The following is a 127,828-nucleotide window of genomic DNA, read 5'->3' as shown; positions in this document are numbered from 1 at the left end:
AAGACTTAAAATGAATATGCAGAGAAGCATGAGCTGACTAGAAATTCACTCACTCATCCTGCTTTAAGCCTTCATTCTGCTCAAAATGGCTGATTGATGACGTTAGATGGTGATAGCATTCATTTGATTAAACTCCCCAAGTAAGCGGAGCGGAAATGCCTAAGTGCTGGAGTGCTGGTAAATGTGACTTATGCTCTGTGTGCGTTGGTCCATGAAAATCTCACCAATCTTGATGTAGGCACATCTGCGTTAGATTTGTGCAGCTTCTTCAAAAGTGCTGCTGTTTGGACCAAAACAAATCCCTAAAATGTATTCCTGCGCTAGGTGTGTGCCCACAGGAGGACGCACCCAGCTCTGGCTGATGAGAACAGAGGCAGAGGCCCGCCGCAATCCGTGGGGACTCCGCGAGGATGTGCGGCCACCCACAGAGTTACACGTGCTGGAGCTTTTGACAACACAGAACACCTTCCCTGATGTCTTTTTTTCTCTCTCCACTAATCCTCCTCCCACTCAGCAAGGAAAGGAGCTGCACAGGCTCACACAGATGTCATGCTGTCAGCCTTACTCTAGAATAACTTAACACATCTCTGGAGAACTCTTCCTGACTCTTGTTTAGGGAGGCTGGGAATTGGGCTCCTTGCAGTGTTCAGCCTGTACCCTGGGATAAACAACACATTTAGGTTCTGCTTGGTTACTATTTGCTACTCTTGCACTCAGAATTCCTGCAAATCGTTGTGTTGCCAGAGAGGCTCTGAGGAGCCTCGCTTGGGTGGATGGAGCTGTGCTGTCCCCAGCTCCCCTCTGCCATGTGTCTCCATCCCCGTGAGTGTCAGCAGAAACGACTGTGCTCGGAATTTATGAACAGAAATGCAAAGCATGTCTGTCTGGTACAGAAATGCCAACCTCCTGAACCTCAGGTAGCCTCAGACGGTGTTTTTGACAGATGCTGTACCTCTTCCTTGCAGATGAAGATTTATCTCTGGATCTTTCAGTGTCAGAGAAGGAATTTGCTCTTCTGAGGGTGGTTTGAATATGGGAGGTATATGATCCCATCTGTGGAGAGCATGTGCTGCCATTGGCATGAGCTGCTACCTGGAGGCTTTTCTGGCCAGAGGAGGTGTCACTCACTGCATCCTTCTGGCTCTTCTTTCCACCATGCCAGGTGGAGATGAACATGGAAGCGCCAGGAGAACAGTCTCCGCATGATGTCCAGCCAGTTCAGGACTGAATTTCACCCACGGCCACTGGAAGTTTAGAGGGTGCTATAAAGAAGTGTAACCTTACAGAAATAAATAGTAAGGCAGATAAGGTTTTACAGCAAGAGAAAACAGCACAGGTTTTGTGTAATCTGGCACTGGCCATTTTTGGCTTGCCAGGGTAAGTGTCTCTACTCTCTGTGTGGTTGCTTGAGGAAAAATGCCCCTGAGTGTAATTCAGAGGCTGGGTGGGTTGAACTGATTCCTCTTCAGAGCTTAAGCTCTGAAAGTATAAACCATACAAATTCCTTTTTCAGGGTAAGGCCTTTCAAAACAATCTCAGTTCTTACATTTTTGCACAATTCTTAATCCCACTCTATTCTTCCCTTGTGTTTTGGGCACGCTTGGAACCTGTGCCACCACCTGACCCCACATATATGCATCAGCTCCGTGAGTCACCTTGGAGCTTTACTGCACATGATGGATACTGGGTGTGTGTAACACATCTCTGGCAGAGGGGTTATTTCCCCAAGTTTCTGTGTGAATTGGAAGAATCTGGGATACCCTTTGTAGACTTGTTTCATGCCTCAGTGTTTGACTCACGACTCTAATCTGGTACCATCTTCATGGCTTTATGTACCTCTTAGCCGCCTACAGCTCAGATTGATTTTCCTCCTACTCACCCTTTTGCTCACTACTCTCCTCCCAGCTCTCCTCTAACTAATCCCTCTTGTTTCCCTCTGCTCTGTTTTGTTTGTTCCCTCTTCTTCTTCCCTCAGCCTGCTCAGCCAGGGGATGCTGGGCCAAGAGAGGTGGGCCTTAGAGCCAGGGGGAAAGAGCCTTGCTGGGCTCCTCAAAAGACTGACACTCAGTACTTCCAGGAGGATGCTGGAATATGGATTTTCTTACCTGGCATTCCTTATCCTCTGTGCTGTTAATCCTAAGCAATTAATTATTAGACCGTTCAGAATCTGTGTTTTGCAGAGAGACCCTGCATTTCCCGAACCATCCCCAGTCTCTGGGGGAATGTTGGGCAGCTTGAGTTGAAGTTAGACAAACAGCACAAGGGAATAGTGGGAAAATATTCTGGCTGTTTTGCACATGGCTGCTTTCATGGTATGCCCCTCAGCCTGCAAGGGGACTGTTTATAAAGGTAATTCCACTAAGCACAGACAACGGATTCATTTCCCTACTGCACTCACACTCACAGAAATCCTAGTGGAACGCTCACACATTAACGTTCTGCAATTTTATTGCTGCAGTATTCCTGTGGGTCAAAGCTCCTTGGGAAGTTCAGTCAATAACTTGTGCCATGACAGCTTGCTTTGGTTGAGTGGACAGAAAGTTTAAGAAACAATACAAACCCAACTGGAACCAAAAGCTCACTGAGCAGGGATATCCAAATGCCTGGTGTGAGCTGATGGGACGGGTGCCACATGCTGGCGAGAACTTCATGGGGCTGGAGCTGAATCTTCCACCCCTTTAAGAGGGATGCTGTTGCTTTCTGTGCCCGAGCATCTGCCAGGCTCTCCAGGTTATTATCCTTCTTCTAATGAGCATGCTTTATTAAAGAGCAGGTATTTCCTAAAAGATTTGATTTGGGGACATCACTTGAAGGAAACCACAAAAAGTCACTTTTCTCCCAAATCCTTATAGCCCTGTATGGAAATGGTTGAAAGCTTCTTACACCTGCTTTCAGGAACACATGTCTGTGTTGTCTGAATTCACACAACTGAAATGAAGGCACAGAAATGGTAAAGCTCACGGCTGCTTTTGAGGAAGGGATACCAAACACCTGTCTTTTGGGCAGGAACAAAGATGGGAGGCTGAGATTTCTTGCCAAACCCCACTGAAGTAGTTTGTCTGTTATTAACTGTATGCTTGTCACACTTTAAGGGGTCTAAAGGTCGTGTCTTAGGGATCACTCCTATTTCTCCTTCAGACATGGGCAGGTGGGACCGTGACTTTGACCTGCCTTCAATTCTACAAGAAGGAAAATCCTGAGGCTCTCTGGATTTGAGGTGAGTGAGCGAAATCTCCTTTAGAAAGGTGACATTAGACATGGGGATAGCCCAGTGTGAGAAATCTGTCCTCGTGCTTCCAAAATCTCCCTGGAGGAGGAGGACTTGTTCTAACTTGGATAAACCTCCACAAAGCTCCTGTGCTGTGCTTGGCTTTTGGAAGGTGAGAAGCCATTCCATGCCCTGCAGACACAGGAGAAATGATTGTCAGCTGCAGCCCAAACACTGGGGTTACGAAACCCAAAGTGCAGGAGAAATCTCCACCCTGAAAGGAGATATGCATGCCTGATTGGGAATTCCAATGGCACGGGTGGGGTGGCTGTGCTGATTACAGTTTGGGGCAGGAATGATGGAGGATTTGCAAAAGCTGGGCTCCTTCCCAGAGCTCTCCAGCTTGAACACGGCAATGGGCAATACAGGCAGCAATCTGGAAACTTCCACAGACCCAAATTCCTGTGTCCCTCTTCCTAGGGGCAGGGCTCCAGAGCTTGAGCTGACCTCTCCCTTCCTTCCCCCTTCCTTCCAGAAAGCATTGGTGCAGGGTTTTCACTGGGGCTATGCCAGCCAAAAACAGGCTTGCAGGACAAGGAGCTGTGCCCTCAGCAAACACATTTCAAGCTCACACGGAGTGTGCCACCGTGGCTGTGTGTTGGGGTGGTGTGGTGACAGCTCCTCAGGTGGCACAGCAGCTTTAGCTGAGAAAAGCCACGTTTGGTGGCGTAGCCCAATGCTGCAGGTACCAAACCCGCAGCCAAAAGGTGCCCTACAGGAAGGTGCAGGTCTGCTGTCTCAGGGCTGTGTTTGTCATGGCTCTCCCTCCCTGACACGGGCTGGGAGGGGAGGAAAAGAGGGTGAGGATTGCAAAGGCACTGCTTAGAACTGAAATGGATTGTTGGAAAGGCTAAGGAAAGCTGGGGATCTTGGAGGCACTGGGTGTGCTTCAGATGCACAGCAGGGAAGGGACTGAAGGACAGGGTTATGGGCCCATAAAAGCACAAACCTCTGGAGAAGATGGACAGCTGATCCTTATTCCCTGTGCACCACAACGTAAGAAACCAGGAGAAATCAAATTGCACAGAATTATAGAGGCCAACAGAAGGAGGTAATTTTCCACTCTGGCCAGTTCCAGAGAAGAGAGGCCGAGCAAGATGAGCCTGAATGTTAATGAGCCCAGTCTTTTGGGTCTGGGGTTTTCTTCCTCCCCCAGGGGGTGAGCAGCCCAGGGAGCACTAGGGAGAGCTCCTGTCCCTGCAGTGGCCTGTGGTGTGGTGGAACAGGAGGGACAGCATTGCTTGGGAGATGCCCCAGAGATTAGAGGCTCTGGGCCTGACTCAGGCCCGTGTGACTCACCTGAACACCCGTTTTCCCATGCAAGCTGTGGAAAGCTCCTGTGGCTGACTCTGCCCCCAGCTCTGAACCCTGTTGGATGCTCTCCCTCCCTGCCACCCACCCAGACTGGGGAGAGTCACATGCAGCTGGGACTCACACGCTGCTCAGCGAGCCTGACACTGTGCAAATCTGAGCAACTTCGCTTCCAGAAATGCTGCAGGGTTCATTTTATTTTTCCTCCTTCTCTCTTTTGCTGTCCTCCCCCGGGGATGTCTGCCCGGGATTCTCAGTAGCGCACGCATCCCAGCAAACCCAAGGTGTATTAACACAGACAGAATGTGAAATCCAAGTGAAGGAAACAGTCTGCAGGACAGATCCCATGGTATTTGGACTGCTCATGGACTAAGCAAGGTAAAACACCCTCAGGTTAAGCACTGAGCTGGCAGAAAAACCCCTGGCCTGCGACAGCACTGCCCAGCTGGTCTCTGCTCCCTGAGGACCTGGCCCCCCACTCCCACACTGCCCAGAACACTTCCATGCTGTGGGAGACGGTGAGCTGGACGGAACTGTCCGCAAAACAGGCCACTGACTGTACCAAAGGCCTTCCAGAACAATTAGCAGCCCCTGTCCAAGTGGTGTGGCACCACACCTCGTGCAGTTCTGTTATTACTCTTTAAATAGCCCCCAAATGTTGGGTTTTTCCTTTCCTGTCAACCACGGTTACTGACAGGAACACAGCGCTTCTCTGGACTTCTCCAGGGTTAATCTTTCTTCTCCTGCTCATGCCTGCAGTGTCATATCATCAGTGGGAACTGAGCAACAATTAACAATTTATGTTTTGTGGGAGCTTGATCCAACTTGGCTTATAGCTTTGATGAGTTTTCTATGACATTCTCAATAATACATTATAAAATACCGACATGTTTTTAAATAGTTAATCTTTCACTAGTTTTCTGTGTTCTGAACCATGCTCAGCCCCCAGCCATTTCAATAATGCTTCAAGGAAGGTATATACTGAGAACACAGAGGCAATTATGTTAGTCCAACAGCAACCTGATAAAATTAACATTTCTTACGAAATTTTTCCAGAAGGAAGGAGAAGAATCATCACCAGCGAGAGGCTTTGCAGTGGGAAAAGCCTTTTTTTCAGCAAAAGGTTGTTAAGTAACACCATTAAATATTGAACGATGCTGAGGTGTGTCTGTGCACAGCCTCATTTCAGCCCAGTGTGATACAGATTTTATTTCCTCCTCTGCAGAAACCATGAAATCCTGTTTCAAACCACGATGTAAGAGCCAGTTGGGTAAAATCTGTACCTTGCCATTACTACTCTTATGATTTGTTAAGTTCACTGGAATGAGTAATACAGCATGAATAGAATATTTTAAATACCCCTTGGCAGTCACTGAAGCACAATAATCATTTAAAAGACACAGGAATCACCAAACTGCATGTGCAGCTGGTGCCACATCAAACCAAAGGGAGCCTTGTCTGGGTGATTTGCACCTCTGCACTCTCATTTTGCGTTTCACCAGAGCTGTTGAGAATAAATAAATAATAAATTGAACGGCAAAAAGCAAGTCATTCTGGGCAGCCTCCGGCAGCAGTTTGCTCTCATAATGCTGTTTGGTGAGCTGGAAGCATCCAGCTCATTTCCTAAAGAGCATTTTCTGCTTAGGTTTGGGCTCTATTAATCTGTTCAAGCCAATTCTCTAAAATCCAAACCATCTGTATTTGGGAAGATCATGGTTTATTTGGATTCTCTTTGTGTCTGCCGCCGGTAGATGATTAAAAGCACGAGGGATTTACAGTGTAAAGTCTCTCTGCTGGCATGTTACAGTGACCTTCTAAGTAGCATCTCCCAATATTTGGGTAATACTTCTGAGCAGCATCTCTTTCAATATTTGGGTAACAGCTGGTACAGTTGAGTCCAGCAGGGAAACAAAGAGCAGCCACAAAACCTGGAAATGGCCGAGCTTTGGCAGTGTAGGAGTGGGGATGGCTGAGCTTTCAGTGTTCCACCAGGAGTTTTACTGCCATGCCCCACTGGCAGGGGCTGCTGCAGCCCCCCGCTCCCCATGGCCTCCCCTCCTGCACAGGTGGGTGGAGTGTCAGCTCTCGTGGAGAACTGCCAGCCACAGGACACACTAAATCTGTTTTTTCTCAGAGAATTGTAAATAATTCATGGGGCCTGCTTCTATAAAGAGGCCAGTTATAAATCATCCCAGCTGCACCTGGAGATTTCTGATGTCAGCATTATCACATGAATTACATCTCTCCAGGGCCATCTATTATTGTAAACACAATTCCAAAGAGGAATTACGCATGCACGTAACGTGCACAGCCAAACAAACAGGTGATCTTCAGCCTGGATGTGGTACTAAAGCTTTGCCACCCAGCTGAGTTGTTAGTGGCACTGATTTTCTGCTCTGGCCTCAGAGATCCTTTCATTCTGCTCCTGTACAGGTGGATTTTTCCCTGGGGAGCACCTGTTGGTGGGAATGCTGGCTGACTGCACACCACCAGCAGCCCAGGTGCTGTGAGGTGCAAGGAAAAAGCCATGGATGTGATTCCAGGGGGACATGAGAAAGCGCTGCAGAAAAGATCTGGATTCTGAGATTTCCACACAGCACCATCTTTACTCTGCTGGGATTACAGTCCACTTACAGCTGTTGAATTACACCAACTCTTTCTTTTTCATTCTGCATTTCAGAAATAGAAACATGCTTGAATAGAAACACGCCAGCTTCCTGATAGCTTCCAGCTCTTGGTGTCAGCACAGAAAGATACGGGAGGCAAAGAACTGAGATGCGTTTCTGGACTGAATGAAAGGACTCCCGAAATCCTGCTTTTTCGTGGTATCTAGGGGATGGCAGGTGGTGGAGAAGCTTCTGCGAAGGCGACCAGGTAGATGAATGAAAAGCAGAGGGGCAAAGCTACACCCAGAGTTGGGAATGATCTGCTGAGCTCGGAACAAAGGGGAATAAAAGTGAATCTGTCCTGGCAAGAGGCCTGTGGAAAGAGCCTGGCGCCAGGTGCTCCTGTGGGCTCCACCACCCGAGGCTTGGCCTTGGCCAGGCCAAGAGGAGCACAGTGCCTGTGCCTGCCCCTGCCCAGCCCTGCCTGCACCACGTGGAGTTTATGGCCAGGAGGGACCCGTGGCAGTACAAAGGCTGAGGTGTCCCCAGGCTGGACTTTAACAGTTCACGCTCAGCTCCGAGGCACTGCTGTCTGGGCAGAGGTCACATCCTTCCTGCCCCACAAAGGGCTTTGGAAAGGCTGGGAAAACGCTTTCTGGCCTACAGACTGCTGTGGAATTTCTCCAGAAAAAGGGATCTCCTTTTTCCCCTTCTGCTCGGCTCCGCAGAACAGAAACGGGCACGGAGTACCCGAGCACACAGAGGCGGGCTGCTGGAGCCAGTGGCACCTGTCTGAAGTGCCCAGAACAGCCTTGTGTTGGGCTGCGGTGACACATCTGTCCCGTGCCAGCAGCCCCACGTGCCTTTGGTAAGACACTGTGCGCCCAAAGGTAAACGTATCAGAGCATAAACGTGTCTGGGCACCGCTGCCGCGGAACTCCCTCAACAGCTTCCACTGGAGCACCCCTGTACTGCCAGGGGACACCGAGAGATCACAAACGGGAGTAGCACAGGAAGGGGCGCGGCTGGGGGACAGCCAGCCCAGGGGCACTAAACAGATCAAAACCTCATTAAGAGCTAAAGCGGGACTTGATTTTGCCCCGCGGTGCCCTCGCTCCAAGTGCCCACAGCGTTTTATTTCCCCAAAACCCGTGATGGCGAGGGAAGAAATGCCACGGGGAGCGACCACCTCCGACTGGTCCGGAGAGCTGCAGGCGGCGGGGGCTTCGCTCCTGCCCACCCCGGCCCCAGCGGGGACACATCCCGGGACACGGCGCGGTCCCGAACCGGGCGCGCTCTCGCAGTCCAGGCCCGGCTGTACCGCTCCCGTCCACTGGAGGGCGCCTTCCCCACGCGCCCGCTGCCCCCGCGCGCCAGCTCCTCGCGCCCCCTCACGCGCCCCCTCACGCGCCCCCTCACGCGCCCCCTCACGCGCCCCCTCACGCGCCCCCTCACGCGCCCCCTCACGCGCCCCCTCACGCGCCCCCTCACGCGCCCCCTCACGCCCTTCCCTCAGAGCGGCGCGGGCGCGGAGCGGCGCGGAGCGGAGCGGAGCGCGGCCCCTCCCGCGCTTTGTGCCGCGCCCCGCCCGCCGCCGCTGGGCCGGCCCGGCGCTCTCCCCGCCCCGCCGGCGCTCCCCGTCCCTGCGGCCGCGCTGAGCCCCGGCCCGCGGCGGCGGCGGCGGCAGCGCGGGCGGCCCCGCCCCCGGCCCCTTTCCGCCGGGCTCGGCTCCCGGCGCCTTCCGCCGCCCGCGGGCCAGCGGCAGCAGCGGCAGCGGGAGGAGGCGGCGGCGGCGGCGGCGGGCGGCTCGGCGGGCCCGGGAGCGGCTCCATGGCGACCGCGGCGACGGAACCGGTGTACGGGCTCTCGGAGGACGAGGTGGGTCGGCGCGGACGCGGGGCTGGGTTTGGGGCGTGCCGGGGCGCCGTCGGCGGGAGCCGCGGCTGAGGTTCGGGAGCTGGGCGAAGGTCGACGGTCGGTCCGAGAGGGCAAGCCTTGCCCGCCCCGCAGGGCTCCGCGCCCCTTCCGCAGCGGCCACATGCCCGGGGGCGGCCCGGCCCGGCCCGGCCCGGGGAGCGCTGTCCGCGCCCCAGGCAGGTGCGGCCACCCAGAGCCCGCGGGTGCCTCGGCCGGGCCGGCGGCGAACAAAGAGCCGCGGTGCTGCGGGCGGGGGCGGCCGCCCCTCTCCGCCTCCTCCCGGCAGCGCTGCCGGTGTCCCCAGGGAGCGGCCGCGCGGCCGGAGCGGGGCGGCCGTCGGGCCGGTGCGCTGGGTACTGTGTCAGACACAGCCTGGCCCCAATGCAGATGGAGCTGATAAGCGGGGTAGGACCCGCGATAACTAATCACCGTGTGCCGGTTTTATCAGCCGATGTCTTCTGCAGAACCAAACAAATCATACGGGCATGAGGAAAACAGTCCGGTTTACTTCAGGTGAATGTTAAAAATCTTATTTAATGCCCTTTTTGTTTCGTTGCCTTGGTCAGATGCTCCTTTTCTTAGGAGTCAGTGTCATAGAGCATCAGCAATGGGCAAGGCTGCATTACTGGGCTGTGGTTTCAGGGTATCGGCTGTTAGGAGCGCACGTATTGCTTTTATTTTTACAGGAGTGAATAGTAATTGCAACAGCATTGCTTCCGGTTTTGTGGGGCTGAACACAACGGGTGATGTGTCAGTCTGTTTGTGGTGTAGAAGAATCTAACATGAAAAACATCTGCCTTGTGAAGCAGACGATGTTTCTTACCTGGTGTCTGTGAGCGGCTCCGAGTCCGGATGACTGTAACGTTTAATTCTCATTGGGAAGGAGCTTCCTGGGCAGGAGTGGGTGTTTTGGTAAGGGAGGGGGCCGCCGTTCTGTTGTTGTTAAATTATGAAGCTGAGAGCGGAGCGATTGCAAATGCTCTGTATGTGTGTGAAGGTAGGGGAGAGGAGAGGGCGTTGCAGGAGCGTTGGGTGATGTAGATAGCAAGCACAACAGCAGAGGAGAACCTTCTCCTCGCTGGGCTGTTTCCATAAGCCTTAGTGTGAGCACAGCGGTGGCTGGCAGCAGTCCCCAAGCAGCTTGGGCCAGCTCCGGTGCATTGCCCGACCCTGCAGGTAGCCGGGCCCACTGCCGAGCCATCTGCAGGGCCCCGCTTGCTCCGGGGCTGCCGGAGGGCCTGCGGTAATCCTGCCCGCCCCTGGCCTGCTGGGGGGTTTGCACAGGCTTAGGGAACAGCTAAAGGCGGTGGGGTTTGCCGTCCCGATATGGGCATCCCAAAACATTCGATTGGAGGTGCTTTTGTGCTCACATTAGCAAGTGTGATCTGCGAGGGAAAGGGAAACTTGGAACCACCCTGCCAGGTCCCGGGGAGGTGGCTGAGAACAGCACGCTGGAGCTTGGCTGCTGCCTTTTCTGTTGTGCGTGCGCTTGCTGTGTCTTTTGTCCCTGCCTCCTGCCTCGACATATGCTGGTACTTGCACAGAATGCTAAAGAGAAACGGATACAGGGAGAAATCTGCTGGCTGCTCTCACCTTGGCTTGGAGCTGGAGGGATCTTGGGAGAGCAGGTGCTGTTTCCTGCCATGATGCTGAGCCCCAGCTGGTGCTGGGGACCTGGCCTGTGGAGCACTGGGCAAGGAGATGCGTTTGTGCCTCGTCTCCCGAGGTAAAACCAAGCTGTTGGAAAAGGAGCTGCTGGGAAAAGCAAGCCTCTGGTATCTCAGCAGTCACAGCTGCAGTGATGACCACAGCCACACTGCTTGAGGGACAGGAGACTGTGCTTTGTTTCCTGCTTTGCTGGGCATCTGCTGATGCTGGACACTTCTCAGGAAGAGCAGTGGCCATCTAAAACTACAGTGGGAGCCCACAAATGGAAACAGGATGGAAGAAAGAGGGAAAAGGGCTTGAGGGAGGAGTGGCATGGAGAAGGGTGCAGGTGATTCCCACAGCCTGTTGGGCTGTAGTTTCATGATCCTGAGAGCCTGACCCGCAGAGGAGGAGAGGATGGTCTCTCTCAGGAAGGAGGCTGTAAGAAAGCTCTAGTAAAGGTAAAGCTCAGGAGGGCTGAGGAAGGTGTGCTGACAGTTCTCTGCGTGCTGGCTTGTGTGGGTTATGACTTCCTGCTAGCATTGGCTTGGACTTGGCTCATCCTTTTTTGGAAAGCAGAGCTCTTTTAGCTGTGAGAGAGCTGTGAGAGGCTGAGTTGCTATGTGGACATATTCAGCCTATTCATTTCCTTTGTTCCTGCCTGGGTTTGAAATGCAGTTTGCAGATCTGTCGTAGATGCGTTTTGGAGGGCTTTGAGTTGGCCTTGTGCAGTGCTTCCACTCCTGGCACATTTGCTGATTGGAAAATGCGGTGATTTACATGCAGGCTGGACTTGCTGAGTGGCTCTCCAGAGAGACAACCAGCAATCTCTCCTCCGGAGCAGAGGCACAGGCTTCCCTCCTGCCTGCACAGCTGATGTGTGCGGTGGGCGTGGGGCAGGCCGGGCTGCGCCTGTGCTGGCGTGTCTGCAGGGTATGGGCCTGCGCTCATCCCCCTGGGTAGCTCTGGGACGTGGTTCCTTTTTGCCCAAGGACTCTGATAGGGATTGGAGCACCAGGCACTTTGGGGATTTGGGGGTCACTGACTCGCAGGGCCTGAGCCAACCACTGCAGTTTGTTATGGCAGACCACGCTGTGTTCACACATCAGCCTCCTTGCAAACCTGAACTGTAAAGTGTTTTATATTAATTAGGTAAAAGGAGTTGTAAATCAGATTCATATCCTGCCAGCTTTTCACTGTTGGGGTGACCTCAGCGCTGGGCCAGGCTGCCCAGAGGGTGTTCAGCTCCATCCTTGGGGCTGTTTGGGACCACTGGGACACAGGCCTGGGCAGCTCTGCCTTAAGCTGGGGGCGGGCCAGGTGACCTCCAGAGGCTCCTGCACACCTCAGCCCCTTTGCCATTCTGTTAAATCATATTTACACAGGCTCCTGGAAGCTTGGGTGCTTTTGTGCAATCTCTAAATATCAGTGTATATAAAATCTTCAAGCCTTTTGTAGCGGAAAATATTTGTGAAGGAAACGGACCTCTTGTTTTTTTCGGTTTGAGTTGCTTGAGAGTCAAATGTTTCCCACACACATTCACAAATATTTTACTTTCTCAGTGTCCTTGGATGGAAGCAAAACTTGCAGTTCCTTGGATCTTGTTTGCTTGAATGAAAAATGGAACTTCAGAAAAACAAGCCTTGTAGAGTGTCTTTTTATACTTTACAATATTAGGGGGAAAAGAGGTTCATATGTGAAACTGCTCTCTGCAGTTCCAGCATTCCTCTCTGTTCAAGTTCTATTCAACTTCTGTGACTTGTGGTTGAGTCAATTGGAATTAGAAGCTTCCTACTGAGATGACATTTTGTCATGCCTTAGAAATTGTCAAAAGGATCTTATGTTCCTGAAAATATCTCGATGTGTGAGATACAATCCCATATGCCTCAAGATTAATAATTCTGCATGTAGTCACTGCAGCCTAACCTTTCGTCTTAGTTCTTGTGTGCTGTGCTGGACAAAGCCTTGTCCCTGAGGAATGAATCCTGAAGGATTTCAGGACCTCAGGAGCACCACCTGCGTGGTGCTTCGCTTGACTGTGACACACTTTGGGGAAAGGGAAACAAACCCAGTTCTGAGTATGATGGAAATGGTTCCTGTGGACAGGATGAATTCCCATAAAGCACAGGCTCACCTGTCCGGCATCAGACATCAGGGGAAGGAATAAGCCAAGATTTGTCACAGTGGTGCTGTGGTGGATAAACTGTCTGTCTGTGCAAACTGTTTCAGACTGAGGCATATGGGAGGTTGGCTTTTGTGCCTCGTGTTTACGTGTTCCTGATGGATTTGTTGCTCTGGAATGATCTCCCTCGAGGGTGTCTCCTTCCCAGCACTCGAGTGTCACGGTAACGGATCCATGAGACGGGGCTGCGAAGGCCTCAAGATGTTATTGCTCACGATCAGCAGGATTTATTGAGGAGGAAAAGGGCTGCGACTTTCCCTCCCTCCCTGGACTTGGTGACAGCAGTGACATGTGGGAGTTCAGGGCTGCATTTCTTTACTTTGCATTCGAAGCAAACCATAAACTCAGGAAGTAATGGCAATGCTGAGTTGCTGGGGCAGTGTCAGTGTTGCGGATGGCTGCAGTTGGATTTCAGGTGACGTTTCCTGTTGTGGGGCCTCTGTGGTGAGGCTGTACCTTGCTGCCGTGCTGGCACGGCCAGAGATGTCTCCTGAGCCCAGGCTGTCCCCACGGAGCCCCTGCCAGGACTGGTGCTGGGGAGGGGCTCCAGAGCAGTGTCCCTTCATCGTGCTGGTTCCCAGCTCAGCTCCAGGAGCAGCACTGGAGCACCGGGCCCTGTGGCACTGGGAGAGGACTGGATGAAAGGCTCTGGTGTGCTGGAGAAGCAGCTCGTGGGCAGCTGTGGCTCCTCAGCTGTGAGGGGGAAAGGGGCAGTCTGCCCAGGGATGCACCCTGGCCCCATAAGCTCCAGCCCAGCCCACTGCCACCTGAACCTGGAGGCTTTACGTGAAAAACCCCTTGAGTTCCTTGAGAAGATGCACCCTTTGTCACCACCACTGTACACAGACCCTTTAAATGAGAGCTCTGTTGTTTCTGCTCTGAATATTCCGGTTACATAAAAGCCTCTCTGCCGTCTGAGTGTGAGAGGGGCCTCCCTTGGTCACAGCACTGACAGTGTCTTAGCAGTAAGCAATTCAGAATAGTGACTTTTTTATTGACCCTGAATTGTTTTTATAGACTCTAAGTGCACTGGCTTCAGGGATAGCATGTAAACCTTAAATGATGATTAAAAAGTCCAGGTAAGGAAGCATTTCATAAATGACAGGGCTTGCATATCTACTTGTGTGGCAGAATATCAAAATAGGCTGTGGTTCTCCGGAGGTCAATGGATTTTTATAACAGCCTGCGTTTCAAGCCAGCTTTTGATGAGTTATCGGCATGTTTTGGTCACTAGTGCTGACACTAAGTAAATTCCAGTTTTATTACAAAATGAATGTAAAGACATTTAAGGAGGGTTGTATTAACGTGAGGGTCTGAGGGAGACAAGGAATGTTGGTTTTAGCTGTATCCCCATTCAGAGATTGCACTGTCTCCCCTGGCTGTTGTCCTGTCCTCTGAGGTATGCAGGTAGTGCAAGCCGTGGGTGTTGTGTTGCTGCCTTTGGGAAGGGGGACAAAGCATTTCTTGGGTTCCGTGCGAAGGGCTGGCCGTTGGAGGGCACTGTCTAATGGGAAATGGGAACTCGACGTTTTCCTCTCCTCCTGCACAGAGGCCATTTTCCTGGGAAGCAGACATGGACTGTGAGCTCCACACCTGTTGCTGGGCCGGCACCTCACCCCCGGGGCACAGCTTGTGCTGGGGCTTGCAGTTACCAGATCTCTGATGGGATTTTTGTGTTTTGTTTTGAAAATATCACCAGGCATGGTAGGAGTGCCGAATGAGCTTATCTGTCACAAGGGAATTGGTGGCCTAGGATGTTGTGGGAGGAATTCACCCCTGCAGCTTCTAGGCTGGAGTTGTGTCTCCAGCCAGTGAAAGGTTCTGTGAGATAAAATCCTTATCCTTTCTGGAGCAAACACAGCTCCTGGTGTAGGTGGGCTGCCTGCACAGCTGCTCTGGATCCAGAGGGCACATTGGAGCTGGTGCTGTGGGTGCAGCCTCTTGGCAGCTCACTGATTTCTGCTGGACTGGGCCGAATTGACAACCTCTCAGTCCCACAAGATGGGATGGGGCCACGATCTTTGCTTGATTAAACTCTGTGCAATATAAACTGGGGCTTTCTGGGCAAGCTGGAAACTTCCAGGCCTTGTAATAGCAGTGAGGCCTGGATTATCCAACAGCTTCAGTCAACAGAAAATCGTAGATGTGACAGCAACGTGCAGAAGTAGCTTGTTTTAATTACAGTTACATTTTGGTGTTGGTGAACAGAGAAATCTCATTAACTTCCCTAAATTTCTCCATTTTTTGCTTTCTCTGCTACTGCCTCTGAAATGTTTCATTGGGTTTTACTGTAGCAGAAGTGCTGCTGGGCAGCTCTGTCCCCTTGTGGGAAGAAGTGCAGTGTAATCTTGTGTACACTGTTATTTTGGGTAAGCTGGGTAGGAATGTGGCGCGGGTTGGGTGACTCCCACCTCGAGCACTGGGAGGAAGGAATGTGGTTTTACTGCTGGCTGTGCTCAGCTCAGGACTGGAGCTGCTGCCAGGTCAGTGCTAACACCTGACAGGGTTTACCTGGGACTGGAACTGTGGCTTTCAGAAGTATTTACACACTGTCACACCAGCTTTTTTCAGCGTGGGGTTCTTAAGCTGCCCAGTTTCTGGTGCTGGAGTGTTTCCTTCCTCTGCTCCCCATGTCTTTTCCTCTCCACTGCCAGAAAGAAGGAAGAAACCAAACCCTTAGAAAAGGAATTGTTTTCTGTAGAGAACTAGTCTTTAATTTAAAAATAAGAGATGTGGCTAAATTGCACCGGTCTGGAAGCTAATTGGAGTTAAAATAGTTAAAAGTAAACCAACCTATAAAAACTACTCAAAGCCCCAACAAAACAAATCCAGAAACTTGATTTCTGAGATGGATTATGGAATGTATTGAGATGTATTATGCCTGCCAGATGATATCTTGACTGGGCAACAGACTTGGTGTGTATACTTGTCATTGTTCATTTTTTTCTCCCTCCATTTGACCGTAGTTTCTGTGTGCTGGCAGGCTGTAGGTGTTTGTCAGAATCCTGATTTCTAGGATTCAGGAACCTTGCCTGTAATCAAAATGAATATCTCCAGTTGTGAGAACACTGGCTATTCTGAGGAATCACTCCATGGATGAGTTGGACTCTGCCATTGAGCCATGGCACCTTGTTTTTGTGCCTCACTGCACGGATCAGTTCAGTGTGGCTGCATCGGTGTCCTGCCAGCTCAAGTCAGGCTTTCCTGTTTCCATGTAGTTTATCTGCTGGAGAGGAGCAGAACCGTTTGGAACAGGGAGCACAACCATGCTGTCCGCTCTCCTTTGGCACATCCTAGCGCTGCATAATCCTGGCTTGAGGGTGGAAGGATGTTGCTGTAATCTGTGTTGGTTTTAATTGAAAGCAGTTCAAAGTCTGACTCTCTCCAAGCATCTTTATGTTACGTGGATGATCACACCGAATTCATGGGGAGATTTCACAGAGATGGGAGTGATGAGGAGTGTGCAGGAGAAGGTATCCTGGGATGATGCCCCCATGGGTGGTCTGTTTGAAAATTAGTGTGGTGGGGAGAATCTGCCTTTGGCCTCTTCCTGGTGGCGCTGGAGGTACAGTTTGGAGTGTGCTGCTCTGGAAGCCATGTGGACAAAGATTATTTAATCTTTGGGGAGGCCAAGCTGCGTCCGTGGGCAATGGGAGACAGCGCAGGTGTCTGGAAATGAGGCTGTACTGGCTGCTCCCGTCACAGGTGCTTTAGCCTGATTTGTTCAGATGAACCCAATGTGGAATTTGGGGTTGGGTGTTGTAACTGTCTCCTGAGCACTGGGCCCCCGTGGCAGAGCTGGGGGGGGTGTGATGAGCCGACCACCTTCAGCTGGTGCTGGTTTGGTCTGTGCTAACGACCCGCAGCTGCTGCTGGTTTCAGTGATTGATCCCAGCAATGTTCACTTGCACTTCCACCCTCGACTTGAGCAGAGGCAGTCGAGGCTGATGGCTTCTGGAGCCGTCCGGTGGATTTGTGCTGCTGGAGGAGATGCTGTTTTCTCCTGTACACCCCGGGGCCGTGGCTCAGTACGGGTGTCCCATGCAGACAGCCTCCCGTGTCTTTGTGGGGCTATTGAATTGCAGGAACTGCTGGAAAGTCTCTTCTGATGGAAGTCTGAGGTACGTGGCAGGAGCTGCTGGGGCGGTGGTGGAGGGTGTGTGTGAAGGGAGGGTCGGGCACCTGCTCTGTGGTGGCCGTGAGCTGTGAAGTTGCCCTGTGTGGGTTGCTGGAATCCTGACCCTGATGGAGTCTGTGGCAAGTTTGTGTAAGGGCAGCTCGTCTGTAGTCATATGGGGATGTGAAATGGATGAATTCTCGAACAAACAGGTGGAGTTTTTAACCTTTCTTTCAAGATTTCTTGAGTTGCCCGTTCCTGCTGTTTGTGGTGAAGGGAGTGGTAAGAGGGAGAAGTGGTGTGTGGACAAGACTGAGGCTGGGCTTTGTGTTTGTGCTGATTCAGCCTCATTAACAAAGCAACGGCTTTGCTGCGCGGCGATGAGCAATGGACTTGCTTCTTTAACCTCTGCTTTTGGTACAGGGATGTTTGATGTATTATGGAATATTGGCTTGGCCATTGTTTGTAACAGTTGAGCTGAAAGAACCTGAAAATGCTGTCTTGGACAGGTGTTGCTTTAGTGAACTGAGTGAGAGCCTAGGGCAGCGGTGTCCATGCAACTCCATTCTATAGCTGTGGGAATGGTGTCGCTGTTTGGAGGTCAGGGTTGCAGGATCCCCTCCCCGCCTCACTTCGTATGTGCTTTTTCTCCCCTGCCTCTTGGTAAATTGCAGTCTCAGTGCTAAAGTTTACCCCCAGGCCAGCGGAGGGGTGGACGCCTGAGGTGGAGAACTGCCCGATGCAGGGTGTGGTGAGTTGGGCAGCTCAGGTGCTGTGTGCCGCAGTCAGGGGCATGCTCTTTGCACAGCCCGCGCTCGTTTCCGATAAGTGCTGGAGGCACGTGTTGGAGGCACGTGTTGGGTGGGTGCCAGAGGGACCTCTGTAGTTATCCTTGCCGGCTGTTTGGTTTGTTTCAGTCCCGTCTGGTCACTTAGTATTTTATTCCTTATGTCCAGCGTCCACAGAAAAGCATTCATTCCTCAGGGTCAGGTAAATTCCTGTGCATGCCTGGCCTGGCCTGTGTGTGAATAACCACTCCAGCTCCCATGGCCCGAGGAGGCGCTTCTCTCCGTTCCCTGTGGGAGGGAGCCTTGTGTGGATTTCCCTGCCTGGGCAGGCTGGTCCCAGCAAGGCTGTGACACACCTGGCTCCTGCCAGTGTCCGTGCCCGTGACTCACTGTCGGGGCAGGGCTGTGCGGGGAGCGCAGCGAGCGGGTGAACCTCGCTTCGTGCCCTCTCTCTGGGCAGTGCCTGCCGGCCCCTGCGCCCCAGCAGGAGCGCTGCCTTCTCCTCGCCTCAGCTGCCTCCGGTGCTGCTTCTCGCCCACACCTCCGGGGCTGATCCTCCCCTGCCAGTCGTGCCTGCTGAGAGGCTCGTAAGAGACAAGCGAGAGCATTCTCATTAAAAACGAGCTATTCCCAGGGCATTAGTAGCCTGCGAGTACCGAGGGGTGTTTCCCTTCCTCGCGAGCAGCGCTCTGGCTGTGGCCATGACATCAGGACTCCAGCAGTGCCGCTGGGTGCTCGCTGGAGGCGTGCGACCTGAGAGCTGGGCAGGAAGAGGGACAGGGGTCCCCTGGCCTCCAGGGAGGCGGGATGAAGGTCTGGAAACCAGAGCTGGATGTGGAACTCTGGGAGAGATAACGGGCAGTGAACATGAATGGACTGTTCTCTTTTCAAGGTAGCACTGTAGGTGTTTTTTTCCCAAATTTTCTTTTTTTATACAAAGTGGATTATCCTTTTGCTTGTCGCCTCTCTTATCCAGAAGCTGCCTTCTCGTTCTGTGTTCTAATTAGCATGATAAAGAACGTGTTGCATTTTCCTCCCCCCGTGTTGAAGCTGAGATGCCACTTATCCCTGTTTAGGGACCAGCTGCATCCCAAGGGTAGTGGCTGTGCCACTCTGGAGCCCCAGAATGGGACAGGTGGGTGCAGCAAAGGCCGGCAGACCCCCTGTCCTGCAGGTGCTGTGCTGGGCAGGTCTGGCCAGGCTGGGAGCAAGGTCAGAGTTGTTTTTTCCAGGGATATCCTGCAGCTGTACTAGAGCTTGTGCCAAATCAAGTCACACCGTCAGGTTTTGGTTTTGTCTTAACTAGTTTCTGTTGTAGTTTGAAAGTCAAACATTGTAAACCAGACGGTGCTAAGTGGTTACAGGCTGGGTGTGGATTACCTGCCAGGTCATTTGTCACCGTGTTCCTGCATGCCCCTAATGCAAGATCCTGACAGAGCCCCTTTGGAAGCTGTTGAAACCAGGGGCCCTAAACAGCTGTTAGTGACTGGCCACAAAGTCTGCAGACGCGAGATGCTGGGATTTGTAGCTAATCTGTTTTCAAGCCTTACAGTGACCTTCTCATATCATGTGCCTACCTGTGTCACTTTTTTCCTTAGGATGTTGTCCAAAATTTGCCTTGGAACTAGTGCATATTTTAAACCATTTCAGTCACAGCTCTAGTCACTGTTTCAATTGACATTGTTATTAAAGAAATGTCTCTTAACACTGCTTGAATTGATTTAGCAAAACCCTGAGTGGGTTCTTCAGCCTGCTGACATCACGAGAATTTCCCTTTAATCCCTTGTGCTGCTGTCATTTTATTTTGCATCTGGTCAGTTCAGTTCCGGGCTACTTGTACCTGCGTTTCACTCCAGTGAGAGATGATAGCTGTAATTTGGTGCAGGTACCTGTACCCTGGGCCAGTGCATGCTGCATGGCTCTCAGCAGCTCTCGAGTGTCTGTGCCCTACAGGGGGTGAGGTTGTTTCAAATTCCCAAAACTTGGGCAGGAAGCAGATCCTTTGTGAGAGGGAAGTCAGAGGTCAGTGCTGAAATGGCTGCTGCAGCCTGGACCCGGTGAGGGAAATCACTAAGCACTCCTAACTTTTGGGCACCTGGGTGTTGGACACCAGAAGTGTGGCATTTGGGAAGTGAAGCTGGGGTCCCCAGGCCGGTGTCACCGCAGGCTGGAGCACACATGCCGATAGCTACTCTTTTTGATAAGGCTGGAATGTGCTACAGAAGCTCTGTGTGTCATTGCTAGCTGTTGCTGTGGAAACCGGCTGGTTTTGGTGGTTTAGCAGCTCCTGATGTTTATTGGGAAGGTGAGGCAGTGCTGTAGCTGATCCCCGGCCCAGAATCACACGCCGGGGCTGCTGGACCCCAGGCTTGTCATGCAGGTGTTGCTGGATGTGTGACCTGGGGTAGCTGCCCTCAGGAGGTCAGACAGGCTCTACCTGTGTCCTGGGGCTGGCGTGGCTCCCCGAGGCATCTCCTGCTGGCTTGTCTCGGGGGCTGCCATGGGCATAGGCTGACCCCAAGGGCTGGGGTGCTGTCCCTGTCCTGGAGGCCACAGCTGGCAGGAGCTCCCTGCCTGCCTGCCACAGCTGCCTTTGGTCCGGACTGGTTGGATGAGGGGGAGCACGTGTGTGTGCTCCCTGTGAGTGTGCCATGTCCAAAAATCCAGCATCTCTGTGTGATAAAAGCTGTTCACAGCTCTTACCAGGGCTCCCTGAATTCCTCTTGCTCGGGCATTCCCCTGGGTCTTGTGTTTCCTGTGGATGTGATTGGTGGTCTCGGTTCTGCTGCCCGTTGTCTCCTCACTCATCCCTGGTGCTCAGTGTCAAACTCAAGAGCAAGCGGAGGCTGAAGGGCCAGCATGTGGTGGTCTTTGCTGTGAGGGGCTTGTGCCCAGCAGCGGGGGCAGTTCTTGACCCCTGGGTTTGATCTCTGGTTGCAGTCTGTGCTCTTTCTGTCTTCTCAGAGAGAGGTGGTACTCCCTGCAGCTTTCAGGAGAGGTTTAAGCCCTTCTCCACTGTCTAAGTGGCCACTAATGCTGTGTCAGTCCCTGGAGTGATGCTGCTCACACTGGAACATCCTTGCTGTTTCAATGACACTGAGGAGATTTTTCTTTCTGAGAAACCCCGAGTCTTCCACTCAGATGGAAAGACAGGATTGGGGGAAATTGAGACAGAGAACGAGCTGCACTGTGTGACCACCTCTGCAAAGCTTTTTCATGGAGCAACTCCCCTTCCTCTTCTCCTTCCTAATATTCCATAAGCGCTTTCAGTGCTTGGAAGGTGCCTTAGAGGCAGGAGGTACCTGACAGCATCGGACAGGGAGCACAGCGATTTACTGGTTTTTACAGTTTTCTGACCTCACTTGTAGTTTTTAGGGAAGACTGGATGAGGAAAGATGTCTAGATTGCTGTTTGAGAGCTGGGAGTGTTGGAAGAGAGAGCACTTTGCTGCTCTGGATGCAGAAATATTGGATATTCCTATCAGAAGAAAGTACCAAATGACATAGTAGGCTTTGTGTGCCAGTGAAGGTGTCTGCTGGGCTGGCCAGCACTCTGATTATTAAATAAAAATTACCCTTTTGCATTCAAGCAATGACTTGGGAAAGATTAATTGTGAGAATCTTATGTTATTCCAGCTTACTCCAGTGTAGTGGTAGCTCTGGCCTGGCGACTGTGGGGATGGATTATGGGCAAATTGGGAAGTGACTAAGCTGAAATGCTGCCTCTGAGATGGTCAAAGCAAAACAGGATAAAGTGGTTGCACAGAGTTGAAGGGACAGTAAACAATATTAATTTCTTTCTCATTGCTGCCCTGCATCTTGGGCAGCTTACATGTTGTGCTGGGGCCTCTTTCTGGTCTAGGTGTGTTCCCATCTCTCAGGGGTTGTTGGTTACATGGGAGGAACTGGTTCTTTTCCTCTAGCATCCCTCTGAGTTCCTTGGTCTGGATATTGGAGTTTTGTGCTGGTTTTTTTTTCCTCGTTATGAAAATGCTTGGGAAGAGAGACTCAGTCGCTCTGCAGGACGCCTGTTCCATCGAGGTGTTCCTTGGCAGCCTGTCTCTCAAGGCTGGTGACTTTCAGGCTTCCTTCTGACAAAGCAGGCTGTGATTCGTGCCACACAGGTTGCTGCCTTTTCCTTGCCCAGGGCTGGAGCCGCTCCTGTTGTGTGTATGGTCTGTGTTGGAAGGCAAGCTGGGGTCCGGCAGATATCAGCTGGTCCTGGTGCCAGGCTGATTCCCTGGGTTAGCCGGCGCTGCCAGGGCTCTGCAAGGGCATGCTCGGTGCTCACTCATGTTCCTTGCAGAGCTTGGGGTGAGAGGGGCCTTAGCACACTTGGGAGACAGACCTTGCCTCAGTGGTGCTGTCTGTGTGTGCAGGGCTGGTTCTCTCCCCGCTCACTCTGAACTGGGAGAATGCTGCTCTTGTTGTTTGGGCGGCACGCAGCAGGGAATGGGGAGTTACCTGCATGCTGTAGCAATTGTGTGAAGTTACCCGGATGCTGCAGCAATTCCAGGAGGTTTGGGTTTTTTTTTTTCCTTTTTTGCACCTTTCTGCTTGCTGAACAGATCTCAACACGGCCACCCTCATTCATATTTCGGGTCTTGTGCTTTAACACAGACCCAGTCTTCACAAACCAAACTGCTGACCCCAGTGTGGTGGTTTGGTTTGATTTAGTTGCCCTCGGGGCATTGCTGTGCTTGGCAACTTCGCGTTTTTTGCTGACGACTTCAGCACTTTCCTTAGTGTCACAAGTTCCTTACCAGCCTTTGTGTTTTGTGGAGCGGTTACCCGGTCTGTGGAGCAGAGTTTGCTGTGTTCGGTGTAAGCAGCTGCGGTGTGGGCTCGCACACAGGACAAATACCGTCACACGGAATGTGCTGGGTTGTATGTCGTTGTGGAGCCCCAGCCCATCTCCAACGGGAGCCTGTTAAAGGAGGCAGTTCTGCGCCGCTGCCAGAGTTTGGGCTCTGCAGCTCCAAGCTGCTTTTCTCCCTTTGCTTTGGTACAGCATGGTCACCATTTAGCAGCACGATTGGACTTCGTGTAGATCATCTTGTTATTTCTGGAAGGGGATGTGCCTGCATTTAAACCTGCCTGGGGGACACTGAGTTTGTTCTTCAGACTTGTGATAATTTGTGTGATCCCAAGAGCTTTGCACTGCTGTACTTCAGTCACTGTAATACGCATTTGTGTTCTCGGAAGAAAAATCCTGTTCTTTATTTCCGAGGTTGTTGACTGAGCTCTCTAAAAGTCCTTGTGGTGTCAGGAGCAACCAGCCCTGTGTGTACCTCATCATCTCTGCAGGTAGCAATGGGATACAGGGTCAAGAATAAGCAGGTAGAAGCAATAATTTCATTACACAGCTGGTTGCTGTGGAAGCTGATCCACTACCTGCAACTTGCCTGAGGAATTCAGCATTGCTGTGCCCTGTGCTCCCTTCCTTTTCTGCCTCTTAGAGGAACATGCATCTGTGCTCCCCCAGGACAAGGTCCTGCTCTGGGATGCTGAATGAGTGACCCTATTGCAGCGCTTCTGCAAAACATGGGTTCTGAATGTGCCTTCTGTTTGGGGCACGGAGCCCCAGTTTGCATCCAGAATGCCTGGCAGGACACAAAGTGCCGCCTTTGTTTTAGATAATGAGGGTGAATATTGTAATGAGTGTTTCTTAGTCTAGTCAGTGTCAAGTACCATTTTGGGAACAAGTGACTGAGCTAACCTCTGGGCTGGGTCCGGCAACAGTCCATTTATTGATAGGATGTTACAAATTTTGAAGGAATTCCACATAAACAATTAATACAAAACTAAAAACCAAAACAAGCAGCCACCCCAAATCTAACAACCAATGCAAGCAACATTCCACCCCCGAAAAACCCTTCCAAGCCTTCCACCATCAGTATATATACAGAAATCATTAGTACAAACAAAAAAAGGCTTGGTAGCACTATCACTGTATTTGGTTTTCTTTAGTCTGTTCTTTTACAGTGTGTAAAAGACAAGCACATTCCATTGAAAGAAAAAAAAAGCCTTTACATTGAGATAGTACCTACTTTTCTTCCTCTTCAAAAGCACCTTCAGTACATGTGTGCATGGGAGAGAACTGCAGCTGAATTGCTCAGTCTCCTGCATTGGGCATGTTCTTGTTAATGTATTTTTTTACTCCAGTTATTTTTCACAGCACCTTAAATTCTGTTCTCATCTTTGGCTGTTTGTAACATATCCCTATGTGTCAGTGGATGCCCTGGAGAAGTGGAGATGATTTCCACTGTGGGATTTGTCCTTCCAGCCAGGAGGGGCTGTGTTTGCTCCTGCTCAACTGCCCAAATCTAGTCAGCCTTAAGCCTGGATTAGTAACTGAGCAGTTTTCTCCTTCTTTGTGAGACACCATAGAGCCTGCTAGCCCTAGGCTATCCGTTTATATGACAAATAAATACTCAGAATGAACAAAAACTTTTGTCAAGGGCTGCTGTGTTTGTAAAGTGAGCAGGAGAGGAAGGAGGAGAAGGAGGTAGAACGTGGTGTGTAAGTAGGTTGGATGCAGCAGGACCACAACCAGGGTCCAAAAGCCTGACATGAGATGTTTCTGGTGGGAGCAGATCCCTTCCCCATTGACTGGGCCTTTCCACTGATTGGAGTGGCTGGTTTTTCTCTCCTGATCTGGGCAGAGGCGGTAATGGAGTGATTCTTCCCCCAGACGAGAAATTCTTGGGGAGCAGAGCTTTACTGGACAAGAGGTACTGCTAGAGGCTAGACTTGTTATTCTTTTAAAAAAAGAAACTTGATCAAGATGGAGAAGCCTAAGGAGTGAACTACTGGAGGGACTGACAACACCACTCACTGAAATGTTAATGTGTTTGGAAGAATTTTTTCACCAGGGGAGGTTGGAAACTCATACAGTAACATTAATTATTAACTGCAGCCAAAAGCTGGAAGATCTAATTTAATTTCTGGTTGGATAATAGGATGATTCATGCAACAAAACAAACTGTGTCAGAAAATGAAGTGTCTCTGTGAAAACTGACATTCCCAACTTCTGCCCTGAGCTAAAGCTACTGCAGGTAAGCCATTACAGCAGCTAAAATGTGAAAAGTACAGGCTAAATTCCCTGCAGGTGTCAGGCTGTGATCCGCAGGAATTAGGAGTTACTGCCTTCTCCAGTCTGAGCAAACCCACCTCCCTCAGCCTCTTTGCTTTTGGCCATTGAGACAGCCTCTCACACAAGTAAATCCATTTTCCCCGGCCTCTGCAGAGCAGTAACAAGAGCTCTGCCTCCCATCAGACACTCCGTGGGCTGTGGGTTCTGCTATCCCAAAGTAACTGCAGTGTAACCAGCTCTTCTCCCAGCCTGGCATGGCAGTGTCCATCACCCAGGGTACCTGAGCCTTGTGTCGTTCTGAGACAAGAAGTTCAGAGATATTTCAGGTTTTAAGAGTCCCACCGGCATTTTCTTGTCAGTTGGGGTAGTTTTCCTGCTCTCAAGGCTTTTCCAGCAAAGCCTGCTTAAGCAGCTCCCTGTCCCATCTTCCTCCAGGTGGAACAGCCAGCGGTGCAGCTCCGGGCTGTGGGTGTGTGCCGTGAATCAACCCCTGGAGTTATCTGGGTTAGAAATGAGCCTCCAATCACAGTTTATTGTTGGATTACGGTTTTATTGAGTGTGTGTTTTGTCATTAAACAGTGCAGCCACTGATGGTTTATGGTCTGGAATCATTAAATATCTAACAAGAATATAGATTGTGGTTACATAAACATGTTTGTGTGATCTGTGGGTGACTAGCTGGGCTACTGGAGTAAATGCAGCTCAGCCTCCCCTGTTTGATACAGGATCTTTGCTTGCTGCGCAACACCCTCCACTAGCCCAGGTTGCTCCAAGGCCAGCCTGGCCCTGAGTTGGGAATATCGTTAACCAGAGTAACATCACTGCTGAATTCAGGCGGGGAGCGGGTGTGTCTGCTGCCTGCTGATGGAGGCTTTTGGGTAAATGGGTGGATTTTTGTGGGAACTGGTAGTCTAAAATACAGCATTACACTAGATTGGTGTGCCATTTCACGTTTTTCACATAGGAAAAATGAAGGTGATTGCATTAGGTGTGAGGCGTAGTTTTTCACTTTTTAAAAGTTTGAATGTTAAGGGCCTAGTGCATTTCACGAGATCAAAACCCACCAGTTCAGGATGATTAACATTTTTTCAAAAAGAATGAAAATACAAGTGTATCAGAGGTTGATTTAGTGTAAGGTAAAAGCCTTTGTGCTGTGCTAGAGCAGCTGCTTTGAAAGCAAGTCCTCCTGTCAGGTCCTTCTGTGAGTCCTTACTGCAGGCTGCTAATTGGGAATTCAGCCCCTTTCTTGTTACTAGCCGGGGTTGTCACATATCCACTGGGGACGTGGATTTTTCGTGGTTCTCTTTTGCCTAGGGAGTTTTGAAGTACTGCTGGAAAGTAATGGATCTGTGTGGGCCCTGACCTGAGGATAATGAGGATTTGAAATTAAACCAACCTGCCTTGTTCTTTTGCCAGTGTCAGGGCCAGTGTCCTGGCAAAATCCTACACAGAGAACCATCATTCCTTTGTTTTATGGTAGTTTGTGCATGCCAGAAAGTGGGGTACTTGTTTCAATAAAACCTTGATGTTTTAATTAATCAGTGTGCTTTCTGTGTCCCCAGAGGGAAGGAAAAGAAGTCCTGTCAGACTTAAAGAAATTTTCCGTTGAAATTCACAGTAAATGTTCAAATGGATGCAGATGGTCTTGGTGCTGGTCTGTCATGCAATATCAAGATTAGGTGTGGGTTTTGGGGTGGTTTCGTTGTGGGTTTTTTTCATTTTTAAAGCCAAGTCCATAGAGGAGAGTCACTGTCAGGTCACAGATTGCTGCAAACACACCAGTTACTCCTAGTCAAAGCTTTGTCCAGGTTTTTAATAGCAAAAGTACCAAATGCTTTTCTTTTTCTCTGCTCCCACCTAAGATTAAACCCTTCCCTTGTCTTGTCCAGAGAAAAGCAGATGAAGGTTTTATTTGGAAGGAGAATTTCCTAGACTGTAAGTGCATGGCATGCACAGATGATTCAGCAAATATACCCTCCTGCCCTTAGGGTGTTAGTGGGCATTGTGGTATGGGGTTGAAGGTTGGACTTGGTGATCTTGGAGGTCTCACCCAGCTGTAATGATTCTGTGACTGCTGCCTGAGGCACAAGCTCAGTCAGTGAGGTTGTGCAGAAAACAATGTTCTGCTTACATGAATTCTTTTATAAGATATAAATAGGTCTGACAGTTAAATAAGGAGAAAAGAGTCTTGTGCAGTACAGCAGGTCCATTAAATGGAAGTTCTTTTGCATCCTCTCAGGTATTTCCAAAGCTCACAGGCGGCCTGGCTCAACACACCTGCTAGAATTGCCCAAGTGTATCTACCTGCGTGGAGTTCAATGAGTTTCTATAAAAATAGATGACAACTCACTGGGAACACTTAGTTTTTGAAAACAGGTAGTAAAGATACCTTGTAAGGAGATTTTAACGAGGGCAGCACTGTGGTTTGAGCCTGTTTGTTAATGGTGTGCCTTCAGCACTGGGTTGGGCATCTGGACTCCTGGTCCCACGCGCTGCCACTGATGTGCGGGTACCTTTGATCCCCCTGCGCCGCTCCTGATGTCTGTGTTCTCCCTTGCTCAGTCCAGTTTTGTGTGCTCTTTTCTGCTGGCTTGTCCCCATGGAAGAGCAACATCATTGTAGGCTGCCTGTAAGACAAACTTGTGCCTTGATGAAATTCTGCCTGCTGTTTTTTTTTTCTGCTGAGTGTGGCATTCCAGCCAAGGAAAACATGGATATAGTCCCTCTTCTTCAGAGGTCTGAAACAGGACCTAAATCACTGTTGTAAAACATGTAATATTTTTCTGTTGTGAGCTTATGAATACCAGAGTTCTCCAAACTCTGCAGTTCTTTTAATGCTTATTGGTGTTTGCTTCATCTTATGATTCCTGCTGTGTGAGAATCCTTGCTTGGCCAGGAGTGCTCTGGAGGACCAAGTATGCTCCACGAACTGACCAGTGCATTGTAGCCAGGATGGTCTTTATGATGCAAACTGCGTAGCCTTCTTTCCTCCAAAAGCTTTTCGGTTTAGTTGCTCTAATTTTGTGATCTGTGGAGAAAATAATGGGTTTTTCACAAATACATTGTATCCTGCAGCGAGGGTTGAGAGCTGTGTGGGTAAGAAAAGGCCCAGCCTCATTTACTCTTGGATTGGGTGAGGAGTGTGATGAACACATGCAAGGACAAAGTTCTGAGCTGGGCTGCATGTGGTGAAGCTGGAAGGAGATTTTAAGGTCCCTGCTTGAGCCAGATGAGTTGTTCACCAAGTGACATTTTAAGTTTGTTTTCTGTGCTGAACTTGCAGAGGAGAGTGGAGATTTGGGTCATAGCCCTGGTGCATGATTTTGTTTGCATTGCACAACTGAGATTTTATCAAACACTGTTGGCAAAATGTCCGCGGAGAGTTTCAAGATTAGTAAGATATTGCAAGAATTATAGTGAGACGTACCGCATTCTGTTGCCGTGGCCTTCAGAAAGTCACTGTGATGTCCTCAGAGATGGAGCTGTTTCCTTGGGGTGCTCCCACTGCCTTCCCTGGCCGTGATGGTGGCAGCCCGTCAGACAGGGCACCCCACTTGGATTCTCCCTCTTGGGCTGCCCAGCGCTGATTGATGTTAGGGAGGCGCCCCTCAGAGCAGGGCAAGCCAATTTGGGGGTACTCCCTGCGGGAGGGTGATTTGGAATAGCTTCCTAAAGGACATTTTTTTCCCTCAGCCATATGTGGATTGGTTTAATCCACCAAAGGAAAGTAAAGAATCAGCTCAACTCTTCTGCCACTGAAGTTGGTGTCAGTTGCTGGGAGGTTTAGGAGAAGCCTAACGTGGTTATTAGGCTTGCTGTGGCCCACACTGGCCCTTAAATAGACGACACATACTTGATTTTACTTTGGAACTGCAGATCCTGGTTGGTTTTCCCCCTGCAAATGGGGAGAATTAAGAGCAGTGTGTGTTCGGGTGACTGTGTGTGTGTGTAGCACACCGGGCTCTGTGTTTGGGTTTTCATTCAGGAAACCAGAAGTGCCACAGTTAAAACATTGAATTAAAGGTTTGTTGTCTTTTCCATTTGGATTTGTTTTGCCACCAAAACACTGAGTTAAAGATGTTATCTTTTTTAGTATGTTATGTTTTGCAAACTTTCAGATTTAATAAATCTAGACTTGAGGTGCTCTGTGGATGAAACCGGATTCACAGAGTCTCTATGTGCAGGTAACATTCCAGTGGGATCTGGTTTCTCTCCTGGCAGTCAGTGGAAATTTACCTCGCTGGCGCCTATCACGGGTTGGAATCAAAGCTGTCTATAGAGAGAAGGGGAAAAAAAAAGCCAGAGAGAACCCAACCAACACTCCCCCGCCGTGGCTCAGGTGAAGCTCTCTCCGGGTGAAACCCAAGCGCGCTGGCCTTTCCCCTGGTTGCCTTGGGGATGGTCATTTACTGCCGCCGTGGCTGAACTTCCGCGTGTGCGTGCGGAGGCGGCGGCGGCAGCGGTGCCTGCCGGAGCTCCTGGCCGGGGCTCCCGCGGTAAGTGCCGCTCTCGGTGCCAGGGCCGCGGGCTGCGCTCGGTGACAGCCTGGCGACCCACGCGGGCCGGCTGCGGCTGCGTGCCCCTCGGGAAACGGGAGAGTGACCTGCCCATCGTGGGGTGTGTGACTCGGAGGTGGTTTTATATACCTTTGGAAAAACACGTTAAATGTTTAATCTTCCTGGGCTGCGTGGCAGCTGTTCAAATATTGGTTTGCATCGATCCAGCCGTTGTGCCTTTCACACTTGTCTGTTCATTTAAACGAGTCAGCCTTCTAATTTTATACCCCCATCGATTGTTATTTCAGGCTGTTCTCTTAATGCGTACGTTACGTGTGTCATGGGATTGTCCGTCCTGTTGGAAGCTGACATGTGCAGCTTTCCTTCTTACACCAGGCTGCATTGCTGTGGCTTTCTTTCAGTGTTCGTTTAGGGCATACAGATGTGTATTCCAGAACTTGTTCGGGTTGATTTTACGGCACTTCTGTGCGGGTGTAACTGGTGCTGGCTGAGCTGCATCTCCTGGATCACCCTTTGAGCGGGCAGCTTTTCGCCCTGCCTGCGGGGGAGAAGGCAGCTCGGGACGCTGCGAGGAACGGCCCGCGTTCCTTCTCTTCTGCTGTCACAACTCTTCCCCAAACTCCCCCGCTCCAGGGTATTTTACTAATCCAGGGGCAGGACTTAATAAGTTTTCTTTATGTGAGTGCTTTAATGGGTCTTAGAAATTACATGGCTTTCCAGAGCAACTGCAGAAAGTGAATGCAGCGTGTGTTTAACAAGGAATTAACAAAATGTGAATCATACAGATAAATATACATACAAAAGTCTCCTAAATCTGGAAATACATCTGTGTTCCTTCATCTTTTCTGAGGTGAATTGAGGTTCGTTCGCTGTTGATGAAGTCTGGGTTTTGAGCTACAATAGGCTTCCAGTTCCACAGCTTGGTTCCACCTAAATAAGCCGAGTCCTCTGAAATGGCACTGTGAACTCTGCAGCTAAGGGAACACGGCCGGTGTAAAAGTTATCCTTCAGCGAAGAGGAGAACTCTGTAACCTTTGATATGTTTGGGGAAGGCAGGAACATGTAAACTTGGTGTTAATGATTGGACAGAGCAGAAGTCGGTGCGGACGTGAGGCGCGGTGAAGCTCAGCACTAATAGGTAACCAGACCCTTCAGGGCAGGCTGCAGCAGCTGGGGGACAGGAGCGTGGGCAGGGACAGCTGCAGGAATGTCCCCAGCCACCCCCCTGCACGCACAACCTCGCGCTCCCAGGACTGAATCACAGTGCTCAGGACAGCACTGCTTGGAATTCCTCCTGCAGTGTAGGTGCCGAATCCGAACGGGGCGGGCATGGAACTGCAGCATCGGCTCGGGGGCTGCACACAGCACAGCCTGGCCTCTGGAAGCAGGAGCCACCCGGGGTGGGGAGTGGCAGCACCAGGAGCCTCTTCCAGGCTCATTGTGCTCCACGCAAGGCTGAAACAGGATAGAAAAATGTCTGTGGAATGAGCTGAGCTGCTCTTTCAATCTGTGCTTCAAAAAGCAGCTTAGGATGTGTGCTTTACAGAACACAGGGAGTTCGGTGGAATACAGAAATGGCAGAGTCAGGTGTTCACTCCCTGCACAGAAGGTGAATACAGTTTAATCTCATCCCCAGACAAGTGTTTTTTCTGCTATGTAATTTCAGCTCTGAACAGAACCAAAGATTCTCCCTTGGCAAGTGGCAACTCAAGTGGCAAGTGACTTCTGAAGCCTTGTCTCCCCTTAACTGTTCCCAGCTTGCCATTTCCCGCCTCCTGATCTCTGTGATGGTGCAAGGAGGAAAATTTGGCTGCTCGTGGAAGGATGGGGCGGGATGATAAACAGATGAGGGTGGGTGCTGGTCCCTTGGGTGCAGGAGGAGGGAAGGAGTATCCCAAGGTTGTGTCCTGCAGTGTGCAGTTGCCTCCACTGCTTGCTGAGTCGAAGGGGTATTGGATACTCTTGCCAGAAAATCGGAGTTCGGGTAATTGCTCTTTAAGAATACGTTATTTGATTGATCAGTGATGGAAGCCTTTCAGTCAGGATACTTAAGTGCCAGTAAATTGTGCTCTGCAGCTTTTGCGTGGGTCAGATCGTGGTCTGGACAGTTGGAGTCTGAGCGTGTGCCCAGCAGCGTCAGTTCATGTGGGACCTGACGCTGTTCAGCTGAGAGAGCTCGGACTTACACCATTGCTTCTGGCATCTCTTCCCCTTTTGAGATACAGCCGGGTTAATTAAGCAAGTGCTCTTTTCGAGTCCGGCGGAAGGACCATCTTGCTCCGGTCAGGGACCCGTCCCTCATCCGCCTGCACTCTGCCTCTGGTGCTCGGCGCAGGGTGTCTGCGGTGGCTCAGCCGCTGTGCTCTCCCCAGCAGGAGGAGGAGCAGCCCCGGTTTCCCTGGGTGTGGCTGCTCCCCTGGGAGCCCTGCTCCTGCCGTGTGTGCGCCTGATTCCCTGACCGAGTCCCGCAGAGCTGTGCCGTGTCTCTGATCAGCCTTCTTACCCTGCCTTGCTTGCTCTTGTTTGTTTACTTGCAAATTAGGACGGCAGCTGTGTGTTTGTTATCCTTCAGCCTCACTGCGTGCCGTGTCGCATCCCCACTTCTCCCTAATCCTCCCAGTCCATCTCCTTATCTCGTTCTCTGCTTGTGCTGGGGATCACTTTATCATTTGGGCTTTGGATCCTGGGCCTTCTTGCACGGAATTTTTCTGCGGTTAGTGATCTTTGTCACTGTGCCCTGGGTTTACAACAAATACCAACCAAAATCCTAGTTTTCTTGTACAGTCTTTTCAGAGAGGGCTGGGTGGAAACCTGCATCAGGTAATCGGTGCTCTGTGAGTCTCAGGCTGTGCCCAGCCAAGCAGTCCTTTATCTGATTATTTGGTGGACAATGAGGTGAGATCACAGCTGTTGCTGTAATAATTTAACTCCTTTTTTACCTAGGCACAGCACACTTGGAGATAAAGGAAGAAATGGCTATGCAAGGAGTCAGCAAAAGTTAATACATATGGTGCATATGGTAGACCTCGTGACTAATTGAGGAGGTGGTTTAATTATTTTTTAAAACATTACATTTATACGTATACGTATTTCATGCATATGAAAATTGGAACAAACATTTGCAAAAGCACTTGTTCTGCTTGTTAAATTGGAATTTTGAGGAGAGGCTGAGAGCCTTCTCGGAGGGAACAGGGTCACAGCTTATGGGATACTTAAAGTGGCTTCAGGTATGTTTTTGAGAATGTATTCAGATCATCTGGAGCATCATCTTTTGTATCTTGCAAAACACACTCGGGGATCCTCCAGTAGTGGGACCTTCTCTTGCCTTTTTTCTCTTTTAAAGATGGTGGGGGGGATTGTTTGTGTTTTTCTTTGATTTCTTTGGAATCAGTTCATATGCAGAGGCGCCCTCAGTGCAGGAAGGAGGTGCCGCTCTAGCGAAGTTGATGTTGAACCTGCCAGAGGGAATCTGAGCAGCACTGTTAATACAGAAACAGCTTTGCAACTTCTCCTCTAGCTCTACTTCAGTGAGGTCTGAACAGTCTGAGTTCCTGCTTGGGTTTTTCCAGGCTGTCTTCTCTTACTGAAGGAATTCTCTAGATCACAATTTGCAAGTTCATTGCCTTTTGTATATTAAAGCTGCTCTAGAAAACCAGGCACATGGCACGTAGGAAAAAAACTTCAGTATCCACGAATATTGAGTCCATTGAATTGTTCTTTTTCACTTGCTGTTTTGTTCATCTCTCAGGTAAGGTTTGGGCTCTTCTGGGGAAAAAAATCCTGTTCCCTAGTCAGAAGCTACCTTGCAGCATTAACTGCTGCTGGGGGAACACCAAAGGCCAGGTTTACAGGAAGGATTTGTGTCTCAGTGTTGTTTTAGTGCAGCCCAGGTCCTGGGGCAGGACGTGCCAGGGTGGAACTTGCCCTGCAGACAGGTTCAATGGGACTGTTGTATTTCTGATCCCCTGGCCGTGCCTCCTTCCAGGCGGGTGAGTTGGGCTGCCCGGGGATGGCTTTGCTTTGGGGCTCGTCCTGACCTTCCTCACAGTTGGAAAACTGTGCCAAGACAGCTGACAAAGCTGTGTCTGGCTTCCAGCTGCCTAAAGCAAACAGTCCCGGAGAAGCCTGTGGGAAAGTGTAATTGTTTTGTGAACAGGTTTCAAGGAACGGAGTCTCAAGTTACTGTAATTGAATCCAGTATCTTGCAGCTCTGGGAGGCTTATCAGAGGAGAGAAGGTATCACTGATATGGGGGACTGCGGAACCTGTTTCTGTGGAAGACTTTCCAGGTTTCATTTTGGCGGCCTCTTTGTGTTGCTCAAACAGGGTGAAAAAAACCCAAAAGTAAAAAAAGGCCATTTTTACTGACGTTCCTCAGGCGCTTCATGTAATGAAGTGACCAGCTGAGCATCAGGCTGCTGCTCCAGTGATGTGCATCTGCAGGACTTGCCATCTGTCCGTGAACGCTGATTTTGAGCTCTGCACGTTCACCAAGGTGGTGAGACAGGCTTAAAGAAATTCATTTTAAGGATTTATTTTTAACCGTGTATCCTCGATTTTTACATCACAGACATCTCTCATTACTAAAATGTTATGAATAATTTCCTTTGTGTTTGAAGAGCTTTAGTGTCAATGCAGAATGAATTTGTGGCATATGGATCACTTAGGATGTGAAATGGCCCTGTTCAGCAAATACTCTTCTACTTTTATTGCTATTATTGTTACAGTATTATCGCTATGATGTTATTACTGTTATCTGCTCTTAACTCTGCCTTTATTGAGCTCTTAACAGCTCTGACTGGAGTCAAATACTCCTCCTGGTTGGATTCCAAGAGACAGTTCTCTTCCAAATCCTCCCTAGGGGAGAGATGGCTGCTATCTTCTAACCTCTTGTTGATCTCCCAAATGACCCACAGAATAACCACGAACCCCACTTTGTTTCCTGCTGCAGGAGGAGTCTCGCATCCTCAGGGTGAAGGTGGTTTCGGGCATTGATCTGGCGAAGAAGGACATCTTTGGAGCCAGGTGGGTGTTGTGCAGCGCCCGCGGGCCGTGGAACGCGATCGGCGGGGCCGGGGCCCTGCGAGGGCTGCAGGTGCTGGCTGTGCTTTGGCACAGCTCTTCAGGCAGCTCTGCCTGCTCCTGCCAGCACAGGGAGCGGCTCAAAGCCCGGGCTTGCAGAACCCAACCAGGTAATAGCTGGGGCAGAAGCTGAAATGAACCCCAAGCCAGTAATTTTCTTTTTCTGAAGGTTAATTCAGGCTTGGCATTCCTGCCCTCTTAAGCCTAAGCGTGACAAAATGCTCTACTGCAAATGTTCCAATCTGCTTAGAAGGGTTTTATCAGTTTGAAATTAGTGGTATCCAATTTTAGCTTTTATTGAAATGACTGATTTCTTAATGTATAAATGAGCCTCCCTGTGGGTTTTCCTGTATTTCTTTAATGATGCTTACAAATTGTTCATTAACTTGTGTATCTAGCTTAAAACTACATAAAAGCAGCAATTAAAAGTTTAATCAACTTCAGTGTTACGGGTGAAATTTGCAACAAGCGTTCCTTTGGTAGCTGTGTGCAGAATATGGTACGCCAAAGCTTTTTTGTTTTCTTTCTCCAAATGTGTTGTTTTGAAGAATAGTTTTTGATGCTGACCAGAAGCAACATAACCTCTATCTTTCAAAATGAAGCTTAATCCAAATGTAATTTGTACTGAATCCTATTGATGTGGCCCTTAACATATTTTAAGGAAATTGGCCTCAAGTCAGTATAATTTCTATAAAAGTGGAGAGTTAGAAACATATTCCCTACATGTGTTTTAAAATTTGTTTTGATCTTTCAAATGAGTTAATGTACATTTGAAAAAACGTTGGTATTGCAGAGCTGTGGCCCCAGCAGCTCCTGTGCCTCTGTGGTGGAGCTGTGCAGGGCTTCAAACAGTTCCCGTGTTCCTGCCTAGCTGTGAAAGATTAACTACAAGGCATACATTGTGTTTTGCATCTCAGTGGGTTGTCCTGACCATTTTTAATCAACTTTACCATTACAAAACACTGCCTGTGGGCTTGCAGAGTCTGAAAGCCATTTCCTACTTGATTAAATCTAAGGAAACTCTCTTACCCGTGTTAGAGCACTGGAGAAACTTGTACTTTCCTTCTGAAGATTGTAACAATAAAGAAATCTCAGTGCTTTTGAGTCTGCTTTTTTGGGGTTCTTTTTGACTTAGGAAATCATTTTAATAGCAAGTAAGGATGTCTTAGGACACTCAAGGGAAACCACCTTGCTCTCCAGAGCACCCTGACAGGTAAGTGCTGCCAGGTGGGCTCGGGTTGTGCCAGGGCAGGGTTAGGTTGGGTATTAGGGCAAATGCCTTTCCCAAAAGGGCTGCCCAGGGCAGCGGTGGAGTCCCCATCCCTGGAGGGATTTAAACGCCATTCAGATGTGGCACTTGGGGACTTGGATTTGTGCTCCGCTCAGTGATCTTGGAGGGCTTTTCTAACCCCGTGGCTTCCTGTGATTCTGCTGATAGTTCAGAAATGTGTGGAATTATATTGCAATGACACAAAGCAACTAGAATGTGGAGTGGGTTAGTAACTGTGAGCACCCTGAGGTGCTGGGTGGCTGTGGGGTGTTTCATCTTCAGAGGTGCAGTGGAGGAGAGGCTGGGCAGTGGAGATGGAAGTGGGGGTTTGTAACCTGCTTTATATTTTGCCCTGTAAAATTACAAGTATAATATGATACGTTCTGATGGCGAACAGATACTGCAGATTGGGATTTTTGTGCATTTAGTATCAGCTTGCTTGTGTGAATGTTTGATGTTTATTTTCTTTTAATTTCCTTCCAACTTCTTAATTGAAGTGTCTTGATAAATTTTGTACAAGAATCCAGATACTGGCTGGACTCAGGTTGTGTGTATCCCATAAAGGTACAGCTGATGGGGTGCCTTAGCTACTGTATTTTGCCTTCTAAACCATGAAGTCAGTGAAAATTGTGGCTCTCTGGAAGTTGAAAATGGGAAGTGCTTTTCAGTAAAAATTGCAGATGTCAGGGAGCTGTGCTTCTAATGGCATCAGAGTTTGTTGTGTGTTGCCTCAGCGTTTATTGCTTTTACCTGTTTTTTTTCTGAAAAGCCCTTTCTCTGGTTTGATTTCATGTGTCCAGGATCCATGATGGAGCTGGGGAAGGCAGGCTCCAGGCTGCTGGTAGGACTGTAAGTCACGCTGTATACTCCTGTTGTGAGCAAGGCTGCTTGAAATGTGGCTGAAATCTTTAATCGGTGTGTGTCCCGTCACTGTGGTTTGTGATGGGAGGAGAGCACACAAAGCTGTGGCTTGGCAGATGACAAAGATGGCAGATGTTTACCTTGTACCTGTTTTTATTCTGCTCACACTGTTTCTAGTCCGCTTAGAGTCACGGTATGTCTGGTTTTAACTGCTGGAAAAACTGTGGTGCTGGCTGTTCCCCGGAGCTATCTCCTCCAGCATGTGTACTGCCTTGGGACTGCATTGGCTCCCCTGATGAGCAGAGACAAATCCACCGAAGGGAGTTGCTTTCATAAATTAATCAAACCATTTAAAAAAAGAACCTGGCTCCTGAATGCCTCTTCAAATGACCTGCCTCTTCAGCACTTGCATGTGTGCCAGAGGGAGAGTGCTGTGTGCATCCTGGCCGAGGGAGGCCCTGGAGGTGGAGCAGGGCTGTGACAGAATTCCCAGAGCCACCTGACTAGAGGGCAGTTGCTCAAGTAGGAGAGAGTTCAGACTCTGTTGTTGCTTTTTTCCTTTTTCTAGCTGATTTGCAGTGGAAGTTTTTCCAGTGTGGTGGAAAGGAAATGTTATTAACAGTGTGGGAAGGGAAAGAAACCTGCTGAGACCTTCCTCTGATCCAGCCCTAGCTGGACTTGGGAGTGCGAAAGCAGCATCTGCACTGCTCAGCAGCACCCGTGGCTCGTGCTTTCCCTGTGGGATGAAGTGTGCTCCCATAAAAGCTGTGGGGTGCAGGGAGCAGCCGTGGGCAGGTCGCTGCTGGCCGCAGAGCCAGGTGTGCGTGCCCACCTGGGAAGGCGGGGAATTCTGGAAAAGCAGAGCCAGTGCTTTTCCGAAAGTGGCTGTTTTCAGTGGCAGCGCAGCCCCAGGAATGGCAGGGGGCAGAGCTGTCTGCTTCCCCCGGGGAGAATGCTCTGGGCTCACCTTGTCGGGAGAGCACGACAAGGGCTTGTCTGAAGCGTGTGGCCAGTGTCGGACAGGGCGCTGGGATGGGGAGGGATGAAAGGCTGCTCAGCAGAAACATGCCGGATCATGGACAGTGATCATGGATAGTTCTGTTTGTGAATCCTCGGTGCTGAGGCTCGTTCAGGTGCGTGAAACGAATACGGGGCTGCCGGGTGCGGGCACCGGGAGTCGCCGTACCCGTTGCAGCGCTGCGGGTGTGTGGTCTCGCCCGGGGCTGTGCCTGGCAGCAGAGGGCGCCGCAGAGTTTCCTCGGCAGCCGCCGCCAGCCCGCACCTGACGGCTTTGGGTTTTTCACCAAAATCGGCAGGTTTGTGCCCATTTCTGCATGTCATGTTCTTCAGGACGCACTGGGTATGTGTTTCACGAGCTGTAAATGGAGAAATGCTGCTTATTCGAGGATGAGGTCTCGCTGCTTAACAAGAGGACTTGGTAATAATTGCCTACAGTTATAGTGTTGTAGTAAAAAATAATTCTCATCAGATAATTGCTCAACAGAAAAATTTCTTTGTACCAATGCAGAAACGTAAAATGTTTCTTGTTACTTGAAGAAAGGAAGTTTCTGTATTCAGCTGCTCAGCTTTCCCACCTGTCTGCTTCTAGTGTGATCTGTGAGTTTACCTGAATCTGGTATCTGTAAAAGAAAAAGGAGGCACATCGATAAAATGATCTAAGGAAAACCTTTTGGTCTTAAATATTTAAGGCAGAACTACTGTGCTGAGCTTTTCTCTTCCAAAACCCAGGTGTCATGGAGTTCTCTCTCTCTCCTTCCCTCCCCCGCTGGATTTTGGAACTTGTTAAGATATTTTGGGAGTGTGAAATGGCATAGGAAGATCTGTGCATACATCAGCCCCTCAGCTCCAGGGGCTGATGTATGCATATTCTGTTAGAGCATGCATTTAACCTTTGCAAAAGAAATGGCCTCAGGGACGAAAAAAGCCCATATTTACACTTCCATCTGTTTTGGGAGCTTAAAATATTCTTTATGCTTTGGGAGACTTCCAAGAGAGCAAAAATACAAAAGGAATCCATCTCGTTACCCTTGATTAGAACATAGCATGGTAAAGGAAGGTGGAGACACTGGAGGTGGGGTTTGAGGTGTAATTTTTAACTCCTTTCTTCACCCACAGGCTCTTTATCTGAGCTGTCTATGATGTGAGTCATTATCTTTAGCAGCTCCTTGGTAAAGCCTTGCTACATTTCTTGTAGTCAGAAGAAGCGTGAGCCTTTCTTTGCGAAATAAAACACTAGAAGGGAAATGGGAGGTCTGTAAAATGACTCTGGGATTTGGTATGGAGGAGTGAAATTTTGGGATGCTTAGGCACAACGGATTGCAAGTTTGGCTTTGCGGCGGAGGGTAAGGTAAGGTTTTATTTTCTTTTCAGAAGCTGATGTTCCTTTATCTTTGTGTTACTGGACACTGTGCTTTGCTTTAGTCACAGGATACGAGACTTGTATGACAGTGAGGTCAAAATCTTCCTTCTCTTTGAGAAAAACTCCTAATGGATGTTACTCAGTACAGGCAGAAAGATGAAACCTGGGAGGCTCGTGCTAAAATAAAACCAGGGAGCAAACACAGCCAGTGTGCTCTGGAGCGTTCCTTGTAGTTAATTGCTGTGTATTTTTGTTGTACTTCTCCTTTCTTACTGTGCAGGAATGGGGAAAGTCACCGGGGGAATGGTTATTGGGATAAAATGATAGTGACTGTAAAAGGTTCTGCCTTAGAACATTGTTTTTACTGCTCTCCATAAAACTTGGTTAGAAGTATCACATTATAATTCTAGTCTTCTTTAATGATGCATATTTTGGGGGTTTGTTTCCCTCATCTCTGAATCTGAAAGTGACTAAGCAAAACGTTGGGATTTTATAAAAGTCTTGGAACTTTCTAAGCTCCACTGAGTGCATGCACAGACAGAGTTTCTCTAAGTGTGTTTAAAGGATTCTGAAAAACATTCTGGTGCTCACAGAATTTCCTTTTGCCAAGCGTAACCCGCCTTTCAGCCCTGATGTTAACCGCTATCCAAGGGGCCCCCATGATTTTGTGGAGACTCCTTGAGATGAATGTTTTTGAAGATGGTGTATGCTACTGCTCTGAGTTTGTACGTGGTGGTCTTGAAGGCATGTTGTCTGTAAAAGCAGGTTTCCCCTAGCACAGTCTGCAGATTTACCAGAGTGTCCCTGCGGAGCAGGTCGGTTCCTGCAGGGTGAACACCTGGGCACATCTGCCTCCGTCCCTGCCCATGGGTGGAGGGATCCCCAGAGCCCTCAGCCATCCCAGTCCTTGGGGAGGAGGTGGCCTGAGGTCTTCTGCTGCTCTTGACAGAAATCTGAAGGTGGTCATTTTGGGGCTTGTTGAAACATTCAGTTTCTCTGACTCAGGAGCAGAGGGAGGCACGTGCCTTAAGGGCTCAGTCAGGAGGTGATTCTGTGTATACCTGCACTGAGGAGGGTGCAGGTGAGCTGGATGCAGTGAGGGATGGGAAAAGAGGATGGGTGAAGATTACTGAGAGCCAAGTAGTGGTCCCAGGGAAAAGGCCAGGGAAAGAATCAGATTGGGATGTGGCTTTGGGCAAGAGGCTTCTCTGCCTTCACACTGGAGTGTGCCGGGATTTCTGTAGCCAGAATTACAGGAGCTGTCGATCAGTTCCTTCACGTATGTGAGGCAGAAAAGGGGCAGCACAAAGGGAATGGTTCTGTGTTCCTTACAGAAGCAAAATTGTCTTGTGCAAGACTGTTCCAAAGGAAACCAGCCGGGCTATTTTGAAATGCAAAGTTTGCCTGCGTGTGACGAGCCTGGAATTCATGCACTTGCATAACAAGTGTTACTAAATTTTATATGTGGGGAGGCGGTTTCAGCTTTTAAAATAAAAATAGAGCCATGTAGGCCTTGGTAGTTCCATTGTTCTTTTACATGTGCCTGTGCTCTCCACCCCCTTCTTTTGGAGCTTAAAATAAGTAAATAATACATCATGTCACTGGCAGAAACTAGTTTGAGACTTGCTTTCAAAACTGTTTCAAAAGTATAGAGCACATGGGATTGCAGACTCAAGTGAACAAATGGGCCCCAGTTTCACTCTGCTCCAAAGTAATGTGATTTTTAAAGGAGGCTGATCTTCCTGGAGATTTTTTTGCTGGGGTTTCTAAGCCCTCAGTGCTTTTGTTGTCCTCCAGAAGAAGAGCTGGAAGCTTGCCTTCTCATGCTGAGATTCAAATGAAAGATGGTAATTATATGTCTACAGTGGCTTGAGCTTTAAGAAAACGCCAGATACTGCACGCTGGCAAAACCATGGCAGATAGCTAATTCGGGATGTCTGAGGGATTCCAGAGGTCAGGGAAAGGATTTCCTAAGACCTCAGATTGTTTTGATGGCTGTTGTTCTGCCAAACTCTCTTTGTACGAACTTGTGGTTATGATTAACATAACTTCCATTATTAGCATTGTTTTCTTAGGATTCCCTTTTATTCTCCAGAGTACTGTTATCAGCTTCAAGGTTCTCCTGATCTTGACAGGCACCGACGTTCTCTTTAGGTTCTGGCTGATGATGTTTGCATGTTTGGATAGATGAGATTTTAGTGCTTTTAATCATTTTTGATTTTATAGCGAGGGACATTTTAGATAGGTGTTCACAAATCAACTCCCCTTCATCTCCAGGCACTGGTATGTTGGTGGCTGGGCTCATTTCTCTTTTGAGCACCACCTGGTCCTTTGAAATTCATCTTTGTTGCCCTAAAGGTAGGTTTATTATGCCCCGTGGCTACAGTCGGGTCACATCTCGGGCATTGGCTGTCCGTCAGTCTGTCCTGTCCCTGTGCTGATGTCTCTGCGCCTGCAATGCTGTTTGAGGGCTGCCAGTGTAACCGCTTGTTTGGTGGTTGGAATCTGAGCCCGATTTGAAGGAATAAGTTTATTAAAAGCTTTACAGTGCTTTTTATTTCTTGACTTCCAAACATCAGAATTTTAATATTAATCAGGTGCATTCCAGTCACTGAGGGCTCGTGTAACTGCAGCGTGAAGAGCTGGCTGACTGTAGGGTGCCCCCTGTGTCCCGCACGGCCGGTTGGGCTGGGCAGGGAGCTCTGTATTCCTCGTGGCCCATCGCCCTCGGCTGGAACGCCTCTGTGCTGCCGCAAGAGCCGTTCTGCCCCCGGGGGTGGGCGGCGGTGCAGGGCTGTGTGAGGCAGCTCCTCTCGGGCCAGTGTCAGCTTTCCTTGCTCTCCAGTCTCCGTTTGTTTTAAGTAAACAAATGCATGTAAGTAAACAGTCTCAAATATCCAGTCGTTTGGGTAAACTCCAGCTTCACCTTCAGGACCGAGAGCTTGGCTGCACAGCTCAGTCTGACTCACTCTGGCCCTGCTTTTAGAGCAGGCAGAGATGTCAGTAGTCTGTTCAGTAAAGGCAAAATTTCCTTACTGAAATTTTTAATAAACTTAATTTTTCTCTAGGTTTTTTTTTTTAATAGAAATAGATTTAAAAAATAATCTGTGCCACTTTCACAGTTTTCATTTTCCGTAGGCAGAAGATTCATCCAGGGTATTTTAGCATAATTATAGTATTTTTAAGGGTTCCTGAAAACAGCGTTGCCCAAGTATGGATTGATAACCTAAATCTGGGAGGATAGCTGTAAATATTAGCACGGCACATCAAGCAGTGCAAAGCGGCATCAGCATTTCTTTATAATCACTTGGCTTTCTTCTAAACCTTGGTGCTTAATGCTGAACTTAATTGCAGTCTAAGTGGATGCATTTATGTGCATCTACTGATAGGAATAATCAGTCCAACAGGATGTCTTGTTTATTCTTGTTTCCAGCTTTGTGGCATTTTGTATTTGATACATGCAGCATCCACTGTTATGAACACGCAAGCGCTGATTGTTCTCTTGTGATACTGTCACAAAATAGTTCCTTAAATCCAGAAAGTATCAGCATTTGAATGACTCGGTTGGAGAATCTGAGTGTCTGGGGGTATTGTGAGTGTCTCTTGTTGATGCTTTCCAAAAACCTTGGATCATCATCCAGGCGAGTGGGCTGCAGCCTTGAGGGAAGCACCAGAGCAGCTCAGAGTCCCGGTTTTACCCAGGCACCCATTTCCTCCCTTCAAGCAGAGGCTCTGCTCCAGTTCCACTTCCTGGCACTGTACCTGCATGAAGTTCATCTGTCCCTGCAGGATTCTCTTTCTCCAGTTTAGAGCACGGAACCATGGAATGGTTGGTGTTGAAAGGAGCCTAAAGACCATGCAGGTCCACCCTCTGCAGGGCAGGAACAGCTTCCACTAGAGCAGGTAGCTCTCTGCCCTGTCTGTGAATCACTGCTGGTACTGTGCAGCTTGGTTTTATGGTTCAAAACAATTACAACCACTGCATCAAAATGCTTCCTGTTGTACTTCCTGTCAGCCTCCAGGGGTTCCTTGCAGCCAGACCAAACCAAACCCCACAGCTCCCAGTTTTTCCTGACTGGTTCTAATGGAGTGCATGGGCATCCTCGTGGGCAGGAGCTGTGTGGGAGCAGGCAGGGGCAGAGCTGCAGGGAATGATCTCTGCTCTTATGGGCAGGGTTTAACTGAACACATTCAAACACTCATTTTCAATGTGTTGGTGGCTTACTGGAGTTCTGAGCTTTCACTGAAGACAATTCCACTAGAAGTGTTTGGAGGTGCTGTTGTTACCCAGTTAAATGACAAATTCCTTCTGCAGTGCTCTTGGGCTGTGCCATTGTGGGCCATTGAATCTGATTTCTTCTTTTGCAGTGACCCCTATGTGAAACTTTCCTTGTATGTAGCAGATGAGAACAGAGAACTTGCTCTTGTGCAGACCAAAACTATCAAAAAGGTACGTATATACCCTTTTTCATTTCATGGCTTTGGAAGGATTAACAGCACTAGAACATAATTCTGCTTTAATTATCGTTTATGTAACAAAAACGATCACTCTGTTCAAAATTTCCATTTTCAAACTATTTTCCTAATATGGGAATTTAAAACAAGCAGATGACAGAAGATATGCTGTAAGAAAAGCCTGGGATTTCTTACATTTTTAATTAGAACCAAAACTGGGTTTTATTTCGTATCTCAATTTTAGTTCGCACCAACAGAATTCCACCAAGGGCTATTTGTCATTATCCACCAACTAAGAGTGGGACCTGTAAAGGTGGAAGAGATCCCTGTGAGTTACCAGGCATTTACCCAGGACTCTGCTGCCTCCTCCAGCAGGTTTCCCTGAACTCTGTGGTTAAGCAGCTTTTGGAATGAATGGATTGTCAGTGGGTAGAGTGCCCTCAAAACCAGCGTTAGGCCAGTGCTTTGGTAAACTGTATTTACCCTCTCTTGCCAACAGCAGTAGCATTTGATGAATACAAGTGTTTAAAATGTAACGTTGTTTTCCTTACTGCTTCTTTTAATTTATTTTTGACTGAGGGCATTGTGCTCCTTCAGGGAAAAAAGGTGAAAGTTTCTCTGTGCTCACAAGCCCATCCCTACCCTTCCCCTCTTTGATTCAGCTGCCCTTTACAGTGGTCTTTTCTTTGAGGAAGTATTTCCTGCTCTGCCACGAGGTCCTGTATTCCCAGTTTGTAGGGATGCAGTATAGTCAGCCCTCAAGCCCTGCACATGAGGAATCCATTGGATCTATAGCGAGGAGTAAGATAAACAGCCAAGATTCCCCTTCTCCACCAGAACAGAATTGTCGTGGGTGTAAAGCCAATTTTTCCTGTCAGCTCTGCCCATAAATCTCTGCTGTGTGAGAGCATGAGGGAATGCTTTGGCATGAGCACAAAAACATTGGACAGATTGTCCAATTGTTTTTATACTTACCCAAGCTTGAATTCCCCAGATTACTGTTTGTAGTTCTCGTCTCTTTTTTATCAATTTGTTATGTCATGCCTGAGCTCACTTCAGCTTGCAATCTATATGCACATTTATTCTGTGCATTTTAGTCAGGTTATTAAAATTAAAATCCTTGGGCTGGGAGGAGACTGGAAGCATATCTTAGCTCTTCCAAGGTCTAACCTTACTTTTTCTTTTGGGTTGTTTTATTATTATTATTTTTCTGTTTATTTCACAGTATAAATCTGAGCATATTTTTTGTAGCCCTAAAGTTACCTTTGTGTTTAAAGAATACCTTTTTTTTTTTTTTTTAATCTGGGTTTAAATGAATCTTGAGAATGAAATGTCTTCAGGATTTATTTCTGCAGGTTCTCAATTATTTGTCTTTTAATCATCAAATTCTATTTATATTTAACATCTATTTTAGGATCATCTGACTCAAATATCCTCCCACATTTGGTTTACTCAATAGAGAACTTCTAGATGGCAATGTATGTTTCAGTTTCTTTTATGACATGCTTTTCTTTTTATTTCCCTAGAAAACTGTCACTTGCATGTATGTTTTTGTTATTGCACACCAGAAAACTTTACCTTCAGTATGTAAATATTGTTATTTCTTTTACAGACACTGAACCCTAAATGGAATGAAGAGTTTTACTTTAGAGTAAGTTCTTCTTTATTTGTGGTCATTATTAGAACATGCACAGCTGATGTTATTTTCTGTTTGTTGTTGATATATTTACTTCAAGGACCTGCTTGCCCTGATGTACTGAAAAAAAAAAATCAACTGGATCAAACACTATAAAACTTGTTGCTGTTTAGTAGCAGCTGTTTTGTCTTCCCGACAGAGTTCTTTTTATGTTTGTTTTTGTCCTTTTAAATGCTGGCAGTCTTTCTGCTTCAATTTAAGTAAATAATGTTCTGGAGGTGTATTTGCTGTTTTCAGGTGCTGGGGAGACTTCTGTTGGGTGTTCCAAGGGTGTGTGTGTCACATGGGCTAGGGATGGTCAGCCACGGACAGTCAGAAGCATACCTGGATGTGAAATTCTGAAGGAAAGGCAGCAAAACTCCTGCTCCTAATAAATCAATCAGTCATTCAGGGAGCCCTGATAGTCTGTCCAGCCTGGGACTGGGTCCTCTGCCAGGGAAATGCAGTAGCTGAGTACAGCAAATAAAAGCTTTCGTGTCAACTGCCAGGCTCTTCCCAGTTTGTAGTAAGGTTCTGGTGCTCCAGTTCAGGTAAAGATTTACAGCAGACCTGTTGGTCCCATCTTTGATTGCTGCCTGAGCTGGGACCCAGATACTGTTAGAGACCAGCCACCGAACTTGCAGTGACATTTGGATTTTCTCACAGGTAAACCCAACCAACCATCGGCTCCTGTTCGAGGTGTTTGATGAGAACAGACTGGTGAGTGCTTGTCTTGGTTGTGTTACATTGATCACAAGGCTCTGTGAGCCACAGCTGGTGAGAATACAACACAGCTTCAAGGTGTCTGTGGTCTGTTGTTTCAGTTTGCCTTTTGAACATTGTCACACCATCTCTCTGGTCATGAGATCAGGAATTAACATTTTCTGGGCAGGGGGCAGTATAATCTTTACTGAACTTGTTTCCTTTCTGAGAATTAAGATCAGAGTTGTGAAGATACCATCATTTAAAAAAATGACAGATCTGTCTTCAAAAAACAGGTTATTTCCTTCTTTCTTCCTAATACATAAAGAGCAAAGGAAAGCACACAAGCTGTAATCTGGGGAGAAAGAGGGCTGGGCAGCCCAGTGACTGGATCTTTCCTCAGGAGGAAGTAAATTGGTGAACAGAGCCTCTGCAGTGGGCTGACCAGGAGCATATTTATTTGTACACAATGATCATAATGACCACTTGCACTGTTCAAACTGCCACATGCCTTTGGAATGCAAAGGTGCCACAGGAACAAGGAGGTAGGTGAGAGAAAGAACTCGTATGCAGTGACAGCTGGCAAATGACAGGTTCGGCATACTCATTTCTGACATATTGCTTTGGATTTTCAAGTTTGTCTGTGCAGTACTGGCCTTAGCCTGGCAGTTTCAGCACTTTTTATTGTTGAACCGATTTGTGTGTGTTCTCCTTCTGGTCCTGCTCCAAAGTCAGTCCGTCCTTGGGCTTGGAACCTCCTGGCCAAGGCAGCACCTGGGGTTAGGAGCCATGGCTTTCCTTGCAGGAGGTCTGTGGCAAGGGGACTACTCTGGGGGATTTGGAGTAGCAGGTTTCCATCAGGTTGTGTTTATAGAATTAGGCACTGAACTGATTATTTTGGCTTTACTCTCACACACTTGTTGTCAATACTTAAATGGCTTTTCTTGGGAGGACTTTGTTTCTTCTTCTTGTTCCCCAATTACCAAAGCACACTCTGCACATGTCTCTGCCTTTCTCAGCAGAGGGAATGCGATGTAGCTTCGTTCTGAGGGCAGAGACCGTGTTCCTGAGTAATGTTTTAGCTGAAAAATAAGATAAAATAATACACCTGTGCTTCTACAAGGCAATCTCCAGGACCATTGCTACGTGGAAGCTCTTCACATTTTTGTTGTGTCTCATAATCCACGTGAAACAGTGTGCCATAGTGCTGGGTGCTGGCAGTTTGATCAGTTTGAGCAGCCATTGCTCTTGGGATTGGTAATTTTCTGGCTTTTGGAAGCAAGCTGCTTGCAAGCAGAGTTGAGATGTCTAGGCAGAGGACTGACCCGCCACATACAGGTTTTCAGAGCTGTTGACAAGATTCCAGCTTTCCAGTTCTCCCAGGAAACAGCTGTCCAGGCCTGAGATGGAGCTGCACTTCTGCTTAACCAGAGTTTCTTTTCTGGTATGTGCTGAGAAGTGTGAGTGCCCTCAGGGCACCGAGTATCATTGCGGTAGCAGAGCTGATTTAGGGTGGTTGGTTCACATTCTGGTGTATCCTGGCCGCCTGTCCTTCTCCTGAGCCCCTCTGGCTCTCGGAGGCTGTAACTGTACTCGGCGCTGGCAGTGCCACGCGTGCCGGCGTTGCTGACTCCCTCGCTGGAGGCCGGCCAGGAGCGGGCAGTTCTGTGCAGGCTCACAGACAAACCAGTACAAACGGACATGCAGCGCCCAGCTCTGCTCTTCCCTCACCTGTACTGCCTGGTAAATCTGGAAAAGGAGCTTCGTGTCTTGCTGTCCTGCGCGTTTCTGCTGCTGCTGGTTTGACTGTGTGAGAGATCTCTGCCACGTGTGTGACTGCTTTGTTTGTACTTTGCAGTTACTCAGAGGGGAGTGCAGGTTAGATTGCTGCTATATTGCTGTAATATATATACATGTTGCCTTTTTAAAGGCAAAAGTTTGTTGCTTAATTGCGTCATGAGCCTGGTTAAAATTGAAAGCCTAACCTAATGTTGTATTTATTCCTGTTCTGCCATGACAGCCCAGAGCTGTAACAAACCAAAATGTCACGCTTGAAAGAATTTTCCTCCTTTGCGTGTGGTGTTGACTTAAACTTTTAACACAAAATGGAAGTGTTTTTGTTGTAGTTACGTTTTTGTCCGAGTGCTTTCTCCGAGTGTGCCCTGTGAATCTGATGTGGTTTAGATTTATAGCAGTGCTGAGTGTATTTGCTGCCTCAGTCAGCTGCGAGAGCTCTCCCGCTGGGGCCGCTCCTCCCTGATGGAAAAGGAGCAGCTGGGAAGGTGCTGTTTCAGGCTCTTGCTGGCATTAAAAAAAAAAAAAAAGGAAAAAACAAACTCCTCACACGCTTACATTGGAGAGGGGGAAGCAGGCCACGTGACTCCCACCATCCTACCCTATGTCACCATGTGTGTAGGAGCGCTGACTGCTCCTGCCCAATCATGCCTGGAATGCTGCTTGCCACTTGGGCTATTTCTGCTATCTGTCGCTCCCAGGGCTGCAGTGCTAACCGTTTGGCAGATGGGACACTTTTTCTCGGAGTTTATGTCTTTGGTTTTTAACTTCTGGCAGTGCCTGAATTGTCGCTGTTCTCCCTCTCCTTTTCTCCTCTCTGTAAAACCATGGCCCATCGGCTGCGGTTTCATTTTGGCTCTGGGAGAAGCAACACGGCCCCCGAATCGGAGATCCTTGCCCGGGAGAGAGAAGATGACTTTTTCATGGCATTCCACACCTTGCCAAGAAGGAGCAGCCCTCACGCCTTCTCGCGGCACGGAGCGGATTGTGGCAGCGAGGGAGATTTGCACGAAGTGGGCTCCTTGAAAAGGAGCACATCCATGTTTATCCCGCAGCTGCTGAACGGCATCGACACGCGCCCCACCAGGAGCTCCTCCATGCAGATCTCGCTCCAGCGCAAAGCTGCCGACGAGAGCGCGGCCCCGGAGTCTCCAGAGGAGACGCTTCCCTGTCAGTTGTCAGACTCCAGGGAGCGTTATGCGTCCCCTGTTGAAAACCACTCTTCTCCGCAGGTGACTCCTGAACGCTCTTCTCCCAGGCTGACAGAAGAGTCAGGGCAGCAGACAGATGGAACTGTTTGCTGTAACCGTAGGATCTTTTGCAGTATTCCTGCTAACAGCCAGAGTGAGGAGGCTCTGCTGACTGCCCAACGAGAAGAAGCAAGTGAAGCAGCTTCGGGTTTGAACATCAGTGGTGTGAGGATTCAGCATCGGGCCTCGAGTGCAGATGTGCCTCAAGTTACTCTACTTCCCTTTGGTCCTGAGGCTCCAAGTAGCGCTCCCAGCCCTGAACCCCGGCGCTGGTCCTTGCAGCATGTGCCAGATCTGTCAGCAAATTCAGGGAAAAAGTTCTTTGTTCTCCAGTTACAGCAACCACAGACAAGTGGTACAGGCGCGGGAGGTGGAGGGAACTTCGGCTTTACTGGCACAAAAGGGGACAGATTGGTCAGGTACCCTCGCATACGGCTGGAAAGGAGTACTTCCTATCCTGTCCAGCCACCAGCAGAAGGAGTTAGCCCCACAGGTGATGGGCTGAATTCAGAACTGCCTGGAAGCGGCAGGAACAGGGCAGAAATACCTGGAAGCAATTCGGTAGAGCGGATGCCTCAAGGGCAGGGCTGCTTGTTTAAAATCAGACCAGATCAAAACATGAGGCAGCAGCACTTCAGGATTCTTGTCACGCGTGGGGCTGAAGAACAAAGTCAGGCTGTTGGTAAGGAGGGTCGTGGCACCCCTGCTCCTACAGCAGCCAGCGCCACAGTAAGTATGAGTGTGCTGGTAACGCAGACTGCCTGACAACGGCTGCCAGCCTGGAGCCAGCTGCAGCGCTGCCATTGGCAGTGCTGGAATGTTCTGCCTTTCTGGGGAGCAAGGCACGGATCATCTTTATTTCTGATGAAGTGTAGCTTTGCTCTCAGTTACGACTGCATCCAGTGTAATGTTTTCGGATCTTACTGTCGTGTGTTTCTTAATTCGCTGTTATGTCGGCTGGAAAGACTTTTTAAAATCAGAGCATTCAAATAGCAAATTAATGTTCTTGTTAGTTGAGTTGGCTGAGACCTTGCTGCATGAAGAGCTCTTCATGCACTCTGGTTTTAGAAACAAATACTTTGGCACTTTTAACTGTAATGGACACATGTGTACTGCTACTCGCTTCAAAAATGTGTATTGTAATGAAATAGTTGTTAAGACTGTGGGAATCTTAGGGTAATTTCAATCACAATACTGGCTTAGTTAAGGGACCGAGAAGTCTGGGGAAAAAATAATCTTTGTAATTTTTGTTTCCTCCTTCTGGAAGTGAAAAACATTTTTGTGTGCCACAAATCCTGATCTACGTCCAAGTGCAGGTGGCTGGGCACAGCTCAGTAAAGAGTCTTGTTGTTTGGATTTGCCTTGATTCGGCGTTAGGATGGCAAAATTAATCTTCTGGGTTTGCTTTGTTACAGCGGATGAGCACTGACAGTTGATGTTTCTCAGCCATTTTTTCAAAGCCCAAAGTAGGAACGAAACTGAAGGGTTTAGATTAGTCATTTGCTTAAATTGCTTTGCTGTGCAATCCAACACGGCCCACTCGAGTTCCCAGCTCAGGGATGCTGTATTTAGCAGAGCCAGCTCTGGCTCCAGCTGTGGCGTGGTCGCTGAGGAGATTTCAGGCTCCATGGCTCCTGTGCTCTCAGGCACTGAAATGCAGCACAGGGACAGCTGCTCCCTGCAGCAAGGCCAGGGGTGACTCTGCAGCTTTTCCGTGGAAAAGCTTACGGGCTCCGTGGTTTTCCAACCTTTTTCGGAGCTCTTCAAAGAGTAAAATAAAAAGAAATCCCTTGCTGGTACAGGTTTGGTTCCAGGACATGTAAGGCAGCAGAAAAAAAGTATGTCTGCTTTTCCCTTTTCTCTTTATTACCCCTTCCTCCTTTCCCAGATCAGCTGTTCATGGAGACCAGGCATAGCCAGTTCTCTGAGTGGCTGTGGGATGTCAGACCTAGCACAGAGGCAGCAGAGGTGTGCCCTGGGGTCTGTGCAGCAGTTCTCATTTTCCTAAAGGATCTCCCCCTCAAAGTCCCTGCTTTCATCCCCCCTGTAGTAACAATTCCCATCCCACAGACAGGCTTCAATGTTCCCAGAGGAGAATGAGGAAATTTGTTCCTCTGTGCTTTGGTTTGAGTGACCGTGAGGAATGGATTGAGGCAGCTGTGCAGCGTGGCGGGCACAGAGGCGCTCAGCCCATGGCACTGCATCCTGCAGGGCAGAGACTCTCAAAGGAAAAGAACTAATTGAAACTTCAACCTTTTTTGTGGTGTTTCTCATCATTGGAGTAAATCCGGAACTACTGTGGGTAGAGATGACAGACTGGGCAGCATGCCATGGGAAGTGTGGGGAATGGAAACATTTTGATGCAAGTTTTGTTGCATTTTTTGACCACAGAACATTCCTTGTTAAGGTGCCATTTTTAATCTGTCCCACAGAAGTTTGTTTGAAAATATCTATGTTGTGAGTAAAGGGAGTGCCTGGAATATCTGATCTCTTAAGCTGAGGGGAGAGATTGCCATGGTTTATAGTGGATAGTGTAAAAAAACCCAAAATTGTGGTGTGTCCCAGTGCAAGAAGTTTATGTGTATGTGATTGATATAGGGCCTGGGCCGGGGCTGGGAGCAGCAGCTGCTGCAGCCTGATTTATCTCCGAGCAAACATCCGAGCGGGCGTCTGCAGTCCTGCTGCTCCGAGTGGTTGTGACCTTTCAAATATCTGCTCTTTTAGGCAAGTGCTTTGGGGCAGGCAGGATGTCTTTCATTACCAGACAGAGTAAAATATTAAGTAAAGGCTGAGCTCATGTCAAACTGTGAAAAATTTTGTTTGCCTGCTCTGATATTTTATATGCCATGCAATAGAATGTCTGGGCACTGTGCATGTCCCAACTGCTGTTGTTTATCATTGGGGCTGTGATTTGTGGGAAACACTTCAAAAATGTACTGGACAACTGTTGGAGGGAGCTGACAAAGGCATCTTTGTGAGCAAAATACATGCCCTAAAAAAGTGTGGCAGGAGTAGGACTGAATTATACTTAGTAAACAAACAGAAGCGGCACCTCTGGGTTCTGCGAGCCTGCATTTCTCACAGCTCAGCTCTTTGTCTCCTTTCTCAGAAATCATTTTAGAACAAATATTGTTATGAAAGTACAGATAACCTATTTATGCTGTGAAGATCCCAGCTGGGGTTGGGATGCATAAACTAAAAAGAGCAAGCTCAGATAAGGGGAAGGGAATCTTCCTCTAGTGGAAGGTATCCCTGCCCATGGCAGAGGGTCGGAACAAGATGATCCCTTGCAACCCAGCCCATCCTGGGATCCTCTGCTAAAGGCAGTTCAGCAGTCACAAAGGGCAGAGTGCTGCACTGCAGGGCGCCTGGCAGGCTGGTACGGGGACACCAAACCAGGGACTGAGTGCCTGAACTCTGGCTAAAACCCTGCTCTGGCAACACTTCCTTTCTGTCCAGGTGGAAGCAGGGTTGGGTGAACATGTGTTGGGAACAGTCATGACAACATTAGCAAATAAAAGGGCAAATATGCCCAATAACTCACCCTGGTTGGTGTTCACTGTTAGCCTGGTTTGGATCAAAGGCTCCTGATGTGCTGTGCTCCAGGAGGTCCATCGCCTGTGAGACGGAAGCCTTGGGGTCGCGTTCTCTGAGTGGATCCATGTACTCCAACAGGTGCACGACTTCCTTTCACTGAGAGCCCTAAGCTGGATGCAATGCTGCAGGTTCTTCCTTCTGGACAGGTCAGTGTGTCCCTTTCAGGCCAGCTGATTGGTGCAGCTCACCTGCACTCTGGCATTCTTGGCAGGCAGGTGTGTGCCAGGTGCTGGGCCCCTTCCAGAGCCTGCTTTCTCCTCAGACCTGCACACGACTGACGCAGCTCAAGGGCTTTTCCTTCTGCACTGCACATGTCGGAGTTTGCTCTCCTACTTCAGGGGGTGCTCCCTGGAGTCTAAACAGGCGTTTCTAGAAAATAATTCACGTGGCCTTAGCTGGAGTTTTAAATGGTTCTAATGAATAGTGCTGTGAATTTCCTGGCTCTCCACTTGCCCTGCACGGAGTGCGGATGGCCATCTGGAAAGCCTCTGCTCCCTGCAGATAAGGACTTTGTTGACAGCTGCAGGTAGAGGATGATGAATTCCATTCCTTGAGTCTCTTAAACTTTTCTGTTAAGGACAAAAGCAGTTCTTCTCTGTTCAACCAGCAATCACCTGCCCCCCTTGTTAATTGTAGTGTCCATCAGCTTGCAGGCCGGTTCTGAAGCACTGGCTCTTGGAGAGGACGCAGTCAAACCTGGGCAGAGCAGGAGATGGTTTTCAAGGCAGGAGGTACCCAGGACCTGAATAAATTTTCCTTTTTTTCTTCCTTCCCTGTGGGTGGAGGACAAATAATTAATGGCAAGTAGTGTAAATTAGCTTGCAGAATTAAGAAACCTATCTATAATTTTTAGTCAAGTTTTCCGAGAGTCAAGAGTTGGCACTGCTGTGTTTTTACCTCATCCCTCAAAATTCCCAGAGCTCTCTGGGATTCTGAATTTTGTGTCAGGCGTTTTTCTCCCTGAAAACTGTATGTATGGGTATTTCTCTGTGAAGAAACCAGAATAAAACTTGGAGCAGCGGAGATGGAAATAGTATCACTTTTTAAATGGCAGTAAGAAACTCTTTGCTCCTGCCTGGAAAACCTGTATGTGAGTTTGGGTACACAGCAATCTCTAAAGCGGAGAATTTATCATGGAAATGCTGACACGGGTTTAACGCTGCAGGTGCCAGCCAGAGCTGCCCTGGTGCACATCTAGCCACAGAAAATTACAGATAAGAAACCAGAGAGTGTTGATTGCTTTTTGTGCTGTTCTGCTGCTTTTCTGTTTGAGAAAAGCTGTCAAGTAATGATGACTCTCAGAATGTGACTGTTTTGTACACATAAACAGAAGTTCTGCACGTGAACTGAGGTTTTTAGTTCAGCAACTATTCCAAAGCCAAATCTACCCTGTTTAGTTAGTTTGCAGATTAAATCTCCTTGTAAAATATATTACTGCATCTCTTCATCTAAAGTCCCATACTTTTATCCATCTTTTTCATCTACCAGGATGGCATTGGGAGCTTCCAAAAGTCAGCAGTTATGTACAGAAAAATAAATTAATTAAACCAGCATGATGACCAGCCAGGTTTTTGTCTCCAAAAGGAATGAAAAAATTAAAAGGGAGTGTGGGAAAAGAGCTGAAGGCAAAGAAATGAAACGAGTTATTCAAATAAAATAAAAATCGCACTGTGTGCCATGGTGTGAGTCCAGAGCTCTCAGTGCTTTGGTGGAAAGCTGCAGCTTCCCTTTCAGCCTGGGCTGGAAATAACAACTTCCAGGCTGTATTTTATGGATTCTAGAAAGTAATGTTTACAACTTTGTTGTAAGGTGGGAGTTTTATCTTGAGTGAGGGAGGGTTTCAGCTCTGAATGTCCGTGGCCTGACACGACTGTCAGCTGTGTCTCAAGTGCTGTCATTCACCCTGTGGAAGCAGGGCAAAGGAAGACCCAAACCCCTGGGAGCCGTAAACTGAGCTCTGTCTGACCATGCCTGTGTGGGAGAGCTGTGCAGGAGTGCTGCCAAGGGAAGGCGATGTGCATCTGGGAGGACAGGCTGTGCTCCCAAAAGGTTGCTTCTATTTGCGTGGCAGCCATCGGGGAAGGAAAACCTGCGGATCCATCTGTGTTTGCTGCTGCTCCTGGGGCTGCCCCTTTGCAAAGGCGTTGCTGCTTCTGTGCCACTGACGTGGTTATTACTGAGTATCTGCTCGCTCTGTTGAATTGCACTGGGGAGTGTGCTGAGGGTTTTCTCCTGATTTCGGGATGGGCAGTGCTGTGGGATTATTGTTCAGCAAGCGCCTCAAAGGGTGTTTTATTTTACAACTAATCTTCTGATCATTAATTTTAGAAAACAAATCTGATGCTGACTCTGTGATTGCTTCTGTCTCTTACCCTGTGTCTGTCCAGTAGCCAGTGTCTCTCCTCGTTTCTGCCCTTTTTGCTCACCAGTCACTCATGTGCAGTCACACCTACAGCATTAAAAAAGAACAGGTAAAATGGGAAATATTAGTAGTTGAAAACATAATTAATTATTAGCTTGGATGTTATCCAGGGCCTAAATATACTTTTGTGAGTCAGCTCTGTGCATAAAAAATTGCATAATGAAATAAATTATATTTCCGTTTTCCAAGGCGGTTGCCTTGGCTCTGTCATGGGGCTGGATACCGGCAATTTCTGAAAGGGTTTAGTTACACATGAAGTATGAAAAAGAGGCTTTCAGTAACCAGTTAATTTGTGGTGACGTTTTTGAGGTCTGTTAAGTGTTTTCCATTTACTGTGTAAAAATACCTGGTCTTAACTGAGCAAGTGAAATACAATTTTTTTGTTGTTTGCAAATGTGGGGAATGGCATGCTGGCTGAGTAGGGAAAACCTTCCGGGAGCCATTGCACTGTGGGAACTGGTCTTAAGAGATTTGTTTTGGTGTGATGTCACCATTGTTTAATATCTTTTTGGCCCTGCAGCAGCGCCCCAATGCAAATGTCTTAAAGGAAGGCAAACCTCACCTGCTTTATATTAGTGAGAGAACTGAAATCAATCTACTCTTTCTCTTGCCACCCCCCAGTAAGCCTTGCGGTGTTTTCTCCTTAGGGAGTTAACATTGCATTTTGCTGGGGTGTGGGGATTTTGCTGTTCCTTAACTAAGGTTCAGTTAAAAAGAGGAGGGAGAAGGGTTTCTGCAGGGGCTTTGTTTGCTTGGCTGTCTAAGCTTGTGAATGCTGTGAATTCAGTGTAGGTAACCAGGTGCCCAGCTTTCACCAGGCTGTAGGTAGGAATGTGAAATCCTTTCCTTTCCCATGGAATAGATGTATCTCTATCCCCCTGTAGGACCTGATCTCTCTGAAACGTCTCAGTCATGTTCCCTGGCACTGCTCAGGAAGGCTGGGAGGGGACGGCAGCCGGCGTGGTGGGATGGTTCCTCGTGGTGCCGGGTGCCAAGCCGGCTGTGCTGGGCAGTGCTTGTGGCTCCAGCAGCGAGTTCCAGAGGGCCTCATCGGGCAGGTGACATCACTTGGGTTCCTCGTGCCAGGTGCCGCCAAAACAGATGCGGGAAGGGGAGGGAGGAAGGAATGCGGAGCCACGGGTTGGCAGCGCCAGCTCCATTCTCCACGGGGCTGACGTGGGAGCTGGCACCGTGTGTTCCCTTCCCAGCACAGGCAGGCTCCTGCTGAGGGTTCCTGGGATCCTGGAGCTGGCCAGAACTCTTCCTTGCCTTTCGTTCTGCTCCTAAATTTAATGGGCATTGGCAGTTCTGACCAGACGTTTGCAGCTGATAGTGCTGGAGTTGTGGTTTTTCTGGTTTTTGCTCTAATCAAATCATTGTGCAGAATTCCAGAATAATAATTCTAAATAAATGTGTGTAGCAAACTTATCAAGCTTTTTCCTGTGTTCTCGATTTTTCACTCAGAGAGTTCATATTACCAGTTACCCACTGGATTTTCAACTGACTGCAAGTTAAATTCCCCACCATAAAAAAATCTGGCAGTAAATCTTAGTGACTGATCCCCATGAACTAGTCAATATAATCTTGGCTCTCCTTTCTGTTACAAACAAATGCGTTGTTTCTAACCTTGAAAATTGAGCAGGTGTGGAGGTTCTTGGTCTCAGCAAGGAAAAAGTGCTCGAACGTGTGTAGGTGTAAATGACGATGGATTTACAGAAGTTAGGAGTAGTTAAGTTAATGTCCTCAGCATGAAGTACCTCACTGTTCCCTCTGGTCAGTGCCCAGCCGTGTTTCCCCTCCGGATTCTGATTATTAGAATGCAGTCTCGTGTCACAGAAAAATGGCCTTTAGAACTCTTACAGCGGATCTTGCTTTTTTCCATAACATTAGGAAAAACAGCAAAGCAAAAATATGATGTCAGGTATTGCCAGGCCTAATGCCTTCTTGAGTGTAAGTGCTGCTGGGATCAGGCAGTTGAAAGAACGTACTTAGTACCTTTGGAAAATTCAGGCTGAATAAATGTCAGCGTGCCTTCCCTGATTCCATTCCAGCAATCTCATTTCCCTGCCTGCAGAGCCTCGCACGACTTTGATTTCCCTGCCACCGCTTCTCTGTTGTTTAACCTCGGCCCACATACCCAAAGCCCTGCATCACGATCCGGAAAAGGCTGGTGATGCTCCTGATGTAACAGAGCTGGATACTTGGCAGAGGTGCTGCCCGGGGCTGCGGCTCCCCGTCATCCCTGGCAGTTTATGGGGCACTCGCACTGTTGGGGAGAGCAGGGTTTTCACAGCACTGCTGCACTCTCAGCATGTCATTTTTAACCAAAGGCCTGATCCTGCATTATTACTGAGGGGAACTTAAACTGCACTTGGCTGGACTGTTGCTAATGGAGATGTGCACCCTCAGCTTCCCCAGAGAGAGGGCACACAGGGAGCTGTAACTCTGTGAGCTGGACACAACAACCACCACACTGCCACGGGAACCACAGCTGGTATAAATGTGTGTGTGTGTGCCCACAAGGGTTTTTTGGGGGCTTCATTCGGTTCCAAACTGTCCCTGCTCCCCTGAGCTTGGGTTGTCATGCTCAGGTTACAGTGGGGATTACTGCGGGTGTGAGGCTGCTCTGAACCCTTGGGAGTGGCTGATGCCCCAGTGCATGGGGTGGGTAAGGAGAGGGGGGGAATGGCAGGAATGAGTGTCTCTGCTGAATGGAAAACTGGGGACTTTGACTTCCCTATGAGTCATTTCTATTATTTTAGTGCTGCTTTGCAATGAGCAGTGTGCATATGAAGGAACAGTGCTCAGTAATGAAGGATGTTACGTCAGTGTGATGGATGACTAAAACATCATTGTTCGCAGAGCAGATCTTTGCTGCAGAGTTCTTGAGTTGAGAATTATTTTACTTTATATGAAGAATGCCAATAAATTTGACCAGAATCATGGGAGAGATGCAGGGAGAGGAATCATTTGTTACAAAAATTTTAAGGTGCATGGTTTTCCTCACTCAGCATGTCTCTGCAGAATTTACTGTACACATGATGCCTCTGGAAGTGGTGCACCCCTAATCCCTCTGTTTTTCAAGCTATTTATTAAAACAGCAGTTCCATTTTGGACCCATTTTGAGAGACATTCTATGGATTTCTGTTTTGTCTCTCTTCAATTCCCACAGAAGTCACAGTCTAAGCAGTTTTCTTTTCTCAGCTGCCTTCTTCAAGTTGCAGGAAGAGGTGCAAGTGTTTTAAAAGGTGATGACCATTTTTAACCTTCCTGGTAAAGCCAGGTATCCTGCTGCTCATCTTCCAGCACACTTGCAAGAGCTGCATACATTCTGTATCTCGAGTCCTTCAGATCTCGGTTGCTGCAGTTCTCCAGGAGATATTAGAAGCACTGGAATAGCTTTAGGGGGAATAAAAGTCCCCCTAGCACAGGAGAGCATTTCTACTCTTCCAGTACTAGGCTTTTCCGAGGGTTGTATTTCTGAACTGCTTTCTGCCAAGAAAGCAGTTACACAGAAAAATTGGTCGTGACAGATATATAGAGGAATCCAAAAGTCTGAATGCATCCAAAAATCTGAACTGCTGTTGATGAGAAAAAAGAAACAGAGAAAGTAGGACATTTCTTTGAGCAGAAGGAAAGGTAGGATAAATGGATAAGTAGATTAGTGCAGAGGAGAGGAGACAGAAGAAATGGTGGTGGAGACAGTAAAGAGGTCTGTTGTTTGAATGGGTCCTGGTGTCTGCAGCAAGACAACATTAATGAACAATTTGCCAGCTAATTACACCCTTTGTTCTGCTCAGCGCTGTACAGCACAGCAGGGCTCCCCCAGCCTCCCTGGCCTGCTTGCCAGGATGGGCAGGAGCAATCCCAGCTCCAGGTGCCCTCCCTCTGGGAATGCTTGTGCTGGGACCCCCGGGTGTCAGGGGCTCTGTGGGCTTCCAAGGAGTAAAATGCAGCTGTTTGTGCTTTGGAGAGCCACCAGCCCCCCTTCCTTGGAACAGTCTTCCTGCTGTAAACCTGCCTTCGTTTGTTTGCTGGCTTTACCAAGCTGCCCTCACATCTACAGTTTCTCAACTTGGAATGCTATTTTTTTTTTTTTTTGAAACTCTGTGCCTTTTGACTCCTCAGCTATCAAAGGTATGCAGGTGTTTGTGTTACGCACCGTGTGCCACAGCTCTGCACGTACCTGATGTACTTTGCTGCTGCTTCATAAAACACATTTCTTTGCTCTTTTGAAGAGCGACATTTCCTAAACTTGGTATGAGACTTACTTTCTGCCATTATTTTCTGCCTCTGTAACTCGGGTAAGGAGGTGGCGTGAGGGCTCTGAGCGAAGAGTTTCAGGCAGAGCTCTGTGGAAAGCTGCTCCTGGCGCAGTGCCCTTCTCCTGCCCTGACACAATGCGTGTGGAGAGGGCAGGGGAGGCTTGGCTCCTGCTGGGCAGAGCTCTGTGCGTGAGCTGCCACCGGTTCCTGGATGGGTTTCAGAGATGAACTGCTCTGGCCACGTCAGCAGGGTCCCGAGGTCTGTGCTGCTGCCCTTGCTGCAGCTCTGGGGCTGCTGTGGGAGTTCTGTTTGGGTATCACAGGCTGCAATTACAGGCATTGCAGAGGGCAGGGTTTTCTGTTACTCCACAGAATAGTGTATTGTGCAGAATGTTTAGAATTTAGTGATGCTTACTGACTCTTGCACTGGGAGCTTGAGCCCTTCCATTGTGCCTCACTGTTCTTTCCTGGGGAGCTTCACTGTAACTTTATAAGAAGATTGTTTTATTTTTGTTCTGAGAGGGTTTTTTTGAATGGCTCCTTCATTCCTTACAGAAAATGGGACAGAAGTTGTCCTAATACATTTACTTTGTTATATGCTTTCTACCTGTTCTGTCACTTCTGTACATTGATTCTGTTCCTCTTTTCCACATCCTCTCACAGCTCAGGCCTGTTTTAAGTATCTTGGCCATCAATTCCTTCTTTCTGCCATTGCTGCTCCTTTACCTTGTCCACATTTGGTTTGTTCAGTGTCTAAGGAGGAATGGATTCCCATGGTTGCAGAGGCTGTTGGTAATGCAGCAGTGGCAATAACAGCAGGTATTCTCTCTGTCCATCACGGGCAGGGAGGAGCAGCCTCCTGTTTGCAGCCCTTGTGTGTGTCACACTTTCATTACAACGGGCAGCTCAGTAATGAACAGAAAAAGGTTTAACTGGTTGTTTTTGCCCTGACATTGTCCCCAGTTTGCTTGGCTGTTGCTGTGTTTCAGGACTGCGTCAGATCTTGGCAGAGGAGCCCAGTGTATTTTGCTATGTTTAAATAAGCAGTGGCAGTGCAAGAGAAATAATTGCGAATTTAAATAATTGATGCTTGTCTTGGAATTTGCTTAATCCATTTAAGAACCGATCCAGTTGTGATTGTCCATGTGTGCCAGGAAGGAGACATTTCTCCCTCAGCTGTGATGATTCTGGAGCACCACTGCCTCATCTGGGAAATTGCAGCTCAGGACATAATGGACAAATCTCGGTTGTGGTTTGGCTCCCAGGCCCAGGGGCCGCCTGCATGTCCCTGCTTCCCTGGTGTCCCAGGCTGCCGGGCGAGGGGTGTGTAACCCTGGGAGCCTCGTGCAGCGCCTTGTCCTCCCTCCCCCGTGCCCAGTGCGTGGCACTGACACCCCAGCGGGAACTAATTGGGTCGTAAAATGAAAGTTGAGAGGGAGGGCACCAGGGAAACTCATCTGGCACTGCTGCATTGAGCTGCCTGGAGGAAAAGTCAGGGTTTGTTTACTCTGGTGGGAAGGAATAACAGGAGATCATGTTTTAGGAAATAACCCACCTGTGTACTTTGTTCTACCTGCACTTAGAGATTTGGAATAGGAAAACCGCTGCCTCACGCACATCAGTTAGGGGGTTTTTCTGTGGTTACAGTGCAGTATTTTTGATTGAGATAATATCAGTGAAAATATCATAGCCAGCTTGCAGAGATCCACTGTATAGACAGTTGCCAATATTAGCAAATGAATAATGGAATTTTAGTTATGCATGGGAAGTGCTGCTGAAAATATTTTGCTGAAGAGAGAAGCGGTGATAGTGGTGAGTGGCAGAATTTCTGAAAGTTCGTATAAGTGAAGAGAATTTTATTGCAGTTCAGCTAGAAAGAAAGAAAAATTGCTGAAACCTGCTGGCTAAGAATTTTAGTAATCATATCATCAAATGATAGAGGAATATCATGAAAGTATCATTGTAGCTTTCCTCATGAGAATGAGATCAGGGAGTTGATAAGGCTGAGGTGTAGAGAGACATCTGTGATAGTTAATTACTACTTTTAGGTTTTAGTCAAGAGCAGTTAAATGTGCTTTGTTTCAATTAATGAAATTGTGTTTTGCTGCTAGTTTTTGGGGTTTTTTAATAACTAACAATACTTTCACGATTACAAATCTTCTTTGTTTTTGGGGGGTCCTTTTCATTTTTCAAGCCTTTGGTAAAAGTACAGTTCAGAAGAGTTTTCTCTTCAGGTGAGACATGTGGTTTCCTGTAGCTCTCTGGTAAGGCAGCAGCGCTTTCTGCTCTTGTATTTTTCCTGTTGATGTGTGCAGCTCTATTGTATCTGTGCTGGGAAACGTGGTGTGCTGTCTGAGCCAGACAGTCTGGACCACTCCTGGAGCAGTTTCCCAGGACTTGGCATCGATGGCACATCGCATCTCAAGTGCAGGGTTTAAGTACTACATCAGGAAAATTGGCTTAATTTGGGCTTAATTTTTCACTTCTGTTCTACCAGGGTGGCTGTTGAGTGCTCAGTGGAGGTGGGAATGTCCTCTTGAGAGGCTGGGATTTGGCTTTGCCAGGCAGGTTTATCCCATCCTGCAGGGTGCCTTTGGCTGTCAGGGCCAGCAGGGTAAAGCCAGCTGCTGTGTCCCCAAGGGCTGGGTTCCCTGTCCCCTCTCTCCCACCAGACCACTGCTGGCACACGTACCACATGGTGTTCCTGTGAGCATCCTTCACAACCACTCTCACCAGGGCTGCAGTGATTTGAAAAGCTTGGAAATAACATGGCTGTAATACATTTAGAATTAGTAGATAAGATGAACCTCAGCAGGCTGTTCCCACCTGGATAATAATTTAGGCATGTAGGTGGGTGCTGAAGGGTGGTTGTGGTCTGAGAAAGGTGTGAACTCCTGTTTCCTTTAAGGCTTTAAAAAAAGAGTTAAATTTACTGTAGGGATCATGTGTGTCTGCTCTGAAATGAAGCAATATCTGGGTTGGAATGCAGCATCTCTTCAAACAGTGCCCAGAAATAGGACGCAACAATGTTCAGGTCAGGAAGCTGGGAACTTCTGATCATCTCAAAATCCAAGGGAACTCTAGATGGTCAGAGTGTTACTGGAGTGCTGTTACCCGGCCTGGTGCCTGGCCAGGGACCCAAAGCACCTTTGAGAGCTGCAGCTTTATCCCAGGCTTTCCCTCCTGGCTTGCAGCTTGGATAGACACCAGATTGCGGGCTAATTTTTTACATGCATTTGGCTGGGGAGCGTCACCTTGTTACCTCGGTGTCCTATGATGAACAGTTAGTTGTCTCACATTCTGAGGTGTTCGGCACAAATGAGAATTTCCAAGTAGTTGTGTTGGTTTTTAAAGCTTTATCAGTCACTGATTAATCGTTACACCTAATGAAGTGTTTCCCTGTGTTTTCCCATTGTCTTTCACTGGACAGCTGAGCTCTTGGCTGTTGTTGGGATTCAGTGGGGAGCAGGTGCCATTGCAGTGTCTGTGCAGGTGTGAGGGGTCCCTCACACACTCAGTGCACAGGACACCCACCGTGCCCGGTGTGTGTGAGCCTGGTGCTGCTTTCCCTCAGGATCAGTGCGGGAATGAGCGAGGTGCTTGGGCAGATTCGGGTTTCCTGAACCAACGGGGGTGTTTATGCCTCTGCCAAAACGCTGAAGTGATTACCTTTCATTTCAGGTGAGCTCCTTGGAAAATGGGCCAGCGTCTGACTTTCTCCTCTTCCACGATAAATATGCTAAACCAACCCCACGTGTGGAACTGGGGATGCTGAAACTTTGTAAAATTTCTCTGGAGTGTCAAAGGCTAATTAGCAAATTTTGGGCTAGCTCCTGTTATACTTGTGCTTTGCAGTTGGACCCTAACAAAGCAGCTGAGCCCTGCCCCACCCCTGGCTGCGTGTGCTTGTCCTGCTGCCCACACAGAGTTCCAGGTGGGGCAGGAGCAATACTGAGGGAGCCGTGGCATTGGAGGGGTCACTCCAGGTTGGGAAAGTCCCACCCTGTGCCTTTGTTGTGGATTACTCCCTGTCCAGGCGCTCAGACTGGAGCAGGAGTTAGCAGTGGGATACCGTGATGTGCAGCTGAGCAGGGTGCTGCCCTGGGTGGCTCTGTGGATGTTAGTGACAGAGTTTCCCCAAACAGACATTGTTATTGTTGCCTTTTTCCCAGCCTGGAAATGAAACTCCGGATATTTTTAGTAAGGAGGTAAAATAAAAGGGAATCTTTCTTTGAAGGCCTTCAGGAACAGTTATGGAAAGATGTCCACAAAAGCCCACCTCCTTCCCCAAGGAGTACGTTTTTATCGGTGTTAGGAAATCAGCATAGTTGATAAAAAACACCAATTAGGAGGACAAGTGGTGATGCAATTCCCCCCCAGGCCGAGCCCCCCATTAGCACCAGGTGTATTTTGTCCATGAAATGTATCTGGAGGAGTTGTTCTCAACCTTGGTTCCCGGGAAGAGCCAAGATAGTAGAGGGCTGCGTACCTCCCAGGGCTTGGAGCTCTGGAATTTGTTTTGTCTTTCTGCCTAGGGAAAGGCCATGGGAAAAGTACTGGGAAAACTAGCTACTAATATAATGGTTCATCCTTTAAGGCTGCTTCTAATCTACCTGGACATTTTCTCTATCCATGAGTTGTGTTTTGCTTGAGCTAAAAGCTGCAAGAAGAGATGTAGCAATAGGTGTATATTTTTTTCAGAGTGGTTGTATTGGGGTGACTGTACTGAAGCAGGAGGTGGAGAGTACTTGGCATTTGACAGTATTAAGGGGAAAACATGTCAGTTCCCTAAAAACAGGGCATGCCACCAGGTTTTTCTAGTATTTGCTAGGAAGAAGATTAATAGTCAAAATTCTGTAATGAAAAATCTACTCACTGTTTTGACTTTAAATTGTAAAAACCGCGATCTCCTTGGTGCTTTTTGTGTTGTTCCATAGCATCCAGCACAGCAGGAGGTGTCCATTCTGTGGGGTTCACAAAACCATTCTGTCGTCCTATCCTTCATCTGTAGAAGAAACAGAATTGTTATGATGTTATCATATAAAATATGAATTTTAATATTAAACTTAATGCTCTGCTATGAGAAATATGTAAACTTGGCTGTGCAGCAGCAGCCTGCACTTCCTGGAATTCCATGCATAGCATGGTTATAAATAGGCAGCAGGTTATTTGGGAATCACTGGGGCTGATATCTGGTGTCACAAACAGTATCTGGGAGAAAACGCATTCCCTGGTCAATGGTTGGGTTTGGTCTTGAAAATTCCTGTCTGAGGGAATCCCAAGTGTCCCTGGAGCACAGGGCCCAGGTCCCACAGCAGACACCCATCTGCCACTGGTGTCCTTTGGTGTCCTGCTGCCAACGTTTCCATGCCTTGCCTTTGTGGGTAACAGCCCCAGGCTGGACCCCAGTGCTGGAACTCGCCCAGTTGGGGTGAGCTGCTCCCACCATGGGTAAGTGTGGGACTGTCAGCCCAGGAAGGGAGGCGTGGATCTGTCCCCCATCAACAGGAAACCACCTGGGGGGCTCTGGGCTGGCTTTGGTGGTTCACCCCCAGGCACAATTGTGTCCGCACCACCACGTGAACCTGTTTGGAGTGTCACGGGAAATACTGTGCTGAGATAAATGAATTGGAACAACAAATAACGGGCAACAGTAACGGGGTAGAAACCAGCGATTCCTAAAATGATGGTACTCATCCGTCTATCTTTCTTTTTGCCTCGTTGTGACTAGATTGATATTTATTGTTTTTTGCCCCTCTGATGTAAGTTTACTTTCTGTGTGACAGACCAGAGACGACTTCCTGGGCCAGGTGGATGTGCCACTCAGTCACCTCCCGGTAAGCACCAGAGCTCTGCAAACCCCTGGGGCTGTTACAGCTGATTGCACACACCACTGACATTCTCCTAAAGCCAGCGGAGCCTAAAGGAAACTGTTATGGACAACCAGGCCTCACCTGCACAGGGACAGGGAGATGCACCAGCTGTGCATGGAAGGGATACGCTCTCTGTGCAAAAAAAGCTTCATGAGAGCAGATTTGCTTCAGCAAATGCATGGAAAACCAAAAGGCTGCCAGAACTATGTCATCTGTTCATTATTTTAGCTGAAATTGAATTCTTTGCCAGCAGGAAGAGTTCAATAGCAATCAATTGAAAGTAATTGACACTGGGTTTGAATCATTTCATTGTCAACAGACGTGTGAGGTGTTTGATTTGAGGGTGGTAATGCTTGTTTCTGTTTCCTAATTAATGGAGGAATTCAGTATGAAGCTGGTTCTGTAATTCTGTAAAGTTCCAGCTGTCTGGTTTTCCCCCAGCAGCCAGGATTCTGCATGGGCTGCAAAATTAGATGCTAAATTAAGTGCATTTTCTATTTGTAGATTGATAAATAGGAATAAATATATATGTGTATGTATACACAGTGATTGCTTTAGCCTTGGAACAAACATTTCTGATATCATATACTGTGTTGGATGACTAACACTGGCTAATTGTAGTTAATATTTTTTAAATGTTGTGCATGTTAATCTTAACATCTGTGACCTTGCAGGGCTTTTTTATGTGAACGGGTGAAGTTATTGCAGCTTTTACATCAACATCAGGTGTCAGTTGAGCCTAACTGGCTTTTTGTGTCTGATTTTGACTTCTTGCCATTGATGGATGTTTTTGTAGGAGAGAAATGGCTTTGTACTGACTTGCTCAGTGATGCTTGTTCAGTTGTATCTGTATGACTGATCTGGAGTCTGCATCTGGTCTGTTGGGTTATTGACTGTAGCAGTGGAAAGCCACCAGGGAAGGATCAGGAACACTTTGTGGTGACAAAGGTATTGTTCCCTTCTCATGGGAGCTCTTGTCATCCCAGCTGTGCTCTGCAGGATTGCTTGCTCTGGGCCTGTGTGGCTATCTCCGTTTATGTATCCCTTATGCACAGACAAGATCTGAACCGCCCTGGTGGAACAGTGGCCAGAGTCCTTTTCCCCTCAGACATTTTCCATGGCACAGCTGCTGTGTCTCAGAGCAGTCCTTCCCTCAGAGGCTGTGACCCCAGGACCTCCCTGGGCACTCCCTGTTCCAGGGAGAGTTACCTGGTGGGAAGGTGTGTGAGCACACTGGCTCAGGGGAGCACACTGGGCATCTACAGTCATCCTTCCACTGCCTTGGTAGATAAATACATGGGGTGGATTTATTAACAAATTAACCAGCTTTCTCATCCTGCTGATTTGTAAGTCCTTGTTTCTCCAATCCCAGCTAATTACTATTGACAGAATTTGGGTAAAACATACAGCTCCTCACTGGGAGCATGTCCCTTCCAGCTGAGCACTAAACAGCAGTGCTGAATCGTGCGTGCCTTGATGTCCTGCTGAGCTTGTTAAAATCCGCATCTGAGCGAAACAGGCAGCGTGTCTCCCGGAGAAAGTGGGCACTGGTGGGGGCACAGGTCAGGCACTGAGAGGAGAGGCTGAGTGGGATTCGGCTGCCAAGCATAATGCAGTTCATGCTTCAAGTTCAGATTAAAGCTCCCCAGACAATCAGCAAGGGAAGTGTGTGTATGGATTCATCATCCTTTTCCCTTGGCATCTGAAATTCCTGGTTCTGTACCTACAGCAGCTGTGTGTTCACACATGTGAAGGATGTGACTTGCTTGGTAAGAAAGCTGAAATTCCCAAGGCATAGAAAGTTTCCAAAATTCCAGGCTTTAGGTAACTTAGGATTCAATGGAAATCAGAGATTTAATCTGTCAGCCTGTTGTGTGAATGTCCTTTATGTGGCTGGACTTGTGGGCAAGCCCTTTAATTTGCCATTTTCTCCACTGCTTACAGACTGAAGACCCAACCATGGAGAGGCCATACACATTTAAGGATTTCCTCCTCAGACCAAGAAGGTGAGTGGAAGGACCTTTAAAATACTTCTTATTTCATGGCTTTTTTATTTGCAGTCATTTAAGAGTTGTTAAACGCAATGTGCCTCCTTGTCTTGTAGCCACAAATCTCGTGTGAAGGGTTTCTTGAGACTGAAGATGGCGTATATGCCCAAAAATGGTGGCCAAGAGGAAGAAAACAGTGATCAGAGGGATGACTCTGAGGTAAGGCTGAATCCTCGTGGAAGGATTCAAGAAAAACTGTAGGGTCAGCTGCATGTGAAGGATAAAGCCCTGGAAACAGAGTTGGCAGGTGGTTCTCTTCGGCACCGAGCCACCAGGAGAGCACCTTTGGAAATCCCCCTTTAATAGACTGATGGGCATTTAGCTCTTTTCTCGTTGAAATGAGGAACACACAGTAACCGCAGAGGTCTTTTCCCTTCATTCCTTAGCACGGCTGGGATGTGGTGGATTCCAGCGATGCCGCATCTCAACGTCAGGAGGAGCTGCCGCCTCCTCCGCTGCCTCCTGGCTGGGAAGAGAAGGTGGACAACCTGGGGAGGACTTACTACGTGAATCACAACAACAGGACCACCCAGTGGCACCGACCCAGCCTCATGTAAGCAGCCGTGGGCTGGGTGGGATGGAGAACCAGGCTGAGGCTCGTCAGAAAGGAAAAGGAGCTTTGTTTGTGCCTGAAAGAGACTTCTCGCCCCCAGCAGATCACAGAGTGTTCTGGGAAGGCAGTGCAGTAACAACGCATCTTAGAATACTAGGGGGACAGATTAGGAAATTTTCAGTAAGTAATTTAACAGGAATAAAGTACTTTGTTTATAGAGACTCTTGAAGAGGTAAGGAAAAAAGTCAACTCTGTTAAGTTGTAATGAAGTTGAGCAGATTAGCTTTGAGGAGATCCTGGTTGTTATTCTGTGAATAGGCCTCATTCTCTGGATGTGCTATCAGAGAGGCCTGCAAGCTGTGGTGGTATCTTGTGAAGATTAGATTTAGCAAACTGTGGCAAGCTTACATTTTACAGAGTGTGAATAACTGACAGTGTTAGGAGTTATACTGAGATGATGTGTTTAACCCAGCACTGCCAAGGCCAGCACTAAACCATGTCCAAGGAAGTGCTCTGGATCCCCCAGCAGTGGACACATTCAAGGCTGGGCTCTGCAGAGTGCTGGGTTGTCTTGTCTAGGCCGTGCTTTCCCTGCCAGGAGAGGTTGAACCAGATGACCCCGGAGGTCCTTCCCAACCTGCTGTTCTGTGATATTTGTGAAGTGCTTCCAGTTTTCTTTTCTTTCAACTGAAGGATTAAACAGTCTCCTAATTATGAGGCTTGATACAGGCACGAATAATGATTTTTATAATCAAAAGCCTTACCGAGGTTTTGAAGGCAATGGACAAAATGGGGGCTTGGTTTAACTTGGGTTATTTTGCTGTTCTTTTCTCTTTCCCATGCTGGGCTCCCCCCTGCAGCGATGTGGGATCCGAGTCAGATAACAATATCAGACAGATAAACCAAGAGGCAGCTCACAGGCGGTTCCGCTCGCGGCGCCACATCAGTGAGGATCTGGAGCCAGAGCCTATGGAGAGTGGAGACATTCCTGAGGTATGCCCAAGCCTTGGCCTGAAGGAGCTGACTGCACTTTGGGCTGCCGTGTTTGTCACGTGTGAGCTCATTACACAGAGCACAGAGTCGTGGTTTTACGTGGCACTTGTGAGATTACCTTGGGAAGACGGCAGCAGCACCACGACAATGCAAGCAGAGCCACACTGCCAGGGTCCTGAGCTGCTGCAGCTGCCTGCTGGCCTATGGACAGCACTGAGAGAAACAGTTATCATTCCAAATTGCTTGATAAATGATAGAAAGAAGGGAAGTGGACTGGCTGGAGCTGCCCTGTGCTTCAGTTTTCTGTAGTGCCTTGATTTAGGGTGAAGAGAAGCTGCTGTTTGTGGGTTGGGCACAGTGAGGTGATCACACAGAAGGCAAAGGGAAAGAAGACTCGCTCTGTATAAAAGCTGAACTTAGTTTCTTCTCTTTCATTAGCCTTGGGAAACCATTTCAGAGGAGGCAAGTGCCAGTGGGGATTCCTTAAGCTTGTCACTGCCACCTCCTCCTGCATCTCCAGTGTCCCGGACCAGTCCTCAGGAGCTGTCTGAGGAGCTGAGCAGAAGACTCCAGGTCACTCCTGATTCCAATGGGGAACAACTCGGCTCTTTGATTGTATGTAATGTGTAATCTGTAAGCCTCTAGTGCACAAATATGCAATTCTTTGGCATAACCTGAATCGCTTCATGCATGGGGAGCCATTGCTGGGCTCAGGAAAACCCAAGCATGCAGTTAAAATTCCCTTCCAAAAAATGCATCGCCGCTTCACCATCAAGCAAACTGCCTCAGACAACAGAATTCCTTCTGTGTGAGTTTAACCTCCGACTCTGCTACTGTTAAACCTTTAGTGAAACAAAATACATGAGAGTAGAGGGTATCAAGCTAAGAATTTCCAAAAGAAAGGGGAAAACAAAGAAATGGTCTCCGTATTTGTGTTATTCTTTAGTCAGATACCATTAAAAAATCAGGATGATACACGTCCAAGTGAGACACTTGGGCTTGTGTCGAGAAGTGCAATTTTAGTAGCCCCCCACTGGTTTTACTGCAGCTGTGTCAGTGCTGTGTTTTCCTGAACACTGCTCAGCCCTGGAGTGCCCAGCTGGACTGGTGGGGAGGAATTACATTGTACTGTCAATCAGACATGATGCGTGTCTGCTTTTTTAGGGTGGTTTGTTTCTAGTTCACCATCATGAAGGATGTGTCTTGAGAAGAGACATAACTAATTCAGAAGTTAGCAGCAAAGAGGAAAATTCAAACTGATTTTTTTTTTGAGAAATACCATAATTTTTAAAGTAAATTAATTTTTAAGGCTTTGAGCTTTCATCCACAGTATTTGATTTTGGATATATTTCTTAATGCCTTATTTTTTTCAATAATTCATTTATTTGTTCATGTTGACATTTCTCCTTTAGGAAAATGGATGGGCCCTTTTTTTTTTTTTTGTAGTAGCTAGGAAGTAGAGAAATGGGATAGACTATCCTGTGGTAAAACAGAAGTAGGTAATTGTTTACAGGAGATTTGCTCCAAAGAGGTTAGTACCTGTAATTAGTGAATTTTCAGAATAAACATCGTGTTTTAAGTCACCCTAACTTGGGGACATCTTTCTTCTTTATTTTCCTTGCAGCAAAGAGAACCTTCTTCACGGCTGAGGTCCTGCAGTGTGACAGACGCAGTCGCTGAACAGTCCCAGTTATCCCTGGTAAGCCAGAGCTCCCTTCCAGCCCTTCCTTTTTGTGTGGACTTCTCTGATTCTGAGTAACACCTTGCCTTGGGTCAGCTCTAGTCAGGCACAGTTCAGTGACCAGGGCGGGCATCTGATGGTCCCAGACAGTAATGGAGACCAAATCCATGTGAGCTAAAAAAGGAGGACATTCCTGAGACAGGAAAATGTGCAGGTCACCCCCTCCTCAGTTGTTTATTGTGGAAGTTTAGGTCACTGCAGTCCCATGTGCAGAAACTCCTCCAAAGGCTGTTCCCAGCTGGGCGAGCAGAGGGCAGGAGAACCAGCACAACCTGGAACTGGAGCAGCCACAGGACTCTCACGGCAGATGTATTCCTGTGGCCCACAAGTTGATTTGACTTGCAACATGTAAATCTGTCTGAAATCCCAAAGGATTGGTGTTTGGCCTGGTTGTGGTGAAAAGGAAGCAACTTCTGCAGGTTTATTTAAGGAGTTTGTTCAGACAGGAAACGATACAAAGATGTTTTGTAAACAAAGCTTCTCTCTCCCATCAGAACCATGCACACTCTGCTCCAGCTGACAGAAAGTGGTGCCTCCCCTACAGCCCGCCTGCAAGGGCTGCAGAGGTGGCAGGTTTGTTCTCTCTGCCACCCCTCAGCAGTAGCTACAGAGAGGCCACTTAAATAGGAGTGTGCAAGGTGTGCTTTTGAATAAAACTGGTCGGATTGCAAAAGAATCTTTCAAAAGGTTATGCTTTTCTTCCAAGAGTTTTTTCTTCATTTTCTAGAAGTTATAAATGTGCTCCATGTGAATCTGCAAACAGAAAACCTGTGCATACCTAGAAGTTTGTTACCCAAGCTGCTGTCTCTGTGTTGCTTGTTCTCTCTGCTGCTCTGGGGCAAACATTTCCAGAAACCACAGAGGCTTTCTCCTGGCTGGATTTTTCCCGTGCTGTAGCAGTTTAGTGTAGCTGGAGCATGTCCCTGGCTCTGGGGGTGAGCAGTGGGGTGGCCCCAATGCAGTCGTGCCTCAGCTGTTGCTCCTTGTGCCTGACTGTGGGGGAACAGGGGCTGCTGTGCTGCTTTATTGCTGTTTAGCACTGCTGGAGCCAGGGGCTGGGGCTGGGGAGGCCTTTCTCCTGCTTCTTGAGGGACACGCATTTCCTGAGCACGTGTTCAGATCAGCAGCACTGACAGCGTTGCTCCAAAACATCATCTTACCTGATCTTAACCACACTTCATCCTTCCTGAGCTAATGATCATTTCTCTTCTGGCAACTAAGTACGTGTTCTTCCTAACTCCAGCACTCCTCTGGGATTCTGGCTTGGTTACCAGAGACTGACAAATTTCAGTTTTGCAATTATCTAACCACTCTCTCTTGGTAAATGTGTCTGCTGCCTTGCTCCTAAAGATGTGACAGTAACCTGTGACCTTCTTCAGTAAACATGTGTAACATTAATTGTCATTTAACAGCAGAATGGTCCCTCTAGGAGAGCTCGTTCTTCAACTGTCACAGGGGGAGAGGAGCCAACGGTAATAAAACTCTTTATCTAGCACTACCTCTAAATAAATGGGGGGGACATTTAGGTCTTGTACAATGAGGAACTTTTTTGCTTCCACAAAGCAGGCATATGTTGGATGAAATACGCTATTGAATGAAAACTTAGAGATTTTTGTCTCATATTTTCTCAAAATTTCTCAAAACACTGCAACTGCACTCAAAATACTGGCATGGTTTAGGGACATGGATGTGCCACTGAATTGTGACAAAGCTGTGCACTAAGGAAATGCCATGGGCTCCTGAAAAATGAAAGCTACAACAGCTAATTCTTTAAAAAGGGATACTGGAAGCAGCAGTGATTAGAGACATCAAATCATCGTACATGTAGCTGTGTTCGCATCTTGTATCTGTCTTCCCTTACTCTCCATTAGAGTAATTAATTTTAGTTCTTAAAGTTGGTCTTAATTTGAGAGCCTTGGGGCCACAGTGATATAGCACAGAGCTCTTAATGGTCTTACTGAATGCCAGTTTCATTTTCCAGCAGTTCCTCAGCAGTCCAAGACTGTAGTTTGATCATACCATAAAATTCTTGATGTGCCTTGCTGAAAGTGGGATTAATCTATATTGAACTTTAACCAAATTCTATATATTCAACCTTTAACCTAATTAACTGCCACTCTGAAGTGAGCTATTTCATGGAAATAATTTGCAGTAACTATCATAAATGGCTTTTATGAATCTGTGCCCTCCTAGAGAATTTGTTTCAGAGAAAGAAATTTAATCTATACTCGGTATAAATTGCTATTTACATCTGGGAAATCTTACTTTGAGCGTTGATGCATCCTTCTGTAATACTGTCTATATTCACTGGTTTTTAATTTTAGAACCAGAGGAGCATACCTGCAAATAGCAAAGTCTAAATAAAATGCCTGACTCATTACTGTTAGTTAATTGTGCTAGATGAGCCTGCACTGCAGTGGTACTTCTTTGGCAGAGCATCTTGTCTTGGTTAGACTTTTTAGAGCAAAATATTAATATTTTCCTGCAAACAACTGAGTTCAAATGTTGGTGACTCATCATTAGTGCAGCTGTACCAAGATGTTTTGCCTCACCATGCTGCAGTCACTAATCCCCCCTTGTCTTTGTTCAGCATTTACACCCGCAGTCCCAGATCTGTGGAGGAATTGGGACTTAGACAGGATTTGTGGTCTCAATCCTTTGTCTTCAAAGGCTGCATTCTCTTGGGTCTTGGTGCACCTGAGGCTTGCAGACGAACAGCCTGTCAGCAGTAGAAGTCTCTGGTCACCTTGGTTTTGCCTTCAGAGTCCCTGCAGACCCCCTCCTGGGAGCAGGAGCCACGGACTCAGGCCCAGAGCAGTGTCCTTCTCCCCACAGGAGTGGTAACAGAGACACTGTGGAGTGTTTGCAGCCCTGACTGATGGATTGGCAGCCACTGGCACACCCTGGGCAAGGTGTTCTCATTGCCTGCCAGCTCTGTGAACCAACATAGGGAGAATAGCCCTTGGCTCTTGAGGGGAGAAAGAAATGAGTCGGAGAGTCTGTACTTGCATTCTTCATCTGTTTCCCTCTCTTTTCTGTTCCCTGTTAGAATATGTCAGCATCCTGACCCATCCAGTGGCTTTTCTCCTTTCTTGATTATCCCTGCAGTTCTCCAGTTCCTTGTGTCAGCTGTGCTCTGCTCTTGATCAGCACCTGCATTGCCTTTGGCACTTGCTCTGGGAAAGGTCTGACAGACGAAGCAGGAACAAGAATTAAGTTCATTCTCTTGCTCTGGAGCAAGGAATATAGAGGGTAGGAAGAGAATGTGTCCTCGATTCCAGCAGGAGCCTTCAGAGGCCTTCATGGCAAAACCCCGGAGCCTGTAGTGCATCAGCCTCTGAACGATGCAGCTCCTTCATCCCACTTGGTTCCAGTTCCTAGCTGATGTGTATGAACTCATGCTTGGGTATTTTGGGGACAGGAAGGACACAAGAGAACATCAGCTACACACAGGAACATAGTTCCTTGTGGGCAACAGGACGTGACTCTTTTGTTACCTGGATGCTTCTCTTAGAACTTGTGGAGCTGTTAACTAAAAGTTTTTGTCATGCAGAAGTTGAGGCTCCAGTTTGGGGTTATCTCATGTCATTGAGACACAGAGCCCTGAGTGCAGCATTTGTGACAGAGCAGAATGGTTAAAATTAACTTTCCAAGCCCACAGTTGTTTCTGGCAACTGATTCAAGACACCCTGGGGTTACGAAGAGAATAGGACCTGGGAGATCTTGACTGCATGGTTATTTAACTTTTACTTATCCATCCTGTAAAAGGAAGAAACCTCAGCCTTTTAAGGAAAACTCATTAAAATGTGGAGTTCCTTTTTGTCATTATGTGTAACAAAATAGAATGTTTGAGGGCATATAAACTTGTCTGTTTGTTGAACCTGTGTGAAACTGACCCAAAAGATCTCGTGGGAAAAAAATTATTTGACTCAAAGGCACATGACAAAGAACTTGAGTTAAATTAAATGAGAAACTAGATTTTTCCATATGGTTGTTGTGATTAAGAGGTGCGTAAGTTAACAAATTGCCTTTTTGTACAAAGAACAGACTTTGAAATGTTTTCTGGCTATTATAAAATAAGAATTCAGTGATTTCTTGCCTGAGCAGCCTTCTGTGGCTTACGTGCACACCACGCCTGGCTTACCTTCGGGCTGGGAGGAGCGCAAGGACGCCAAGGGCCGGACCTACTACGTGAACCACAACAACCGGACCACAACGTGGACACGGCCCATCATGCAGGTACCGGGCTGCATCCAGGGGGCACACACGCGGCTTGGCTGAGAGGCACTGCAGTTGAACCAGCTTCTAGAAATACAAAAATTAAAGAAAAAACACTAAGTCATCCTTGTCATGACAATACAGATGAATCATAAAAAGCAGCAGCAATTTGGGGTGGTTTTGGTTACTTCTTTTAGTTGTGTCAAGGCACAGGTTAAGGTGATTGCTGCATGGGAAGGAATTTCCAGAGGTGCAGAAGAACTCTTAAAAGGAAGCAAATGTGTTCTTTGGATTGAATTTGAAAGTTGGCTCAAGCCATTAATAGAACCATATGTTCTTGATCTGTCCAGTGGAATTACATTTAATACCTGGCCTGGAAGGAAATACGGTTAAGAAGAACAGTAGTGATGATAACAATGACATCAGTTTTAACAAGGGCATGGGCAGTGTTTGTGATGTTTGTGACCTGGCTTTGCTCTGGCACAGCTCGCCGAGGACGGGATGGTGGGGCCGGGCACGAGCAGCAGCAGCAACCACCTGAGCGAGCCGCAGATCCGGCGGCCCCGCAGCCTCAGCTCCCCCACGGTCACCCTGTCAGCACCGCTCGAGGTGAGCCCCTGCCGCCTGCTCCCTCAGTCCTTGTCCTTCAAACAGGGCCTGCATTTCTTTTAAGTCTCTTTCAAAGTAATCCCAAATGCTGTGGACTGATGGGCACTGTGACGTGGCTAAAGAATAGCTGAAGTGGCTCCTCGCACAGGCAAAGCCTGTGCGTGTTTGACTTCTGACAGTGTGATTCAAACTCTTGCCTCAGCTACTCATGACTGTGCTGAAGAGAGGCAGTTCTTCAGATTTCCTCTTCACACTTAAGAGTTTGAAGAGCTGTGGCTCACACAGCCTTGCACTGAAAGGCTTTCTTGTAAATGAGATACATTGCCCCCGAAGCGCAAAACACTGCTTTTGTCTTTCCCTTGGTAAATGAAATATGGACACATCCAGGGCAGGTGCAGGGGAAGGAAGGTACAGTCAGGTGTAAATTGCAGAGGAAGGCACAGAACACTGTGTCCTTCACAGCAAGACTGAGCATGTTAGAAGGCACAGATAGAGCTAATTAAGTCCTAGTAAATCAGTCCCAGCATTTAATTCTAGTATGAATTGCATCTGGAACAAGAAGCCGTTTGCTGTGAAGCCAGGTTGGATTGGTTGTGCAGCCCCAGAGCCATGTGAGCAGCGGTGCTGTTTCCTGCTCCGCAGGGCATGAAGGACTCTCCGGTGCGCAGGGCGGTGAAGGACACCCTCTCCAACCCCCAGTCCCCGCAGCCGTCCCCCTACAACTCCCCCAAGCCGCAGCACAAGGGGGCCCAGAGCTTCCTGCCCCCGGGCTGGGAGATGCGCATCGCCCCCAACGGCCGCCCCTTCTTCATCGACCACAACACCAAGACCACCACCTGGGTAAGGGCGCTCCAGCCGGGGCTCGGGGCCGTGGGCACATCTCTGTCTTCCTGTGCACGCCCCCACTTCAGCAGGGCACTTGTCTTGGTGTTTGTAAGAGCCAAAAGTGTGCATGTGGATGTAGAAGCCCTTGTGGAGTGTAGGCACTCTAAGGACAGGCCTGTGGGTTTTGAAGCATGTCTCTGGACACAGCACACCTTTAGTGGAGTCAGGTCTTACATCACCCTAACTCACTCAGCACTGTAGGAATCCTAGTAAGGCATGTTGTTTTATTCTCCAGAAATAAAAGAATAATTGTATCGTAGGAGGATTTCTAGATAAGTCTGTGCTTGACTTTGTAGATCTGCCTTGATCTGTTGGATTCACAGTTGCATACCTATGTTCCAGGAGGATCCACGGCTGAAGTTTCCCGTGCATTTGAGATCCAAAGCATCTCTGAACCCCAATGACTTGGGCCCTCTTCCTGTAAGTGACGCTGTGCCTGTGTTCTAACCTCCACCTGCTGTGCCAGGGCTCTGCTCTGTGCTGGGCACAGGCTGCTGCAGCCCTCCTCGGAGGCTCTGGAGCCCTGCTGTGTGCTGGGGCCTGCCAGGCCCTCCAGAGCCAGCCCAGGAGGCTCTAACGGATGGCCTTTTTCTGTGCTGCTGGGGGCTTGAGCTCTGCGCACACTTACCGGGCCAGTGTCTCTGACTGTGCTTTTAGATCATCATTTACTGCTTAGGGAAAACAGAGCAGATTGTGCCAAGCAAGCTCTATCACTGCACCAGCATATTCTAGCATTTAGAAATCAGAATAAATTTTGATTTATTTCAATGAAATCTCTACATCTTGCAGAGCAAATAATCAATTTAATGTCAGAAGTTTTGCCATACTTGTAATTGAAGTATAATGGGGATTTACAGACATGTCAAACGCAGAGCTTTGCTTTGTTTTTAAAATGCTCCCAGACCTTGAAGGCAGAGGGTAATGTGCAAAAGCTGACACATTCCTGGTCACAACAGCAGGAATGCTCTTTGGCTTTAGGAAACAGCTGTGCTTTTGCAGTTGTCCAGGTACATGGGGCGTGTGTTAACCTTGGAGGCACTGAAGGGCCAATTACAATCTGTTCTGGTAACTGCAAAGGGTGGAACGTGCAGTGAAACCAGGGTAGCCTGACTTGTCACTAGCAGCAGATCGTTAGTAACACATTTCACCTCAGTTAAACCTCCTGGTTTGGAGTGAGGTTGGGATGACTATAGAATTTAACACGAGTTTCTCCAACAAGACTGAAGTGAAATAATTTCTCCTCTGTATTTTCTGGCAGCCCAGGCTGGCCAGCATTGCCTGTCCCTACAGCCTGCCATCCGCTCTCCTTTCTGCACTGCAGGCGCTTGGGACATGAGAAAAGGCAATGGATGAAAAGGAAAGCACTGAGGACTAGGTTAGGACATTCTTGTCCCACTGTACAGGGAGCCTGGGTTACACATTTACAGTAAGTAACCCACGTGGCTTTCAGAAGTAGGAGCAGAAACTTTCAAACCAAGCCACGATGGACCATCTGTTCTCTGTGATTGTTTGCTCACAGCAGGAGATGGGTGGGAATCCTGAGGCAAGAGGTTTCCACTTCCAAGCTTTAAAAAATATTCCCTGCACGGGATGCAGTCACCTATGTAAGATCTAGGTCTGAGTCTGCCTGGATTTCTGGCCTTGCCATTATGCATCTGGTCACCTGGGGTTTCCTACTCATGAGCATCTTTGAGACAAGTCCAGTAGGTGTGGGCAGTGCTTCAGGCTGTGTGAGACTGATACCGTTTCACTTACTCTGTATTTTCTTTGTTTTTATTTCCCATTTCCAGCCTGGCTGGGAGGAAAGAATACACCTGGATGGAAGAACGTTTTATATAGACCATAGTAAGTAAGCACTCAGGTACTAGAGCAAATAGACAAAGGGAGGTACTGAGTATTGAAGTGAAAGCTTTGTGATTTTACTCTTCATTTAGGAAGCCAGGTGTTGATATGTGGAGACATTGATACCAGAGACTTAGTGCCCTCCTACGGTACTGTACATTCACTGGAAGCTTGCTTTAATTGGCTCATCAAGCTTTGTCCCTCTCTGACTTGTGAAGCATTAACATTTCCTCTCTGTGGTTTCTTTTGTTCTTGTTGATATTTTGGATTTGTTGTTGTTGTTGTTGATGATCCCATGGCTTATTTGCACTTAATAAATTAAAATATACACTAGGAATAGAAAATAAGATGAGAAAAGATCCTGTAGCCACAGCTCCACATATAGGCAGTGGAGCAACTAGCACTGAGAAGTACTTTCCTCTGCTTTCAGGTCTGTGGCAGTGCTGATTCTGATCTTATTTCCTATTTAGAGCATGTGAAACTGCACCGGCCCATTAATATTCTCCAGTTCTGTTAGTGGAGTTTTAGTGTAAGTGATGTTTCATTGTAGATCTGTCTTCCTAGAGCATCTCAGAACTGCTGTGTGAGTTTTGTTGGTGTTTGGAAACAAAGCAGCCCAAAAAGGCTGAGCTGGGTCTTCTTGCCTTTTTTTCTTTTCTTTTCTTTCTTTTTTTTTTTTTCTTTCTTTTCTTTTTGGTTGTTTTTCTCCAAGATTTTACGACTTATAATGAGACATTTCTTCACAGCCATAGCCAACTCCCATAACCATCAGAGGAGGGTGCGCTGAGAGTTAAAACCTAAACTTACCCAAGTTTGACAGATTTAGGTTTGTCCCTCAGTATCACTGACTCCCACGCTCATCCACAGAGATGACAGTATTAAGTCATTATTAAGACTGCCTTTAAAGTAACACCAATTTTGAAATGGTATGAATGCTTTTAACTAAACATCAGAAATAATAGCACCCGATGAGCCTCTTCCCAAGTTCAGTACAGTTACTATCCTTTATCCCTTCTGTAATTGTTTGTCCCAACAGAGATCTAGAAATGTAACTATGGCCAATGATTCTAAACTGCTGCCACTAAGGAGTCACAGGATAAAACTCTCCCATTAAAACACTTGTGTAACTGCTGAGCCTCCCAATCTCTCTTAAAACTCTTTAATTTTTCAGTCTCCTAAAGCTATTTGAGGATGTGTTAGTCCCTGAAATGGAATGTTAAAGTCATACATTAATTAGACTTCCTCAAAGAATTCCTAACTGTTAGGAAACAAAATTTATGTGCATCTGAATTCTCCCTCTGTCTCTTTTGATCTGAGTGGACTTAGCTGCTTATATAGCATTTTTCACAAAAGTTGAGGGAAGCTTTTGGTGATGCTGCCTGTTTCCAGCCTTTGGTCCCAGCCTGGCACCCGAGCATTGCTGTGGTGGCTGGACTGGAGGGCCTGGAAGGCCGGGGCTGTGCCACTGCCAGGACACAAAACCAGCAGGACAAGTCTCTTCCCTGCCACATTTTGTAACTCTGCTGCAGAGTTCTCCAATGCTGTTTGTCCTATTTTTGAAATGCTTTTCTCATCCTTGGGAGAAACTGCAGCAGTCCCCGGCAGCCAGCACAGCCCCTCTGCTGTTAGACAGGGACCAGAACCACTGATGCAGCACACGGGTGTCAGTGGTAGCAGAGGCTGTCTGTGACACTGAACCCCCTTCCCTGCCTCTCTGGGCCCTCAGCTGCCCCGGGCACTTCACCTTCCATGGACACAGCAGTGTTCCCTGTTCCCTGCAGCGCACACACACACTGCTGCCATTCCTGGCAGCCTCCCAGGCATGTGCTGTCTACCTGTTGGAAGGGAGCAGAAGGGGAAACAACCATTCTGCAACCATTTTCTGAACAGTTACCAGTGATTCACAGACAAGGGGGATGGATACAAAGTCTGTCCACACCCACCAGCACAATATGCGTCAGTGATTTACACAAGGAATTAGGGGAAGCACTCCTTAGTTCAGCAGAGAGCAGGAGAGGGGAGAGGAATGGGCTGGGAAGTCAGAGTGACTCTGGCCAATGGCCATTGCAGTGTGCAGGAAGAGGCTGCGTAAGGAGAATTGCAGAGTGTTACTCAGAATGGGAATAATGAGTAGAATATTGGTTGAAAAAGGCATGGAAAATACCAGCACCTGGTCATGAGTTATCTCACCCTGTGATGTACAGTTGACAGGAGTGCCTAAATCCAACCTGGAGTAACCCTTCTGATGCCATCAGCATTGGGAATGTCTGGCTGTGAGAGTTTTGTATCTGGCAGGGGGTCCCAAACTTCAGGGAAATAGTAGGCCCCTTGGAAAAGCAGGGAGAAGAGGGAATCCTGTAAGGCCTGAGAGCCTGGTTTATGGCAGAGAATTGTATTGGTGAGAAGACACAACTTTTGAAATTTTTTGAAAATGTTGAGACTTGAAAATGTTCTTTAAAAAGAATGAGTGTGTTGTCCACTTGGGACAAGACAAAGAATCCTGAGCTGCAGTTCCAGGTGGAGAGGTTCGTGCCAGACCCTTGTAGCCCTGGAACACCATTTTTAATATGAAGTCCCTGTGAGACTGTGAAAAGGAACTTAGACTGAGATTTGTCGGTGTCATCACACACTCTGAAGTCCAGAGAGCAAAGAGCTGGCACACTGTCAGTCATTTCCAGTTGTGTTAACTCTGATTTCACAGAAAACTGGCACTGTGATTTGTGGCTGCTGGTGTCAAGAAGGTGACCAGAGAACTTTGTAGAAGGGAATTCCAGTGTAGGGGTTGAAAATGGAAAGGGCTGGGCTGTGTGTCCCGCCTTGGCAGCAGCTCTGCTCCATGCATCTCTGGGGTCCCTGGAGCTCAGGCTGGCAGCCCTCCAGCATTCCCATAAGTGATAAATAGCTTGAATGTGTGAAGGGAAATGAAATACTATTTTACTGTTAAATTAACTAATAGATCACATGTCTTGAAATGCGCTTGCAACCCTTTAGAATTTTCTCCAGTTAACATTTGCCGAATGCTGCCTTTCAGATCCAGTCCCTCTTAAACCAGCTTGGGGTGATCAAAACTTACAGGGCTTTTCCAGTTCCAGAAACACGGAAAATGCAAACTTGATTCCCGATACCCAGTTCCTAGCCCAGAGCACTGTCTGTAACAAAGAGAGGGATGGCAGGCCATGGGTGACCAACACCTCGCCATTGCAGGTGGCACCTGGGATGGGCTTTGGAGCATTGTCTTATTGTTGCAACACCATTGTTTTGTTGTGATTCCGTCGTGTTCAGAATCTTGGGAGGAGCAGCTGTCTGGAAGCAGGGAAGGGGCGTCCCACCGTGGTCCTGTAGAACCTTTCATGTCACCTCCTGGTGCTCTTCAAAGCTGTAGATGGACAGAACTGGGCTGTGTTGTGCCACTGCCAGCATCTCCGTTGGTCATAACTGGGTGATTCTCTTGCACCAAAACAGGACAGTTCTGCCTCCCTTCACCTTCTCATCAAATCAGTCCAGGAAAAACGTTATTCCCTCCAAATTTAGATGTATGATACTTCAGCTGTCTATGCAAGATTTCCAAATGGTAACGTAGGGTGTCACTGCCAAAAGTTTTGGGTTCCTTTGCCTGTCAGGCCATGTATCTCCAATCCCAGCCCATGTTCAAGTGAACATGTTCACTCACTCCTGCAGACGTTGCCATCAAAGCAGTGCAAATTCCCTGGGCTCTGGGGTAGTTCTGTGTTTTTGAGTGAATGTTTTCAACTAAACAGTGTGTTGGGGCTGGGGAAGGTGGGGGGCACAAGCCTTTGCTAACCCTGACAGAACTGAGCAGTGCTAGGGAGAAAAAACCAACAGAAATGCACACTGTGGTACGAGAGAAGCCATGGGATCATTTCTTTTCTTATTTGCAGATAATAAAATCACCCAGTGGGAAGACCCCAGGCTGCAGAACCCAGCCATCACGGGCCCCGTAAGTACTGCTGTGGGATCTTCCATTAAATGCCCTGACTCGGGTCCAGCTGGGACAGCAGCAGGCCCTGCCTGCTCCCCAGATCAGGGATGGGCAGCCTGGGAAGCAGGAGCTCTGCTGGTCCACATCCTAAATCAGAAGAAGCTGGGAGTGTCACACCAAGTCCTGGCAGCCTCCCAGATTGTTCAGGGTTTGGGGGTGCCTATGGAGAAGTGCTGCTATTTACCCATTAACTGGGTCATTACTGACTGTAGGATTTTACTGAGCTGACACATCGTTCTATTTATTTTGGGATCTCTGGACAATAAAAAGCTGTTTATGCTTGGGAGGAGGGCCTATGTGGATTCAAAGCGTGACAGAAAAGACAAAAAATGGGTCAGTCAGTTTTAAGAGACATAAAACTCCCTGCAGTGTAAACAGAGGTTTCAGAATATCAGCCTTAGAAAAAAAAATAAACACAGCATTTTACCTCAGTATCAAATTTTAAAAACAAAGAACTTTTTAAAAACAAAAATGTCAAAGAGTGGTTCTTTGACCTTTTTATGCTGGTTTTATGCTGAGTCATGCCAGTTTATGCCATTTTATGGTATTCTGAGTGATCAGACTTTCAATCCCAAGATGTTGTCTGGTGCCAAGAGTACATTTTTATTCTGGATAAATCCTTGGGACCTTTAAGGACACAGCAGATGAGCCTGCCGTGTAATTCCAGTTGCTTAATATTAATATAATACCAATAATGTAATATTGATGTGATAATGAATTAATATGAATAATGTAATATGTAATGTAATAATATCAATAATAGTCACTTGTTTGGCCATAGTTGCTTTTGGAGGGATTTACCAATTTATCAGGCATTTAAAACTGGAGATCCTCACACACAGCACTGTGCAAATTGCTAATAGGCCTCTCCCCAGAAATGCTGAGCATAAATGAGAGAGACGATTGAGAAAGTTTGTTTGAAAGAAATGAAATGACCATGGTCCCCTTGAGTGACTCGACAGTGGTTCATCTGTTGGTCTTTAAGGGAAAGCAGGAGCTAATCCATTTCACAGAGGCACTAAGGATGCATCTGAATACTTTCAATCATAATATTTCTGGTGCCATGACAAACAGAATTACTTAAATTGCCTTTCATGTTGTGTTTAAATAAAGGAAGCATGTGCAGAGATTATTTAATGGCTGTAGTAAAGTCCTGTTATCCTCAGAGTAAAATGATGTTGTTTGTGGGATTTTTCAGTCTCTCCTGGCTGTTGGCCCTCCTGGGTGGGCTGAGGGGAGCCCATAGCACAGGGTGTGGGTGGCAGGGCTGTCAATTCCTTTTCAGTATGTGGGCATCAAAGTGCTGAGTGGCTGGAATGACGCGTGCTCCCACTGCTCCCAACAGGCAGTGCCGTACTCCAGGGAGTTCAAGCAGAAATACGACTACTTCCGCAAGAAGTTAAAGAAACCTGTGAGTAGAACCAGCACGGGGGGGCTGCAGGACACACCTGCCAGGTTACTCCATTGTGCTGCTCCTCAAGGGCTCGAGTAGGAACCAAAAACACGAAGCAAAGTTTGAATTTGATGGGTTTCTCAGCAAAAAGTTTTTCTAAGTGTTTAAGGCTCACATTTTTCTAGATAAATGCAAATGCCCTTAAAGTAGAGCAGAGTCAATCTTTCTCCTTTTTTTGGTTTGTTTGATACTTTTCTTGTTTTTTTCATCAAATATTTATCACAGAAGTCTGCAGCACTGTTCTGGAACTGGCCTGGTTCCCCCCATGCTCTCAACGTGTGTACTGAGAGAGCACTGGGAAATTAAAACATGGGGAACTGGAACACCAGGTGTCTGATCTGTCACTGAGCTGTTACCAGTCAGTCATTTGCCCAAAGACTTATTTCTTGAGACTAACAAGGATAATCTGATCTTCTTTGACACAGGCTGACATACCCAACAGATTTGAGATGAAATTACACAGAAATAACATTTTTGAGGAGTCCTACAGAAGAATCATGTCCGTGAAGAGACCCGATGTACTAAAAGCCAGACTCTGGATTGAATTTGAGTCAGAAAAAGGACTTGACTATGGAGGTGTGGCCAGAGAATGGTTTTTTCTCTTGTCCAAGGAGATGTTTAACCCTTACTATGGTCTCTTTGAATACTCAGCAACGTAAGTGTTCATTAAATATTTGTATTCTCAAGGGATATACGTTACATTTTGCATAAGAGGCACAGTTGCTCTGGGCAGAAGTAGCTCCTCCTTCCCAGGGTGCCCTGGGCAGCCCCACTGTCCTGTTCCTGCTGCCCTTCAGAGGGCCTCTGGAATTGTCCTTGGGAAGCCAGAAAACACTTCCATTGCTCAGACAACATCCAGGGCAGCAAAAGTGCTGTTTCTGATGCTAGTAATGGTGAAGGGACCAGTGTCACAGAAAAGCCTCTTTGCTTTGCTGCCCAGAGTTGCAGCGCTGCTGTAGAGTGAGCTCGGAACACAGCTGCTCGTTCACACTGCAGGAGCTCCCCAGCAGTGGCCTCCCAGAACCTTAAACTGGGGGCTGCCCTTTAAAATCTTGGAGCAATCCCTTAGTGCAAGGGAGAGAGGGCATCTCCTGCTCACAGTGGGTTTGGTTTGCTGCCGTGTCAGCCCTCAGTGGCTCTGTGGTGGGACGGCCTGGAGAGGACTTGATCACAGCCCCACTCCCTGTTGAAGGGAGATGCCCCTAAGCACAAGTGATTTATTAACATATCTGAGTGTCTGCATATTTAAAGACTTGGTCCTTTAGCTATTTTTTTTCTTTCCCCAAAAAAGGGACAACTACACACTTCAGATTAATCCTAATTCAGGTCTCTGTAACGAAGACCACCTGTCCTACTTCACGTTCATTGGCCGGGTGGCCGGCCTGGCCGTGTACCACGGGAAGCTGCTGGACGGTGAGTCCTGCTCCTGCTCTGCTGCTGCCTCTGGCCTGTGGGGAATGAAATGCACCTCCTTGAGAGCCCCGGGTTCTGGGGACAGTCTGGGACTGGCACTCTGGAGATTTGAATGGTGATTCATAAAGTTACAGTGTCTTACTCAATCAGCGCGTTTCACACAAAGCTTTGCTCCTTTCTCCACTCAAGTTAACACTCCAGAACCAGCATGAGCACTGTCCCGAGAGGAAAAACATGGAATTTGTATCAGTCATTTCCATGCAAACCTGTAGCCAAACTAGGGGGGGTCAACTGCAGCATATTTTGATCCATAAAATTATTGCTGAATGATTTAATATCAATTTCTACTGCACTTTGAAATCTCACACCAGGCAGATGTTACTGACCAGATTTTCCTGAGCCCTGGTGCAGCACAGGAAGCAGAAGAGTCCTGAGCAGAGGAAGCTCACCAGCCTGGTTTTCAGGCAACTCCTTGGAGGGAGGAGGAGTGATTTTAAATGGGACAGAGTGCCCTGAGCTCAATTCCCCAGCTTTTGGGTCTCTCTGCCATTAATGTTAGGGTGATCAGTGGAGTATGGTAGTTAGTGGAGAATTGTTGAAACTGAAAAATGGGACTTTCTGTGCCTCAATAAACATGAGCTGCTCTGATGCTGTTGCAGCTGCGGGACTGTTACAGTCAGGAGGTAACAGGAGATGCTGGGGTGGTGCCTTTGTGGAAAGTGCAGGTGCAGAGCAGGGCAGGTAACGCTCTCTCTCTCTCTCAGGCTTCTTCATCAGACCTTTCTACAAGATGATGCTGGGGAAGCCCATCACGCTGAAGGACATGGAATCAGTGGTAAGGCCCCATTTACCCCATGCCAGTGCTCACAGGCCTGTGGGTTTCTAGAACTCTGCACTAATTGCCCATTTTCAAACTGCCTAATTGTGTTCTGCCCTAGGATAGCGAATACTACAACTCTCTGAAGTGGATCCTGGAAAATGACCCTACGGAGCTGGATCTCATGTTTTGCATAGATGAGGAAAACTTTGGACAGGTATGTAAATGTTATTTACATCTTAGGACTGGTTATTGCCAACAAGGACCTGAGGATACTGAGCAGAGCCTCCTCGTGGTGGTGAATGCACTGGTCAGCCTTCACCTCGCTGTGTTCCCAGCTGGGACTGGGGCTGCCACATTCCTGTCGCGAATTTGGGCAGTTTCAATATGTGATTTATCTTGTTTTATTAGAAATAGTAACTTATATTTTTTGTATATTTAAAGTATGTATTTCATGGTTATATTTTATATAAATTTATAATTTAATAATTATAAGTAATAATTTAAATAAAATTATTAGTAAATAGCCAGCTTCTCTCTGCCAGTTTTCCCTTCTGTCAGCACAAGTTTGTTCAGAAGTGTAAATCAATTTACTAACGATTTCCTGATACTGTTTGTAAAAGGCTGCTCAGGGAGAGTGGGACAAAGATGTCCTCAAATAACAGGTTTTTTTTGGTCTTCTGAAATACAGACATATCAAGTGGACCTGAAGCCCAATGGGTCCGAAATCATGGTAACAAATGAAAACAAGCGGGAATACATTGAGTAAGTATCATTATGGAATACACCTGGGGATAGGAAAGAGCAGTTGTACTTAAAACTGACCCTGCTGTAGTTCCTCTAGTTTGTACTGCACAAGAGCATCAAGGATTGTTAGAAAAAAAAAAATCTTACTGTTAACATTGGTTATATCCAGTCAAATATAAGAACAAAGAGTAAAGTAAATTACATGCTTTGTTCTCCTGAAATTCCCCCCCATGGAAATGTGCTTCTCCAACATCTGGCTCAAGTTCAGATGAGCCAGAAGGTGCTCTCCAGCCTGGCCCTCATCCTGTTGTCCTCCTCTGCCAGTCACAGACCAGAGCCAGGATTCCAGTGCCAGCGTTCCTACCAAAAATTGGCCAAATCTGAAATTAGGTTTAATTTTCAGCTTTCTCAGTTTTTCTGCCTACCAGGAGGTAAAAGGTAAAATTCACTTACACCTGCTGGCATTTTAAATCAGGGCCTTCTCCAAGGTGAAAGGCATTGAAATTACTACATTCATGCAGATTGGGAATTCATTTCCAATGCCTGGACCTGGCACAGTTCCATGCCTGGAATTGATTTTTTTATGCCTGCACCTGTGAGGTGTTTGTCCCGTGGGTGGCTGGTACTGAAAGCAAGGTGTCCCTTTGATGCTGCAGTTTATTTCTTTATTCATAGGCGAGGTGCTGTGTCCTGACAGCTCTCCTCAGAGCTTGCAGACTTTGCTGGGAATTTTTAATTACTTAGTGCTCTGGAAGAATAAAATGTCTGCTCACGTAGGTACCTACAGGAGTGAAAATATTCCCACTGTGATTTGGTCATAGTCACTGGGGTTTTTGATTTGTTTCTTCAAAATTCCATCAGTCAGCAGCCAATAAATTGGAACAACTGGTGAAAGCTGCTTAGTTACCTGAACTTGCTGAAATTGTAAATGACAAACTGAAAGCACTTGGGGTTGCTGAAACCTCTGAACACTTGGCTGAGACCTGCTAATGAGTTTGTTTTTCTGATGGGGTCTTGTTTCTTTCTGCAGCCTGGTCATCCAGTGGCGGTTTGTCAACAGAGTGCAGAAACAAATGAATGCCTTTCTGGAGGTGAGGCTCTTCTGCTCCTTCCTTGCACAAAAATAGGGATTTTTTTTTTTCTAGCACAGATTTCTGACCCACTGGTGTCTGTGTGAAGGCAGCAGGGAGCTTGGCACAGAACGCAAATAGAACACTTACATTTTATGATTTTACAGTTTCATCTTGTGTAAGAATATATCATCTTTCCCTTATGAGAATAAGGTCATTCTCTTTCAGGTTTAATTATTTGAGCTTGAAGTAATTTGGTCATCGCTGTTTTTAATTAGGATTTATATGGGATGAGAGTTTTGACTTTGCTCTTCTTCTTTTTAGGGGTTCACAGAACTGCTTCCTATTGATCTGATTAAAATTTTTGATGAAAATGAACTGGAGGTGAGTCCATTTGGTGCCCCAAGCTGACAGTTCTCTGACAGATGTGCTGTGTTCTGGGCTCTTCAGTCATCCATCCCTCTCCCTAGGGGAATGTGCAGACACAGCTGCCTTGCTCAGAGTTGGAAATTAGATGTTTCTTCCTAATTACTAGATCTATTCATGACATGCAAAGAACTGCACTTACTCAGGGAGGTGGTTGGGGGCGTGCCTCTGAAAGCCTGGAAGTAGCTTTAGTGGATCAGTGCCATCCTGCCTCTGCCAGTCACATTTGAGGCAAACACATGGAAGTTGCTGTCACATTATGGCAGTGTGCAGCCATTCTCCAGTAACTGGAATACTCTGGGAAGAAGCTCAGACTCTCCCCTGTGTGTGCATAAATGACTGAAGGTCAGAGCCCTGAGGGGCAGTGACACCTTGTTACCCTGTGAGTGCAGGGAAACACACACTCCCTAACATCCCACCCTTCTGCTTCCCTGCAGTTACTGATGTGTGGCCTTGGTGACGTGGATGTCAATGACTGGAGACAACACACCATCTACAAAAATGGTTACTGCCCCAACCATCCCGTTATCCAGTGGTTCTGGAAGGTAAGACTGGGCACCACCTCTGACTGGTCCTGCAAGCGAAAGTTACTGCCCTTTTTCACAATCATTTTTCCTCATGAAAACTGCTAAGAATGGTGGGGGTGTTGTACTGGGGGCAGGACTTGCTTCCACCTCCCTCAGGTGAGGGCAGGTGTAGCTCCTGCCAGAGCAGCCCACAGATGGGACCTGGAGAGGAGACAACCCGTTGTGTCCTGAGGGTTGGCTGGTACAAAAGGCGATTGCTGCTGGCTTTGGGCTGCTCTTTAGCTCTGCCTGGCCAGGCCAGGTGCCTGAGGCCGATGGTGTCTGTTTGCCCACAGGCTGTTCTGCTGATGGATGCTGAGAAACGGATCCGGCTCCTGCAGTTTGTGACCGGGACGTCACGTGTGCCTATGAACGGATTTGCTGAACTTTATGGTGAGCTGCTGGTGGCACGATGGGAACCCAGCCAGCCCCTGAGCCCCACGGAGCACTGAGTTTTAAATGCTGATGGTTTAAATGCTCACTTTCTTGGCATTACACAAGCTCTGAAACCAGCTCACTGGGCTCGGAAAGAAAGAACCACGTTCGTGTTTCTTTAATGTACCTGTTACAGGTGACAAATCCAGCCCACAACTGACACCAACATTTCATGTTAAAAATGATGTTGAGGCAATCTCTGCCCAGCAATTTCTGTTTCGTTTCATACTGTTTTCATTTTCAGGTTCAAATGGTCCTCAGCTGTTTACAATAGAGCAGTGGGGAACTCCTGATAAGCTGCCCCGAGCTCACACCTGGTAAGTCACCAAAACATAAATTCCAGAGCTGCTCCTTCCATAAGGGCCACACTGCTGACCATGGTCAGCTCTGCATCAAACAGCATTTGATCCTGTGGGTCCCTAGTGCCTTCACAAACTGAGAAACTGAAGGATATTATTTTACATCCCACATCCTAGTAAGTGGATGTAATGAACTACAGCAAGTCAGACATCAGCCACAGAAACAGCCAGAGAAAGCCCATAAGTGAGTGGAGAATTCAAAACAAATGTCAGATTATAAGATAATTTAACCCTGGTTTATAGATTTCGCAAACATTGAAAGCATTCAGTACAAATTTGTCTTGCTCTGTTACAAGCAACCCTAACCCATTTCAGGAATGTAGATTTTTAAAGAAAAATTGTGCTGAATGGGAAAACTATTTTACGGACTATCAGTACAGACTGGGGATCTTTCCGTAAAATGAATCACTCTATAGAACGATTAGCTTTAGTAAAAAAACCAACCTGAAAACAAAAGCACAAATGCCACCAAGCACAAACAACAATACTGCCCTGAACACACTCCAAATCAACCCATCCTCTTTGGGTTCCAATTCTCTGCTAACTTTTACCTTTGGAAGATTTTTGTCTTGGATGTTTAATGTTTTATCCACCCAAAGAGGAAAGAATCTGTCCTCTAAATCCAGAATATCTTTGCTGAGCCTCCAGAAATCAGTCTTTTGACAAAGACTGTGTTCCATCATCTAACTGCAGTGAGGGGCTTTCTGTTGGCTCTTTTTCTCTCCTGAGTGATTCGTACCAAGATCCTGCTCCCAGCTTTGCAAGGGAAGGCAGCACAGAGTTACTGGAGAGCTCACCTTGGGCAGGTGTGAGGTGTTCAGGGAACTCTGCACCACAAGCTGCATTCTTAATAAAGACCCTGAATTATTTCACTTCCTCTAGTTCTTTCAAACTGTGTTTTTCCATGGATTATGAAGTGACTCTTTCCTTGTCTCTCCCAGCTTTAACCGCCTAGACTTACCTCTGTACGAATCTTTTGAGGACCTGCGGGAGAAGCTCCTCATGGCCGTGGAGAATGCCCAAGGGTTTGAAGGGGTGGATTAACTTTGCAGCACCCGTTCCCTCTCCAAGCACGTTCTGCTGGCTTTGGCACCTGCCCGAAGGACTCGGAGGGACTGTGGCATAGCAGCTGCCAGGCACTGGCTCTGGAGCAAACCCCGGCAGCACGGGGGCCGAGCCCCGAGGCTGGGACTGTCACCGGGGGTGTGGCCTTGCTGATGTTCCCGCAGCAGTTGCGAACTGATCACATTTCAGCAGGACTTACTCTATTTATGTTGTGCCTCTGTAGGCAAAGCCCTTAATAAATATTTTACACAATTTCTAATGACAATGAATGGAATTAATAATTTTACAGGTATAGTATTACAACTCATGTTTACTTCCTAATTGATTTAGACATTTTCAGATTTTATTTCATTACAATTAAATATCATATACTTGGAAAAATGAGCATTTTTCTTAATTTCATACCAGACTTATTTTTCAAAGTACGTTGAGCCTTGTGTTCCTAAATCATTAGGAGAGTAGGAGAAAGCTCTGTTGGAAGCTTTCTCTCCACAGGCTGTCTCTCGAAAGCAACTCTCTTCATTAAGCACATCACTGTTTTCCTGTATCCAGAAGTAAGGGCTGGATGTTGCATTTTTGTATAAGTACTAGAAGAGTGTCAAGGCACAGCAGAGCCCTGACACAGCATGTCTAGATCGCTGTTCTACCGAAACGGCCTCGTTACTGCCAAGCTGTACATGTGCTACAAAGCATCTGGGCTGGGGTTGGCATTAAGCCTTTTAGGAGAACACGCTGAACCCTGTCATTCTCTCTGTACAGTGATTCGTTTTCCATCCTTTCCTCATTCCTGTTTGCAGTGGAGGCATTCCGAATGAAATCTGGCACTCTGGAACACAGCTCTGTTCTGGCTCCTATTTGTGTGCACTTGCTAATGAACCTAATTAACACTGGGCTTGTTCATTTCTAGTGGCACTGATTCTGAAGGCACTTTCTGTACCGCAGGGAAAAGGTAGACCTGGCTTGAGCATAAACATTAATGGGATTTTACTCCTTGCCACTGGACATATCCTTCTGGTGCAAGATGTGTCCGTGGTGAATTTGGCTGCTGCTGTGTAAGAGAAAACCCAACCAGCTCTAGACCTGAGCCTGCAGACATGTTCCTCAGCAACTGTTTCTGTGATTTCTTTTTTACTTACAAAGATTTATTTAATATACACTGCTATCTAATCCATTTTGTTACCTATGACATGTTGCATGCCTAATCTATAATGTCTGAGTTGCATCTGTTTTGTGGCGGATTAAAGGTGACGGATTTGTGCTTGCCCCAGTGCAGTGACATGGTGACACAGCACTGCTGGAGCAGGGCTGGTTCCACTGACCTGCAGCTCTGCCCCGGCCCGTTCCCCAGCATCCGGGCAAGGTGACACCACTTGCCAAAACAAATATCACCTCACTGCCAACAGTTTTTGAGCCTTAGCCTTACCTGTGTGTCCAGCCACGCTGCAGAGCCCGGGATACAGGATCACCCAGCTGGGAAGAAGCCTTACTGCCAGTTGTGGTCCCAGTCCGGAGGAAGATTAGGGTGGTACTTGAATGCTGTTCAGGATTCCTTCTCTATTAAATATGCTTCCTGACATTCCTGCCTGACCTTTTCCATCTGAGGAGCAAGCTGGAACGCAGGACAGTGGCTGGCATCAGAGCAGACAGGAATGCTGGACTTGGCTCTGGGGATAGAATAGATAAATCCTGGTTATCCCACTGACCCGTACATTGAGCACAGCTGATTCTGACATGGAATGCTTTGAAAGAAGTGTCACACTCCAAAATTTGTTTTGTCTTCTGGAGGATTTTTGGTGAAGTCTGATGCATGCATCAGAACGTGGGGACTGCTGGGCCTGTTCTGGCTGTGAAGCTGCAGTGCCATGTCAGGCACAGAGGAAGGCTGGCAGCAGCTGAACCAAGTTATGTTTAACAGTCCACCGGTCCTCCTGGTGTGCTGTCTTTCCCCTCTCTTAAAACAGCTTCACTAATACCTACCTCAAAGCCTCCTCAGGCCCCTAGAATTACATAGTGCCATCTCACTGGAAATTTTTGTTGGTTGGATTCTTTTTCTTTCTTCCTAAAGTTCAATCTTACCAGTTCTTACCTAAAGTTAAAGCTTACCAGCTTCTGAGAGCTGCTCTTCAGCCCCACAAGCCAAGCCCACAGTCCCCCCCAAAAGCATGACTGGTGATTGCAGCATGGAGGCAAGGATCACTCCATTAACTACAATTACTGAAGAAATTAGCTACTGTGAAATAAAAATGTAAATTAAATAAAAAATTAAAGCTGTGAACTAGTTCCACAGCTTTATTTTTCCCAAGGAGTTTTTAATTTACAGCAGAAACCATCCCCTACCCTCAGACCCCATCTCCATTATTTTTGGGGTTTCTCCATGAGTATTCTCTGCTGGCCCTGGACTAAAAATTCCCCGAGCTCTGGTGGGACCGGTGGGATGTGGGGGTCCGGGGCGCGGCGGGGCTGCAGCCGGAATGGGAAGGGCAGCGCTGGACTCGGCTGTTGCCGGTCACGGTCCCTCCTCGGTCGTGCAGGCCCGGGCCGGGGGTCGGGATGGGGCTCCGGACCGGGTCCCGGAGGGTCCCAGGAGGCAGGGCCCGGGTGCTAACGGGGGCGGGACCGGGCGGTACACCGGGGACGGGCGGTACACCGGGGACGGGCGGTACACCGGGGACGGGACCGGGCAGTACACCGGGAGCGGGCCCCGGACCCGACACAGGTACGCGGGGCGAGGCCGAGGTGATTTAATCCCCGGAAATCGCCGGGATGCCATTTGCTCGCTCCGAGCACGGTGAGAGCAGGAGCTCCTTGTCCGGGCTCCCCTGGTGAGCCGTGGAGACTTCGGCTCCCCCACCTCTACCACTCTTTCCTTCTCCCGGTATTTCCCGTCTTTCTTCCCCCTTCTCTCCTTTCCCTCTGCCCACCCCAAACCCTTCCTTCCTTCTCCCCGTCTTCCTCTTATCTCTGCCACGTTTTCCCCGGTCCCTCTCGCCCCCCACAGAACCTGACAACCTTCCGTTCCTTCCTCTCCTGTCCCTACCCTACTAACCGCTTCTATTCCCCCTCTCGCCCCACCCGGCCTCCCCCTCCCCAAACGCTCGGCACCCCGACAGCCCCTCTCTGCCCCTCCTCATCCCCTGCTATCTCTCCTTGCCTCCCCGTCCTCCTCTCCTTTTTCCCGCAGCCGCGGGACTTGCGGCGCCGGAGAATGAAGCCCGGAGGGCCGGCGCCCGGCGCCGCTCGCAGGAGTGCCCACACGGGGGCGCACCCGCCGGGCCGGGGCTCCGGCTGTCCCCGCAGCGCACGGCGCTGTCCCGGGGGGTCGGGGCCGGGGGTGAGGGAGGGGCCCTTGATAGCGATTTTCCTTGGAGCCCTCGGGGTCAGGGGGAAATGGTGTTCATGCCCCACTGGGAAAGCACAGAGCAGGATTAGGCGTGTGCTCCCCGCACTGTTCCAAGGATGCCCTGGGGTGCTTTGGCTCGCGGCAGGATAAAATGCGTGGAAGAGCTTCCCGTGCCTGTGCGCGCAGCTGGGGCAGTCACTGGGCATCCCATGCAATCCCTGAGGTGGGAAAAGCCCAAGACAAACTTTCCCAAGCTAGAAGCAAAGCAAGTGGCAGGGAGGGAATTCCAAAAGCGTGCTGGGAAGGGCTTTCTCCCTTCTCTGGGCACTATCAAGGCGGGGCTGATTTTTAAATGTTTATCTGCAACAGCTCCCTCAGCTTGGCTGAGCGTGACGATATCCAGCTCCTCCTTAGGGCTTGGAGCATGGCAGGGGGCAGAGCTCATCACACACCATCTCCAAGCAAAATAAAGCTATGCAATAAGTTATTAAAAGCCACATGAAAACCATTAAACAGAAAAAAGATTGAAAAAAATTTTAAAAGCCGCATCTAACAAAACATCCAAACTTCAACCAGCCAGGGTGGCCCTACCCAATCTCAATCCCTACATACAATGAACAAAACCCCAATAACGCTCATCAGAAGCCTATTAAAGAAAACGACTAAATTCTACCCCAAACACAAACCTACTCATAAAGTTATCTTCACTCAAAAACTAAATTACGTGCAATAAATAATACCAAAAAAACCCCAAAACCATATATCATCAAAGAAAGTAATAGGAAATAAAAACCACATATAAGTACCACTACTAATTAAAAATCCAGGCGAAAACAAATACCTCCTGGTTTAAACACAGACAGAAACAGAGGAGGAGTTTCGTCACTCAATTAAAGCTCTTTTTGCCGGCGTAACCCCTTCTTCTTCCAGGAGCACCAGGAAGAGATTAGCAAGACAAAGCTGAAAGGGAAAAAAACCCTCTACAAACCCACACTGGCTTACCTACTGCTGCTGTCCGGCATAAAGAAATATTCCACAGCCACGTGCCGCTGCAGGCGCTGGAAGAGGCTTTCCCCACCACTGCATAAACCACACCCGAGAATCCAACATGCGCCCTTCACCCCCGGCAACTGAATAGAAAAGAGAACTGAGGCTCCCCTCTTAAACCGCTCCTCGTCATCGTAACAACTCACACCTGCAGCTGGTCTGTCCCCTCATTATCCTTTACAGCTCTCACCTGGGGCTGCTCTGTCCCCTCACCATCCTGCGCCAGCTCTCACCTGCAGCTGCCGCCAGTCCGAGTGTCGGGGCAGGGCAGAGGGGACTGGTGTGTGTGCGCTCATCCCCCGGACAGTTTATTGTCTGCACCTGACACGCCGGGGCACCGGGCTTTCCTTGCTAGGGATAAGGATCCCTCTTCTCCCGCAGGTGCCCAAGGCTGAAACTGGGATTCCACCTCCGAAAGCCCATACACCTGAGGTCCATAATTCCCAAGGAACTTCCCCAGCAATCGTTACCCTCTATTTACAATTTTCCCTTTCGAATCGTTGCTAACTTGTCTTTCTGTGGAAGCGTTTCAAGCATCCATTGGGAGTTCAGGAGCCTGGTGGGCTTGTTTGTGACGTAGCTGACAATCCCAGGCTAAAGCCAAACACCCAGAATTACGAGGAACTACGGAGACCGTTTACAAACACTCCCCTTCCTTGCAACTCAGTTCTTCATCGCAGATCCCCGGAGCAGATTCACTTTCTTCCCAACAGCACCGCCCCAGCACAGACCCCACTTCCCAGACACAAACCGAACACAAACCTGCCACAGGGGGGGCGGGCCGGGGCTGGGCCGCTCTCGGAGACGGGGTGGAGCCGGGGGATCGGGGCCGGGCCGGGCCGGGCGAGCGGACGGAGCCCCCGGGCCCTCAGAGCGGGGCTGAGGCGGGGCCGGGGCGGAGTCGAGGCGGAGCCGGGGCGGAGTCGGAGCGGAGTCCGGGCCGTTGCCGGCGCGTGGGTCCGGGGGCGATCGAGGCTGCTGCGGTGCCGGTGCCGGGGTAGAGCCCGGGTCGGTGCCGGGGGAGCGGCGCCAGGACCGGGGGGTATCGGGGGACCGGGGCCGCTGCTGAGGGCGGGGCGGTACCCTCAGAGCGGGCCGGGCGGGGCGGAGTCCGGGCCGGAGCCGGGGCGGTTCCCGGGGCCCGCTGTCCAATCAGCGCTGCCGAAGCCTCAGCGAACCCGCCAATGGCGAGCCGGGGCGGGAGGGGCCCTGGCGTCTGTTTGTCGGCGTAGAGGTCTCCGGTCGGGCTGCGTGGGTTTGGAGTTTCTCCAGGCTGTTTTAGTGCGGTAATAACGAGATCGTTTATTTCTCTGTAAGCTATGGCTCATGAAAGGAAAACATCAACTGAATAAGGTACCAATCTCAAAAATAGTTTGAGTTTTTCTTCTAATAATGATGTAGTGGAAATAAAGGTAAGGATTTGGTGTAACTTGGGGATGTTTTTTAGGATGGACAAACTGCTCAGAATTCTCAGCCAGGTGGAAGAAATGACTGCTTTTTCCTCCAGTCCCACTTTCGGGCGAGGTGAGTTTTTTGGGCAGTTTTTCAGCATGAGTGGGATTGGGAGTTTCCCAGATGTGCTGAGAGTATTGGTAGCTCCGGTGCTAAAGCCAAGTGAGTGATAAGCTCATTGTTTTACCAAATGTGTCCCTTTGCCTCTGTTTTGCCTTCACGTTGGTAGTAAAATAAGAGCTGGGAATAGACCCATCAGCTCCAGCAGGGTGAGGAGTGTCTGCTTCTGCTCCCAGAATGTTTTACCTGTGGGCAAGTTCAAAGCCTGTGGCTGTAATTAGCAGTACTGATGGTGCCTTCTTTTATCTCTCAAGGTCCCTGGCCAGCATGGAACAAGAACTGACCCAGAACTTGTTGGTGCCCTGGCAGAGAGAGGAGCAGCAAAGGGTGTTGACAGAATTTCTGTGAGTCTGTGTGAGATCCTGCTGTTCCTGACACAGCTCAAGAAGCGATCAGAAGAGAAAAGTATCTTTCTTTTTACAGGAGAACCTGATGTGGAACGTGTGACCAGGATGACTTGATGTGACTTCTTGAAACCTGGAAATGAGGTGCTGTTCCTCTTCTTGGATGGAAGCAAAGTGTCTGCACACACTTGGGAGGAGCCTGTGAAAGGTAAGTGAGGGGCTCAGGACAGGCAGGAAGGCTAGAGAGGGAGGGGCTGAAAGGGGAGGGAAGGGGGTCGGTTTTGGGGAGGAGAGGAAAACCGGGCAAAGGGAACGAAAGAAGGGGAATACGGGGAGGCGGAAGGAGGGGTAGAGGGGTGGACAGGAGGGGAAGACGAAGCCCGTTCCGTCCCGGTCTGCGGAGCCCGGACAGGAGGGACCCGTCCGCAACCGGCTCAAACTGAGCAAATGGCGGCGGAAGTGTTTTCCGAGGTTTAAATCACCTCGGCCCCGCCCCGCGCACCTGAGCCGGGACCGGGCCCCGCGCACCTGAGCCGGTGCCGGGCCCCGCCCCTGAAGCCGCGCCCCCGGTTGTGCCCGAGCCCGCCCCGGGGCCCGCGGCCCCGCCCCTCTCCCCTGGCCGGCCCCGCCCCTCACAGCTCAGCCGAGCCGAGGTCGCCGGCAGCCGGAGCTGCGCCGGGGTCCTGGCGGGGCTCTGGGCACGGGAGGACGGCGGTGGCGATGATTTCCGCGTGCTGATCGGGACCGGCCGGGGCGCGGGGACCCCCCGAACCCCGCCGCGCCCTGCGGGGCCCGGGAGTTGTTTTCCTGCTTAGGCAGAAACTTGGTTTTGACAAAACTCAAGGGTACGGGGTCTGCGGGGAGAGGAGTGATCGTGGTAGAATTTCGAAACGCATTGGGAAAAATAAACCTATGCAACAGCTCATTTCCTCTCCCAGATTGGTTTCTGTGTGACCGCCTGTGATTCCAGCTGCTCCGATGGGATTTTCAACACGTGCGGCTACAGTGACCTGCCACGTTCTAAGCACAACAGTAAATAATGGGAGAACTCTCTGGATCAGGCACTGGAGCCTCTCAGTAGTGTCCCAAAGGTCCAGCAGTGCCCAGCATCTCTGACTGGAATTTGAGGGGTCCCAGCACGGCTCCTCTGTAGTGTTCCTCTGGAGCTGACACTTCCCAGCACCCGTGACCAGGGTTTGGGGGTCCCAGCAGAGGCCCCCTGGCACGCCCTGCTCTGGGTGCCGCCGCCAGCGGCGGCAGGATCGCGGCAGGGAGAAGCGACCCGCCGCTGCCTGCCGGCGCAGACCCGGCTCCCGCCCGCCCGCGGCGGCGCCGCCGAGCCCACAGCCCGTGCCCGCGCACCTGGAAACGCCGCGGAAAATCGCGCCCAGGCGGCGCCGTGGATGGGGTCGCGCGCAGGCAGCCGGCGGCCACGCACCCGAGATCCTGCGTTTTTCCTGCCTATTTTCCCGCAAGCTTTGGAAGGTCGGGCGGCAGCGCCGCCCCCGAGCTCACAGTGCGGGGCTACCACGCGCCTCGGGGACGGGCGGGGGACTGCACTACCGCTCTCTGCCCACGCGGTGGCAGCACTGCCGCACGGCTCCGGCGGGACGGGCGGGGGACAGCTGCACTACCGCTCTTTGCCCACACGGTGGCGGCATTGCCGCACGGCTCCGGCGGGACGGGCACGGGGGACAGGTGCACTACCGCTCTTTGCCCACACGGTGGCAGCATTGCCTCACAGATCATGAGGGACGGGCACGGGGGACAGGTGCACTACCGCTCTTTGCCCACACGGTGGCGGCATTGCCGCGCGCCGCGCAGCGGAGACAAAAACGAACGTGCCCAGAAATGCCCTTCCAAACAGCCGCTGGAATAAATGGCCCAAAAGACCCCGGAGCACAGCTGCGAGAACCCTGCCTCGAACCAAATTCAAACCAAAGAAGCCTTTACTCTAAGCTATGTCCCAATATTTTTTGTATTAATTATTTTTATATTTTATTATTACCATTTCTCTTTTCATATCTATGTCTACTATATATAATACATTATAATATATTCACATGTAATAATACGTATTGTATAGATTTATATAGTTGGCTTTTTTGTATTTTATATTTTTGTTTTTGTTACTTACGTTTTTTCTAATTTTGAATTTATTTTTTAAATTCGGGTTTATTTGTTTATATTTTCAACTAGATGAATTCATTAACCTAACACATCAGAACCGCAATGAATTAGAATTAAGTTAGCCTGGGTTTCTAAGGGGTACAGATTTATTTTTTGTTTAAATAATATTGCCATGTTTTCTCTTTCTGTGTTTTTTCTTGGGGGAGGGCTGGTTGTGAGGCTTCTGTTTTTCTGTTTGCTTTGTTTTGGATTTCTTTGTTAGTAAACAAGGAGATTCAGAGAGTTACAAAACAAAATGTCAACTTTGTTTCATTGCTACCTCTGAAATAGACCTGACACCAAGTTGCTGCTGCTAATACTGTGCGTGGGTACAATGACACCTGTGCGGGGCTTGACAGGAAAAAAGCGGCAGCATGGTGCTGAGTAGCTCCTGATTTACCAACATTAATTTAGTAATTTTCCTTGGAAATGTGCTCTAATATGTACAAAAATTCTAATTAGGATGGAGAATTGGAAAAAATAAATGTTCCCTTACTAAAATCAGAGAGAGGAAAAATATCAGATAAAAGGAATAAATCCCAGCTTGCCTGGAAAACAAGCTCGGGAATTTCTATCACTGAGAACTTTTGGAACAGTCATGAAATTGGTGGAAGTTCATGGAACAACAAATTAAAATCTGCTTCCTCTGCTCAGATTTTAAAGGGAAGTGGGAATTCAACAGGTCCAGTTACTCCTATCCAAGAATGATCTGTGTTTTGTGGGAGTACCAATGCAAAGAAACTCCAATCTTACTTGGATTTGACATCTGAAACTCTCAGCAGAGTTGGCAAGTTTCAGTGGAACAAAAGAGCCACAATTCCTGCAATAACCAAAATTTACCTTGGCAAAAAGAGGAGGAGGAGCAGGAGGAGGACACCAGGAACACGCTCCGGCTGACAGCAAGGATTTCTTGGAAAAGGCAGGAAATCAAAGGGACAGTCTCTGTCCAGTTATGGCCAGGCAATTATACAGGAGTCAGAGAGAAAAGTGGGAACCTTGGACTGGGATAAGGCCTTCCAGTGGCTTCATTTCCTACTGGCTCTCTCCTTTTTTTGCCAGCTACCTGGAAGAGGAAAAACAACAGGAATAAAGTTACAAACAGGATGTCCTTGGTCCAGGCAGACTGAAATGCAGCTCCCAGCGAGGGAGGCCAGGCTGTGCCTCGGGGAGCTCTGGGAATCTGGGATTGCCCGTGGGATTAAAGGGCTGGAAAAGCACACCCACCTACAAGGTTCAGTGCTGGGACAGAGCAAGGCCTGGGCTCAGGGGCAGCAGTCAGAGCTGGGACTGCAGGAGAACACCCCAAACCCGGGTTAAACATCCGGCATGACACGCAGCACGCTCCGGGAGAAACTCGGGTGGGAGAAGCCCCGGGATGCTCCACGTTCCTTGCCCTTGGCAGCTGTGCCAGGGCCTCCCTCAGAATGCTGACCTCACCGTGCAGCTCCTACAAAATAGGAGAACTTATGGAAATCACCCAGCAATCCATGGACTTCCAGTTATTAAGAACCACAGCTGCAGCGAAAGGTGCCCAAACTCTACTGCAAACCAGCAGGTCTGAGGAGACGCAGGAATTTATTCCAGAGGGAACACAAGGATCCCTCAGCCAGCCAGGATTTCTCCCAGGCTCTTCCCACTGCTCTCTGAGGACACAAACATCGGTTTTTCCCTGGAGTTCCCCTTTCCACCAATGCCAAGACTTGTGTTCTCCTCCAACCCCAGGTTCAGGAAGGAAAGTAGGAATATTATCACTGCACAGACTGTCCAGGAGGGTGTGACCGAGGCAGGATCACCAGCTCCCACTCCACTGCTGCTCTGGATTTCTGAGCAGCTCCTTTCCATCCTGCCCTTCCCAGCACCATTCCCTGGGTGCCATGTCCACAGACACCTTCTCCATGCAGCTTAAAACCCACAGACACCAAAAGAAAGGAGATCAAAAACCAATTCACACATTTCTAGTCTGGGGAGAATGAGGGAGGTCTAAAATGTGCATTTCTTTTAGAACACTAGAGCAATTTTTCAAGACCCTGAGTATCAATGAAGGGTAGCAAAAGCAGGTAAACTCCTTTATTAACTTATTAGCAGCAGAAAAATGAAGTTTTAATTTTCATTAAGATCAAGTTTTGCTGCTAAAATTTAAGAGGTGCCATGTTAGTGTTAGTGCTTTTAACTCTCTGACATTAGAGGGTATTTGTACCATAAATTCATTACTGAAGTAGCTTACTTTAAAATAAGACTTTTTACAATACAGTTGGCAAAAAAATAGAGTCTCAAAATCAACATATAAATCTCACAGCTATTAAAAAAAGTTGTCTTTGGAGCCTATAACTTGCCAGCCCCTCATGTTTTCAGTCCTTACCATTTATTTTTACCAAGCTGACGATTAAAACCTTGTAGAAATCTCAAAAACAGTCCAGGACAAAGCTACACATTTTCCCAAGCACCCTCAGTGTGGAGCTGTGTCAGCCACAAGTGTTTGCTCCCTCAGCCCAGCCCGGAGCAGGCTCCAGCTGCTGCCCAGGGGGGTTACCAAGGGACTCACTCGTTTGAAGTCATTCATGTTGGTGGCCTGCACTGGAGTGCCAATGAATGTGAAATACGTGGCTCTTGTCTTGAACAGCGACTGACCTGGTCAGGGGAACCCAAGTTCCCAGGATGGGGCGCTCCACCCGGATTTAATCCATCCGCATCTGGAAGAAAATTAGGACAAAAGTCAAAGTGCTGCAGGATAACTTGACAGCTCCAGACATCTCGTGTCAATCTACAGATGTCCTCCAGAGCCCAATTGCACCCTACATTGAAAATCTCAAGTGCCTATTTGTCCTATTACCTCTACACCCAGCTGTGCAGCAGGGCAGAGCAGCTCCAGGCCAAACACACACCAACACCTGTGGCACAGGACAGGACGAACGAGGGGACACAACACGGACAGAAATCCCCGGGCAAGAATGACCGTGAGGACCAAGAACACGTCTCAGGTGCCAGTAGTTCAGGACAGAGAGAAGGGGCTGGAGAAGGGGCTGACAGACACTGGCACTGGATGTTTGGGCATGGCTGGAAATGAGCAGCTGGATCTCCTCCCAGGCTGTTCTGGGTGTGGATTTGGGTCCTGTCTGGCCACAGAAGCATGTGGCAGCTGGAGACTGGGCAGGTTTGGGCGCTGTGCTGCCCCAACCTCTTTAGCTCTCGTCCCTGTTTGTTCCCTCTCTGTGGAAAAGCATCCCTGCTTGGTTGGTTCTTCCCTGCAAGCAACCTGAGGTTCCTCAGCATTGGTGTGACCCACTGACATTGTCACCTGCCCTGAGCACAGTCGGCGGAGCTGCCTGAGCCAGCTGAGGCAGCAGCAGCAGGAGGAGGCGGCTGCTCTTTGCCGGGAGGTGAGAGGTGCGGGGGCCGGGGGCACAGTTTGCCGGGCAGGAGAGTTTTAGCTCCCCGCAGGCCGAGCTGAGCCAGGTGGGAGGTGGGAACCTTTTTCCTATCTGCTGGGACTAACTGCCATGGGAATGACATTTCTGATGGCCCTGTGCTACCCGTGTCCGCTGGGCAAGGGCGGGGATGGGTGAAGAGGCAAATGCCAGAGTTCGTTTGGGATGACGGAGCTGTGGTGTTCGACTGTGCCGAGAGGGGCAGGAATTCAGAGAGATGATGCTGGCCAGAACATTCATGCAAGAACCTAAGGAAGATGAGAGTGGGATATCCATGGATAATCCAGCCATGAGAGGGCAGTGAGACACAGCTTATGGTGAAAGCCACGCATTCAGAGATTACTTCACAATTCCCCTGACCTTGCTCCACCGTGGAACAAATACAAAGGTTTGCTCCAGCTCGTGCTGGGAGGAGAAATTAATCCAAACCCAAGATGCTTTTACAGCACAGGTGGGAAAGATTCTAAAGATAAACAGCACTGCTCTGTGTGTGCCTTGTGAATGTGGTCATAATAGATGTAGTGCACATGTATCCTATGTAATATACACTAAATATATCAGGTATTATATACACTAAATATATCAGGTATTTATAATAAATTTAATACATAATAAAGTTATAATATATGTTATTTATCAAACATTATCAGTTCAAGCTATGCTATTACAGTTGATGCTTGCATTGAATATATAATAGTTCCCTGCCAATTACTGAAGGAAAACACCACTCTGGAGTCAGGTAACAACTGCAACAGGTACCCAGAGAGATTGTGGGATCTCTATCCTTGGAGATATTCCAAACCAAAAAGCTCTGGGAGCACAGGGCCCTGCAGAGGTCCTGGCCCAAGTAAGTGACAGATCTTTGACCACTGGGAGCACTGCAGCCGCCCAAATAAACCCTAATTAATTAATCCTAAATTGCACGTGCCAAGCAGGTTGCAAAAGTCTTCCTCCATCCGTGTTTCTCTGATGCACCTCAGGTAGTTTGTGACGTGAGGTGTGAACGCAAGGAGGGAGGATAGAGACAGTTAAAGATCAAGGACCTGGTGTTAAATCCTCCCTGCTCAGCCCATGCCTGTGCACTCCCCATTAATCATAAACACACTTTGTGCCCCTCTACTCTGTAAGCAAATTATCAGGGTGGTTAAATGCAGTTAAGGTGACAATATTTAGAATTTCCCAGGTCTTATCCTCTAAGCCACACCCAGGTAAGTCTCCAGAAAGACTTTGCAAAGCTGAGCCCAGGATGAGCTCCCGTGTGAGCTGGACTAACCGAGCAATGAGGTCAGGGTAGGATAATGGGGCAAAATGAGCTCTGCTACAAGGAAATGTCATGTTGATAAATGCAACTGCAACGTTTTTTATAAACAAAATTAAACTTCATTTGCTTCACAGTAGCTAATGTGCCCTTAATTCAAACCCCACAGAAGAACTCACTGGACACAGTTAATAGTCAGCAGAGCAGATAGGCCAGGCTTTGAAAGCATTTAATATTCACTGAAGTGCTGCTTGTATCCAATTATAACTCACTGCTTGCCATCTTAATAATTTAAATCTGTCCACTCTTTAGAGAGGAAAAAAATGCACTAATCAAAGACATGAATGCACCTTTTGCTTTTGACAGCATTAAATTAAAACTAAATGGTAGATCTTGAATGAATTACTCTGAAAGAATAAAGGCATTAATGAGGTAATTTCATTATAGAGGCTCATCCAAGCCTATGTGAAAACAAGGGAAGTAAATGGAGAGGAAAGCCGCTGAGGAAATTAGGGTTCCTTCCACACTAATTAATGTTTGGGGGCATTTAGTATAGGCACCAAATTAACTGCTCCAAAGAACTCCATTGACAAAAAAAAGACATTGTTGCCCTGCCATGTAATTAGAAGACAGTACAAGCAGAACACTTAATGAGTATAAAGCCAGCCTTTAACTTATTCTGCCCAGCTTCTGAAAACATGCCTTTGTGGAGGCCTAAGTTTAAGGAAGCACTGGGCGTACAATATAGGATTGTTTAGGTCCTTCTGGTCGCTGAGCTGTAAACAGGTAGCCTTGAATGACAGACTCTGAGACTCCTGGGAGGCCTGGCTTCCCAGAAGGGGGGAAAAAAAAAAAATCTTAAATGCATCCAGAAAGAAGCAAAAAAGGTGAATAGGCTCGGCCCGGCCCGGCAGAGCCAGCACAGTGAATGCTCACTGCTGTCTTAAGTGATTACATGATGTTGTGCCACCCCCTCTCATTGAGTTATCTTTACACTGCTTTTGTCTCCTCTAATTGAAGCTGATGAGGTGCTAATTGGTTGCTTTTTTAAAAAAGCACTACTTAAGCACTGGCAAACAGAGTAAGACAGCGTGAGTGGAGTTAATGAGGGCTTAGCAAAAAACCAAAAAACCAAAAACCCCAAAGCAACAAAAAACATTCCAAAAAAACCAATCTCCCCCCCCCCAAAAAAAAAAATCCTTACCAAAACCAACCAAACTCAAAAGCCCAAACTTAAACCAACTCCTGTTGTTCAAAATTAAACCGAGAAGGGAAATGACTGCATGAGGGAAATGGCTGTGATGGTTTTAGTTTTGGGAGAGAAAGAGAATTCCAGCACTAAATGAACGCCTGCACTTCGGGCAGTGTCCTTGGCATTATTTTTATTGTTTAACATCAGTGTTAAACCTGTTGTCACTACCCAGAGGTCCTGCCACTGCCATACCCAAATGTATTTCCTAAAGAAGGGGCTGCATACCGTTAAATACTCCGTACTTTCCATGTATTCTGTAGGTGGGTTGATATTAACTCCTGGTTTTCAAGACCAATTTTGTAGCTCCCAGCGACTGAGAGTATTCTGAGTGCTAAAGGAGAGTACAAAAAGGCCTGGTTGTATTGCTGATGTTGCCTGGCAAGACACAGAAATAAATAATTCTGTGAGCTTTTTGAAGGTGACACTGCAAATCCCTCTGTTAAACACAATCCTCTGTCGTTTCTGATTTTTTTAATCTCCAATCTAGGCACACGTGGGCACAGAGTGCTTTTTCAGGCTGTTTGTCCTAGTAAGCAACACCTTTAGGGCTACAGGGAGGGGCTGCCCAGTGATGACCGGTTCAGAGTCTCTGGCACAGGCTCAGGACCAACAGTCAGCTCTCGAAATTCTTCACAATCCATCAGCTAAGTGGTTTCCTATTGGACAGAAAGAGGAAATTGGAGCTGAAACTTGTCCGGTCAGCTCAGGAAGACAATGAACTTTTCACTAAGACCATTCCTATTATCTCTTTAGGTAGATTTTAGGTAGATGAGGAATAAAGTGTCAGGGCTCTTCCTTTCCTCACTTCTTCTTTCTTCTTCTTCTTTTTTTTTTTTTTTCTTTTGCTTGTGTTTAAATAACCCGATCAGTTTACAAACAGAAAGTTCCTTGGGTTGGTGTTTATGCTTGGTAATTTGTAGCTCTATTGACATTCTAAACTGGGTTCTTTTCACTTTAATGCATGGTCACTTGCTTTTCTTTCCGTTGTCATGAAAACGAGGGATTTCTTGCTCGCTGCTAGAAAGAAATTTCCTAGAGAACAGTTACAACCAGTTCCTCCAAACGGGTGCCCGTAGCCACCCAGCTATAAAAGAGCCAAGAAAGATGCGAAACTGGAACCCCTGCTTCTTCCTGCAGAGGCAGAGAGCAATTCAGTGGTTGCAAAGCTCCTGGAGTGTCACATGCCAAATCACCTTTGAAATCAGCACTGTAATCAACAATAAACTTGCTAGAAGAGAGCATCTTTTGGTTCGTTTCTGGTGGGACCTGAGTGCATTTTCAGGCCATCTCATCTGTGGCTCCTACCATCAGGAGCCAATAAATCTCATCTTTGACCTCAGAGGTAATCTGGCAGCTATCCCTGCAGGAGAGGTGGCAGATGGCAGCGTATCCATCAATTGCTGGCATCAATAAAGCTGGAGAAAGCAAGCAGCAGAAGAGAGGCCGGGAAGTGAAACCGCCCTCTGCCTTTCCCTGTCCCCCTTCCTGCTGCTTTGTCTCATAGTCTGACAATGGCTTTTCTTCAGTTTTGGTGACTCTGGAAATGTTAGTTCACTAAGAATTCACCTGGGGTAATGCTTAATAGGTTTACAAATTTCGTTTGAAGGCAAAAAGCACGAGGGGTGACAGCAAAGGACTTGGCGTGGGTGTGCCAGTAGGTGTGTCTATTTTCCTCTGACTTCCACAGGTTTCTTTGTGGTGTTTCTGAGAGCTCTTCTCAACAAAACTCTATTGAAGGGGACTTCCCCTGACTTATTCCTTTGGGTACCAAACCCATTGAGAACTCCTTCCTGCTCATGTACAGAAATAGAGAAAAGTGGCAGCGATGTGCTTGCACTGAAAATGATCTGGATGGTTCTCTGTTCATCAAGACATGCATTAGGGATCATGCCCAATATTGCCCTCCCCACGGAGACTCCAACATGTAGGGCTTTAGAGAAATAATAAGAACATGGAGACTTGGGCAGAGCTGAGGGAAGGCCTGTAGTCAGCAGAGAGAGAAATGCGCTGGAGAAAGCAAATAGCAGAGGTAGGGAGGGGAGATAAAACAAGGGAGATAACAAAAGTGTAGCAGAGGTGAGGCTCAGAGTTTGGGGGAGACATCTGACAAGTGACAGGGACTTTTCACACAACCAGAAGAGAGGCAGCAGTGAGAAATTGGGTGGTTAAAGCTGTGCTGAGAATCACATGAGCAACTCACCCAGAGCCTGCACTCCAGAAGCCAAAGTTCAAGGGCAGGGATGTTCCATGGTTTTTATGACTCACTTCTGGGGCATTTGATGAAAGAGATTCTAAATTTGACAACTCCTAATGTTCAAAGAGGTTTAGATGGTTTTAAATCTGTTCAGCTCATCCCTGTTTGCCAAAAACATGAATGGCTCAATTGTTCCTTTTAATGAAATTCAAAATAAAAAAGAGCCATCCAGCACCACAGAAGGACATGTTAGAAGGGGATCTCTCACTGAAGAGGAAAGTGAGGATGGTGCAGCTTTATTCCATTTCATCATGAAATGGAATGAGAAATGGAATGAATGGATGGCCTAACTCTGGTCACTATCAAAACAGTAATTGCCACTCTGAGGCTTCTACAGGCCAAATTTGGATTAAGGCATTTGATTTTCCCAAGCATGTTAAGTTCTTTGCAGTTCCTTTAGTGGAACCTTTCTTCTGGCTACCTTTGGGCAAAGAAAGTAAATTCCCTTCTGGATGTTTGTTTGTTAGCTTGGTTTAGGTTTTTTTTTTTTGGTTGGTGGCTTTTTTGTGTGTTGGTTTGTTTTTGAATATGGTGAGGGGCTTAGGTTTTGCCAGCTCACCTTCAGCACAGTCTTGCCCTTAACTCAAAGTCCTACAGTTCATGTTTGAGAGAGCAGAGCGTTTCAACTTCCCCTGTGCAAACAGGTGGCCTAATGTAAAATCACCTGTTTTTATGCTAAGGCTACACAGAAGAAAAACAGAGATCAGCTGGCCTCTAAAATTGTCCTGATTTATACACCCACATATTTCCAAAAAGCATGGCACAAAGTTAGAGGTGCCTGTGTTCCTGCCACAAGAACACCCCAGCTGTTACAGAATACCCTGTGATTGTCCCAAAAAAGCAGAGAACGCCTGTTTGTTTTAAAGAAAGCTTTGCAAAATGCTTGTGCAATTCTTTCTCTCAGAGAGCTATAGTCCAAGTGAACTGAGAAAGCGGCAGATTTTAATGGGTCATCTCCACTTTCTGTACTCTCTAATATCCTTCAAGCACAGTAATCTCATTCCCCACTGTTCCTTAGTCATACAGAGCAAAACAATGTGAGAATCCATTTTGAAAATATTAACGTGTTTTACTAAATCCATCTATTTTGCTATAGATGAGCTGTTTGGCCATTTTATCCAAGGTATTTGTGTGTGAGATTTGCCCTGTAAAATCTCCCGTGGGATTAATTCCCAGAGTCTAAAGTCCCAGGAGTGTATTGCGTCCTGAGCTCTTGGAAGAGATGTCTTGCTTTTCAGTGTGCTAAATCCCCCAGGGTGATTCCACAGGCAGCAACCTCCGGGCAGGACTAACCTTGGGAGGAAAAGAACACCCAGCACAGGCTGAGTGTGTCAGCAACGGCAGCTGACGCAAACAGCGACACCTTCACACTGGGAAGTCACGAAATCCACCAGTGCTGACTGAAGTATTTTGGGCTTGTCAAGCGTCATTGTTTTGGACTTCTCCTGACCTCACTTAGCAGAACGGTGCCACCGCCTGAAAGCTTTGTCTTCAGTATTTGCCGTGATAAGTAGCTCTGTAGGCATTTGTTTTCTCTCATCAAATCATTAAATGGTAATTCAGTTGTTAGTTCGCCTTGCCCAGTTCGAATACATTTTGCAGCCAGTAACCATTCCCAGTTCATTAAGTGCCTGACCTCAGCATTAACACCCCCTCTGCTCGGGTTGCCTTGGAAACAAAGCTTCCTGTGCGTAATCCAAGCTTATCTAGCTCTTTATCCTACATGTGACCCTTAATTACTTGCTAAATTAGAAAGGTTTTCTGAAAATCACAAGAGGAGGTTAATATGTTCTTCCAGAGCTGGTCAAGCTAAGATGACACTAAATTCACAGGGAATTCAAATTCCATGATCCCTGAAGGCGTCTCTTTCAGAAGGAAGATGAACTTTCCCAATGGGAGGCAGTGTGCCATGATAATGCTCCTGTCACTCACTCTCCTTGCCCTGCTTGTCCAAACCCAGCTTAATCCAGTGTGAACAACGCAGCAAGTAAATATCAGGTTGATTAATTATGGTGCAAGATTCAGTAACCACTTGTCTTGAGTAATTAACATTGTAATTGAAATTCAATAATACACTTCATACACAGATTGCTGGCCTAGGAGGAGGAGGAGGAACAAGGGAGAATTCTCAAGGCTGTGACAGGGAGATGAAGAACAGAAATACAGGGCTCGATATATTAATTGTCTTTTTTAAATTGTGGTACATTTTAAGAAATTCTTCTGTCAAAAAATAGGTTTTTTAAAGGCTGGATTGATGACCTTAGAGGTCTTTTCCAACCTTAATAATTTTATTATTCTAAAAAGAAAAATTGTTACTTCCAGATGTCTTGGAATAGAGATTAAATGGTGTTGGACTGTTGAAATATGGCTTAAAATTTCTGATAATCCACTCAAGGACAGTGAGTCTTTGGCTTCGAGTGGTTTCATAAAGCTGTGTTAAGGCTCAAATGCTAAGCATGGTCTCAGGAAAAACCAAAGCCAAAATCCTCTCTGACTTCCACACAGCATTTAATTAACTGCACATATATGCAAGCACAGCCACTGCAAAAATCCCAGTCTGTTTCGGCATTCTTATCGATTGTGACACAGAAAATAATTCTGCCTGTGTGCAAAGGCCTGCTTTCAGGGATATTTATAAAAATCATGGACCAATCACTGAGATGGGAAGAGACCAGACAGGTCCTCTGGATACAGATACAGCCACTTGCATTTCTGCTCAAAATCCTCAAGTTCAACACAAGATACCTCAAAAGTTTATCAGCATAAGCAGTGGTTCTCCCCACACTTTTTAAGAGAGTTCACTCACCCAAGCCTCATTTTTTTTCCTTTTTTCTCCTCCACCCTTTCCAGTGTGGGCTTGTTAATGTGTCTAAATGCTCAGAGCTCCGGAGGCCGAAGGAGAGAGAGTGTGTTCAGAGGGGTCTTGACTTCCCTGATGAGACCTAAGGAAAATATAATGGCATTTTTATGAGAGTAATGACAGAGAAATTATACCAACTACTTCCAGGTAGAATTCGAGGCAATGAAGGTGTTTAATTTTTTGTGATTGTACAGAATTATGATTATACAGATTATCATCCTGCCAGTGCTCTCAGTCCCTGTCAATCCAAGTGTGTTTCAGGCCAGTGGGCCATTTTCTGTTTTCTTTGCTAAGCCTTCCTTTCCCTGTTACTGGGTTTGAATTCAAATGTGATTTTCAGGACAGAATTCAAGAAAGTTCTTACAAATAGAAAACATTCTTTGTTTCCTCTAGTGAGATCATGTAGCAAAACAATTCAAAGAGACTTAACTTGAAGAGTTTAAACTGCTAATATCTATAATTTTGGGAGTCTCTGGATGTTTTCCTGCATGCCACAGCAGATTGGAGGGCAGTTTTCCATGCCTGGGAAGAAGACTTTTAAAGGCATTTCCATTTTCAAAGGAGGTTTTACAAATCCTCCATACACAATTGCTAAGACAATGTCTATGCCAATGTCTAAGTGGCAAAATTTCAGCCTCCTTTCACCTGTGTGGGTGAGTGGGTAAGAGGGAATCGTTTCAAGGCTTGTGCCTTTGGATTTCTAGTCTCCTTCTGCATGGTTCTGGTATTTTATTGGCATAAATTCTGAGGTTACTGCCAAGTGTAGGAAAGAGACAGGAGGGGGTCTCATGCTGCTCAGTTTGGATCTCTGTTGCACATACCATTTTATCCTCCTGAAGTAATTCCAGAATTTTACCTCAAAAATTACTTTCTAGATCTTTAAAGAACAGAAAAACAACCGAGTTTTCTGTGTCTAGAAAACCATCAAGAAGACACTACCAATTCCCTTTACATCTCCCACACATATGCTCTAAAAATGCAAAATAGATTCATAAATCAGGGATGTTTTAGAGTATTGCTAGATGGAAGACACTATACAAAACAAAACATCAAGCACTTCTTTCTCTAGGAAATGTTAACTGATCAAGAATACTCAATATATTTATATATAGAAATTCTAAAATTTGTCTCAGAAACATTTTGCTTGCCAAGTCTCATCTGGTCATGTATTTGTTTACTCTTTCGTGTAGCTGAAAAAGAAGTGCAAATGTAAGGTTTTACTTTCACACAAGAAAATGTGTGCCATTTTAGAAAAAGAACTTAATCTCTCCTGAATGCCTCCAAGATCATCCTCTTCTTTAGCAGGCTATGAACCTACTTACTGAGCCTTCGATTGCTCATATTCGCAGATTAAAAGAAGGGATGTCAGAATCAAATGGGTATGAAAAATGTAGAACAAAACCCAAGGATGTAAAGAAACTGAAAAAAACCCCACCCCACTCCTGATAATTATCTTCTTCTCCAATAAGGCTGTAAGACAGGCTGCTAAATGAAAATCGAGAGAATGAAAAAGGAAGCACTTAAGTGTTGGTTCAGGGCTTGATTTAACTCTGAGACAAGCCCTGCCCCTGCTCTGTGACGCTGCACACTGACAAACAGCCGTGTTTCTCATGGTTGGCAGGGTCGGGGGCTGTCCCCGCCTGTCACCACTGTCACCTGTCAGTGACAGCCCACGGCCGGGGCGTGCCTGTCACCTGAGGTTTGTTTTGCTCACCTCCGCGGAAGGTTGGCCTCGCACGTTGAGAGAAACACTGTGGATTTTTCTGCGGGACTTCCGACTACTCTGCAATGAACTGAAAAGAGCCCGTGGAAAGAGCCGCGCGGTCTTTGCTAAGAAAGTAACATTGAGGGGAAAGAACAGATTATTTCTCTTTCAGACATTCTGCGCACTGTTAGCGGCTCGCAGCTGTCCGAGACTCGCGGCTTCTCTCCCCGCCCTCAGCCCGGCCTCTCTCCCCGCCCTCAGCCCGGCCCGGCCTCTCTCCCCGCCCTCAGCCCGGCCTCTCTCCCCGCCCTCAGCCCGGCCCGGCTTCTCTCCCCGCCCTCAGCCCGGCCTCTCTCCCCGCCCTCAGCCCGGCCCGGCCTCTCTCCCCGCCCTCAGCCCGGCCCGGCCTCTCTCCCCGCCCTCAGCCCGGCCCGGCCTCTCTCCCCGCCCTCAGCCCGGCCTCTCTCCCCGCCCTCAGCCCGGCCTCTCTCCCCGCCCTCAGCCCGGCTTCTCTCCCCGCCCTCAGCCCGGCTTCTCTCCCCGCCCTCAGCCCGGCCTCTCTCCCCGCCCTCAGCCCGGCCCGGCCTCTCTCCCCGCCCTCAGCCCGGCCCGGCCTCTCTCCCCGCCCTCAGCCCGGCCCGGCCTCTCTCCCCGCCCTCAGCCCGGCCCGGCCTCTCTCCCCGCCCCGCGCGCGCCCGCCCCCGCGCTCGCCCAATCAGGGGCCGCCCCGCTGGCCCGGTGCATCGCCCCGCAGCTCGGCCAAGATGGCGGCGCCGCTCGCCCCGCTGGTGCTCCTGCTCGCCCTCGGCCGCCCGGCGCTCTCCGGTGCGCAGGCCACGGAGGGCGCGGCGGCCGCGCCGCATCGGCGCTTCGAGTACAAGTACAGCTTCAAGGGGCCGCACCTGGTGCAGGCGGACGGCACGGTGCCGTTCTGGGTGCACACGGGCAGTAAGTGCCGGGCGGGGATGGCGGGGCCGGGCCGGGGGCGCTCCTGGGAAGGAGGCAGCAGTTGTCCGGTCGGGGGACGCCGGATCTCGGGGAGAAGCCGCGGGCGAAGCTGGCAGTGGGTGCCCCCCGTGCCCTCGGAGTCCACGTGGCTCCAGAGGGGCAGAGGAGACGCCGCGGTGCCGGGAGAGTGCGCGGACCCGCCCGGCTCCCGCCCGCGGTGCGAGGGCACCCGCGATCTCGTGGCGCGGCGGTGCGGGCCCCGCGCAGGGCGCTCGTGGCGCTGCCGGGAAGTGCTGATGTGTCACTGCGGCCGCGCTCGAGGTCGGCCCGGGCCGTGCTGCCAGAAAAGCTGTTGGGTTTCATCGTCTCAAAGCTCGAAATGCAGAGTGTGCCTTGGCAAATAGGACTTGGTTGAACAACGTTTGTACGGTTTCTGTGCGCTCTGGCTTATCGGTCCTGTTGGGCTCCGAAAGGCTTGTTGCCCTTCCTGAGTGTCTCCCCTTGTGAAAGGTGTTGACATTTACAATTCCACCTTCGCATAGTTTCTCTCCAATAACTTCTGCTGTGGTTTTGGGTTTTGCCAGACTTTAATGTAGTTGCTGCTGCTTAATTCTTAAGTGTAACCTTTTTACTTGACATTATGCTACAAGTGACATGAGGGAAACTGTCTACAGATGAGGGGCTTTGCCCTGCTTTCTCAAGAAAATAATCCCTGAAAGAAATGTTATTTAATGCAAGCAAATGAATCTGTCTCTGAATGTATGCCTGTTGTTCTTTTTTACTGCTAAACAGAAAGTTAGAACATCTTGTTTCCTTTCTAGATGCCATCCCAAGTGCAGATCAGATCCGTATAACGACCTCCTTGAAAAGCCAGAAAGGCTCAGTGTGGACAAAAAACAAATCAATATTTGAATATTGGGAAGTGGAAGTGACCTTTCGAGTTACAGGAAGAGGCCGCATCGGAGCTGATGGATTGGTAGGAGCAGTTTCATCTAACTGAGAAAAATAGATGTGCTTTAAAAGTGAATCTTGACTTATGACTTTTTGCTTTCTTCATAGGCAATCTGGTTTACAGAAGAGCAAGGCTTGGAAGGCCCTGTTTTTGGGGCAGCTGATAAATGGAACGGTGTTGGAATTTTCTTTGATTCATTTGACAATGATGGAAAGGTTGGTTGGAAGGAAACTCTTGTAGCAAAGATGACAAATTAATTTTGTGCCTGCTGAGGAAAAAACTAGGATGTTCTTTTCCTGCTCTTCCTGTCTTTCACTTCAAAGGGATAAAATAAAACAGTCAAGTTTCCTTTATACTGGAAACACCAATTTCTGTGTGTCTTCAGAGGTGCTCTTTTTCTTGGAACATATCTGCCTTGAGTAGCTCAGCAGCAAAGATTTTGTAGCAGATGAGGATGACAATTACTGTTTTCAATTCTCAGTTTTCCAGTCCAGAATGATCCTGAAACTTAAACAATACATAGTAGGACTGCTTTGGTGCTTTTGCTTTCCTTGCACAACTTTGGCTTGCTTTGAGGCATTTTCAACTGATTTTGGTAGAATGCTGTCTGAGATGTTGCTGATATTCCCTTCAAATAAAACTAATCCATTTGTGTGCCATTTCTTTCCCTAGAAAAACAATCCTGGAGTGATTGTTGTAGGCAACAATGGAAAGTTGCTGTATGACCATCAGAAGTAAGTTTATTTTCAGTGTTATTGCTGTATGCTTGCTTTTGAATGATGAAATGTTCCATGAAACCCTTTGAGAAGCATTGTGAAGGCTTCTTTCATATGAAACTTTGTTGTTTCTTTTACATTTGATGGTTTATATTTGTTAAAACACTGCTTTGGCAGTAACAGCAGATAAATTGGCAACTGATGGATATTTAAGTGGCATATGCCCTTTGGGATGGATGAACTCAGATAAATGTAGGCACAGTACAGACTTTTGTTTATGGGGATCCTCCACGCACAGCTAATAACTGGCAGAAGTGACTAACTGAAAACTAATTGCTGTTGCTAAAATTAGTTGGATTAATTTTGATTTCTGATTGTTTATCAGCAGCACAGTGGACACCTTTTCCGATTTTGGAGAGGAATGGTGTCTAGGTCAGTTGGTTCAGTCTCTACAACTTATTTCCATCAAGGTTCCCAGGCACAGGAATATATCTGAAAATGATATCCTAGAATGTATCTTAGAAGACAGATCTCCCCATTGCTACATTCCCTCTGCATTGTGTCCTGTGTACAGCGTGCAGTACTGGAGATCCCTGCAGAAAGCTTAGTGCAATTACCGAGCAGCCTTGGATGAGGTTGCTTAGTGAGAGTCAGACACCTTTGGCCCAACTGATTAATCATAACACAGGGTCTTACTGATGTTCTCTTTTTGCACAGTGATGGATCCACGCAAGCACTGGCGTCCTGTCAGAGGGACTTTCGGAACAAGCCCTATCCCGTGCGAGTCAAGATCACTTACTACCAAAAAACACTGACTGTAAGTCTGAAATAATAGAATTACTTTTCTCAGCTTCTTAAATGTGAGACTGGGTTTTCAGAGTTGCAACAAATACGTCAGTTCACGTGGTGGAAATGTGGAGCTTGGCAGCAGAGTTTGGAAGGAGGTGCTGTGTTTAAATGCTTACACAGGTTCTTTTGGCTGCACTAGAATGCAGGTATGGCTGATTTTTCTGATGTGACGTAGGAGGCAGTCATGCAAACACACTCATAATGTGCTCAAACCCTTCTGTTGCTCTTGACTTGCCTGGAGAGATGTCCTAAAGTCAGGATCTGTTTAAGCTACAAGTGACTGAATAGCTCCTAAGCTTGATATTTCTTAAGCTGATCTAAGAGTTGCAGAGGGTTTTGTGGCTGATTTTTGAACCAGAGATTCTTGAAATGTGGGTAAAATACTAAAAATATTTAACAGTAGATTTAAATTTTCTACTTGAGGCTTCTCACCTCCAAAAATTAGTAGGGCTTTGAAGACTAAAGATTAAAAACCACTGGGATAAGGGTGTCTTTAAGACTTTTTAAATACTACTCAGCTGATTGTGAGTTCCTTCTAGGTAAAAAGAGAAAAATACTAATGTGGTGCTGGGTTGTGACAGCTACAGTGTGCTTGTTGGCTTCTGATTCCTTCTGGAAAGGTGCTGTTCATAGATTCACAGGCAGCAGCCATAAAGTGCAGAGCTATCATTTTGTAGTAGAAGTTTCTCTAAAAGTAAACATGACTGCACCTAGAAGAGGGCAAACCTTGTACTGTGTTGTAATGGGAAAAGCTGCCTGTCACTCTTGAATGAAAGTTAGTTTTCAGCCTTCAGGGCTGCTCTGTTTTCACCTGGGCCCTGATGCCTCCTCTAGGAGCTTCTCTGTCCCAGATGTTGCTGTTAAACTTAGCAGTTCTCTCTTTCTCTGGGTATGCATTTACAGACTTTCTCTAAGCTTTGAATCAGGACTGCAAGGGATGACTGGTGTCGATCAGTTGCCCAGAACCTTCTTAGGATGTAGACTCTTGCAAATAGAATGTTTATGTGAAATGTTTCTTTCAGAAAATAAATAGTTTTTGGTTTCTGGTATGAGCTGCTGAGTTACCCAATAAGTTGTATTTTGTAAGCATTATTAAAAACTGACAAACAATTAACACAAACGTGATGAAAATCCTAAGTGTTTGTCCTTTTAGGTATTAATTAATAATGGCTTTACTCCGGATAAAGAGGACTATGAATTTTGTGCCAAAGTGGAAGATATGGTGTTGCCATCGCAAGGGTACTTTGGAATATCTGCAGCCACAGGGGGACTTGCAGGTGGGAAATGTTAAAAATTACAGCAAATACTGTGGGGACTTGCAAGGCTTGCAGGAGGGGTTGGTTGGGTGCTTGGGTTTTTTACTGCCAGTGTTGAGCCATAGTACCAATTTTGGACCATGATGATGTAATTAACCCTCTTGCAGTCCCAAATCACTGACATGCTTTGGCCTTTTCCTGACTCCAGCTAAAGAATTTTTGGTTTTTCCTGACAAAGCCCCTTTATAGTCTCATTCCCCACTGCACAAACTCTTGGGAGGATGCTGGTTTTTTGAAGATCCTTTGCAAGTGGAAGATTGGCTTGGGAATTACAGACATTTGCAAGGTGGTTTTGTTTTGTTTGTTGAATACAGATGACCATGATGTGCTGTCATTTCTGACCTTCCAGCTGACTGAGCCTGGGAAGGAAACAGTAAGCATTTTTATGCATGATTAGTAAAATACTTTATGGTGTATGTTACTTATTTTATGTGCAATACCAGATTATGGTATTTCCTCTTAAGTCACGGCTGGCATTCCTGTTTCAAAATTTTGGCATGTAGCTGTGCTGTCATCTGGTTTAGAAAAATTCAACTAGTATTGTAATGTTTCAGTAATATTGTTATTAATATTCTCAAGACCAGAATTCTGGAAGCAGCACTGAAGCAACAAAACTTGTGATGTTAAATCACACCATGCAGTACTACAAAGTACATTTTCTTTTGGAAGTGGGCAAATGTCTGTTCTCACTTTCAACTTTCCCTACTTCTAGAATGGTTCTGTACTGCTAAACAGCTTTACCTTTGTAAAATTTGTTTTAATTTTCTGTTGGGAAAATTTTCTATTTGATCTCCATGGGAATTTGTGGTTTTTCACTTCAGCTAAATGTATGAATGTGCTGCAGTAATTTTGTTATGTGTTCACATCTGAAATCTGAACAGCCTTGCTGAAGAGTCAGTTATGTTCAGAGTGGGGGAGAGCTTGAGAAAAATCTCACACGTGCCTTTCCCTCCGATAATGTTTTAAAGCCAACACCAGATGCAGAAATCCCTCAGAAAGATAAAGAGAAGTATCAAGAAGAGTTTGAACACTTTCAGCAAGAATTGGATAAGAAGAAGGAAGAATTTCAAAGGGAACATCCTGATGTGCAAGGACAGCCAGGCAAGTGATTTGAGCTGTTTTTGCAGTTGTCCAGGAAAATGTTTGTTTTCCAGGATGTTCAGAATTAGGGATACTCTGGCTGGTCTTGCTAACCTCCCACTGATGTTACTTAAAATTATTTTAAAATCTTCACTGTAATGTGTTTTGTGTTTCTGAAGTTATTCAGATGGTGCCTGGATTGAGAATAAAAGGAATAACTGGAAACATGGTGGGAATTATGAACAACTGAAGGGAGAGAAGGTCATGCATCCCTCTGTAAAGTGGTGCTTTAGAAAGCATGGCCTTCTTTCATTATTTAAGGGACATCTTTTTGGTCTGTTTCTGCACTTTCATAGAAAACTTTTTTAAAGGTGGGCTAGTGCATATCTTGGAACATGTGCTTACCATGGAAAAGATTTTTAATGCTTGCCTAATGCTGGGCAGACAAGAACCTGATTAGTTGAAAATATTGTGGAAGCCATTTGTTACTTCCCTCTATGTGGCTGCAAATACACTGGGAATGTACTTTGGGCATCTAGATGTGAAATTCCAGGTTGTCGTCTTTATTGCACAGTGATAAGTTATGACTGTTCTAAAGGTCCTAATACGTTATTTTGATCTGCATTTTTGAGATACAGCTCAGCCTTTCTTTGATAAGGAATAATCCCTTTGCCACGGAGTCTTTTGGACTTTGGGATGGTGTAGTTGTAGAAGAAGGTAGATGGATGTGGATGTGTTAAGGGAGCAAGAAGAATGATCCAGTGCAACTCGTGAGAACGTGCACATGTGTAAGAACCCCTTGTGCTTTTTTCTTAGCAGCAGATGATGTTTTTGAAACCGTGAGTGATCGTGAACTGAGGCAAATCTTTGAGGGGCAGAATCGAATTCATCTGGAAATCAAACAGCTTAACAGGCAACTGGATATGATTCTGGATGAGCAGAGGAAATATGTCTCTGCAGTCACAGAGGAGATTGCCAAAAGAGGAGCTGGGTTTCCAGGTCAGCAGGGACAGGTAAATAAAACCCATGGTGATTCAGAGCCCAGCCTGATTTCAGCAGTGGGATCCATTTGTTTTTTCCAAGATATGTTGATCTTTTTTCTCCCCCCCGCCCCTACCAGGCTTCCCAGCAAGAGATAGAGACAGTTGTGAAAACCCAAGAAGAAGTCATTAGACAAGTAAAGGAAATAAGGTAAACACCTTCCAAATATTATGGCTGTGTTTTGAATTTTATGATTTCTGTCTAAATCGTGTGTATTATTTCAGTGGGATCATATTGACAAACTTGATGTTTGTGTCAGTCAGTTCCTTAGTGATGACTCCCTGCATATATTGAATTTCTGTAATAAAGTCAGTTCATGTCCCAAGGATTGCTAAGCACCCTAATTTGTCTCTTTTTTATAATGAAATTCCATTTCAACAGGTGAGTTCAGCCCTGTTAAAGACAGTGAAGTGAACCCTTTATGTTGAAGGTGCTGTACTGCTGAAATAGATTTGTGAAGATGCTTGTGTTTGACTGGGATGTCTCAATATTTCTTTTAAGATGTTTTGCTGTTGCTGTCTTAATCAGGAATGGCTTTAAGCTGGTTTAGCCCTTCATTTGTAGCAGCTGAAACATTCCTTACCTTGTATTTAAAAAAAAACGAGGAAAACAATTCCTTCAGTTGTGCTTTTTTCCCCCCTGTATTAGTTTAAGGGCAGCTCTTGTGATTTATCTAAGTAGGTCAGTTTTTTGTAGAATGAAGATTAGAGTGCTTCCATTTTTTTACTTGTTCTTCCACAGAAGCTTTTATGTTAATATTCTTGACAAATCTTTATACCTTGCAAGCAAATTAGATTTTCTTGTTAACATTGGCAGTCTGCCCTTTTAGTGACTACTTACCAGCTTGGAGTTTGCGTAACATCATCTTAATACTTTTCTTAGATTAAAGAAATGCTTTATTTAGAGAGAGAAATAAACAGCCCCTTGGGGCATCGCTTGTCATCCCGCAGGAAAAGGACTTAGGGGCCAAGTAATTTTCTTGGCAAGATTGTGGATTTCTTAATCACCTGATTATAGAAGAATCTTGCATGTTCCTACAATAGAAACTGTCAGCAGGGTGTTATTAGTGCAAAAGTCAATATAAATTCAATTTGATACAGCCCGTGTCTATTAAGGGAAATTATTTTGCTTTTAACAAAGGCTGGATCAGTCTGGGGGAAGGTGGGTGGGCAGATTTCTGTTCAGTATGTAGAGGTGGTTGTGTTAGGCGGGAGAAGAAACAAGTGAGTGTCCCACTTGTTTTGTAACACTGTGAGGTGTGTGGAATGACAGAATTACTGTCAGTGGTTATTAGGCAGTGGGCATGATGAGTTTTTTAAGATAAAACCTTCCAGTGAGAAATTTCCTTCTAAAATATATTATTATAATACTAACTGCAAGTCCAGGTAAATGAAAAATTGCTGACCACTCTACAGAGAGTTAGGAGTGCTCCATGAAAGCATTGAAATATGCTCCCATCTGAGCCAAATGGAAAGTTTTAAGTAAATTAAAAAAAAAATCCAAAGGCATACATTTTGATTGTCTATTCTGTTAATAATGAAGAGATTACCATTCACATGATAAATATTTTAGCTGTAGAATAATCCTCTTTGCAACCCAAAAGAAACAGCACAGTAGGGGAAAACTATATAAACATATTGATTAGAGATTAAGGCTTTTTTTCTCTCATTGACTAGTTTACCTCAAACCAAATTAGTTATGAAACCTCAACTTTTTCTGGATTTAATTTCATTTGGTGTAGAAACAAAATGAATCCACAGTTAGACAATATTAAGTATTATGACAATGCATATGGGAATTGAGTTCCTCATATAAACAGTAATCACAAAATAAGGATGTATCTAAATCTTTTCTTATCCCTAAAGCCTCTTCCTTATTTTTATTTCTTACATGACTGCTTTCATTTATTTATTTATTTATTTATTTATTTATTTTTCAGACAGCTTTTGGATTTCTTCAAAGATTGCATTAAACTCTGCTGATCCTAAAGCCTTGGCAGGCACCTCAGGCAGAACTGTTGTTCTATGGCCCTCATCAGGCAGGCAGGCAGGCAAAGCAGATATCTGGCAGCACAGTATTTGCTAGTACTTATTCTCAGCATGACTGAGAGATGGGGCACTCTGCAAATAGCAACTGTCTGCACAATTAACTACTGTTAAAAATCACAGGTTGACTAAAGGATTATTTCTTGAGAGGTCTTCTTGAAATTTGCTGCCTTTTGGTGCAACTATGTATTTCTGCCTAATTCTAATGAACTAAAAGCTGTCCAGAATAACTGCTGTTTGTAGAAAAGCTGGTGTGTGTTGAAAGCTGGTTTGTTACTTGTCTCGTTTCAGAAGTTCTGTGACTGATGCTCTGAGATCCATCAGTGGGGCTCAACACCCTGGCTCTGCAGGAGTCTATGAAACAACTCAGCACTTCAATGACATCAAAGAACACCTCCATGTAGTAAAGAGGGACATAGAACATTTAGTACAACGCAACACGGTAATTTATGTGCTGGGAGTGTAAAGCATGAGTGTAACACAGCTTTCTTTTGGCTGTTAGTGAAAAGCTAGGATGAGCCAGCATGCAATTTATGGAGCAATTAATCCTTCATTAAGCTGCTTCACTAAAACTATGCTGCCTTGACCTAACTGCATGATCTGGGTCTTGATGAGAAGTTTTGCACAAAGAGCATGATTTTTAGTCTAATTTCCTGTGGAAACAAGGTCAAGCAATTAGGTTTTCTGGGTGCTTTTTTTTTTTTTTTTTTGTGTGTGTGTGTGTTTGTCCCCCTACTTAACAGCTCTATACAGAGGAGATTCTGTGGTGCTTCTGTACACAAGGGAGAGCTTTAATCGGGGGAAACTCAGGCAGGCTCTGCTTCAGGCTTCTTAATGCAAAAAATGACTATTCACATTCAGGAGTACCTTAGTCTAGCCTAGGTAGCAATTAAGTTGAATTAGCTTATGATCCGTGGAAGGTCCTTGATTAATTTACCCTTTTTATCCATTCTTTCCCGTATAACCCTCGACTTAACATCAGGCAATTTGTCTGAGAAATGTAAAAGTGGGAGGGGAGAGTGAGATGAGGAGTAAGATTATTTTTCAGAGTACTGTAATCTCTCTCCATTTTCTGCTTGTGTTCTGATTTTTACACCACATTGCAAAGCCCTTGCTTTGTAAGTCTTTTGATGGGATGTCTTGTTTCCCCTTTTCTTGGTTTTTAGCCATCCAGTGAGAAACAGAAGTGTCCTGAGTTGCCACCGTTTCCATCCTGCTTATCTACAGTGCATTTCTTCATATTTGTGGCAGTGCAAACTGTGCTATTCATTGGTTATGTCATGTATAGGTAAGTCTTGTGTGATTTAAAGACAGCAGGGCAAGACAGTTTTGGAACTGCTGACTGATGCCATTGGAATGGTATCATTGGGTTAATCTTGTTAAAACAAGCGATCATTCAGATTGGAAGAGACCTTGGGAGGTCTCCAGTTCAATCTTCTGCTCCAAACAGGGTCCACACTGAATTCAGACAGGGTCACTTGGGGTTTAAACTGGTCAGGTCTTCAAAACCTCTAAGAAAGCAAGATTTACCACTGTCCAAGAACCCACTGGAAACACTGAATTATAGTAAAGATGTTTGGTTTATTTTACCCCCACTCACCCATCATGTATCAAGTGGGAACCTGACCTGACTGTTGTGTCTTTTTTTTTAATCTAAGCAAATTGGGATGGTCTTTCTGTTCTCTACCCCCTCCTTCTGATGTCATAATGTTGAAATTCTATTTGCATTGATGAAAAGGACAACCTCCATCCTTGGCAGTCTTTTTGCCATCAGCTGGAACATTGATTTCCAAGACAAACAAGGAGCTGGTCCCCTCCAGTTCTTTGTGATGCGTTTGTGATTCCTGGGTGTGGTTGATCTGCAGTGTCTGTATCCACCAAGAAAATTAATGATTTGTGCCAGAGGGAAAAGGAAATCCCATTTAAAGTCAACTCTTTCCCTGCTTAGTTTCATGGGTTTCCTTTTTTAAGATGATATTTAGGTAAATCAGCTACTGAGAAGCTTCAGAAAATGTTCAAGAGTATTTTAAAAGTCAGTTCGTTTGTTCTTTCATTGTTTCTGGCTTGTGTCCGGAATGTGGGGATTGGTTGGTTGGGGTTTTTTTCTCCTTTTGTGTCTGCTGCTAAACTGGAATTAAGTGATGCTACCGATGTCTTTGTGAATAGAAATATTACATTCTGGTTTTTTTTATATGACTTAAAGTTTCTATTGATAAGGAATGGAATCTTCTAATCCTAAAATAAAATTTAAAGCAGTTTGCTAGTTTCAAGTGGAAGATAATAAAAGACTTGAAGAATTCTTTTCTGCCTTTTCTTTCAGGAGCCAACAAGAAGCAGCAGCCAAAAAGTTCTTTTGATGACCTATTCCGTTTGTGTGTGCATAACAGCAGTCTGTATGCACAGAAAATTCTACACTTCTGTAAATGAGGGAAATTTTAGTGTTGGAGATACTTCAATATTATAAATTATTGAATTTTGTTAAATAAAATGAGTTCTCATTTCAAGTGTTGATGCTAAAAACAGAAAGCAAATGCTGGATGGGGGAAGACTGTGCACCCTGTCTAGGTCTGTGTTTTCAGCTGACTTTTTTCATAAATACTGAAAGGCAAACTCCCCATTCCTCTGCTGTTGTTAAGATTGCAGAGGAGGAGTTGAAACACCCAGGCTTGGTGTTTGTTCAGAGTGTGAATTGCAGATGGATGATTTCTGCAGAAGACTTGCTAGTAAGTGTCCTGACATAGCAGTTAAAATAAAAGAGAAGAAAAAGTAGGTAAAAAAATCCCAAACCTCAAAGAACCGTTCCTCTGTGAGGTTTGGGTTTGCTTTTTTTTTTTTTTTTTTGGCGGGTAAAAATTTATTTCAAACATTTTGTTTACCACTTGGATTTAACAGTATAAGAATATTTTAATTAATTCTTATTTAAACACTTTTTAATATGTGGACACAAAGACAGGCCTTTAAGACCCGGACTCTTGATACCTGATATAAAAAATGAATTATACAGAATGTGCAAAGAAAGACTTCTCTCCCTGTTTTGTGTTTTGATCTTGGGCAGTGAGAAAAAATGTGATAAAGTTTTTTCTTCAAGTATATTGTGGGGCTGATTTCTTTTTTCATAGTTTCAAGTCTGTGTAATTTTTTTGGGAGGTTTGTGGAACTTTTCCAGCAAAGATGATTGCTTTATCCATCTTCCAATCTGATTGTATCAAGGATATGTTTAGTATGTGAACTTGTCTCTACTTTCCTAAAGCTGTCTAGTGTCTTTCACGTATCAAGTACAGATGCTTTGATTTACATCTTGACATGGTGAGTATTGTAATCTGCAGGTATTGAGTGTTAACCCATTTTCTTCACAAACTTGCTTTGGACATGTTTGTTAATCTGTAGAACTGGTATTTTGTGTCAATTCCTGCTTGGATTTCAAAAGCGTAAGACTGAACATGTGATTTTGATACTGTTTATCAAGTGAACATTTGTTTCAGGAAAGAAAGCAAGCAGAGGGCCCAACTTAGGAATGTGAAATTAATTAATTATGCCTTGTTTACATATCTGTGGTAACTTTGTCCTTGAGTTGTATGTAGAATTAGAATAAGTATTTCTGTGTTTTCCTAAATTCTGTAAAATATACAAATGCATCAGGATATTTCACTTAGAACTGTTAATTTGTTTGTCTGAATCTGCAAAAATGATCTGTAATATGACTACTCCTATTGCATTTCTACAGTCTGCTCCCTTGGAGTGCAACACATGCTGCCAAAATTCACTGTAATGAAGAACACTTCAGTATTGTGCCTGTCAGTTTGGAGAAATGATAAATCTATGCAATATATTTTGTTACTTCAAATACAGTGACCAAAAAGTGAATGTCTGTGCTATACTAAGAAAATGACACTGGCTACACACCAATTAACACATCTGCAGTATGGAGGATAAAAAGCTGTACCAAGTGGTACAGCTTTATAGATTCATTTCTAAATTTGAGCAGATTTTGCTGTACTAATGAGAGAAACTACTGCCTCAGGCTAATCAATGAATAAAATACTTTTCAGATAAAGTAGAATAAAGCATTGGAATTTATCTCTTCGGTTCTTTCAACACCAGCAAATATTTCCAGGTGCCTTGAGTCTAAGCTATTACAACCCTGACTCTTGTAATGAAACAATATATTTTCTTAAATTGTTCTGAAATTTTACAATGGTGTTTCCTTTCAGTTGCAGACCACCTTGCATCAGTGCAACATCCAAACAGAACTCCTCTCACAGCAGGCTTTGCAAAACCCCTTATGCAGAAAGTATTTTGGTAAATATCTGGCAGAATGAGGAGCAGTTCTGATGTGTCAATTGGAATGAGCCTGGATTTTTGTTACTGTGAATTCACCCACCCGTTCCTTTGGTTTAAAGCTGGAGCAGCCCATACTTGTGTTTGTTTGGTTAGAAAGAAGAGCAGGTTCGGGGTGATGTCTGGAGGGAAACATGAAGCCTACAGTTTTCAGGAGGAGGCTGCTGGATCAGACACGTCTCCCACGTGCAATGAGAAAACTTCTGTGGTAGGGAACAGAAAGTCTAACATGGAACATCAGAAAACTGGTAACTGCTTCATGATTCAGTTTACAGTCATCTCTCCTTGGAGCTTCCATAACTCACTGGACCAAAAGAAAACTCCCAACTGCTCAGCTCAAATTTTGTCCTGTTCTTGAAGTGATAGCAACAAACTGGGATTTTAAGAATATTTTTCAGTCAACGTAACCTCCTGTTAGGTTTCTTTCAACAGTGACAGTGTGTTTGATTCTTACCCAGTAAGATTTCATAGCTAGGAGGAAAAGACACCTTGGAATGCGGTTGGACAATATTAGGGAGAACAAGTTATATTTGAATTGTGGATGATAAGTGCAAATATTTGGCAAGAAGACGGGATTGTACTGGTGGGGGTTTATTAAATGCATGGTCACCCCTGAGTCTTTCACAAGTCAAATGCACAATACGGTTTGGAAATGACACAGTTTCTAGTTTGTAAATTAACTGCTCTGGTTTGTAACTTCTGTGGGAAGAAAATCTGACCTTTCTCAATGGATCAATTACTGTAACACCAAAAAATGTCTCCTGGTTTGGTTTTTAATTTTAAATTCAAACAGCTGACAGTTTCATGTTTGTTTCTCACTGATGTAAATTGATACTTGGAGTTCAGAGATAACCTCATTTGAATAAAGGTGCATATTTTTAGTAAGCCTTTTTCTTTTCATCTGGTACATGTCCATGAAATCTAAGTGAGTGTATTTGAAGCATTCTTCACCCTCAGTTCAGAGTCAAAACACTTACAGTTCTGGCTTCAGTTCTACCTGACACTGGGGAGTTAATGGCATTCTGAGTCTGAATTCCCTCTTCGACTGTAATTTTTCCCTATCCAGGAGTAGGATTTTTAGTTAGTGGAGGAGAGGAATCCTGAATTGAATCTATTCAAGCTGACAAAACCCTAAATACTTCTTTCTGATGATCCAGCTGCTAGAAAAGGCAACACCCTCTTGGTAGAGGGATGAAGCAGGGGGCAGAGTCCTGGTTCTTTTAAGATCACCTAAGTATTTTTGCATTATGTGACTGATAGGAATACAGAATCTAGAAAAGATTGGGAGTTTGGATGGCATTTTTGGGCTGGCCTCCCTCTGGAATTTGCCTGTTTCAAGACTGAGTTCTGTGCTGGGGTTAGAGATCTGTGTGTTCCTTGGGTATGGAACTCAGGCTTTTACCATATTCATCAGATAAAACAGGAACAGAGTCTTTAAATTTGATTTCACTTCAGCTAGAGGGAAAAGACAGATTTAAAGCAGAGGAAGTGCCAACATGAGTACTTAATTAGCTGCTGTCTGTATGTTTTCATGAAGCCAGGGATTCCTGTCATCAACAAAAAGCAGTAAATTTTTTAACTTCCATAGAGCACCTGCTTGAAACAGAATTACTCTGGGGGTACTGGCTGTGTTGTGCCTTTTGTCACCAGTCTCTCCTGTGTTTCTCAGAAGCTTCAGTGCCAATAGGCCTAGTAACTTTTAAAGCCCTTTTTAATCTTTGATCTCAAAATTAATATGGGAAAGCCTTTTATAGATAGTGAAGTTGAGAGCTGGAGGGCAAGACCTCTTGGTAGTCCCTCCCCAAGCCAGTCCTTGCCTTGCTCAGTCCTGTGAAAGCATCACTTGCAGGCACAAAATTATGTTAGAAACATTTATAGAGGGATCAAAGCCTACAGCAAAGTCAGGGAAGTTTCTTTCCAGTAAAGACCAACAGCACAAAGCTTAACAGGTACCACTTCCCATACACTTGGAGAAGACCCTTGAAAAATCAGTTTTCAAAGTTCCAGCTAGGAGAATTTTAAATAAAGATGAAGTAGTTGTTACTTGGAATTCATGATTCTGAGTGATAGTTTCAGAAAGTTATAGTTTCTTGTTTAGTCATTAATAATCCAGGATTTCCGAATGTCTGGGGGGGGGTGTTTTTTGGTTTGTTTGTTTATTTGTTTGTTTGTGGTTTCAGGGGTTTGTTTTGTGGCTTTTTTTCTGTTTGTGTTTTATTTTGTGGTTTTTGGGTTTTTGTACTAGTAATAGGTCTGCTTTAATTAGAAAGGCTGTAATATAGATTAAGGCATTAGGCAAACTGGAATCCTCCCATCTCTCAGTTCTCATTGAAATTATGAGAGTGCTGGGAGGACCATTTAGATAATCAAAACTCCAGAATGTTGCATTAAGGCATATGCAGTCGGATAAATGCTCAAAATCCAAACTCATGAACTTTGGAAACCTAGCAGGTCGTTTTCTTTCCCAAAATAGTCTATGACCTAGGTAACAGATCCTGGAAATCTTCACCTGAGTAGACCTGGTGAGGCTAATGATGTGACTAAAGGTTTGAAAGATGAGGACCTACAGAAACAATCTACACCCAAAAGGTATTCAGACTGGTTTATGGCATACAGATTCAGATTTATTCATCCTTTATCAGCAGTTAGGATTGCAAACAGCAGGTGTCTTATGCAGCACCAAAGCAGGGGTCTAGATGGAGATAGTCTGGGGAAGAGCTAACAGAAACACAAGGAAAAGAACAGTAGGAAGATCTGACTTGCTTTCTTTGGGGTTACTTTCTTGAAAAAAAGTAATAATAGCAGTGATGCCTCATTCATCTGCAAGATAAACCAACCATATGAAGAGGGGCTGAGGAAAAACCACACAAAATATTTCTGTTCGGTGAGATATTCATGGATGAAAAGAATCAGGGGTTTTGCTCAATGAAGAATGCAAGTTTTCAAATCTCACATCTGAGGGATTTCCACTGAGTAGCCTGAATTTTGCTATTTTACTACAGCT

At 47.0% G+C, this 127,828-nt stretch overlaps 2 protein-coding genes and 4 long non-coding RNA genes across 17 annotated transcripts; 3 read left to right on the top strand and 3 right to left on the bottom strand.

Moving 5' to 3' along the window:
* The first annotated feature begins 8,967 nt into the window (after positions 1–8,967).
* On the top strand, positions 8,968–90,697 carry NEDD4L (NEDD4 like E3 ubiquitin protein ligase). Of its 8 annotated transcripts, XM_066180653.1 has the most exons (32): positions 8,968–9,063; positions 34,399–34,472; positions 43,409–43,490; positions 45,108–45,146; positions 45,837–45,890; positions 64,987–65,037; positions 67,018–67,079; positions 67,178–67,280; positions 67,508–67,674; positions 68,535–68,667; positions 69,106–69,282; positions 70,292–70,366; positions 71,821–71,880; positions 74,516–74,647; positions 75,113–75,235; positions 75,878–76,075; positions 76,463–76,540; positions 77,911–77,965; positions 78,055–78,111; positions 81,862–81,920; positions 83,308–83,373; positions 83,841–84,070; positions 84,707–84,828; positions 85,593–85,663; positions 85,767–85,862; positions 86,337–86,410; positions 87,423–87,483; positions 87,787–87,846; positions 88,326–88,433; positions 88,751–88,847; positions 89,134–89,206; positions 90,190–90,697. In XM_066180653.1, the coding sequence occupies exons 1-32, from the start codon at positions 9,016–9,018 to the stop codon at positions 90,290–90,292; spliced, it is 2,988 nt and encodes a 995-aa protein (XP_066036750.1). In that variant the 5' UTR covers positions 8,968–9,015; the 3' UTR covers positions 90,293–90,697. The 8 variants fall into 8 exon arrangements, with proteins under 8 accessions (XP_066036750.1, XP_066036751.1, XP_066036752.1 ...); XM_066180654.1 differs by lacking the exon at positions 78,055–78,111 and having other exon boundaries at positions 8,969–9,063; XM_066180655.1 differs by lacking the exons at positions 71,821–71,880; positions 78,055–78,111 and having other exon boundaries at positions 8,969–9,063.
* On the bottom strand, positions 34,863–64,201 carry LOC136288007 (uncharacterized). Its single transcript, XR_010720465.1, has 4 exons — positions 64,077–64,201; positions 54,886–54,962; positions 52,461–53,286; positions 34,863–38,300 (listed from the first exon to the last, which is right to left on the bottom strand). It is a non-coding gene; the product is annotated as an uncharacterized lncRNA (long non-coding RNA).
* Positions 90,698–90,802: 105 nt separating the features above from the next.
* On the bottom strand, positions 90,803–94,770 carry LOC136288008 (uncharacterized). The gene is made up of 3 exons (XR_010720466.1): positions 94,656–94,770; positions 91,737–91,977; positions 90,803–90,855 (listed from the first exon to the last, which is right to left on the bottom strand). It is a non-coding gene; the product is annotated as an uncharacterized lncRNA (long non-coding RNA).
* A 1,164-nt stretch (positions 94,771–95,934) lies between these two features.
* LOC136287986 (uncharacterized) lies at positions 95,935–97,878 on the top strand. 2 transcript variants are annotated; one of them, XR_010720460.1, is made up of 5 exons: positions 95,935–96,053; positions 96,148–96,224; positions 96,527–96,616; positions 96,696–96,824; positions 97,555–97,878. It is a non-coding gene; the product is annotated as an uncharacterized lncRNA (long non-coding RNA). The 2 variants fall into 2 exon arrangements; XR_010720459.1 differs by lacking the exon at positions 97,555–97,878 and having other exon boundaries at positions 96,696–96,852.
* A 450-nt stretch (positions 97,879–98,328) lies between these two features.
* On the bottom strand, positions 98,329–112,502 carry LOC136287985 (uncharacterized). 2 transcript variants are annotated; one of them, XR_010720458.1, is made up of 6 exons: positions 112,442–112,502; positions 111,549–111,664; positions 109,781–109,916; positions 101,414–101,475; positions 100,010–100,232; positions 98,329–99,848 (listed from the first exon to the last, which is right to left on the bottom strand). It is a non-coding gene; the product is annotated as an uncharacterized lncRNA (long non-coding RNA). The 2 variants fall into 2 exon arrangements; XR_010720457.1 differs by lacking the exons at positions 98,329–99,848; positions 100,010–100,232 and having other exon boundaries at positions 101,332–101,475.
* Positions 112,299–125,709, top strand: LMAN1 (lectin, mannose binding 1). 3 transcript variants are annotated; one of them, XM_066180642.1, is made up of 13 exons: positions 112,299–112,487; positions 113,309–113,463; positions 113,547–113,654; positions 114,112–114,173; positions 114,873–114,972; positions 116,158–116,281; positions 116,635–116,693; positions 117,289–117,421; positions 118,220–118,413; positions 118,521–118,591; positions 120,778–120,928; positions 121,653–121,774; positions 122,807–125,709. In XM_066180642.1, the coding sequence occupies exons 1-13, from the start codon at positions 112,304–112,306 to the stop codon at positions 122,841–122,843; spliced, it is 1,500 nt and encodes a 499-aa protein (XP_066036739.1). In that variant the 5' UTR covers positions 112,299–112,303; the 3' UTR covers positions 122,844–125,709. The 3 variants fall into 3 exon arrangements, with proteins under 3 accessions (XP_066036739.1, XP_066036740.1, XP_066036737.1); XM_066180643.1 differs by having other exon boundaries at positions 118,217–118,413; positions 120,781–120,928; XM_066180640.1 differs by having other exon boundaries at positions 118,217–118,413.
* Positions 125,710–127,828: the final 2,119 nt, after the last annotated feature.

Source organism: Chamaea fasciata, unplaced genomic scaffold (genome assembly GCF_029207755.1).
Source record: "Chamaea fasciata isolate MVZ Bird 193981 ecotype frontalis unplaced genomic scaffold, bChaFas1.0.hap1 SCAF_4, whole genome shotgun sequence".
NCBI lineage: Eukaryota > Metazoa > Chordata > Aves > Passeriformes > Sylviidae > Chamaea > Chamaea fasciata.
This window is presented reverse-complemented; position numbering and strand designations above follow the sequence as displayed.

What these genes read in the sequence shown, in the direction of transcription:
- NEDD4L (XM_066180647.1), top strand. Translation starts at nt 48,494, where the DNA reads ATGGCCCATCGGCTGCGGTTTCATTTTGGCTCTGGGAGAAGCAACACG. An exon ending in AACAACTCGGCTCTTTGATT is followed by an intron (nt 69,283 to 70,291) that starts GTATGTAATGTG and finishes TTTTCCTTGCAG; the next exon opens with CAAAGAGAACCTTCTTCACG. An exon ending in TTATCCAGTGGTTCTGGAAG is followed by an intron (nt 88,434 to 88,750) that starts GTAAGACTGGGC and finishes GTTTGCCCACAG; the next exon opens with GCTGTTCTGCTGATGGATGC.
- LMAN1 (XM_066180640.1), top strand. Translation starts at nt 112,304, where the DNA reads ATGGCGGCGCCGCTCGCCCCGCTGGTGCTCCTGCTCGCCCTCGGCCGC. An exon ending in CATTTGACAATGATGGAAAG is followed by an intron (nt 113,655 to 114,111) that starts GTTGGTTGGAAG and finishes TTCTTTCCCTAG; the next exon opens with AAAAACAATCCTGGAGTGAT. An exon ending in AGACAAGTAAAGGAAATAAG is followed by an intron (nt 118,592 to 120,777) that starts GTAAACACCTTC and finishes GTCTCGTTTCAG; the next exon opens with AAGTTCTGTGACTGATGCTC.